Here is a 144179-nt window from a genome sequence, read left to right as displayed (position 1 = left end):
TACACCCAAAAATGTGCAAACCTTTTATAAGCAAAGTTTTAGCTCTATCTTAAACCACACCAAGTCTTAAATTTATTCGTTAATATAGTGTATTAAAAATACAAAATATTTTCTCTCACTGACAACTATTATTTTCACTTATTATCATGAATTGAGATTAAAAATACATGACATATTATTATTAAATTATAATTCTCCATCATCCTTATGCTAAATATTTTTAACTGTTTTTGTTAGCTCGTGATTGAGGGAGGTGACACCTACAGTAGTAGGAATTCTGTGATAATAATTGTTAATATATGATTCAAAATAATTGAATATGTTAATAGTTAATTTGAGTTTCATTTCATGTGCATTTCATTTATATTTGGTTTATACATATTATGTATATATGCAATATGGCCGGTTAAAACGTGGGCCGTTGATCTCTCTTGAAACCTTAAATCCGATGGACGCAAGTTGTTCTCCCCTTGTAATATAAGCTTCCGCTAGGCAATTAAACAATCACTTTTCGCACACTGCACAAACATATATGAGAACAAAGAACCCTAGAGACAAGAATTGACGAACTCGACAATCGAAAAGACGAGCTCAACGGAAAAAAATTGTAATACCTTGAGAGCCTAGAGAAGTTAGTATATATCGAGGATAGTGTAAGAAAAGAAATAACACCAGCTGGATATCTTTTGGGCTGAATGTTGGCAAAGAACTCCCAAGTTAAGCGTGCTTGACCTGGGGTAATCCAGGGATGGGTGACTTCCCTGGGAAGTTCGTGTAGGCCCATCAGGATAAGTTGTTCCGGATCTTCCTATCGCTCGAACAGGATGTTACAGGTGGTATCAGAGCCGACCCCCGAGCCTCTGAGCGTGGTGGTGGGGCAAACCTCAGCGAGGAGACTGAGTCCCGAGGGGGGTATGTGTAGGCCCCTATGGGGGTGCATGTAGGCACCTTAAGCGAATCCCACATCGACCATGCAAGGGGGGAGAGATCTGGGACTGGTTGTAAGGTCGCATGACGGAGACGTCATGTGCTTAAGGGGGAGAATGTAATACCCCGAGAGCCCAAAGAAGTTAGTATATATCGAGGATAGTGTAAGAAATGAAATAACACCAGCTGGATACCTTTTGGGCTGAATGTTGGCAAAGAACTTCCAAGTTAAGCGTGCTTGACTTGGGGTAATCCAGGGATGAGTGACCCCCCTAGGAAGTTCGTGTAGACCCATCAGGATAAGTTGTTCCGGATCTTCCTATCGCTCGAACGGGATGTTACAAAAATGTTCAATTTCAATCTCTATAAGTGTGTATCACTTGTATTTTTGATTGTTTGAGTGAGAGACATTGGTGAGATTTGAAAGTGTTGGGATTACTCGGGTTGATTTGAGTTTTGTATTCTTTTGATTTGTCTTCTTAATTTAGTAAGATGATTATGATTCGTTTTGTATATTTATTGTAAATTTATTATACATATTTTAGTGGATTAACCAAGGTGAAGTCTTGCCGTGACTATGATCTTTTGATCCGAACACATAAACATTGTGTGTCTATTTTTTATTTGTCTTAAGTGTTCGTATTTTTTCGTTTTTTCATTTGTGTTCCGATATTTGTGAATCTTAGTCCAGCTGTAGATTTTGGTTGTCTGTTGTTTTCATATAATATTAACAAAAATAATAATATATAATTTGGTTTGCTTGTCAAATTATTCCATGATTGACTCTTAACTCATCAATGTTAAAATCCTAAATTATAGATTCAGCAAATATATATATATATATTGAATTATAATGATATTTAAATATGAACAAAAAATTAACAAACACTATTAGTCGTTTTTTTTACCGGTATAATAAACATTTCTTCTAAAAATATAACAATTTAAATATTTTTAAAGTACAAAAATTCAACTCATTGGAGAAAAATCAACCCTCCCCCACCCCCCCCCCCCCCCCCCCAAAAAAAAAAAAAAAAAAAAAAAACTTGCACACAATACAACTTTAACATGACACCTTAAGATTCTCAGTGTCTCTTTCTTGCTGTTAAATCAAAGCTTCATTAACGACACTATTAGTCCTAAGATTTGTAGATGAAGTAATTTATGTTTGTCTTAATATTAAATTAAATGAAAATTTTCATTTAATACAACTTATCTATTATCATAAAAAAAATAATGATAATGAAATTTGATACTGTGTTTTGGGACTCACAAAATTATAATTAATTTTTTAAAAAATTAATAATAATTTTATGAGTATCAAAACACTATGTACAAATAACATTAACTTTTGATTTTTCCATTATTAAAAAGCTTTTAACTTTTGCTCAGTGTCGGTGGAAACTGAAAAAATTAGTTGAAATGATCATTTAAAAAGTTGTTTATAAAATAATAATTAAAATTCAAACTTTCTATTGACTTTTTAATCATAAAGCTAATTATAAAGTGCAAATCAAACAAATCTTTATTGTTTCAATCTAATCAAGTGTGTTGTCAGCTGGTAGTGGTATTTTTTTTTTAAATGATACCTTGGTGATGAAGTTAACTTATAAATATATTTAACATAATTTTATATTATTATTAATAAATTTATTTTTATTATAAATACTTGAATAAAGTTGCAAACAAGTCTAAGGCCATAAAAATTTAGACTTATTCATTGAGAATTTTATTAGGTCAAAACTCTACTCCACATTGAATTGAGTTAAAAAATGAGACTTGTATTTATTGATTTAAGAACTTGTCAAACTCAGTTTAGACTCAAACTTAACTTATTTATATTAAATATTAAATAAATTTTAAGTGAGTTCCATACAAACTTTTTTTTATAAATTGTAAATTAAAAGTCATTATAAGTTTGATTTTAGGTTTTCTTATGTAGAACAAGTAAAATTAGTTTTTAAATATATTTTTAAATAATGAAATAAATTTCATATATACCCTCAAGTTTGATACATTTTTTATGATACCAGATTTTGTACTTTAAAATTGACCTTAGAAGTCTTTGCTTACAATTTTTTGCATACATCCCCTTTGTTAGTTTTAAGAGCTAACACCACTAATTTTGATGTAAAGCAATGTAGTTTTTCTTTTATAACTTTAATAGAATTGATTTAAACCCTAATTAATTTATATTTAATGAAAATAAAAGACAATAAAAGAAAAAAATTTAAAAAATCAAAAAAGCCAAGCAGATAGCAAGGTTCTAGTCATTGGAGCCGATGGTGATAAGTTTGAAGGCAGATCCAAAGAGAGAGAAGAAAAAAGAAAAGAGAGAGACCCTTGATCGATCAATGATAAATTTAAAGACAAACCAAGAAAAAAAGAGAGAAGAAGAAGAAGATTAACAAGAATAAAAAGCCAATTTTGAAGATTTGGAAATCCAATTGTCCATTCTAGATCTGGGAATCAAACACAGATGGGTTTTCTTGAACCCATTTGGGTTTGATTTTAATTGTTGGATCTAAGTTTGTTTTCATCCATCTCTTGACAAATTGATGAAACCCATCTATTTTCGACAAAAGGATCTAAGTTTGCCTTCATCCATGTGATCGTTCCAGTTTGTCTTCATCTTCGTTAGAACAAATGAGTTTGATCTGAAATCAAATGGGTTTCCAAATATGGTTGTGTTTGTTCTAGTGCTTCTTCTTCCTTTCCCTAGATGCATTGGTTCTCCAGATCCCATCACCAACAGGTCATCCATTGGCCATGAGTTTGCTGTCATTTGGACTGGTTTGAATGGGCAATTTATTTTAATTTTTTATTTAAATTTTGTTTTTATGTAAATATTAATTAATATATAATACAAAATAAAATCACGTTATTTTGAATTTATTTATTTATTTATTTTTGGACACAAGACAGTCATTGACTGCAGACAACTGGACGAAGTAACGAAGAGCGCGCCCACATGGGCAGCCCAGTCGATCAAGAAAGGGGGTACAAAGTGCTTTTCGTGATGAATCTTAGATCAAGACTAAGAATCGAGTCTCGCAGACGATAGTGTGGGGTACTTCTCTCTAAAGTGAGGGGGACTCTTTGTGCGCGGTGAGCTCGGATCTAGCCACTGCGTCTGACTGGATCACTATGATTAACCTCCTCCCACGTTCTATTAGACCGAGTGTGAGGAGCAGTCGGGGTGAGCGATGTCACCCTTTTTGACCAAGTAACGAAGAGCGCGCGTAAAGAGATAAGATTAGGTGTGCGTTGTGTGTGCGTGTCGGGGGGGGGGGGGGGGGGGGGGGGGGGGGGGGCGGGCGGTCTTCCTTTTCTTTTCATTTTATTTTTTTATTATTTTCCTCGAAACTTCCACGACGACAGACAGCGGTCCGTCGAGGGGTCTGACCAGGATGTCTGCTCTGCTCTGGGGCTTCGGTCTTCATTTTCCGCGAAAGCCTATCGGTGTGCTCTTTTTGCCTGACAGGTTAAAAAGTTCAAAAATAATTTTCCACTTCACATTTTATTATTATTATTATTATTTGAATTAAAGCGGTACCAACGAACAGGAACAGCTCGCGGGAATAATCCGAGTACAATGAATTGTGATGCTTTGGCTTTAGCAATTTTATTATTTATTATATGAATTTCACATTATTAAATAACTTTTCAAAATTAGGAAACATCATGTATGTCACATCGCTTCCCATAATTGAATTGAATTATGATGAAGGGTAGACGAAGAATGTGACTTCTATTATTATTATTATTATTGGGTCAAATTTGTATTTTTATATTTTTTAATAATAACTTATTTTTTTTATTTTAAATATATTTTTGAATCAATAAAATTTTTGTAGTTTGATATTTTTTTTTCTCACAACTCGAGTTTTTTATTATTTCAATTACACTTCTAAATTTATATTTTTAAATTAATTTAACTTTATATTTTAATATAAATAGTATAATGTATATTTTGTTATCTTATTTTATTTTTTATTTTTATATATAAAAATATAAAAATTAAATTGACTTGAAACTGTAAGTATAGGAGTATAATTAAAATAATAAAAAAAATTTAATTATCTTATGAAAAAAATTAAAGTATCAAAAAATTAAGTTCAAGTGTGTAATTAAGATAATAAAATTTAAATAATTATAGAAAAAACATAAAAATATAGAGAAAAAAATGAATTTGGACATTATTGTTGTTTGAGAGTGTGGATATATGTTGGGATGGCTGCGCTTCCTTTGATAATACTTATTATTATTTATAAATATGGATTCATATTTGTAATATTTAAGAATCATGCTAGATGTACAATCATTTTGTATATTTTGGGCTACATAAAGGGGTATTATGACCAAAATATCTTGTGCCTCACATGCGTCTCATGATGGACTTTTTTGTTATTGGTACACCTTTATATAGTTTAAGAAATACACAAAGGTATATCAATAGCATTTTTTAATATTTAAACGCAAAGATGGAGTTGTTGCGAAGAGAATACTATCAGCCTATATAATAAAAGATTGAAAAAATTACAATCGATTTGTAGACTTTTTTTTTTTTTTTAATTTTTGGTTTCCGTCGGTGCTTGTATACCAGAGATAAACAGTAATTTTGGGTATATATAGACACGGGCATAATCATTTGTGCAGCCAAGCACTTACGTAACTAAGACTAAAACCAAGTCATGAGAATGGCGTTCGAGGCCTGTTAGAGCTTCCGGAGATCAGAAGAATCACAGCACTGAACTGGGTTCCATCCAACAGGTACCCATTCCAACACTTTTGAAGTTTCTCTTGATTCTCCGAAGCTGATTCTATGCTTATAAAGCCAAAATCCAGATCAACATTTCACTCGCTATTTAATCTCTAGAGCACAAACATAAAAACATTTCTATTTAGATGCTTGTGTCTCTGTAAAAAGCATATATATATATATGTATGTGTATGTGTATGTATGTCAATAAAGGATAGGGCCGAGGGGGGTGTTCGGAAATTCCTTTCTTATGTTATGCTCCCAATTTCTTCTTATTGATTGAAAAAGTAAAGTTCTCTTCGTGTCATTGATGCTAGATTCTTCCCATTCTATCTGCACATATATACATATATATTTTTTTAATTTTTGTTTTGTTTTCTTTATCTTCTCTTCTTTTTCTAGATTTTGATGTGTTGATGATGCTACTGTCAGGAATGTGCATAATGGGGAAAGGGAGACTAGGCCAATGGCTACACTTTCTAGTTTGTGTGCTGCTTGTGCTGAAAACTGAAGGATTCGATGTTGGGATAACTTATGTTCAGAGTGCTGTTGCGAAAGGAGCAGGTAAAAATTTTGTTTCACAATCAATCAGATTGAAATTTTACTAGATTGGGTTTCCTTTCTTCAATAACCTTCATCGTACGGTTCTTGTAATTCTGATACCGAACAGTTTGTTTGGATGGGAGTCCACCGGCTTACCATTTCGATAAGGGATCCGGGGCAGGAATCAACAATTGGTTGGTCTTTTTTGAGGTTTGTCCTCCATCTAGAATTGGGTTCTGACATTTTTAATCAATTTGATCTTTAATTACATGTGGTTTTATTGTCAAACAAATGGTGGGTACTAGATTTGATCTAACATGCTAATCAAATAGTCACAGTTGTGCTGCCAAGCACTTTAATGTGGTAATGATCTGCTCAGTGTTCTATGAATCCTAGATTAAGAGATCTTGAATGGTTTTATGCATTTTCTTTTCATGCTATGTTTGGGACTAGGATTTATGGGTGGAAAATAAATATGCTTATTATGTGTATGCAAAAATGCATCTATGTTAGTGATCTTTTACCTTCTTTTCATTTTCCTCTCTGTTGGAAAGTTCTAGTTCCAAATACAATGAATTTTTGACAACATTTCTACTTTGTAATTTCAGGGAGGAGGCTGGTGCAACAATGCTACAACTTGCCTTGAGCGAACAAAGACTCGTCTAGGTTCATCGAAGCTAATGGATAAGGAGATATCTTTCTCTGGGATATTTAGCAACAAACAGAAGTTCAATCCAGGTTTCCTATGATTATTAGTTGATCTGGAATTCATACTTCCATGTTGAGGTTCTATACGAACAAGCTTCCTTATAAGAAATTGTCTCTGTTCCCCTATCCAGATTTCTACAGTTGGAACAGGATCAAGGTTAGGTACTGTGACGGGTCATCATTCACAGGCGATGTGGAAGCAGTCAATCCTGTAAGTTGTAATGCATACGGGTCTAAACAGATGGCTTCAATCAAATAATCATCACCTCTGGTTATCTTCTGAGTAACAGAAGAACATGCTGGGCAGCTACTCACATTTTTGTAATCATATTTCGTTTATATCAGGCTAATAAGCTTTACTTTAGAGGGGGACGGATCTTTGTTGCTGTGATTGAGGATTTAATGGCCAAAGGAATGCAAAATGCTGAAAATGTAAGAAATCAGATTGATACCATGTGTTATGTTCCTCTCGCCCCACTCCGGGTTCGTCGTCGTCGTTTCTGATGATTTCTAAAACCTTGTTTGAACAGGCTATTCTCTCCGGCTGTTCAGCAGGAGGTCTGACATCCATATTGCTTTGTGACAAATTCCGGGCTCTGCTTCCTGCACGTACCAAAGTGAAATGCGTGGCAGATGCAGGCTTTTTCATCAACGCGTAAGACTTACTTTTACATTTAACCACTCTCAGAATTATGCCACTAAAGTATGTGAGTACCTTTAATTTGTATTTGCTTGATTTCATCTGTTAAAGGCTGAGGTACTGTATGACAGGAAGGATGTTTCGGGAGCACAACATATTGAAGGCTTCTACAATGATGTTGTTACAACACATGTACTCTCTTTTCTCTCATTCTCTTTATGATGTTTAGGCTCATGCCACAGTTTTCTGAGAACTCTTTCTGTCAAACGCTGGTTCCCTACCAATTTTTCTTTTCTTAGGACAGCATAGATAAGTCAAATTCTTTTCTTTTTGATATCTTGTTCGTTCATGATTCCTTTACCCTATAATTTCTCTCCATTTTTGCAATTATAAAACCAAAAATAAAGGAAAAAATGGGTTTCCACTGTGACCGTCTATTGCACTTTCCAAAGGGTATGGTTTCATGTCTTGTTGACTTGTTTCAGTATTTCCCTCTCTATGCTATTTGGGAAATCATTTTTTCTCAACCTCTGCTGCAGGGATCAGCTAAAAATTTACCCTCATACTGCACTTCCCGAATGAAACCTGGTTTGGTAAGATTTGCTAATAATTTTCTTTCTCTATGGTAAATGCAATATTTTTTTTTTTGGGGAATTAATCACACAAATACGTCCTCACTATATTGCAGTGCTTCTTCCCCCAAAATATGGCACGGGGAATTCAAACTCCACTTTTTCTAATAAATGCAGCCTATGATTCATGGCAGGTTAGCTCATCCCTTCAGTGGAGGAAATACTCAATTTTTTTTTTTATAATAAATGCAGTCTCTATCTATTTCCTTCAATTTATGTGTTCTTAGTTGTGTTACCAAGCCTTTATTTCACTGATTTCATTATATATGTGTGTGTGTATATATATATGTTTTCAGGTAAAGAACATTTTGGCACCCGGTGTTGCTGATCCGCATGGAACCTGGCGCAGCTGCAAACTTGATATAACTAAATGTTCAAATGATCAACTGGCAATCATGCAAGGTTACAGCTTCTCTACAAACTTAGTTTCTGGGCCCATGATCCCCTAAAGACTTATCTCCATGCTTTATCACTGCAATATTCAAATTTTGTTGTAACATTATTGTGGCGGATTATCTTGAGTTTAGAAGATAAGATTATAAATAGAAACGATGAATGAGTTAAAATTCATGTAACGATATATGGAATTAAGATTTGATAGGTTAGTTGTTGCTACTTGTAGATTTTAGGAAGCAATTCTTAAGTGCGTTGACGGGACTTGGAAACTCTCCGGCTAGAGGACTGTTTATCAACTCTTGCTATTCTCATTGCCAAGCTGGAACGCAGGAAACTTGGCTGAGGGATGACTCTCCAAAACTGGGTGGAACTGTAAGGAGCTCTTGTGCTTTGTTTCTCTTGTTCCTGTTTCTGAGTTGCTTTAACTCTGAACTTCTGTATCTGCAGACGATTGCAAAGGCAGTTGGTGACTGGTATTATGACCGGGTCCCTTTCCAGAAGATCGACTGCCCATATCCCTGCGATAAAACCTGCCACAATCGGGTTTTTGATTAGTAAGAACATCCATGAATACAGATACTGCTGTTTATCAAGTCACCATCATTCTTCACTCAATTTATTGTTGTAATTGAGCTTCAGAACAATGAAGAATGCTTACCATGCCTCAAGTGAAAGCCGGAAGATTCCTATTTATGTGAAACTGAAGTATAATTCACCCCCCAATAAATGAAAGTGCACTTTCTGATATCAGTTAGAAGTCTACTCTGTTATTCAATCTCTAGAAGAGAGAAAATGTTAATTAGAAAGAGATGCTTGCAGTTAAGATTCTTTAGTTATCAAATCAAGATCAGGCTGCTTTGTTCTTATAACTGCTTGGTGCAGGGAGGAAGAGAAAATATAGTTGAGACGTGTGAGATTGCTTGCCTTCAATGATCATTATCAGTGCCAATCAGTGCCTTCCAACAACAATAATAAGACATTTGAATAGAATTTATGATAGTTGATTTGACGAATTTTACACTGGTTGGTAACTATTTAACAAAACTAGTCTTATTTATCTACGCTTAGAATAGACTCTGAATAAGAGAAATACTTGGACATGTAGAAAGAATACTTAATCTCGCTTCCATCACCTTGAAGAAAAGGATTATCAATTCACGTCTTTCCAGAAGATATCAGAATTCAGAAAGAACACTTGCTTGCATTTGCAACCCTGTTCACTACAAGATTCAAGCAACGGTCATTTGTTCATTTCTATAAACAAACAAGAAAAAGAGATAGTAATAAGAATTCCATATGCCTACAGGATATGCATCCATGCGTAAATGCAGACTGAAAAATATTTTATTTTTCCATAATAATCTATCACCAACATTCTTAGGAACCACACTGCCAAGCACAAGGATCATCACAGTCGTAACTTATATGATTATCCCAAAAAAGGACAAAAAAAGGCTACTGCTTTGATGTTAAAAGTGAATTAGTAAAAATGGTATATCGTTTTCATTCTACATCGCCAGTGTTACAGTAAATTTGTTCCTAAACCCCATGGAAAAGAAATGAATATCTGAAAGCTGATTGCTGTGATTCCTTCTGGAGATAAAGAACTTCAAAACAGAATTCCCTTCCGACTAGATTGTCAAATCTCAAATGGAAAGAAGAGTGAGGCCAAACGAAAAACTCTGCTCGTCATGCACCATTGTCACTTGCATCTGAACAGGACTGACTATAAAAGGTGGATCACCTCATGAAAGGCACTAACCGTCTCATTTCTGTCCCATTGCCATTGGACAGGTAGAATACCTTTTTCCAACCTTCCTCTGAGAATGCTTCGCGGCGTACTAGCCTTTGCCTGCAATTGGCAAAAATAGAAAAAGGCATAGCATATGAAGATGCATACTTATTTTAGTGGAACTTCAAGAATGAAAAAATAAATACAGCATTCTGAAAGAAATCACGAAATAAAATAACTAGAAAATGGATACATCTCTTCTAGGATACAACAACAACAATCATAAGTCATAATCCAACTAGAGGTTTGGCTAGGTTGCATCTCTTCTAGGTTAATTAAAATAAAAATGAATGGATAAAGCCAAAAAATTCATGCCACAAACACCAGACTTCTTGTATAACTACCATGCTTCTTTTGAGATGCTCCAGGATGATGTCATCGCTGGGGAGTCGGGACAGGTGGAGATGGCACCTGACAAAGGGGAGGGATCAAATCCATTTTGCATGCTCTCAATGGTGATTGTGATATAGATCTCCAGGACGAGGTTTGGATACAAATTGGAACAAAGTGAATAAGCACCTGCAGATCCCCCACATCTGCCCCTTCAGGCCTCACATATTCAACTCCCCAGCAGGTAAGCACTGCCAGGTAGGTATTGCACTGCACTAGACATCCCCTACCTTTCTCACCAGGGTAAAAGTGACCAGAAAAGAAGATAAAAACACACACACTATAATTGCTATGTTTTCATTAGCATTCTAGTGCAATTAAAACTGAAAAAGGTTGGAATAGTATGAACATGAAATAGCATGAAACCTGAACTTCCCCACACTTGGAAAGCCCCCCGGGCACCTCATGTTCAACTTCCCAATAGAAAAGAACACGTAGGTAGGGTGGCCCTGCAATAGTTTACATATTATTAGGAAATGGGAACACGAGTGCAAGACAACCCATGCTCTAGTTGGTTCTTTCTCTTATAACATGTTTGACACTGATCCCCTGTCAAGAGAGAGGGGCGAGGCCCTGACAAAACCCATAGCTTTAACCTCAAATCCTTGAGTGTTCTGCATCGAGGGTGACCAAACGCCTGCCAGAGTGTAGGGAGTTGAAGTTGTCATGTGACTGGGGACTAACAATATTCCATTTTTTCTGCACTATTAGCATGGCGGCAACTTACATGGACTTCGACATGGAAGGAAGTGCATAGCATGCAATTATAGAAGCAGGCAAAAATGTGATTTGCATGCTATCATAAAAGGATGAAGCTGTGGAATGTATACCCAAAAAAGCACCTAATTGAGCAATGAATATGAAATAATGACACCAACTAATATGCATCTCCTAAATGTATCTCTGGCACAAATTAGAGTTCCCAATATTCATATGGTCAATCTATTCTTCTACAGTAAATTACTTGGTCAACTTAGCTTTTAAATAAGCAATTTTATAAAACTTATGCTTTTTGCAAAAGTTATATCCCAATAGCTTTTGTAAAATGCTATACTAGTAGCGTTTAAACTGGTGAGGTGTATCCAAACACCTTACTAGATTTTCTTAACAGCTCATAAGTTATTAATATAGCTTATAAGTAGTCAAATTGTTTTGCCAAATGAAGCTGCAATATGGCCAGTTAAAACGTGGGTCGTTGATCTCTCAGGAAGCCCTAAATCGGATGGATGCAAGTTGTTCTCCCCTTGTATATAAGCTTCCGCTAGGTAATTAAACAATCACTTTTTGCACACTGTTATGCACAAACATATCTGAGAATAAAGAACTCTAGAAGTAAGAACCGACGAACTCAACGATCAAAAAGATGAACTCGACGAAAAGAAATCTTCGATTTCAATCTCTATAAGTGTGTATCACTTGTATATCTAATTGTTTGGACGAGAGATTTGTGAGATTGAGAGTGCTGGGATTGCTTGGGTTGATTTGAGCTTTATACTCTGTTTGATTCATCTTCTTGATTTGGTAAGACGATTATGATTCATCTTGTATATCTATTGTAATTCATTATACAGATTTTAATGGATTAATTAGGGTGAAACCTTGCCGTGAGTAAGATCTTATAATTGGAACACGGAAACGTTGTGTCCATTTTCTATTTTTGTTGCGTTGTGTGTGTGTTTGTATTTTTTCGTTTCTTCATATTTATTCAAATATTTGTGAATCTTAGTACTGTTGTAGGTTTTGGTCGTGTGTTATTTTTATATAATAATAATAATAATAATAATAATAATAATATATAATTTGGTTTGATTGCCAAATTATTCCATGATTAACTCTTAACTCATCAATGTTAAAATCCTAAATTATAGATTCAGCATATATATATATATATTGAATTATAATGATATTTAAATATGAACAAAAAATTAACAAACACTATTAGTCTTTTTTTTACCAGTATAATATACGTTTCTTCTAGAAATATAACAATTTAATATTTTTAAAGTACAAAAATTCAACACATTGGAGAAAAATCACCCCCCCCCCCCCCCCCAAAAAAAAAAAAAAAAAAAAAAAACTTTCACATAATACAACTTTAACATGAGACCTTAAGATTCTCAATGTCTCTTTCTTGCTGTTAAATCAAAGGTTCATTAACCACACTATTAGTCCTAAGATTTGTAGATGAAGTAATTTATGTTTGTCTTAATATTGAATTAAATGAAAATTTTCATTTAATACAACTTATCTATTATCATAAAAAAAATAATGATAATGAAATTTGATACTGTGTTTTGGTACTCACAAAATTATAATTATTTTTTTAAATAATTAATAATAATTTTATGAGTGTCAAAACATAATATCAAAATACTATGTACAAATAGCATTAACTTTTCATTTTTCCAAGTGGGGTTTATTAAAAAGCTTTTAACTTTTTCTCAAGTGTCGGTGGAAACTGAAAAAATTAGTTGAAATGATCATTTAAAAAGTTGTTTATAAAATAATAATTAAAATTCAAACTTTCTATTGACTTTTTAATCATAAAGCTAATTATAAAGTGCATATCAAACAAATCTTTATTGTTTCAATCTAATCAAGTGTGTTGTCAGCTGATAGTGGTATTTTTTTTTTTTTAAATGATACCTTGGTGATGAGGTTAACTTATAAGTGTATTTAACATGATTTTATATTATTATTAATAAATTTATTTTTATTATAAATACTTGAATAGAGTTGCAAACAACTCTAAGGCCATAAAAATTTAGACTTATTCATTAAGAATTTTATTAGGTCAAAACTCTAGCTCGAAATTGAGTTGAGTTAAAAGATGAGATTCGTGTTCATTAATTTAAGAACTTGTCAAACTCGAATTTAGACTCAAACTTAAACTCATTTATATTAAATATTAAATATGTTTTAAATAAGTTTTAAATAAATTTTAAGTGAGTTTCATACAAACTTTTTTATAAATTGTAAATTAAAAGTCATTATAAGTTTGATTTTAGGTTTGCTTATGTAGAACAAGTAAAATTAGTTTTTAAATATGAAATAATATAAATAATGAAATAAATTTCATATATACCCTCAAGTTTGATACATTTTTTATGATACCAGATTTTGTACTTTAAAATTGACCTTAGAAGTCTTTGCTTACAATTTTTTTTTGCATACATCCCCTTTGTTAGTTTTAATAATGATGTAAAGCGATGTAGTTTTGCTTTTATAACTTTAATAGAATTGATTTAAACTCTAATTAATTTATATTTAATTAAAATAAAATACAATAAAACAAAAAATTTAAAAAAATAAAAAAAGCCAAGCAGATAGTAAGGTTCTAGTCATTGGAGCTGATGGTGATAAAGTTTGAAGGCAGATCCAAAGAGAGGGAAGAAAAAAGAAAAGAGAGAGACCATTGATCGATCAATGATAAATTTAAAGACAAACCAAGAAAAAAAGAGAGAAGAAGAAGATTAACAAGAATAAAAAGCCAATTTTGAAGATTTGGAAATCCGATTGTCCATTCTAGATTTGGGAATCAAACACAGATGGGTTTTCTTGAACCCATTTGGGTTTGATTTTAATTGTTGGATCTGAAGGGATTTATCGCAACCGAGTCAGACGATCACATAAAAAATCAAGAAAAATAAGAAAGACATACGAGATTACCCAGGTTCACCCAAAGTTAGGGCTACGTCCTGCGAAGAGTTTTTTACTATATTTTTCAACAACTTACAATTGAACAAAAGAAACAAAAATATATATGCCTAAAAAATGGGCCTAAAATCTAAAACAATATAAAAAACTCTTAAGTCCAACCATACGGGCCAACTTACGTAAAAGCCCAAACCCGTAGAGGTTTCGAGAGCGCTGCCCCCGAACCCCCACCCGCTCATCGGCGAGCGGGGCAGCCGTCCGCTAATCGGTCAGCGGAACCCCCGTGGGGGGCGCTGCCCCCGAACCCCCGCCCGCTGATCGGGCAGCGGGACACCCGTGTCAAGGGTGCTGCCCCCAAACCCCCGTATCCCGCTCGTAGGGGTCACATTTAGTTGAGTAACACTTCAGTTCCCCTAAGCTCACGTGGGCGTACCCAGTGTGAGAAACAAGGGTCCCCGAAGTATTCGCCAACTCCAACAGGATCTAAGTTTGTTTTCATCTATCTCTGACAAATTGATGAAACCCATCTAGTTTCGACAAATGGATCTAAGTTTGTCTTCATCCATGTGTTCGTTCCAGTTTGTCTTCATCTTCGTTAGAACAAATGAGTTTGATCTGAAATCAAATGGGTTTCCAAATCTGGTTGTGTTTGTTCTACTACCGCTTCTTCTTCCTTTCTCTAGATGCATTGGTTCTCCAGATCCCATCACCAACAGGTCATCCATTGGCCATGAGTTTGTTGTCAATTGGACTGGTTTGAATGGACAATTTGTTTCTATTTTTTATTTAAATTTTGTTTTTATGTAAATATTAATTAATTATATAATACAAAATAAAACCACGTTATTTTGGGCTTGTAATAAATGTCCTTGCCTCTTAAAACCACGTTGTTTTGGATTTATTTATTTTTGGACACAAGACAGCTGGACGAAGTAACGAGGAGCGCGCGTAAAGAGATAAGATTAGGCGTGCGTTGTGTGTCTGCGTGCACGGGGGGGGGGGGGCGGCGGGCGGCGGCCGTGGCGGTTTCCTTCTCTTTTCATTTTATTTTTTTATTATTTTCCTCGAAACTTCCACGACGACAGACGATGGTCCGTCGCGGAGCGCGCGTAAAGAGATAAGATTAGGTGTGCGTTGTGTGTCTGTACGTGGGGGGTTAGGGTTGCAATGATTCGGTTTTATTTTGGTTTTTTGTTAAAATTATAATTAAATTAAATCTAAATTATTAAAATCAAAATCAAACTATTACCCATTTAATTTTAAAAATTTAAAATCATAACCAAACCATTTAATTTTGATTCGATTTTGATTTAATCATGATTTTTTTAATTTAATCCATACTAACAAACAAAGATAAATAGCATTCATAAATTTTTTTGATAATTTCACAACAAATAAAGATAAATTCTAATAAAGTTATCTTATTCTTGTATAAAATTACAAAACTTCTTAAATATAAAATCACATTTCCAAACCTACAATTGTTAAAATCAATAAATTAATATTTGCATAATTAAATTGTAATTTAAGCTAAAAAAAATTAGTTATAAAAGTTAATACCTTCATCAACAACATTAATATATTCTTCGTAAATTGATGCATATTTATCTGAAATGAATCAGCCAACTCCATCTAACAAAATTATAAATATAAAAAATAAATTAATATGAAAAGAAATGAGGCAGAGAGCAAGAGGCAATGAGGGTGTGAGAGATCGAGGGCGAGCAAGAGCAAGAGGGACTGAGACCTAGCGAGAGTAAGAGAGATCCAGCAAGGGCGAGTGAGAGCAAGAGAGATGCAGAGAGCAAGGACGACTGGCGAGTTCCCGCAGAGGAGTAAAAGAAAGAAGGCAGAGAGGGTGAGAGAGATCGAGAGCAGGGGCCGAGCCCTAGCAAGAGCAAGAGAGATGCAGAGAGTGAGGGCGACTGGCGAGCTCGCGTGGACGAGCAAGAGAAAAAAGGCAGTGAGGGTGAGAGAGATCGGGGGCGAGCGAGAGTAGAGGTCAAGCCTTAGTGAGAGCAAGAAAGATCCAGCGAAGGCGAGCGAGAGCAAGAGAGATGCAAAGAGCAAGGGTGAGGGCGCGCGAACGAGCGAGAGGCAGCGAGGGTGAGAGAAAGCGAGAGCGAGAGCGAGGTCAAGAGAGGAAGGAGAAAAGAAAGGGAGAAGGGTTTGCAAGCAAGGCAATTGGGCTGGGGTGGGCTAGGCTCAGATGGGCTGGGATCAGATGGGTTGGGTTGTATATAATATATATTATATATACATATTATATTATATATATTCAGTTCAGTTTGGTTCGATTACCCATCATTCGGTTCGATTTTGATTCGAGTTTTGGTTTGATTTTAGTGAAAATCATAACCAAACCATACCTATTGAAACAATATTCGATTTTTTTCCAAACCAAACTATTACCCAATTAAACAATTTTTAACTGCATTGACCAATTCAATTTCGATTCAATTTCCCACAATTTCAATTATAATTGCCATCCCTATGTGCGCCCACCCTGCAACCAGGGGTTGTGACGGCCATGGCGGTCATCTTTTTCTTTTCATTTTATTTTTTTATTATTTTCCTTGAAACTTCCACGACGACAGACAGCGGTCCGTCGAGGGGTCTGACTAGGATGTCTGCTCTAGCCTCTGGGGCTTCGTCGCATTTCGAGTGCAATTTTGTGCACCCCATTTAACGGTGGGTAACTTTACCCACTGTTAAATTAAACAGAGAGAGGAAGAAAGACAAATAAAATTGCACACGGCCCAATGCAAGTTGACCTATTTCTTCTCCCTTCACTCTTTGACACCACACACACACGCACTCTCTCTCTCTCACAGAGTCTTCCTCCACCTCCGGCAACCGCTCCTCCACCAGCAGTGTCTCTCCACCTCCGTCGAGTCGTCCGCCTCCTGCTGTCGTTGGAGAATGGCCTTCCACCTCCGACGTCCCCTCCACCAGCTACGACTCTCTCTCTCTCCGGCTCTCTCTCTCCAGACTCTACTTCACAAATACCAAACAAACATATATATATATATATATATCATTTTCTTGATATATAGTTCTCATCCACTGTCTCATCTTCATCTTCTTTCTTCTTCTGCCATGGCCTTTGCCCTGCTCTCCGGACCCACCTTCCAGGGTCTCAAACCCCTCAACAAGCCCACAGATTCCTACTTCTTCCGGAGTAATAAAAAAATTACTTAAAAAATGCCTATATTTGCTTAAGAAGGAAGTCATCTAGGCAAATAATGTGTTCTTTGCCATGGGTATATAATATACAGGCCTGTGACTTAATTCTCCAATTCTATTTAATTATTAATATCATATTTGGCCATAGTGTGAATTTGTAGAAAATTAATTTTAAACAAATATAAGTATTTTTTGAGTAATTTTTTTATTATTCAAACATATGTTTAATTTTTTTATTACATGATAACGTTATAAAATATCACTTATAATATGTAGGAAGAAAGAGAACATATTTTGATATTAAATGTTAAAAACATAACTTTTACCTCTTCATTATAATTTATCTTATAAAAAATTAAAATAAAATCATGTCCTGTAATATTATTATGTTATATAATATTTATCATATATTATTACATATAATGTTTAATATTTACCCAACAATATCTTTCAGCCAAAAAAGTTTTATTTGAGTTTTATAATGTCTAAATAGTGGTATATAGTTTTATGAATTTGTTTAGTTTTAAGTACTAAAAAGATTTTAAAAAGTAAACAAATCATAATTTATGATATGCTGCTGTTCTAATTACACCGCGTAAAACCTAAATCAAACAAAATCAAAATCAGGATGAGTCATGTCTCCTCTGTAAGCCCAAATAAATTGATAAACCGCCTCGCCATGCTGAAGAGAGAGCACGCCGCTGCTGGAGGGGGCGCCCGAGGACCACGATCGCTGTTGAAGGGGACGCCGGAAAGAGAGGGGACACCGGAGGTGGAGGGGACGTTGCGGCCGCTGCTGGAAGGGATGCCTGAGGACCACGGTAGCTGTTGGAGGGGACGCCGGAAAGAGAGAGGACACCGGAGGTGGAGGGGATGTCGTGGCCGTTGCTAGAGGGGACGGATAGAGAAAGAAAGAGTGGAGTATCGCTGCTGGACGGACGCCGGAGGTGTAAGACCGCTGCTGGAGAGAGAGATGCTGGGAAAGAAAGTAAGTGAGAGAGAGAGAGAGAGTTACAGGAGAGACTGAGCGAAGAAGTGTTTGGGCGGGCGGCTACATTGGGCTGTGTAAAATTAATTAAATATTTTCTTTTCAATTCTCTAATAACTCTCCACACTGCCTTTTAAGTTAACGGTTGATATGACAGTGGGTAAAGTTACCCCCAGTTAAATGGGGTGCACAAAATCGCACTCTCGCAGCATTCCGGTCTTCATTTTCCGCGAAAGCCTATCGGTGTGCTCTTCTTGCCTGACAGGTTAAAAAGTTTAAAAATAATTTTCTACTTCACATTTTTTTATTATTATTATTATTTGAATTAAAGCGGTACCAACGAGCAGGAACAGCTCACGGGAATAATCCGAGTACAATGAATTGTGATGCTTTAGCTTTAGCAATTTTATTATTTTTTATTATATGAATTTCACATTATTAAATAAGTTTTCAAAATTAGGAAGCACCATGTATGTCACATCGCTTCCCATAATTGAATTGAATTATGATGAAGGGTAGACGAAGAATGTGGCTTCTATTTATTATTATTATTATTGGGTTAAATTTGTATTTTTATATTTTTAATAATTATTTAAAATTTTTATTATTTTAATTATATTTTTGAATCAATGTAATTTATGTAGTTTGATATTTTTTTTCTTATGATAACTCGAGTTTTTTATTATTTTAATTATATTTTTAAATTTATATTTTTGAATTAATTTAACTTTATATTTTAATATAAATAGTATAATGTATATTTTGTTATCTTATTTTATTTTTTATTTATATATATAAAAATATAAAAATTAAATTGACTCGAAATAAAAAATGTAGGAGTACAATCGAAATAATAAAAAATTTTAATTATCTTATGAAAAAAATTGAAGTATAAAAAAAATTAAGTTGAAGTGTGTAATTAAAATAATAAAAAATTTAAATAATTAAAAAAATATAAAAAAAATATGAATTTAGACATTACTGTTGTTTGAGAGTGTGGATATATCTTGGGATGGCTGCGCTTCTGTTGATAATACCTATTATTATTTATAAATGTGGATTCACATTTGTAAAGCCGTCTTTAGTTGGTAATATTTAAACGCAAAGATGGAGTTGTTGTGAAGAGAATACTATCAGCCTATATAATAAAAGATTGAAAAAATTACAATCGATGGACTCAAAAACACCAGAAAGCACCACCTTTGCCTGATTTGTAGACTCTGTTTTTTTTTTTTTTAATTTTTGGTTTCCGTCGGTGCTTGTCTACCAGAGATAAACAGTAATTTTGGGTATATATAGACACGGGCATAATCATTTGTGCAGCCAAGCACTTACGTGACTAAGACTAAAACCAAGTCATGAGAATGGCGTTCGAGGCCTGTTAGAGCTTCCGGAGATCAGAAGAATCGCAGCACTGAACTGGGTTCCATCCAACAGGTACCCATTCCAACACTTTTGAAGTTTCTCTTGATTCTCCGAAGCTGATTCTATGCTTATAAAGCCAAAATCCAGATCAACATTTCACTCGCTATTTAATCTCTAGAGCACAAACATAAAAAACATTTCTATTTAGATGCTTGTGTCTCTGTAGAGTAGACCGCTGTATAAAGCATATATATATATATATGTATGTATGTGCATGTATTTCAATAAGGGATAGGGCCGAGGGGGTGCTGGGAAATTCCTTTCTTATGTTATGCTCCCAATTTCTTCTTATTGATTGAAAAAGTAAAGTTCTCTTCGTGTCATTGATTGCTAGATTCTTCCCATTCTATCTGCACATATATACATATATATATTTTTAATTTTGTTTTGTTTTCTTTTTCTTCCCTTCTTTTTCTAGATTTTATTGTGTTGATGATGCTACTGTCAGGAATGTGCATAATGGGGAAAGGGAGATTAGGCCAATGGCTACACTTTCTAGTTTGTGTGCTGCTTGTGCTGAAAACTGAAGGATTCGATGTTGGGATAACTTATATTCAGAGTGCTGTTGCGAAAGGAGCAGGTAAAAATTTTGTTTCACAATCAATCAGATTGAAATTTTACTAGATTGGGTTTCCTTTCTTCAACAATCTTCATCGTACGGTTCTTGTAATTCTGATATCGAACAGTTTGTTTGGATGGGAGTCCACCGGCTTACCATTTCGATAAGGGATCCGGGGCAGGAATCAACAATTGGTTGGTCTTTTTTGAGGTTTGTCCTCCATCTAGAATTGGGTTCTGACATTTTTAATCAATTTGATCTTTAATCACATGTGGTTTTATTGGCAAACAAATGGTGGGTACTAGATTTGATCTAACATGCTAATCAAATAGTCACAGTTGTGCTGCCAAGCACTCTAATGTGGTAATGATCTGCTCAGTGTTCTATGAATCCTAGATTAAGAGATCTTGAATGGTTTTATGCATTTTCTTTTCATGCTATGTTTGGGACTAGGATTTATGGGTGGAAAATAAATATGCTTATTATGTGTATGCAAAAATGCATCTATGTTAGAGATCTTTTACCTTCTTTTCATTTTCCTTTCTGTTGGAAAGTTCTAGTTCCAAATATAATGAATTTTTGACAACATTTCTACTTTGTAATTTCAGGGAGGAGCCTGGTGCAACAATGCTACAACTTGCCTTGAGCGAACAAAGACTCATCTAGGTTCATCGAAGCTAATGGATAAGGAGATATCTTTCTCTGGGATATTTAGCAATGAACAGAAGTTCAATCCAGGTTTCCTATGATTATTAGTTGATCTGGAATTCATACTTCCATGTTAAGATTCTATACGAACAAGCTTCCTTATAAGAAATTGACTCTGTTCCTCTATCCAGATTTCTACAATTGGAACAGGATCAAGGTTAGGTACTGTGACGGGTCATCATTCACAGGCGATGTGGAAGCAGTCAATCCTGTAAGTTGTAATGCATACGGATCTAAACAGATGGCCTCAATCAAATAATCATCACCTCTGGTTATCTTCTGAGTAACAGAAGAACATGCTGGGCCGCTACTCACATTTTTGTAATCATATTTCGTTTATATCAGGCTAATAAGCTTTACTTTAGAGGGGGACGGATCTTTGTTGCTGTGATTGAGGATTTAATGGCCAAAGGAATGCAAAATGCTGAAAATGTAAGAAATCAGATTGATACCATGTGCTATGTTCCTCTCGCCCCACTCCGGGCTCGTCGTCGTTGTTTCTGATGATTTATAAAACCTTGTTTGAACAGGCTATTCTCTCCGGCTGTTCAGCAGGAGGTCTGGCATCCATATTGCTTTGTGACAAATTCCGGGCTCTGCTTCCTGCACGTACCAAAGTGAAATGCGTGGCAGATGCAGGCTTTTTCATCAACGCGTAAGACTTACTTTTACATTTAACCACTCCCAGAATTATGCCACTAAAGTATGTGAGTACCTTTAATTTGTATTTGCTTGATTTCATCTGTTAAAGGCTGAGGTACTGTATGACAGGAAGGATGTTTCGGGTGCACAACATATTGAAGGTTTCTACAATGATGTTGTTACAACACATGTACTCTCTTTTCTCTCGTTCTCTTTATGATGTTTAGGCTCATGCCCACAGTTTTTTGAGAACTCTTTCTGTCAAACGCTGGTTCCCTACCAATTTTTCTTTTCTTAGGACAGCATAGACGAGTCAAATTCTTTTCTTTTTGATATCTTGATTGTTCATGATTCCTTTACCCTATAATTTCTCTCCCTTTTCGCAATTATAAAACCAAAAATAAAGAAAAAAATGGGTTTCTACTGTGACCTTCTATTGCACTTACCAAAGGGTATTGTTTCGCGTCTTGTTGACTTGTTTCAGTATTTCCCTCTATCTATGGTATTTGAGGAATCGTTTTTTCTCAACCTCTGCTGCAGGGATCAGCTAAAAATTTACCCTCATACTGCACTTCCCGAATGAAACCTGGTTTGGTAAGATTTGCTAATAATTTTCTTTCAAAAAGGTAAATGCAATATATATATATATTTTTGGGAATTAATCACACTAATACGCCTTCACTATATTGCAGTGCTTCTTCCCCCAAAATATGGCAGGGGGAATTCAAACTCCACTTTTTCTAATAAATGCAGCCTATGATTCATGGCAGGTTAGCTCATCCCTTCAGAGGAGGAAATACTCAAATTTTTTTTTATAATAAGTGCAGTCTCTATCTATTTCCTTCAATTTATGTGTTCTAAGTTGTGTTACCAAGCCTTTATTTCACTGATTTCATTATATATGTGTGTGTGTGTGTTCAGGTAAAGAACATTTTGGCACCCGGTGTTGCTGATCCGCATGGAACCTGGCATAGCTGCAAGCTTGATATAACTAAATGTTCAAATGATCAACTAGCAATCATACAAGGTTACAGCTTCTCTACAAACTTAATTTCTGGGCCCATGATCCCCTAAAGACTTATCTCCATTCTTTATCACTGCAATATTCAAATTTTGTTGTAACATTATTGTGGCGGATTATCTTGAATTTAGAAGATAAGATTATAAATAGAAACGGCGAATGAGTTAAAATTCATGTAACGATATATGGAATTAAGATTTGATATGTTAGTTGTTGCTACTTGTAGATTTTAGGAAGCAGTTCTTAAGTGCGTTGACGGGACTTGGAAACTCTCCGGCTAGAGGACTGTTTATCAACTCTTGCTATTCTCATTGCCAAGCTGGAACGCAGGAAACTTGGCTGATGGATGACTCTCCAAAACTGGGTGGAACTGTAAGGAGCTCTTGTGCTTTGTTTCTCTTGTTCCTGTTTCTGAGTTGCTTTAACTCTGAACTTCTGTATCTGCAGACGATTGCAAAGGCAGTTGGTGACTGGTATTATGACCGGGTCCCTTTCCAGAAGATCGACTGCCCATATCCCTGCGATAAAACCTGCCACAATCGGGTTTTTGATTAGTAAGAACATCCATGAATACAGATACTGCTGTTTATCATGTCACCATCATTCTTCACTCAATTTATTGTTGTAATTGAGCTTCAGAACAATGAAGAATGCTTACCATGCCTCAAGTGAAGGCCGGAAGATTCCTATTTATGTGAAACTGAAGTATAATTCACCCCCCAATAAATGAAAGTGCGCTTTCTGATATCAGTTAGAAGCCTACTCTTATTCAATCTCTAGAAGAGAGAAAATGTTTATTAGAAAGAGATGCTTGCAGTTAAGATTCTTTACTTATCAAATCAAGATCAGGCTGCTTTGTTCTTATAACTGCTTGGTGCAGGGAGGAAGAGAACATATAGTTGATACGTGTGAGATTGCTTGCCTTCAATGATCATTATCAGTGCCAACCAGTGGCTTCCAACAACAATAATAGGACATTTGAATAGAATTTATGATAGTTGATTTGACGAATTTTACACTGGTTGGTAACTATTTAACAAAACTAGTCTTATTTATCTACGCTTAGAATAGACTCTGAATAAGAGAAATACTTGGAAATGTAGAAAGAATACTTAATCTCGCTTCCATCATCTTGAAGAAAAGGATTATCAATTCATGTCTTTCCAGAAGATATCAGAATTCAGAAAGAACACTTGCTTGCATTTGCAACCCTGTTCACTACAAGATTCAAGCAACGGTCATTTGTTCATTTCTAATTTTCTATAAACAAACAAGAAAAGAGATAGTAATAAGAATTCCATATGCCTACAGGATATGCATCCATGCGTAAATGCAGACTGAAAAATATTTTATTTTTCCATAATAATCTATCACCAACATTCTAAGGAACCACATTGCCAAGCACAAGGATCATCACAGTCGTAACTTATATGATTATCCCAAAAAAGGACAAAAAAAGGCTACTGCTTTGATGTTAAAAGTGAATTAGTAAAAATGGTATATCATTTTCATTCTACATGGCCGGTGTTACAGTAAATTTGTTCCTAAACCCCATGGAAAAGAAATGAATATCTGAAAGCTGATTGCCGTGGTTCCTTCTGGAGATAAAGAACTTCAAAACAGTGAAATAGAATTCCCTTCCGACTAGATTGTCAAATGGAAAGAGGAGTGAGGCCAAACGAAAAACTCTGCCCGTCAATGCACCATTGTCACTTGCATCTGAACAGGACTGACTATAAAAGGTGGATCACCTCATGAAAGGCACTAACCATCTCATTTCTGTCCCATTGCCGTTGGACAGGTAGAATACCTTTTTCCAACCTTCCTCTGAGAATGCTTCGCGGCGTACTAGCCTTTGCCTGCAATTGGCAAAAATAGAAAAAGGCATAGCATATGAAGATGCACATCTTATTTTAGTGGGACTTCAAGAATGAAAAAATATATACAGCATTCTAAAAGAAATCACTAAATAAAATAACTAGAAAATGGATACATCTATTCTAGGATACAACAACAATCATAAGTCAAAATCCAACTAGAGGTTCGTCTAGGTTACATCTCTTCTAGGTTAATTAAAATAAAAAATGAATGGATAAAGCCAAAAAAATTCATGCCACAAACACCAGACTTCTTGTATAACTACCATGCTGCTTTTGAGATGCTCCAGGATGATGTCATCACTGGGGAGTGGGAGGACAGGTGGAGATGGCACTTGACAAAGGGAGGGATCAAATCCATTTTGCATGCTCTCAATGGTGATTGTGATATTGATCTCCAGGACGAGGTTTGGATACAAATTAGAACAAAGTGAATAAGCACCTGCAGATCCCCCACATCTGCCCCTTCAGGCCTCACATATTCAACTCCCCAGCAGGTAAGCACTGCCAGGTAGGTATTGCTCTGCACTAGACATCCCCTCATACTTTTCTCACTAGGGTAAAAGTGACTAGAAAAGAAGATAAAAACACACACTATAATTGCTATGTTTTCATTAGCATTCTAGTGCAATTAAAACTGAAAAAGGCTAGAATAGTATGAACATGAAATAGCATGAAACCTGAACTTCCCCACACTTGGAAAGCCCCCTGGGCACCTCATGTTCAACTTCCCAATAGAAAAGAACACATGGGTAGGGTGGCCCTACAATAGTTTACATATTTATTAGGAAATGGGAACACGAGTGCAAGACAACCTATGCTATAGTTGGTTCTTTCTCTTATAACATGTCTGACACTGAGCCCCTGTCAAGAGAGAGGGGCGAGGCCCTGACAAAACCCATAGCTTTAACCTCAAGTGTTCTGCATCAAGGGTGACCAAACCCCTGCCAGAGTGTAGGGAGTTGAAGTTGTCATGTGAATGGGGACTAACAATGTTCCATTTTTTCTGCACTATTAGCATGGCGGCAACTTACATGGACTTCGACATGGAAGGAAGTGCATAGCATGCAATTATAGAAGCAGGCAAAAATGTGATTTGCATGTTATCATAAAAGGATGAAGCTGTGGAATGTATACCCAAAAAAGCACCTAATTGAGCAATGAATATGAAATAATGACACCAACTAATACGCATCTCCTAAATGTATCTCTGGCACAAATTAGAGTTCCCAATATTCATATGGTCAATCTCTTCTTCTACAGTGCCCTGTAACTTTCTTTTTGGTATGACAGCACCCCGTATCCTGCATCCATTGGCCAACTTTATTCTGCTACGATTTGCAGTCCAAAATTTATTATTGTCAATGCTTCCTGACAGGTGTTGGTGTAAGAAGTAAGTGCCAGATTCTTCTAATTCTGATGCCCAAAGACATTACATTTCATATTCTGAAGTGCTATATTAATTTAAGGTACAATGGCATTTGGCAAACTAGCATAGTAGTCCTTGTGCATAAATTGAGGATTCAGGTATAGTTTCATAGACTGAATTGTCAAGCATTCAATGCGTCCAAGAAAGGTAATTGACCATTTAGAAGAGTTCACACAATATGACTTGTTGCTTCCAAAGACGTGCGCCTCTTTCTTTGGCCAAAACCCTGAACAGTTGGAGCACTGTAAAGAAGGAAAAGCATTTTTGCAGTTGGTAATGGAAGTTTCAGTGTTAAAGGATAAACAGTCTGGTCTAAGATATGAATGACTCTTCTGACTCAGCATATCAGGACATTCAGAGATTCCTAAGGTAATCAGATATCAAAATCTTCATAGAACCTTTGAAAACAATGAAAACAGTTATGGATGTGGAATGGGATTGTCTAATATTGGACAAAAAGCCACTAAAGTTGGCCTATTGACATGTGTAGCAAGAAGGTTGAAGGCTGCTGATCAAATTAGTGATTCTGCATTTGCCTTAATTATCACAATACATGTTGTGCTTAGCAACAACAATCCCAAGCTTTAATCCCACCAGGTATTGCGCATAACTAATCAAAAAACTCGAACCAGGAAAAGACCTAAGGCAAGTTCAATTCAGAATTTGCAACCAATTTCTTGGCACAGCAGTACTCTACCATAGTTAAAAACTGTCACCCAAGTTATGGTAGAGAACAGCTACTGATTGCATCTTTTGGAAAATATTAATCAAGTATAATACCTGAGGTAGTAGTGGCAAACCGCAGCAGCTTCATTTAAATTGTACCGGGGAAAATTAATGCGAGCACCTGTTGGAACATCTGGCAAGTCCTTCCTTAGCTTCCCTACTGCTGTTGAGTGAGAGAAAGCACCGACCATCATGTCATTGTTCATCATAGACCTAAATGCATTCACCTACAGGTGATATACAACCATGCACTGTCATGTACGCTATTTAAAAAAAATTCCATAGGCAAAATTGTGCTTACCATGAAAGGAAAAAGAAATATAAGTAATATGAACACCCCCCCCGGGGCCCACAATTTCAAGCTACTCTACTTCATAGAATACAAACACTATCATTCTAAAATAGCATCCAACATGAATAAATAAGTCATTGAGAGTGAAAAAACAAAACAATAAAGGTCAGGCTAAATGAGAGCTAGATCATTAAAAAGTATACTAAAGAGTTCTTTTAGGTTTGGCATCAGTTCTACATATCTTATATTAAACATATTCAAACAGCCCAGTAATCAAGAAAAAGAATGTAAAAAAAAAAAAAAAAACCTTCACATATTGCTCAGCAACCTTTATGACAAGGCTAAAGTAGCTTCCTGAAAGTTGATAACCAGGGGTGTGTTTTTCAGTTTTCTTTTCTTGTACTGGCATGCATGCAGGTGTGTGTGCATGTGCGGTGGTGTTTGGGGGGTTGTGAAGTAACAATAAAGGTCCCTTCTATTAATGTTCAGTTGACCTCAGTAAGAGAGTCTCTTCAACAGATAATGAGAACTTTGCTTTTTGTGCATTGAAGCTGCCTTGAGTTTGAAGTTGAATTCAGGCAATCTACCTTTATCTATATATGAAAGATGTTCAATATAGCAGGTGTGAAAAGCTTAAGCTGTGACTGCATTAGGACAAATTAAACTTAAGGTGCTCTAGCACACATTAGAACAAGTGTGCATAACAGACATCATAGGGGACAAACCTACCTCATGCTAATTGAATCCAGGACCTCCTAGAACCAAATTCTTCACACCAAGCTTATGACCTATCCTGAACATTTAAGATGTTAGGAAATGACTTGCAATATTATTATATTAAGCTCTTCAACTGATGGATTGGTTTTATAATTGGTTATAAATTGGCCCACTTAGTTTACAAATTATTTGGGTCTTTCTCTGGGATCAACATTTAAGAGAAAGCATGTCTAGGATTTTGTTATTTGAGACAGTTCGGTGCCCTTTGGTGGGTTGGAAGATGCAATAATTGTCAAGAGGAGGCAGGTTAACTCTGATTAAAACTACATTATTGAGTCTCCTTTTTTTGATGTCTTTTGTTAATAATTTTTTCTTCTGCATCTAGGAAGTTGGATAACATGCAAGTAACTTCTTGTAGAGTCAGTTATGGATGAAGTTACATATCCTTTGATGGTTGTGAAGTTAAGAAATTTTTAATCAAGCTCTACTTGTTAAGAAGTTATGGAAATCTTGTGATAGCAAGAAGTGACAGAGTCAGTCTCATCTAAAAATGAATTGCTTCTATTATTGCATTCTTGCCCCGTGGAATTGGATCATGGAAGGGGAACTAACATGGTTGAGAAAGTTTTAAGGAGTATATTCATTACATGGTTGGAAACAGCAAGAATCTGCAACCATGTCCAGTGTGGTGGCCTAGTGACAAAGCTTCCTGCCAAGTGAATGGGGGCAAGAAGGCATACAAACAAGGTACCACAAATCTGAGGAAAAAAGAAAAACTCAAACAAATGGAAATGTAAAACAAAAATAAAACAATTTAACTCACCGTTGCCAGTTCTCTAGCATGCAGAGGCCGACAAGAACGAGCAGTTACTGGCTCCTCATACTCGCTGAATGTAAACCAATTATTGTACTGGAGATACAAGCAGATAGAACAATAAGCCAAATATAGACCAACCACTTACATAAAGCTTATGATTTAAGTTTTTGGAACATGTTATCCAGAGAATTGAATCAGATGATCATATCTTGGACATCATTCTTTATCTTACTTGGTCAATTGCAAGGAGAACAGGTACATCTTTTACAAGTGATAATTCTTTCCTCAAACGAACTAGCACTCCAACGGAAGCATGGGTGTAATTTAGTCCTGTTTGAATGAGGTCATAGAGTGTTGAACCTTCAGGCATTGCCATGGAATCAACCCCTTTCAGCCACCCAACACCAGCACCCTCTCCCAATGGGATAGGATCAGACAATTGGCAATGCAATTGTTGTAAGCGAGATTGATTGTATTTCAAAAAGTTCTGAAGATAATTTGTGAAAAAGGTAAGAATCCAACACCAAATCCATTACCATACATTCAAATAGAATAAATTACACAAACTAGTAACAGGAAATTTTCATAGCTCTCAATATTATTGCTGCTAAGGTAAGGAAGTGAAGTGAAAATAGAAAATAATATGATACCAAACAAAATGGCAACTCTATAGGGAAATTAAAAAGAATTGTCTTATGGATTTCCAAATCTGAGCCATCTGACAAATGCATCGAGGAAGTATATAAACCATCTACTATGCACATAAATCTCATACGAAATAGCAAATTCAGTTCTAGCAATCTCCATTAAAGCTTGTAAAACAGAATTAATGCCCAATAATCTTTTGGGAGAAACGAGCTTTTTAGGTAGGAATTCATTCATTACATGTCACAGGCTTTCAAGGAAGCATGAACTGGTCTGACTCAACTACAGCAGATGTCTGGATTTAACAGCTTACATATTTGTTTAGTTCTTCTTGGCAGTACAGGTTGGCATTTTTAAAGCCATTTCCAAAGCCTGGAAAGCATAGATGGGACAATCAAAAAAAGTATGGACTAATGGGCTTATGCATTTCAAAGCGTGACAGTTAACTCTGCGTCTTGAACAAAATGAACGGCCAAACTTCAGTGACTTGCACGTTCAACCTTTTTAAGATGCATGCTCAAGAAAAAAATTATTTTAGGATTGAAAAACAGAACAAGATAAACACAAGAGAACGGAAGGTATAGATAAATAGAAGAAAATCCATTAATCAAATTTGATGTCATATCTAGCAGCAAGAAGGTTCGCATTCTTGCCTGCAGAGCATTTGCTGCCTGAACAGGAGTATCCCAAAGACCAGTTTGTGGATTTTTGTAGAAAAATCCTCCATGCGTCCATTCTCGACCATAAGGTACATAGAAAACAAGCCAACCCTCATTACGAGCCCAGTGAACAAGCATTGCAAGTGCAATACTTTTGCCGCAGCTAACAGGACCATCCAAAACAATTTGCTTCTGAACTTTTGGACCTAAACATATAACACCAGCATAAGTTGTTCTCTCACTTTTCCTTTTTATTTTTCTAATATAAGTTCATTGTCCACATTATTATGTGCAAATAAATTTCAGATTTGTCAAAAAGGACCATGTGCATCTTGGATTGTGAAATACCCAATTGAGAGGCTAGTATGGTTGAACCCCAATTACGATTCCAATACAGTAGCACTAACAATAACAATAATACCAAAGCTTAATTCCCAAGTGGGGATGGTTGCATGCTTTCTAGCTTGCCAATCATCTCATTTTATGACACTATATTTTGTAAGGCCATTGTATCTCATTTTATGCCTAATAACTTTTCACCAAATTTTATTTGGTCTTATTTACCTATTTTTCTATAAGCTTCTTTTATTCCATTATTCAGAAACAGTAAAATAAAAAATATAAAATTCTTCTATGACTAAATACAAGCATCAATTTAGTTCAAAATAAATAACTTTTTGACATTATTTATAGCATAGTGGATTTTGCTATGGATTTTAATTAGTTCATTTCAAGTGTTTATGATGAACATCATGGGGCAGTTAAGGTTTTAGAAAGGCAGTTTTACTGGATTTGCAAGCCTTGAGTATTATATAAGGAACAAAAACACTGATATTTTAAACATTCAATGCCTTATGACCATTGCCTCTACATGTGTCAAAATAATATTACAATTCACAAAATCCAATTACTGAAGTTATATCAATACCAGACACCAAAGACAGAATATTCCACAATTCAAATGGGAAAGAGGCAAAGATTAAATGTTATAGGGCACCCAACTTAGTGCATTACATCTGTGCAATATGTTTCCTTCTTTCCTCTTGGCCAGATCAATAAGAGTGAACACAAACATATAACATAAAAAAAAAAAAAATAGAGAACAAAGGAAGTACCTCGAGCCCCAAGCAACAAAAATTAATAGTGATTGATTCTATTTTTTTAAATAGTTGTATCATTGCAAAGGATTTTTTTTTTGGGTTTTTTTTTTTCCTTATTGATGAGAAACCCAGCCATTGTCCTTTGAGCATGCATTGGGTAAACGCATTGGGCATGTGGAACAACCCACAAACCAGGAGTACCAGGTAAACACACAAAAATCCATATGTGAGATCCCACTAGGGAGGTTTGAAGTCTGGTTGCAAATGAGACCATTATAACTTCTTACCACTGTCCCAACTCTTGGGGTCATTGCAAAGGTTTTAACTCATTTGAAGGTAGAAAAATTGTAAATTTTATATCATAGGAGTGTATGCAATCAATCCATCCTTTTTGAAAAGATCCACACATTATATTTCATCTCAAGCATCATATATTCTATCCTAATCCTTCTCTATCCTACAAGGCTGGAATTTCATTCAATTTCATAGAATTTCAAGTTATTCAAGTACATTTTTTAGTAACAATAACCAAAAACAACATGCAGACAATATAGAATAACAATACAATAATTCATGTTATTAAGACAAAAGCCAACATAATTAAGAGGAAAACCATTAAATAATATGCAGCAATGGATCAAACCAAGCACTATAATCCATTACAGCTATTTCAACTTGCAAACCATTATACAAACCCGATATATATTGGTTGTCTTGCTCACCATACCATCTGCTATTCTTGAACACTGTGTTGATGCACACTTTCAAGATGATGAACAGTATAGCTATGAAGTTAATAGCTCCCCTTGTTGATGAACACAAATTGGTCTTTTGAAGCTTTCTAATTCTGTGTACTATTCCATAAAGGCTTAAACCTCCTTTTTTAAGTAGAACAGGCAGGGAATCAATTGGTTTCCTTGTCCAACCAAGTCTAAGACAAATAATAAAGTTCAGATCAACACAATGGATGCCATTTGAATAGGGGGCTTGAGGTTTGAGTGCCCTTAGAAAACTCAACCATCATCTCACTGAATACATTCCCTATCCAACACTTCCAAGTACGGTTATTCAAACATGATGTCAAGCATGTTAAACTGGTTGCAATGACTTTTAACTTCGTTTTTTACACTTACAACACTGGAATCCAAGACCAACATCTGATGTAATTCTATAGGTTTGTTTTCTATCAGCACTAGGATCAACTTGATTGAAATTTGAAGAAAAGAAATACAAAAATTTAAATATTTGTCAAGTTAAACTTTTTTACTTTTTCAACTTGACTCCCAAATTGATTATGTTTGTGTCCCACTTGGATATGTCTGACCAAAATCACTTCGATATTTTGTCATGACTTGAATCACTTGAAACACACTTCTAAACATCCTTGAACATATAAAATCATTTCTTTACCCAAATCCCATATGCTACATTCAACTTGCATTGATAACATGGATTCTGACGCAATGTTAATATTAACAGACACCATAACAAAGGCATATTCTTTTCATGATTTTCAAGAGCCAACTAATCATTGATTTTCTGGGCAAAGTCATTCACACTATATTTAATTATATTTTTCCCAAGTTATAACATGGAATATGAAACAAACTATGCAAAGCCATGCATATGAAACTGTAAAATCGAGAAACCATACCCTTGGCGTTAGAAGATTGCAAAGAAGGGTCAACAATGCGCCTAAAATTATCACGAAGGTCCAAGAAACTCTGCCGAACCAACAATGCTGTCCGTTTCGAATCCTCAAATTCCTTCACCATCCCCAACGGCACTCCTTCCGGCAACATCTCATTCAAATCATCCATACTACAACGAGCAGAATTCACCAAATGCATATATACATACATGAATACATAGATCAAGGATTTACAAATCAAACACATAAATAGATGGAATGCATACCTGAATTTCATGTAAGTGCAAATGTCTTGGCGGGAAAGCTGAGATAGCGAATGAGTGGAGGTGAAGAGAGGGCGCCCATTGGGGCCGACGTCGAGAGACTTGTTCTTCTCGTCCTCCGCGAGGTGGCGAAGGCGTATGTCCTCGTCATCGAGGTCGTCGGCGGGGGAAAAAGAGGAAGATGAGGAGGCGGCCGCGTCCTTGGCGTCGGACTTCGACTTGGCTTTCTTGGCCTTTGTGAGGGACGCTTTGGTGACCTTCGCAGCGTAGCCTCTGTACGAACCAAGCTGAGAAGTAGCGGTGGTCGCGGATGGCGGCGTTGGGAGGCTCGTGCGGCGTCTGGCGGTGGCTCCCGCCGAAGCGGCCGCCCTGAGGAGTGACCGCAGCATTTCCCTGAGAGCAAGCGAGGAGAGAATTGGGGAAGGAGATGGGTTTTCTGGTGGTTTCGAGCCTAAGGCCCATTGGGCCCTCAGAGAAAAGCCCACGACATGGGGCTGGAAATGAAAATAGCAGATTGTGGGCCTCTCAGATTGGACTCAGTTATTGTCATATTGAACTTCACTTTAGCAATATAAATAGCTTGAACTTAATTCTTCAACTTTTTACTAATGGAGTTTTTAGATTTTTTAATATTTATTTATTTGGAGTTGATTGTACTTGTGGTTAATTTCATTATTATAATATATATTTGGATTTTGACACTTTTGACTGTTATTTTTTAATTTATAACACTTTTTTTTTTTTATGTTAACCATACTATCTATTACTAGTTGTTAACGTGGAACAATTAATATTTTAAACTTGACCATACTTTCTTTCAAACTTGGACAAAGGCTTAAACAAACCAACCTAAACTTTATGGAGTAGTTCTCCATAAAGATGAAGGAATGGCCACCACTTTTTGTCGAATCCAAGATCAACTGCCACTGAGGAGGGAGAGGACACAGGAAAAAGCAGAGAGACGGAGAGAGAGAGAGAGCGAAGAGGCAGAGGGAAGAGATGGAAACCGGGAATGCCGTACAAGGATGAACACCAACGTCAACGACGACGCCAACAGTCACCATCTGAAGCAAGATCTGTATCCCCAAACCGAAGCCACAACCTCCCGCCCCTACCCCCACCCCCGCCGGCCCCGCGGCTTCGCGGCAGCGATGGGCGCCGCCGCCGACGGAGCCGCTTCCGGCGCAGGCGCCAAGGGGAAGAAGGAGAGGGAGAAGGAGAAGGAGCGGACCAAGCTCCGGGAGCGCCACCGCCGCGCCATCACTAGCCGCATGCTTGCCGGCCTCCGCCAGTACGGCAACTTCCCCCTCCCCGCCCGAGCCGACATGAACGACGTCCTCGCCGCCCTCGCAAGGGAGGCCGGTTGGACCGTCGACCCTGACGGCACTACCTACCGATCCTCTCCGCCTCCTTCGCAAATGGTTGGCCTCCAATTTGGTGCTGTTCTTCTTCAATTTTGCGCTCCAACTCATTTCCGTAGTTAATTTTGTTCATCCAGTAGCTGTTTGCAACATGGTTGTTCGTAAGATATACTTTTAAAGTTGTTCACTAACTTAGCTGAATTTTCTTTGCATTTTAAATTATTTACTCTTTTACATTTTCGTGCCATTAAAACTGTAACTCGAAACAGGAGCATGTTTGCAGTTCCATTTTACAGGCACAGAGCATGGTATGTAGGTCTGGAAAGCATAGTGTTTTTACTGGCAGTTTTTGGCCGATACATCTCCCTGGACTGCATAAGTAGATAGTTGAGATCAGTATTTGGATAATTAAATGTAAAATAATGCCAAAATATTTGCTTTGTTTTGATGGAAAAGGAAACAATTTAAAGATGGTGGTGATACTAGAAATTGGATAATTCCACCCTCAGCTACTTTTGTTTCCCTACCCGTTTTTTCACAACAAACAACTCTGAAAGGTTTATTTGGTTTTGGACAAAGTAAGGTTTTATCAGATTTTCATAGGTTCTGTGTGTCAAGAGTGAAAGGTTGCATGTTTAACAAGGTTAGAGTTATGTATGTTTTCCGAACTTATAAAATCATAATAGTTTTATGGGCATTTCCTTCAGTTGCTATTGTTCAAACTGTGTTTTGATCAATATTTACTACTATGCACTTGGTTAGCATCCACATAAAGGAATGTCAAAGTGTGCTCTCTCAAGGCAATCATGATTTTGGCTAGCTGGAAGCTGTTTTTTTTTTTGACTTTGCTTTAAATGGTCTTTGGTTGTTATAGAACCTATATATGGTGTCATTATAATTTTTCATTATCATTTGACATACTATTTTTTTTTTCTTTTTTGCTCTCAATTTGACATACTAATTTATGCGCAGGGGACATTTCTTGTTAGGTCAGTTGGAAGCCCATTATCTGCTAGTTCATTGAGAAATTGCTCCACTAGAGCTTCATTAGACTGTCAGCCATCAGTTCTAAGGCTTGATGAGAGTTTATCACCAGCATCACTTGATTCTGTTGTGGTTGCGGAGACGGATACAAAGAGTGAGAAGTATGCAATTGCAAGCCCCATTCACTCAGCTGAATGTTTGGGGACTGACCAGGTGATCTCCTATCCTTGTTAATTTGGTATGCAGAACTTCCAGTACTGCGGGCATTTACCAAAAGCTCCCCCTTTACCAATTGTCTACTTTTCATCTGCATGCACAGTCAAGTAATGTCAATGCTTTACTTTTTTCTTTCCCACGCTCTTTTTTTTTTTTTTTTTTTCCCAAATTTGCCTTCTTTTCTTTTTTACTTCTTGCTTTCGCCTATTCGACTTAAGTAATGCAGATTTGTTAACGTTATGCTCAGTGTTATTAAAGGCGCGTCTAAGTGCAAGGTGCACCTTTGGTGCCTAGAATGCTTCAAGGTAGGCACAAACTAGCCAGGTGCGCCTAGGCCTGCCAGGCACTCAGGCACAGCCTTGGGCTTAGGCTTGCTTGGCTTTTTTTTAATTGTTTTTAGGGTATATTTACTGTGTATTACTTTATTTAATTTTTTACTGTTTAGAGTTTCTATTTATTATTGTAACTTTTTTAAAAATTAATTATATCTAATAGAATCCTAACTTGACAATGAGTAAAAGGGCTACTACTTCAAATGCTCAAATTGAATTTGAACTCACTGCTATTAGAATCTTATGATTCACAATTCGAATCGTACGATTCGACTCGATTCATATAGAAATTGAATCGAATTTATAAGGTGAATCTAAAATCCCTTAGAATCATACGATTTACGATTCGAATCGTACGATTCAACTCGATTCATATAGAAATAAAGTCGAATTTATAAGGTGAATCGAAAATCCCTTAGAATCAACTATGAATCGGATGAATCGACCGTGAATCGCATGAATAACACGATTCATCCGATTCATCCAATTCGTGCGACTTCGTCTGCATGTGCGCTTTAATCAAATATTTGTTCGATTTGGCTATCTTTGAAAACAAAGAAGATGATGAAAATGATTAAGATGATGATGCTCTTGAACTTGAAGATGAAGATGATTGATAACTAGTGAAGATTATGGACAATAGAGTTTATTAGTAACCTTATAGTTGTAGGTTTTTTTTTCTTTTTTCTAGCTTGTTATTTTGAAAGTGGTTTGGTTTGGTGCAATTTGAATTTAAAGGCAATATGAATATACTTTTTTCTTTTGGTATAATTTTAAACTTAGCAAATATATTTAAAAGTTTATTTATCTATTTATATTTAAAAGAATTGATCATGGTTGGCACATTATTTATTTTCTATGGATATATATTATTTATAGTTGAAATTGAGAATGTGTACCGAATCTTACGATTCGATTCGATTCTTGATTCACGATTCATGAAATAAGGATTTCGATTCTCGATTCGAATATCGATTTAACAACTATGTTTGAACTTGATGAAGATGGAGAGGGAGAGGGAGATGATGTGGAAGAAGAGGATATTAGAGATGATGCTTTTAATGATGAAAATATGGAAATGTTTGATCTTGATGATGATGATGATTTTTAGATTATTTAAAATGCATAATTAGTTAATCTTAATTAGGATTTAAGACCTACAAATTGTTTAAGATTTAATTTAAGACTTTTAAATTGCATATTTTGACATTTTTTATTGTTCTTTTCATTATATACATATACCAACAATAGATTTTAAAATTTCTTACAAAGTTTTTAACTTTTGTGATACTTGTATGCTGGTTGCTAAAATATGATGGGATGTGTTTTGTTGAAATTTACATATATGTAACTTGTTTTAATATTTTTTTTACTTAGTATATGTTATTTTTTTTAATTTTCTTGATAACATGCTTGTAAATATATTATTAGGAGTTATGACCTGTTTTATACCTTATTCTTCAAATAGGACATGTTTTTTTTCAGGTTAGTCTGCACCTTGTATCCACCAGGCATGCGCCTCACTTTGCACCTTGCACCTTAGGCTCCAACACCCTTTGTGCCTTAGTGTGTGTTGGGCCTTTAATAACACTGGTTATGCTTTATTGTTGTTGAGCAATAATTGCTAACTGCTTGTCCTTTTTCCTACCCTATATCTTTAATTGTTCTTTCGAAGTAAACATTTCTATTGCTGCTTCAATCAAATCATTTGAAACAATTTAAGTGCTTCACTAGCAATGTATGATCATGATTTCAAAGTCTCATTGCCATTCTGCAACTTGCAAGCATTTCTCTACAAGATATTCTATTTATTTATCTAAGCCTGCATATATAGGCAATGGTACAAGGTGTGATTTTTGGGTCATATTTTTGTTTTCTAAGAAGTTGGAAGTTTCCTTCCCCAATCTTGCTAGTATCATGATATTAGGAATTCTTGAAAAATAAAGCAGTCAAGTATTTTCAGAATATTACTCTTCATCTTGAGCTTAGTAATTGGGAGATCGTGTTTGTGGACATATCAGGATCTTGTATTCTTTTGCTTATATAGGGTTTAGGGTTTAGGGAATTTTCTTAATCCCACATAGTGGGATTTAAGATTGTGCTGTTTTTGTAGGAGAGGGAGATGATACCTTGGGATGGAGGAGGTTGCAATGAGTTTCAGGTGTAATCTTCCTATGAAATATTGGAGTGTTTTAGAGATTTTTCTTTTTGTTGGAAAAGGCTGTACATATCTGCAACTTCTTTGAAGGATACCTTTTTCATATAGAAAGCAGCATTTTGTAAGATTCTCATGCATTATTTCTATGTATAAAGATGATGGTTAATTTCTTGATTCTCATATTATGTTCGGTGGTAAGAAAACTTTATATGTTTGATCTTTTATGTTTGTTTCCAGTGACGATGCCCTAGTCGATTCATTTTTGGAGTGGTATAATGGGAACAAATAAGAAAAGACACTTGGTTTTAGTGGCTTTAGCCTTGACATGGATCATTTAGGTGGAATGCAACTAAAAGGAAATGGAAGTATCTATTTTAATTTGAATGCTAGAATTTTGTTTCCTTCAGTGTGGTTGATTATCCATTGCACTTGGTGAAATTAAGGCAAGTGATGGCAATAATTACATATGGTTGATTCTTAAGTTCTTTTCCCACTTCATCTTAATTCAACAGAAAATAAAGCTATATATCTATAGGAGAATCTCTGCTATATAAAAATGAGCAATCAAATGAGGGGGATTGTCATGGTTTTTTTTTTTTTTTTTTTTTTATTGGAGTCGTGGAATTTTTAAGGATAACATTCTTGCAAATTTCTAGACTTTCTTTTTTATTGTACACATCACTCATCTATTTGTGACTTGTTACTGCTATTTTTATCTGACAAGGTAAAATTCCTTGATAGTTTGGTTTAATTTTTGCAGCTTATGCAAGACATTGGTTCCAGGGAGCATGAGACTGATTTTGCAGGAACTCCTTATGTCCCTGTTTATGTGATGCTTGCTGTAACTCTCTCTCTCTCTCTCTCTCTCTCTCTTTCCCTGATTTAATGTGAACTTTGGTAGCAACAGTAAACTTACACCTTTGTGATCAGGAGGTCGTGAGTTTGAGTTTTAGAAACAGCCTCCTTGCAGAATAAAAAAGCAGGGAAGGCTGTGTCCAAATACAAAATACAATCCTCCCCAGACCCTCACAAAATACAATCCTCCCCAGCCTCTTGCACTAGGAGCCCATTTCTGATTTAATTCTCTATTTATTTCTAAATATGCAGTACTTTCCAAGAACCCTATTTTCTGTGCTTTGTTGTCTTTCTTTGAACTCTTCTAATTGATATCATACTTGGTACTTTTTTCTATGTCAGACTGGTGTAATCAACAATTTCTGCCTGTTGGTTGATCCTGAAGGTGTTAGACAGGAGTTAAGACATCTGAAGTCTTTACATGTAGATGGTGTCGTTGTGGATTGTTGGTGGGGTATTGTTGAAGGGTGGAACCCACAGAAGTATCTATGGTCTGGTTACAGGGATCTATTTACCATCATCCGGGAGCTCCAACTGAAATTGCAGGTCTTTTGAGTTTTCTTTTCCTTGTTTTAGCTAATTAGTCTATGAGGAGTTCCATCCTTGCAAATTCGTTGACTTGCTGGGAGGCAGCAAGCCCTGTACAAGAAAATTGACCAAGCTAAGCACTACAGAGATGGGATTTTATAATCACTATCACTTATGACTGAAGAATTTAACTCTGCAATTTTACTGTTAATTTTCTTGGACCATACGATGCTTAAAGATGCGTTACATTTTACTTCTCCATGATTTTTACTGGAAGCCAAAGTATGTAACAATTTCTCTTTTAAATTTGTACTCAATGAATTTTATTATCTGTTAAAGTGCTTTACTGATTGCAACTTACCTATAGCAAGGACGTTCCTCAATGTATCTAAATGACTGTTCCTGTCACTTCTATTTTTAGGTTGTTATGGCATTTCATGAGTATGGAGGAAATGATTCTAATAGTGTATCAATCTCCCTCCCTCAATGGGTACTGGAGATTGGCAAAGAGAACCCAGATATATTCTTCACAGATCGTGAAGGAAGGAGAAATACTGAATGCCTATCTTGGGGCATTGATAAAGAACGAGTGCTAAAGGGTAGAACCGGTATAGAGGTATTAAACTATCATACTTCATTGATACATGTCTTATCTCTTTTTAATTTTAAATGTTACTATTATCTCAATTGGGATCCTGTGGCCCATGCCTCATTTGTTTCAGGGCTTTATACATTCCATTGCTGAAGTAATGTTTTTTCATATATCATAGATTCGTTGGATGCATCCTGAAAATGGTAGTCACCTTATAATTCTTTTTCATTCATGAGCTTCTAGGCCATTTCATGCTCTCAGTTTTAGTATTATTATTTCCAACTTGCCGTTACCCAACATAAGTTGTTTTAACTCTTCTATATACTTATCTCTCTTTTTCTCCTTGATAATGTTGATCTTTCCACAGCTCTGCCCATTATTGAAGTGTGCTTGTAAATATTTAGCAGTCAATTTCCCTGTAGCTGTCCCATATTATTACTAGGCTGTTTGTTGTGGTATAGATAACTTGTAAGGACAATCTCTCCCCCCCCTTCCCCTCCCTGCAAGGGGCTTCTTTTTTCCTTCGAAGGGAGAGTGAAATTGCAAGTCTCCGTGTATGGGACCATGGGTATTTTTCGTCCTAAGGGACTAACTTCATTGACATATTTCCCAATGTTGTTTGACTTCTTTTACCATTCTACAATTTTCTTTTTCAGGTCTATTTTGACTTCATGAGAAGCTTTCGAATAGAGTTTGATGATTTGTTTGTTGAGGGTCTTATCTCCGCAGTTGAAATTGGACTTGGAGCATCTGGGGAGCTGAGGTACCCTTCTTTTGCAGAAAGGATAGGATGGAGGTACCCTGGTATTGGTGAGTTTCAGGTATCCATTTTGAGCAAACCCTATGTTGTGCCCATGTCTCACTTCTTCCTCATTTACCTAAATTCTGTGTAGTGGCTGAAGTGATGGTTGTCTGTGCTCTGCCTGCAATGATCTTATTACATCTGTGCTGTAAAATATGATTTACCACACAAGCATATCAGTGTTGAAATGGGAAATTTTGTGCTATAGGGTCCCTTGTTACTCCTTTGAGCTGCTTGTCAGTTTTGATACAAACACATCCATGTCAGTAATGGACATTTCCATACCGAATCATTTGAAGTGGAAATTCTTCAATAGAATAGGGCCATTAATCCTGGAGAATCATTTTTTGGCCATGGTTCAAACTTATCATTATTATGGGTTGGTGTCCAATTCAACAGAGGTTTCATCCAAGACAATGATTTCTGCCTTGGAAACCTACAAAGAATTGCTACATGCTATTAATTTCCAAAGGACATCTGAAATTGCTTTTACAAAAGGTTTTTCCATGCTCTTAGTATATGAACTAATAGGATCTTAGTTTACCAGTTTCTCAGCCATATCCCAATTATTTGAACTTATGCTCATAACTTTTCATGATGTGGCAGGGAACTGGTCTGTTATAACATTTGAACATTCAGAAACTCTTAAGACAACACTAATGGGACCATGGTGGGAACTCTTAGGCATGATACGGGGTAAAATAGCATACACAGGATATAGCCATGAATAGAGATGACTAGAGAGTTAAGTCCATGGAGAATAATTCTCGTGATAATGATGATGATGGTGATGAGTGATCTTTATCATCAGCTACCTCAGTACTAATCTACTTTCATTTAAGTTTCATATTTATATCTATTAGAATCTTTTGGCTGGTGCAAAATATGGAAGACTACTGGTAGAGTCACATGGACTCTTATGAAGTGGAGAGTGAAGACTCTAAATCTTTACCTACAACAACAATCACAAGCCTTAACCCCACTAGGTGGGGTCAGCTAAATGAATTATAGACCTCCAATATCTAGAATTCATGATGTTTGATCTGATGAGTTTTATGGTAGTTGTTAGCTACCTAATGCAACCTTCCTCCTTAATTGACGCTTGGGACCAGCTATACGAAAAAGGAGGAACACCTTCAATGTTAGAAGTGTCAAGAGGATTGCTCAATCCATGGGCAGAGTTACTCTAAATCTTTACTAAAGTGTGAAAAATGTCTCCCAAAAAGGGCCATACCCAGCCCAAAATTATTTTGCTTATCATGTTATACAATTGATTTGACTTTTCGTTCATGTGATATTTTCTACCCTTTGTTATATGAATCTGTATTGATCCACAACTTCTCTACTTGTTAATTAGACTTATATTCGTTTTGCTTAGTATTTTTTCCATGTGAAATGCCAGCATGTTCAAGTATTACATTATTCATTTTTCCAGTGTTATGACAAATACTTGCAACAAAATCTACGAAAAGCTGCGAAATTACGTGGACACTCCTTCTGGGCTAGGGGGCCTGATAATGCTGGTCAATACAATTGTAGACCACATGAAACTGGCTTCTTCTGTGAACGAGGGGACTATGATAGCTACTATGGACGTTTTTTCCTCCAATGGTATGCTCAGTCTTTAGTAAATCATGCCGATAATGTCCTATCTCTTGCAGGCCTTGCATTTGAGGAAACACGGATAATTGTAAAGGTACCATTTCGTTGTATTCAGTTCATCTGTAGTAATTTTATGATGTTACTTGTATGTATCGCTCAAGTATAAAAACTGATGGTGAGATGTCTTCTTTTATGAAGTTTTTGTTAGGGTATGAATCAAACGATAAAGAAAACTTGGAACAAAATCACACACACAAAAGACTGAATTTACGTGGTTCTGGTTCGGCAAAGAATGCCTATGTCCACTACCACACTGGGTGTTTTTCCACTATTTGAGAATGTTACAATTACAAGAATTATGCCCACATATTTATATTTAAAGACTAGGGCAAAAATAAAACTCCTAATTTACGTATGTGTAGGTTTCGAGGGCTTTGCCTCCAAGGCCCCGCAAGGGGCGCTGCCCCTTTGACCCTTATCCATAGATAGGGCAGCGGGACACCCATACATGCTCTGCATAGGTGTCATAAATCAAATCAGGCTCCGCACCTCCAACAGTTTTATGTTCACTATATACGACACTCCTTTGATTTTTTAAACAATAGGTTTTCTTCATCTGATGCAAATAATTTTGTGTGAATGGTCAATCATTTAGGAGTTTTGGTACGTTAACATTTGTACTACCAAAATAGTTAAAAGGTGAACTTAAATTTTGATTAAGATTGGGCTGTGCTTATGAAATCTGGTCAAATCCCAAACTCTACCAATTGAAAGCTACTTTATGCATGTATAATGCATTTGAAATTCATAGATGTTTTTAGTGGTTTAGTGCATATTAGATATTTGAAGGGGTCAACCTGGTTTAGTGATTTATTATGCCATAAAACTGTCATTTGTGATTCTTTTAGTGGGTTTCTAGCTTGGACAGAGTTTCTGGACTGCAGTGTACACAGCCTAGATCGGGTTGTTAGGATTGACAATGTCCTTCATTACTGGCATAACCTTTAATGTCAACCATGAAGCTATAGAAGAACACACATTCTGGCTGGAACACTTCTATGGTGAATCTACATGGACTAGCTTCCTGCTATGTTAGTTTCTGGCTGGAACACTGCTATGGTGAATCTACATGGATTTGTTCCTGGCTTCTATGTTAGTTTCAAATCTTTGAGATGATATCTGGCTGTTTCATGATGCTGTGACAAACTGAAGCTTTTGTTATTAATTTTCTTTTTAATTTTCTTTTCAGTAATTTCATAGTGCCGTTCATTCATCATCATTTTAAGATTTTTTTGTTTTGTTTTTGCTGAGATCATTTTAAGAATTCTTCATTTTCTAATATTAAACAATTTTTTCCTTTTTCCCGATGGTTTATTTAATAACACTTAAGTACTTTGTTTGGAAATGCAGTCTAAGCTGTGGGATGTCCTCAAAGGGGCTATAGTTTTTAACTTCCAGAATGAGAATGATAATGTTTTGAGCATGGCCATTATTGGGCCATTTTCAGTCTTTTAACTGCCTTAACTTTTCTTACCAAAGTATTTTGAGTGGCATGGTGAAATGTCCTTTTTCTCTTCTCATTTCTTCTTCTGTTGTTAAACATCAATGAATAAATGAAAGAAGGTAAAGGCACGACTTTAGTGCTATTAGGAGGAAAAAATAAAAGTTAGTGCTAAGAATAACGCTGAATAGGCATTTAGACTCCAATATACTTGGCTTTTGCCAGGGATTTTGGGTTTCTGGTAAAATTTAATTAGTAAATTGGTCAATAGAGGAATTCTTGTTGTAGGTTGAGTGCACTGGCTATATGCATACTGGGTACAGTTACTTTAACTTGAAACAAGTAATCTTTACCTGGTGCAGGCATTGGATTGTGGTATTCTAGTTCTGCTAGTCATGGGACTGGAGAGAAATTGAATTTTCAAGGTAGGAATCATAAATAAAAAATAGAAAATACAAGACATTTGTGAAACTTTTCTAAACCTTCACAGACTTGCACTCACTGATAATGAGGGGCATCAATAGTTTTTAATATTAGAGTAAATGATGACAAAATGGTAAGTTTCTTATGTAGATGTAATAGTTTCTGAATAAACAATTGTATTCTGCAGATTCCAGCCATTTATTGGTGGTACAAAACTACAAGCCATGCAGCTGAGCTGACCGCTGGATATTATAACCCTACAAACCAGGATGGATATTCTCCAGTTTTTGATGTTCTTAAGAAACATTCTATAACAATGAAGTTTGTCTGGTCAGGAATGCAGGTTCCTTGTCAGGAAACTGATGAAGCATTGGCTGATCCTGAAGGTTTGAGTTGGCAGGTCAAGATCCTACTTGTCCCCTTTATTTCCTATAAGCCCTGATGCTATCTTGTACTTATTTGCTCTTGTAATGCATTGCTTTTTCTACGTGTGGATGAACACTAAAGTCACCTAAATTCTGTGTGGAAAACAACTTGCATTCTAGTTTTCATGCTTGTATATTCCTACAGTTTATAATTACTGTTGATAAAGTCCTCCGTTCATCAGGTTTTGAATTCTGCCTGGGATCGGGGATTGGCTGTGGCTGGTCAGAATGGAGTTCCGTGTTATGATAGAGAATGTTGCATGAGAATAGTTGAGACTGCAAAACCAAGGAATGATCCTGATCATCGCCACTTTGTGTTCTTTGTCTATCAGCCTCCACCTTTTATCCAAGGAACTGTTTGCTTCCCAGAATCGGATTACTTTATCAGATGCATGCATGGTATGATTTCAAACTTCTCATATTTGGTCTGGTTTTAATGTGATGACTGGTGTTGGATGCTCATGAATTTTTTGCCTCTTTTCTGTCCTTTCTTGCAGTTCCATTTATCTCCTGAAACTTTTACAACGACATGAAAGTCAAATATCATGTTTTAAAATTTTAAAGCTACAATACCATGCATGTTTTCCAAGTCTGATCATTTTTACTCTTTCCAAATTCTGGCAACCCAGCTAAAATGGGATTGTGACAACACTTGAGTTGACAGCACGGGGTGTAGATGTCTACAACCTCATCACATACCTTAATTCTATTAGCTGGGTTTGGCAACACGAAGTCAACCTCTCAATAATCTCTAGGGGTTTGCATGTCTATGAATAGAAAGGTACCTTATTAACTTCCTAGAGTGGAAGCAAAGATGCAGGCGTGTGACAGTTATTGCTGCACAAAATGGTCTAGGAAGGTTTTTGTGCTTTATGGGAACAAAATTAACCTAATACAGGTGTTCTTGTTACAGTGTTGTGGCTTTATTATGCAAGAGTTTGTTTACCATTGAATAATATAGTTTCTAGTAGGACTATGATTATTGCATATTCATAGTTTTGATTCTCTTGCAGGTCTAGCTCAATAAAAATTCATGTAGTTCTTAGAACCCTTGTTTTCCTTTTCTGTGATATTTTGCAAACAACCTTTCTATAAAGTAAGGGTGAGACTCTTTACAAAATAAAAGGGTAAAATGCACATATAGACCCCCTGTGGTTTGGGTCATTGGGTGAGACACCCCTGTAGTTTGAAAATGTTTCTAGCAGTCCCCTTGGATTAGTTTTTTTTGGCAAAGACAGACACCTCCTCCTTTACTAATTCAGTTAAATTAACCTAAATTATATTAATTTAATGTTAATTAAATCAAAGCCCGGATAACTAAGTGATGAAATACAACTATATCGATTATCTTCATTCACCACCATCTCATGAAACTTCTTCATATGAAGATAGTGTTGAAACTTCATTTCATCATTACTCCGCCAGGGGACGTTATCCACTGTCGGTCCTAAGCCTGGATAAAGGAGGAGGGTTGCGTTAGGTAGCTGACAGCCAGCGTAAAAGCTAGTCGGATCCAAATATGAATTCTAAACAAACTATTTGTTGGGGCGTAACCTACGTAGAAGTTTAGAATTCATGTAGCCGACCCCATATAGTGGGATAAAGGCTGGATATATTGTTGTTGTTTTTTAATTAAATCAAAATAAATTCTAATTAAATCAAAATAAAAACTAAAAATTAGAAATTAAAAAAACGGCTGCCGGCGACAAGTTCTAACTGTCACCAACAACCTTCCAGCAATGGGTTCCAGAAGGAACACATCTGGCGATGGGCACAAAACCCATATCGGTGGGTTTTGGAACACAAACACAGAGAGAAGAAGAAGAAGAGGAGGAATTGGCCGAATCGGAGAAGTAGTAAATGAATTGGTGAGGAAGATGAAGAAGTAGAAGAAAAGGAAGGAAAACTAGGGAAGAAGAGGATACTAAATTGTGTAGTCATTGCGTCTCCTCCTCTCTGCAGATTCTTCTGTGTGTGTATGTTCTAGAGCCCATCGGCATAGGTTCCTTGAACCCACCACTGGAGGGTTGCCGGCGTTGGCAGCCGATTCCAATTGATAGTTTTTTTTTTTTTGGATTTAATTAGGGCTTATTTTGATTTAATTAACATTTAATTAATATAGTGTAGGTTAGTTTAACTGACTTAGTAACGGATGGGGTGTTTTGACTAAAAACTAAACTACAAGGATTGCTAGAAGTATTTTCAAGCCATAAGAGCCAATGATCCAAACTATACAGGGTCTCATAAAGTAGATAAGTTTTGTATATTGGGGAAGTCCTTTTCTCTTATATTTTGCATCATAAATTTCTTGATATTTTATGACGTTAACGTGAAACCTAGCTAATGATATGCCGATAATTGGAATTAACTAAACCTTCTCTTAAAATATCTTTTACAGGAGAAGTTGCTGCTGAACTAATACCCTGATATATACAAGCCCTCATTTACAAGCCACTAGCAGTCAAGAAGGATGAGTGAAGTGGCGGGAATGGAATCTGCAAGGTGTTAAATATGGATGTATGCTGAATTCTCTGACCTTTTTCCCCGAAGATTGTAATCATCTCTGCTAGAGACGTCCACTTTTCCTTCTGAAATAGTTCATTCATAGTCCTAATATTGTCCAAATCTTGCATCTGATTGCCAAATGAAAGCATGAAGCTAGTTAGATGTTTATTACTGTCATCTTTATGGTTGGTATCTCAACTGTAAAATTGAAGATGAGATTAAAAAAAAAGAAAAAGAAATGGACTGCCTGGCTTGTGATTGGTGAGCTATTTTGTTGCAATGTTTGATGAGTTTACTCAATGTGGTTAAGAGCATAATGTTTGCAGCTTATTTGGAAAAGTTGGGGAACAGCTTATCTCAAACGCTATTAAAACAACTTATAAGTTTGTCAGTATTTAAATTTTAATAAATGTGTAATAAAATAAGTTATATAGTTTATAAGTCAATTTAATTGCTTATGAGCGGTTAAATTGGTAAGTCAACCACCCTCTTTATCAACTTAAATAAGTTAAGAGAGTTGGTTAAACTACATTACTTTGTGCTACGAAAATGAAAAATTTATACGTGAGACTTGACAGATAAGTTCAAGTCAAGCTTTAAAAAAGGGTGCCTATTTGTTACGGTTCATATTCTGTGACAAACATGAGCGTCTTTGTGCCTATTTGATGTTACTGTTAATTTAGTATTACTATTAAAATTTATACATTGAGACATATATGCTTTGTTTTAAACTCTAGAAATTCATTTGAATGGTCAAAGTGGGAATACAATTAGGACAAAAAAGAAAGTGAGAAGCCCAACAAAAAATAAATAATGAGAAAATAGGAAAATGCCCATAAAATTATTTTCATGTAATTCATTGGAATTAATGATGCGATTTAATATTATTCAAACAAATATTAATAATTTACTTTCAAAAAAGTATGGGGTAGTTAATAAAATTTCAAAATCAATTTTATTTATTTATGTAAACTCTACTTGATGAATTTATTTACATCAACAAAATTTTAAAAATTTCATTGAATATGTTTAAACCCTACGAGCTGCATCTTGTATTGGAGTTACTGATTTCAATTTTTTTGTTTTTTTTTTGGGGGGGGGGGGGTTATGCTATTTGTGCCCAAATTTTGTACACTAAGGAAATTAGAGTACATTTATAAGGAGCTAGCAACATTTCTTCACAAAATTATCAACTAATTTTCAAAAACCCTAAACACTTTTATTTTTTAAATTATAAATACTTTTTCATAAATCCATTTTTAGGCTATCAATAATGTTACAAAAGGAGATTCATAATAATCTACTTCCTGATGTTCTTTCATTTTTGTGTCAATGATTTAATAGAAACAATACATAAGGAGTGTGATACCCTTGTGAGAATACCCACTAACATGCTGAAAGGTTGCCTTAAGAAAATGCAAGCCTCAACTTTAGACATGATTAATAACCTTTCCAGTAATGCGATAGAAGAAATTCTAATGTGCATGCATGCCTGTACATGATGTAGCAACAACAAGGGCTTTGTCAAGAAAATGCATATATGGCAGGAACATAGTTTCCCAGCTCTTATGATGAATTGCAGAGACAACTAAAGAGAACACCAAAAAATGAGCTTATCATGATGACTCTCGATCCCATTCTTGTAGTTTTAAATGGTATTAGTCTTATTATATAAAATGTCAAAAATTTATTTCTATTAATTAGTTTTAACAATTATTTTGATTGTCAAAATCAATAGAGATATTTTTTACATTTTATACAATAAAATTATTATTTAAGATCACAAAATATAACTAAATAATATTACCTGTACTATTTGTACATAGAGTTTGTATACTCAACAGATCTCCTAATTTATTCCCAACTCGAAATCTATAAAGGACTACCCTTTGATCCTAACCCTCATTACTTGCTCTATCTCACAATTACTTTCCCTACTACTAGCACAAGAGAGAGGAGCCTTTACCGTGGTTAGGTTTTATCGCTACTCTATTGGTATATACATTCGGGAGTGTCCAATTCTTGTTTCTCACAACTATTCTTTTCACACCTTCAGATATTTGGTGTCAAATGGTCATCCATTTTCTTATTTCTTTGATAATAGAGTTGACTATCTCTATAGCATGTACTAGTTAAAAAGGTTGCCTACTATTAATAAAGGCAAGTAAGAAAGATAGGCGAGGCCATCAAGAGCTTAGTAACTTTATTCAATCCAAACGGTTGACAAAGTGGGTTGGTTTGGCCACTTTCTTGTGGGTTGGGGGCATCGACCATAAATCCCAAAAAACCCTTGGTTGGGATGGGTAGGCCCTTCACTTTCACTTAGGCCTGAGCCAAGTCAATAGGGGGACCTTGTCGGGCTCTCGCCCGTCTACCCCTAGTTTATAACATTGTACATTTCTATTCTTGGTTTTCATAGAAAGAAACTAATTTATGATTTTATTATTTTTATTTTTATTTTTATTTTATTATCTTATTTGTGTCCTTTTATGTAATTATAGTCTATGACTTATTTTGTATAAATAATTTTTATAATTGAGATTCTTAGTTTAATTTCATTCACTTACAATAGAAAATAATCATAACCTTTTACAATCATAAAAGAAATACAGTACAAAGGAAAAGCTAGATGAAAAAGTTACAAATTTTTATTTTTAATTTTTTATATAATAATGATTCTAGGATAACAACACAGATGATTTTTCGCATGCTTTCGAGAGCTCAATATACTACGAGATCATGAGTTTAATTTTGCGCAATCATTTATGTTTATCTTAGAAGTTAGGTCTAGAACCTTAATTTGTGACGAACTTTGTCAAATGATTTGAATAAAAAGTTGTCTATGACCTGAGACCCCTTGACTTTCCTACATTACAAGAAAAAAATGATTATAGGATAACAAATCCATTTATTGTTTGTTTCTAAGTTTCAAATTTTTATTTCACCATTTGTGAAGTTGGATAAGATGTCACACATATCATTAGTTTTTAAGCCTTTGCTAAATACTATACATTTTCGAATGAAATGGTTCACTTTTTTTTTTAGTTTTTCACATCACCATTTAAGTGCTTAGCATCCTTTTTGTGTAAATATATATTGTTGTATATATTATTAAAATAATTATTAAATATTGTACTTGATCAACTCTTTTATTTCTTTAAACGAGTAAAGGTACGAAAAGAGAGAAATCAACAAAATAATACGAGAGATATGTAAACAAATATACAAGCTCCATATCGTTCTCCATTACTAGAAGGGTAGAATCTTTTTTTTCGCTTTCTTCTTGATGTTCATTATAAATCATAACATATTTTGCTTCTCAAAAAGAGTATTGAGAATGATTAAAACAAAGCAAATTTAATTTTTTTAAATAATTATTTATACTGTATTTATTATTTTGTTGTCAAAAATTTTTTAAAATAAAAAAATATGTATAGATAGAGAAAACTTCAATATAGAATCCAAATCAAAGCATACCCCATCGCACAATGACAAAACAAACGAAATAAAGAAAACACTCAAAATGTCTATACAAACAAGATCAAAACAATATAGAGAAACAAAGAAACAAAAGAAATTTATTGATATAAATTTATCCCTCACTAGCAACTATTTTTGGTGTCGCTTTTGTATCGTATGAATTGATTTCTTTTGTTCGATGTCACGAATTACCAAAATATATAACCTTTTACAAGATTTGTTTAATTTCAATTCTTTTTATGTTTAACAAAAAGAAAAAAAAAATGATGCCACTAGCTAGTGTCTTACAACTTCGCTAGCAAAAACAAAAGGAAGACTTCCCTCTCTTCTAAATGAGCTTTTCACTTTGCTCTGTCTTTCCATAATTGGTTGTTGTAACCTTAGTAGAAGGAAAACTTTTACAGGACATATCATGTCCACTTCGATATTTTCTCAATTAAGGCTACTGATTTTCTTCTCCAGACAAAGATGATTTTTTGGGTAAAGGCTTTTGGAACCAACCACGGTGGCTGGAATTTCATGGCTTGTAGAGGAACAATCATACTTGAATTGGAATGATTTGGCTAGGAATTCAAATGCCCCTTTTTGGGCAAGAATAATGACTTTAATTCAAAGTTGGAGAGTGATTTTGATTTCTAAGATAGCGAAATATCATTTTACTTTTGCCTTAGGTAAACTTTGATATGTATAGTACCACACACCCAGGGGTAAATTGGGTCAACAAAAATTTGAATAGTTTTAAAAATATTTTTAGAATAATAAGTGTTGTGTCATAAGAAAATATTGTCTTTAAAAGCCCAAGAGCCCAAAACAATATTTTGGGCTAAAAGATATAAATTTTTTATACACGGGGAGTCCCACACAAACACGAAAATAAGATAACTTCGACATCCAAAAATTTCTCCAAAAAAATAATTAATTATCTATAAAGAACTCTAATTCTAAAATGATTTTGAAATATTGAGAAAAACGTCATTCATAACAATCTTAATCTCAGTTAAACTAAAATTAATCAAGATAAACATCATCTATAAAAGATATATATCTTCTATAACAAATCTAGTCTCAGTTATTGTAAGGGCCCACTCTCGAATATTCCCGCTAGCATAGGATATTCGAAAGGATGTCATCACAGAGATGATATAGAACAACCACAATTAAACAAACAACTCATTTCATTCATTAGCAGCGGAAACCATGCTTAAGTTCAATGACACTTCTAATAGCTCAAGAGTCGGGCTCAACGGCCATACAAAATAGATAAGAGACTCTAATGTTAACTAACAAAATAAGACTCATTTCATCTCAAGTCTCACCAAAATGCTAACAGGATCTTCAAGTTAGGACGCATCCCCGTACACCTCTATCCTCAGGCCTTAGTCCCACTGGACTCACCCCCAATAATAGCTTTCCCTTTACCTGGAATGGCAAAGAAGATCAAGTGAGCCACAAGGCTCAGTAAGTTCTAGGGTAATAAACAATGATCATGAACCAAGAATAAGGTGACACCAAAAAGAGTACTCCAGAACATCACTGATGTATACAAATATCACATTTTAAGACTTGATCAATTCCAAGTTAAATGTATCATGCCACCATGTACTATTATGCAAATGTGCATATAAATGTAATATCAAAATCAAGTCTCATAGGCTCGCGAGCCATAAATCAACACATGCCAAAGTGTATCACATAGACAAAACCTCACAATAAATATGGAGCCAACTTGCCGGGCCATGGCCACCTCGTCCCGTGCCAAGTGCTCCAGGGTACCCTTTCTCCCTCCGCGCAAAATAATAGGTGCGCAAAACACATATATATATGGAACCTGTACATGTATGCATCATGTATGCATTTGCCAACCACATGTATTTAAATTCCTGATTTTGCGATATTCATGTTGTTAACATCACTTACCCATACCGGGTATTTTCCCCATCATCAGATAAATTCAACAAATCTTACTTCATAATGTTTACCACATTCAAGATGTAATTTATGGCACAAAAATGCTTAATGTAATTTACAACACAAGAATACTTCTTTGAGAGATGCTATTTAATATTAAATCTCGATTCACCAGTTGAGGTGTATTATAAATTTACTAACTATTATTCCCATCATATGATTGTTGTGATTTCATTTAACCAGTGATAGTATGCATTTACTTGCATTCATGCTCATAACTCAAATTCATTATTCGACCCCATGCAATCAAATGACCACACCACGTGAAATTGCTGACCAAACATAATCCTGAAATTTTTCTAAGGTAATGGACCAAATAGAACATTTTTTGAAAATGTCTTCATCTTGAAAAACTAACTCCCGGTAATTTGATTACTAGCATTTATTGTTGTAAAAATGATTTTTAATGAATTTTTCAAGAAACGGAAACTATGTATTTCGATGGTGGTAAAATTGCAAATTTATGGATTTGTACTAAAACCAAAATTCTAACTTTTTATTTTTATGGATTTTGATTTTTTTGATATTTTTATTGAATCCAAATGGGGGGTACTTTCTTATTTACATTTATGTATTAAAGTAAAGGAAAGTAAAATATAAATTAAGGAAAATGCAAACATTTACGTAAATAAATAGGGTGAGAGCTGATAGCTCCCATTCAAGGCATATGGGACGAGCTCGAGAACAGCTCGAGGTCTTGAGGTCGCAGCTTACGGAGAGAGCTCAAGAGACCTCGCGGGAAGGACAAGCGAACGAGCTCGGGGTCATGAGGTGAACGAGCTCGCGGTCAAGGGGTTGAGCAAGAGCTCGCTGGACGAGCTTGAGGTCAGGCGCGCGGCAAGAGCTCGCGGCCAAGAGCTTGACAGATGAGCTCGCGATTAAGCGGCCAGGGAACTTATAGGTGTGAGCTCGCGGCAAAGAGCTGGAACGAGCTCGCGGAAAGAACTGGAACGAGCTCGCTAGAACATCAATGACGTTGAACGTGTATATATATATAACTGGGTTTGCCGAACATAACAGAACAGAACAGGGGCATTCGAATGACTGTTTAAGCATAATATATTTGTGGATTAGCTAGGCAGGGCATGCTTTAATAAGCTTTTCAAATCTCGGGGGGGAGGGGTATCAGCTCGTTACGCATATTGAATAAGTATTTACAAGTGGGTCTCATATATATATGCGAATAGTTTATATATATTTTCAGTTGAGGCTTTTGTTGTTTGCTCCAAATACCTTAATGAAATCATTTAATGGTGACTTAGCACTCTACATTCAGCTATGGGTGAGAGCTTCCAAAAGTGATGCAACATGTACATATATAAATGCCTGAACAGGGAGCAACGAGCTAAACAAAAACCCAGCTGTAAGTAAGAAGGAAAGCCATTCACTGAACAAATATTAGGGTGAATCAAACCCCGCTTGAGACATCAAATGGACTTCACAGCAACTAGGAACTTTATAAACAAAATAGACACAGTGGAAAACACTAACAGCGAGGTGACACAATAAGCAACAGTTTGCAAATCAAGGAAACTTGCATTTCAATATAGAATATATCTAAGAGGGAGCTCGCACTGAAAGATAACGTGGTTGCATTGGAATAAAAATGGGTAAGAGAACTTGCCTGTTGAGAATGAAATCAGAGAGAGTTCCACCCGCGCACATGAAGTAAACAGCAGCAGCAAACAGAAGTGATGGAATAGGATAGAGAGGGTGAAGAAGAAGAAGAGCACGGAGATGGACTTAAATAAGCAATGGAACAGTGCATTCAAAAAGAAGGGATACACCTTGCACTGAAATAGGATATTTGTGCACAGAGGCTGCTGGGAAAAAGGAGCGCGCACAGGTCTGCACGCCAGCTCCAGAATTTACTGAAATAACCCTCTTTTCATATTACAAACAAAAAATATCCAGGGGCTTGAGTGACAAATGCTACTTAATTTATTTTCTTTTCCCCATTTTCTTATTACACCATCAAGCCCATTATTTCCAAATAATTTCTCACCATGGGCCTAAGCCCAAATCACATATATCCCATATACATATATTCCAAGCCCACCAGGCTTAATTCTCTACTTAGGTTAGACATCTCATTAACTATTTAATTGAGGCCCTTTCACTTAAATTTCTGATTTCATGAACTATAGAATAAAATTATGTAATCTAAATTATTTCTGTGCCATGAAGGAAATTAACATTAAGCATTAATAAAAATATTTAGTCCAACATTCTAATTGCGAAACACCGACGTCAAGTATTAAAACACCTAGATCCACTTTAGGGTCGTTACAGTTATACTAGAATTAATCAAGATAAGCGTTATTTCTCAGAATCATAATTTTATTATACTTTAGATCACTTCATATTTTTCTATAAATAAACAAATACTAATTTTTGAAAAAATACATCTTTGATAATAGTTTCAATACAATTTTTTTCATTATACTCAGTGTCTAATTTAAATATTAGAGTGTTTGAACATGAAACTTCCTGCGCCATTTGATTGTTTTTCTATTTTTGTAGATTCAGATGACTTGATGACGACGTTTCCATTGAACTAAATTCATTGTTGTATTCATGCAACAACAATAAGTAAGATATAATTTTATACAAATAATTTTTCGATGAAAGTGCTATGTAATACTTGAAAAGAGTAAATGTACAAAAGATTTATAATGGTTTTATCATTTCTAGCCTACATCCACTATTCTAACACCCAATTAGAGATTTCTAATTTTGTTAAATAAAATTTGAACTGCAAACCACAGTCCAATACAACCCTTAGCTATCCCACTAGCCTGCTAGCAATTCCTACTATGAAACTCTTATGAAGAGAAATAAAAAATATAATTCTTAACACAAGAATCTCAACATGAATCTTATTATAACTGATTTTACAAAATAAGAACAAGGCTCGAAGAAAAATGGATTGAAACAATGGCTCACTATTTTCAACAGCTCCTTTGATCATTAAAATGACTTGTATTTATAGTCCTGAATGTACCTTACAACTTTCTAACTGTTGGAGAATAAAAATGGTAAAGAATTAGTTTGCAGAAAAACAATTATTAATAATTTTTCAAACATAAACTGTCAACTGTTTCCATAAAGAGTCGACAATTTATTTTGAATTTTTAAAAAAGTAGTCAATAGTTTTTTCGGGTTTAAAAGTAGGCGATTATTTAATTTTGAAACATTGATCTAGAATGTATAAACTAAAATTGATCAACTTGTTTTGGAAAGTCGGTAATTTGTCTTAACCAGTCAACAATCTTAGAAGAGAAGTCAACAGTTTTGTGACTGTATTCATTGTTTGAACAATTTTTCTTCTATTTTAGAGCTATTTTCTTTGCATTTTAATATTTTTGACAATATTTTAGAATTTTCAAGATTTCATTAATTTAAAAAACAAGTTCAAAACTATTTTAAAAAATTGGTCAAAATAATTTCAACTCACACCCTTAAAGCTTTGTGACCAAAGCCTTGAAGTCTGAAACCTTTAAATCCAAATCACTTATTTCAAAATCATTTGAGTAACACTTATTAAGGTTTTATGTTAATTGTCATAAAAAAAAATCATCAAAATAAAGGCAACAGAGTCGTCAAAATCTATAGCTATCCTCTGAGAAAAAGGGGGCATGCTTCAGCCAACTTATTCATATATCATCATCTAAAATTATTGTTGGGAACTATTGTTTGCCTTTCATAAACCACATTAAAATAAATGTTTTGAAAATATTATTGGTATGTGCAATCTGTAATTTTTCTAATCTTTTGTAATGTTATTGTAATTTTCTGTAATTTTTTATAATCTTAATCCAATGAATGTACAATGCATTTGGAATCCGTAATTGTCGTAATCTTGTTGTAATCTTTTGAAATTTTTTGTAATCTTGATGATTAAATGAATCTATAATGCATTTAAAATTGAATGTGAAATTAAACACGAAAAGTCTATATATAAATAATATTATTTTGTTTTTTGTTTCCAAACCAATCAATTTCAAAATATGGTTAGGTGCCAATTTTTTTATTAGTTTGATACACAAATAATTTATATTGGTGTGGTGTCTCAAGCACTTGATATAAATAATGCTTTGTCCTAAGGAGGAGAAAGAACAATCTATGTCTAAATTCCATTTTCAATATTATTGATACGTGAAATTTGTAACTATTGTAATCTTATTGTACTATATTTTGCAATTTTTCGCTATCTTAATCCAATGAATGTAGAATGCATTTGGAGTCAATGATTGTTGTAAAATTGCTGTAATCTTTTGTAATCTTAATTCAATGAATTTACAACACATTTAAAATTGAATATACAATTAAATACGAAAACTCTATATGCAAATAATGTGTCTAAACCAATCGTTGAGATATGATTCAAAATAATTGATATATTTTTAAATGGTTCATTTTGGATTTCATTTTATGTGCATTTATGTTGCATTTGATTTTTATATATATGTGTGCGCGTTAAGTGACTGGTTAAATGTGGGCTGTTAATCTCCTCTTGGAAGCCTTATATCAAGCGATTGCCAACTATTTTTCCTTTTGTATATAAGCTTTCCTTGGCATCCCAATCGAAATATTGGGTAATATTGTTATTGTAACATTTCGTATCGAGCAATAGGAAAGATCAGAATAATTTACTCTAATAGGCCTATGCGAACTTTTCAAGGGTCACCTATCCTTGAGCCTCCCCAATTCAATCACGCTTAACTCTGGAGTTTTTTGCTAACATTCAGTCCAAAATATATTCAGTTGGTGTTGTTTCTTTCCTTACTTATTCTCGATATATACTATCCCTCTCTGGGCTCTCGGAGTATTACAGTTATGATGTACAAGAACAAAAAGAACACGTGAAAGAGAGAGTTGAACGAAGGGAGATCGAAACCCTAATCTAACCAAGTATCCATTTTTTCATTGTTCTCATAGTTTGGAGTGTGAGAGATGCATAGAGAGATTGTCGACGTGAGAGTCCAGGGATTGCTCTTGATGTGAGTGGGCACTTTGGTTTATCATCTTTACTTCTTTGTAAGTTGGTTTTTGAGTTTTTTTTATTTCTTTTGTTATAATATATCTTTGTGATCGCTATAAATTTGTTGTAATTCCATTGTTATTATCATAATGAATTGACTAGGGTGAAACTCTATCTTGAGTAGAATTATTTTGATCCAAATATGTAAAAGCTGTATTCATTTTTCTGTCAGCATTGTGTGTGTGGTGTTCGTATTTTTTGTTTCTGACTTTGTTCTGATGTGGATCTTAATTGATGGTGTTATAGTTTTGATTGTGTGATTTATTTCACATAATATTAACACCAATCAATTACTGCCAAAATATGGTTCCGTGCCAATTTTTTATTGGTTTGAGACCCCAATAATTTATGTTCAAGTGGTGTCTCGAACACTCGATGTAAATAATGGTTTATGGAGGAAGAGAAAGAACAATCCAAGTCCAAGCTCCATTTTCAATATTATTGGTATGTGAAATCTGTAACTGTTGTAATCTTAACATAATCATTTGTAATCTTAATCCGATGACTGTACAATGCATTTGGAATCTGTAATTGTCATAATCTTACTGTAATCTTTTGTAATTTTTTGTAATCTTTGATTCAATGAATTTACAATGCATTTAAAATTGAATGTACAATTAAACACGAAAACTCCATATACAAATAATAATGTTTCTGTTTTTAGTGCCCAAACCAATCAATTACTTCCAAAATATATATGGTTATGTGCCAATTTTTGTTGGTTTGAAATACCAATAATTTATGTTAGGTGTGGTGTCTCGAACACTCGATATAAATAATGGTTTATCTTGAAGAGGAGAAGGAACAATCTTGGTCTATGCTCCATTTTAATATTATTAGTACTAGTGCATCACCCTTGTAATGCACGGATATTGTAAGAAAAAAAAAATAATTTTTAAAACAAAAATTACATAATTCAGTAATTATAATAAATTAACATCATAATAAAAAAATATAAAATAAACAAAATAATCATATTGCAATCATGAGAAATGAACAAACATACAACAAAATTAGTTATTCAATTATTATTAAATATGTATGCCCCTTTTTGTTTGATCTTTTTTTATTTTTTGACATTTTTTATGCTTTTATTATAGTCTTTCTACTAACACATATGTGTGTCTTTAACAAAAAATTATATCCAACGTCTATAATATTCGCGACTTGTTACAGTAAGATTAACGTCTACCATTTTTAACAAATTATTTTTATTTTGATGCACGAAACATTAAAAATGTGGCATGTTTTATTCTGAACTCTCAGTAGCAAGCTAGTTGATTACTCAGTATAAATGGTGATTTCTTGATTTATTTTATTAATTATTTGATTGAAGCTGTTTTTCGTTCGTTATGATTTCAATATTGTGTATGTTATTAAATTATAACTTAATTATTATAAATTCTTGTGCAATATGCTGGAAAAAATAATTTGTGCAGTGAAAAAAAAAAGAAGAATGCAGGTAAGAATGTAGGAACGTTAAACACCCACTATAAATTAGTGGACTAAAAAAAATATACAAATAAATAGAAATGAAAGAACATAAAAAATGAGCAAATACATAAGTGTGAACAGAAAAAAGAAAAAAGAAAAAAATTAAATAATAAAAGAAAACAAAAAACATGTAAATCAAACAAATTGGCTAGATATAAATCTAGCAACAACAAAAAATATAAAAATAAAAAATTAGCAAACCAAGTTTACCTTGCATAAGAAATTATAACAAAAGCTAACAAATAAAATTTAGTAGCAATTAACAAAGCAACCTGAAAAGTTTTATAGGAATAAGTAATAACAAAAAAAAAAAACATTTTAATCCGAAACCAATTATATAAACTTTTTTCAGTTATCCTCCTTCTTGATCATCGATTGAATTTTCTTAGTTGCATTAGTCAACAAATCGTCAAGGATAACCCTTTTGGCAAAACACCTTTCAGAGTTTTTCAATGTATGTATAACTCACAACCCGACTTTGGTGACGTAGTAACTTCATCATTAGATGAAGAAATATAGAGTATAATGTCATTAATTAGTACTTATGTCATACATATTAGGAACCTCCAAACTTATTTTACAAATATAAATATTAAATTCTGAAAATTGATAAAGTACATTTTCCTTTATAATTTCGATCTTTTCAATTTTTCAATAAAGAGCAGACTCCTGCTGTAGAGAAATGTGGGTATAACATGTTAGAACATGTTTTAGCACATAATCATTCTTAACACATTGCAAATGTAAGCACTCCTACCCGGATAGCCTAACCGCCGGGACTACCCGAACGGGAGCACTTACGGAAGGGAAAAATAATGAAACACGAGACAAAGACCACTCCGGCATGCATACACGAAAATAAGAACAGCGGAAGCAAAGCTCAGGACATGCATGCACTATGGGTACCCCGCTAACACAGCGGTCACAAGATAAATAAATAAACACAAACTCCTGTACCGACATACACAAGACTCAAGAAAACACCTGGCACAGTACGAAATAATAGAGTAAATTCTACTTAGACATCAGAGTGGATAGGGATTGACGAGACTGCCTGTGCACCACACCGACTCTGCCGTTAAAGCTGACTCCCTTGCTATGGCCCACGTCGCCACTACCTGGAATGATGGAAAGCAAGGTGAGTCGAGAGACTTAGCAAGCATAAGGAAGAAAAGGCTGAAGGCTACACAAAATCAGAAATCTCCCCCCATAATAAACCCCCAGGTACACACAAGCCATGAGACGCTACATCACAACAGCTCAATAGCATAATAAAATAAAAACACATACCGGTCCTTGGGGCCCACATAAGACACTTGGCACCCAAGTCTCATACCAACCTGCCGCTGCCCTGAAAGGCAACAAATGTCTCCACAAACCTGCGCGCGCTGTCCCAGGTCGGTACTCCCGTCACCTGTATCCGTCGGTACTCCTGACAACCGAGCCATAGGCTCCCTCGGAACGGTATTCCCGTCCGAGAACTAAATACTACCAGTAGCCATGCAATGCACATAAAAATGCAATGGCGTAGTGAGCATCAACGTGATACAAGGCGCCCATACATCCAGGCATCAGGCCATGCTCCGCCCACATAGTAAACCACACGCCATGCATATGCCGCGCTGGATGCAACCTAACCAAGCTAGAATGTCCGTGTCCAAGCATACTCAATAAATGAATATCCCAACATGCATCCCGTACCCATGTGCATATCAAATCATGAACAGTAATACAAGGTATCTAATCATGCAGTAAATCACATACCGGCAGAGCTAGTCAGCAGTGCCCGGCACCGATCAATGGCCAGTGACTAGGGGTGTCCACCCGACGGTCCACATCAGGGCCGTATAATAGTCTACCCCAGCGTCACCAACAACCGACCCCTGCCCTACTGCTCGATAGCTCTAACCGAATCATAAATAAATCTGAGAAAAACTGTAAATAAGCCCGATAAAATCATAAATAAACTCGCCCGTCTAGGAACCTAGTTCCCAAGCTGGGTCCGGCATCATTCCCAAAAGGAGTGGGGGCGGTACAAACCCCCATAGGCTCACAACAAATAAAATGCTAGAAGTCTCGAATTTAATTTAAATTAAAACAAATGAATAATAATTCAACAGATAAGGCTAAGTGCCAAGACAAAGTAAGGGAGAAGATAAAATACAGGAAATCAATGGGTCTTTCACGGGAATTGAAGAACACGAAGAGAAGGTGAAGAGCTTGCCTTTACACGGCCGTTTCTTCTCTTCCTTGCACTCCCGCTGCGAAGTAAAACGTTTAATAACTATTAATAAAACTCGTGGCTCACACTAATTAAATCTAATCGTGTAATTTAAATAATTTAACAGCCTAAAATCCCACGTAGGCGCACCACAATTAAAATCCCAACGAGTCTCGCATTTATTTTAAATTAATTCACACTAATAAAATCCTCGAAGCCACCTTAATAAATTAAATTTAAATCAAACGACTCAAAATTCCATAATTGATAAACGAGCCGAAACAGACGAAGAGAGCGTATAAAATACGAAAAATCACAGGGTTTCTCACGGGAATTAAAGAACACGAGGAAAGGGGGTGGAACTTGCCTGAAATTAGCTGATTCCGACCTCTCTCAAGCTCCCGAGGCAAATTAAATCATTTCCTAGCAAATAACACAACCGGGACCCAAATTAATTAATTTTAATCGCATAAAATTTATAATTTAAACATAACATGCTCCTATTAATTTTTACTTACGTACCTGATCACTTCCTATGCCGAAAAATCCCAAAATCCTATTATTTTTCCTATTTTTTCTTTTCTTCCCTTTCTTTTTTTTCTTCTCCTTTTCTTCTTCTTCTTCTTCTTCTTCTTCCTCCCTGCATCTCCCGCGCCTGCGACCCATTCTTTTTCTTTCTTTTCCTTCTCTTCTTCCTTTCTTCTTCTTCTTCTTCTTCTTCTTCTCCTTCTTCTTCCCCATGGCGCCGCACCAGCTCGCGACCATGCCTAGCCGCCTCCGCGACTGCCTCTGCCCGACGCCGGCCATCGTGGCCGTCTTCCCCGGCCGCCACCGAGCCCGTTGTCGCCGCTGCTCTGCTTTCGCCACCGCTGTTGGTTGCTCAGCTGCCATGGCCGAGCTTCACTCGGCAGCTTCCATGGCTGCCGAGCCTCTCTCTCTCCCTCGTTCTATCTCTCTCCCTCTCGGCTAAACTCTCTCCCTCACCCGATCTCATTCTCTTCATCTCCCTCGCCCGATCTCTATCTCTCACTCTCTACTCACTCTCTGCCCCTCCCCTTGTCTCTCATCTGCTCACTTTGAAAAATATGGCCACTGGCCATTCCGCAGCTTCCACGCACACGAGCACAACACACACAATTACACATTTTACTTAACTAAATTTAATTTAATTTAAATTAATTTAGTTTATTCTTTTATTTTTATTTTCAAAATTTGAGGATATTACAATTCTCCCCTCCTTATTAGAATTTCGTCCTCGAAATTCGCGCTCAGTCCATGTCCTCAAGATACGCTCACAACTCTCATGATATTACTCAACATCACCTCCAGGACATTCCATATCATCATTTTCCAGTTCACACAAGTCAAAGTCTACTACACATCGGGTTTGACTTAATATACTAGCATATCTTCCCAATTGGAACACGATATGACCATTAATACCTTAACCCGCTTAAGGAACTTCATCAATCATATATTACATACAACCACAATGTTCTCCTATTACCACTTCATAACTCAACCGTTCCCCAAAGCTATCTCGACCACCTATCAACCTAAAGGCAACTCAAAATTCAGTGGCATTCAATCCTAATGATAAACTGACTCGCAGCACCAGGCTTAATGTGGACGCAGCTAATTCCAGATACAACCGGTATTGACAGGAGTAGAGCCACCTCCTTGCATGTCGAGAAGCTAATACTCGATAACGTGATCGAGAAACGGTACTACATACTCAATCAAGAATTCAACATCAATATCCTTTAGTCTGACTTTTTCAACTGAATCTTAACCAGATACATAGCATTTTCTCGGCAGTACTTTCTCCCATAATTTACCGTGAATGCTCGGGGTCTTGTCAATAAATACGGGTATCCATTTATTTAAGACAATCAAGGGATATACAGTCTCTACTCAATATATCTCAAGATCCAAATGTCACCAGATCTCCCCTCCTTAAAGGAATCGATACATCCAATTGAGACTTATTCGGTGACCACCAAATCTCAATCTTATCCTACCGCTAATCTTAACTCCAAATAACTAATTAGACCGTACCCCCTCTTGACCGTTAATTACTAATCCTGAGCTCCTCGAAAACTCAATAGGCTAGCTAAAACACGAGCTTTAGAACTGGCGTTATCAACTCCGTAGCCTACTCGACTAGTAGCACATCACCGTGTTAGTAACTGTCTAATCCCTAAGACATCTCATAGGTCTCCCCAACAACGAAAAGTAACTCAAAGATGTGGTTAAGCGTCCTTCTGACTGGCATAACAAGCCATCTCATGTTTCTACCGATGTATCACTTGACCAGCACCCAGGGGAATCTCATCTCCTCAACCGGTCAATAACCGACCCTAGGGCATGTGGTCTGTGATTAGCACCGCACGTACTCATAGCAACTACTATCCTTGCAGCAAAACCCAACAGTTACTTAACCCTATATCCAATTTCGGCCTTGGCCATACACCTGGGTATCTCCCACAACAATAATCTTAGAGGGAATTTTCTTATTCCTAATTCACTTTATCACCAATGTTCTACGGCAGTGCAAAACGTCTATTATCACATTTGCTTAATCATATTTATTATAGAACCTCACAGCCTTAGTCATTTGCCACGCCAATCTCGGCGTCACCTGAACTCCGCTCCACCTGTGAGAACTAAACACCTACACCCTAGCCAGGTTGTAATGCCAAATCTCCAAACAGCATAACTGCTGTAAAAGCCAAGTCCTCAATTCCATAATAGTCTTTCAGTGAATTCTCATCACAGATCTCTCTTGGGACTTTGTATTAGTGTTCCGAGTTATCCATCCAAATTAGATTAAAACTTAGGGTTGCTGCCCTAAACCTCCAAGGAAATGCAAACCCCTCAGAACCTCAATTTACCTCCATACCTCATCATATAACACATCTCTCGACCAAATAAGTACAGACAATTTCACTGTTACACACGAGCTACCGCACTACCCAACCTTCAGTTTCCCATCTTAGTACACCCTATACACATCTCGGTACCTACAGATCTACTAGTAACCATTGGACTCCTATAGCACATTCCCACATGGTAGGACCTTTCCGTGCCACTCCTGGTAAAATCCAATCACAGACCAGCAACTCACATACTACCACGACCTCATCTCTCATGAGATTGATGCAAGCCTTTTGTCGGGCGTCGACAACGCCTGGCGAGGCCAAGGAAAGCTCCAAACATCTATTTCTGTCGCCAATAGACAATAGTTAGGGACCCAATAAATCCACCACAAATCCGGTATCCGGTCCACTCCGTCGAAAACAATCCGCAACCCAAAGGTCTATCACAGGTCAACCCTATGACTTTCCAGGTGCATACGATTCTTCACATCAAGTCACTAGGATACTCTTTGCTAATAGCAATAACTACTTGATTCCTAAGGATCCCAAGGCTCATAAACTTACTAAATATATCTCATTACATAATACCCTCAAACATTGTACCTGGTGTTTCCCACACAATTCTCATCCTTACAAAACTCGTAATTTACAACCAGGCATTTACATTATGGCCCCCTACTAATCATACTAACTAGAACTCACCTCATCACCCCTAGCAACCGAGGTAACTTCATCTTCCAAGTAAGCTAAGTCCTCATTGCTAGCTACATTGGGGCTAGGTCCAACATGTCCTTCTGGTTGCTATGACGGTACTCTCACGGTGGCTCGGACTAACTGGATGTTAGGTAATGCTCCAATCCTAGGCACATCTTGTACCAGTCCCTGGGAAAAACTCTCAAATGGCAACTTGTTAGCTCCTAGCCCTGGCAAAAGTATTATAATGGGAACGAAGACTCACATCATTCATCATTACTTTAGTTAGTCGCCTCCATATGTCCTTCATGTGCTCACGGGCAAATAGGACTTGTCTCTCCGACAATCCCCAAAAATCTCATGAATTGTCTCTTGAGACAACTCATCAAGCTAATACATATAACTCACTAGGTATTCCTCTTCGTCTTGCCTGCCTCCCCATCTAGAAGCAAACTCCTGTTCCCACTGACACTATAAACAATGTAATTCTGGGAAGGCATTCGAATTGGGTAGGGGTACACTGAGATCTAGGCCTCCGGGTCCCATTGGAAATACTCAAAATCCACATATATCACCAAACATCAGGCAGCTATATTAAGGCGAAACCACCATCTTACCCAAACACCTAGGGGCAGGCACGTGTCCTAAATAAATCCCATTTATGAGATCTCATGGTCCCATCCCTATGTGCACTTATCACCCCTGCACGAATATAAATTGGGACACAATCTCTTACACGAATCAACAAAACTCAACTTGGACACAGCCTAACCCTATTCGATTCACCTTGACATCCCTAACTCTACCCGACAACCTTGGTGTACAGGAACTCGTCCCATAAAACTAACTCAAACTACGCTCTGATACCAACAATGTAAGCACCCCTGCCCAGATAGCCTAACCGCCGGGACTACCCGAACGGGAGCACTTACGGAAGGGAAAAATAACGAGACACCAGACAAAGACCACCCCGGCATGCATACACGAAAATAAGAACAGCGGAAGCAAAGCTCAGGACATGCATGCACTATGGGTACCCCGCTAACACAGCGGTCACAAGATAAATAAATAAACACAAACTCCTGTGCCGACATACACAAGACTCAAGAAAACACCTGGCACAGTACGAAATAATAGAGTAAATTCTACTTAGACATCAAAGTGGATAGGGATTGACGAGACTGCCTGTACACCACACCGACTCTGCCGTTAAAGTTGACTCCCTTGCTATGGCCCACGCCGCCACTACCTGGAATGATGGAAAGCAAGGTGAGTCGAGAGACTCAGCAAGCATAAGGAAGAAAAGACTGAAGGCTACACAAAATCAGAAATCTCACCCCATAATAAACCCCCAGGTACACACAAGCCATGAGACGCTACATCACAACAGCTCAATAGCATAATAAAATAAAAACACATACCGGTCCTTGGGGCCCACATAAGACACTTGGCACCCAAGTCTCATACCAACCTGCCGCTGCCCTGAAAGGCAACAAATGTCTCCACAAACCTGCGCGCGCTGTCCCAGGTCGGTACTCCCGTCACCTGTATCCGTCGGTACTCCTGACAACCGAGCCATAGGCTCCCTCGGAACGGTATTCCCGTCCGAGAACTAAATACTACCAGTAGCCATGCAATGCACATAAAAATGCAATGGCGTAGTGAGCATCAACGTGATACAAGGCGCCCATACATCCAGGCATCAGGCCATGCTCCGCCCACATAGTAAACCACACGCCATGCATATGCCGCGCTGGATGCAACCTAACCAAGCTAGAATGTCCGTGTCCAAGCATACTCAATAAATGAATATCCCAACATGCATCCCGTACCCATGTGCATATCAAATCATGAACAGTAATAAAAGGTATCTAATCATGCAGTAAATCACATACCGGCAGAGCTAGTCAGCAGTGCCCGGCACCGATCAATGGCCAGTGACTAGGGGTGTCCACCCGACGGTCCACATCAGGGCCGTATAATAGTCTACCCCAGCGTCACCAACAACCGACCCCTGCCCTACTGCTCGATAGCTCTAACCGAACCATAAATAAATCTGAGAAAAACTGTAAATAAGCCCGATAAAATCATAAATAAACTCGCCCGTCTAGGAACCTAGTTCCCAAGCTGGGTCCGGCATCATTCCCAAAAGGAGTGGGGGCGGTACAAACCCCCATAGGCTCACAACAAATAAAATGCTAGAAGTCTCGAATTTAATTTAAATTAAAACAAATGAATAATAATTCAACAGATAAGGCTAAGTGCCAAGACAAAGTAAGGGAGAAGATAAAATACAAGAAATCAATGGGTCTTTCACGGGAATTGAAGAACACGAAGAGAAGGTGAAGAGCTTGCCTTTGCACGGCCGTTTCTTCTCTTCCTTGCACTCCCGCTGCGAAGTAAAACGTTTAATAACTATTAATAAAACTCGTGGCTCACACTAATTAAATCTAATCGTGTAATTTAAATAATTTAACAGCCTAAAATCCCACGTAGGCGCACCACAATTAAAATCCCAACGAGTCTCGCATTTATTTTAAATTAATTCACACTAATAAAATCCTCGAAGCCACCTTAATAAATTAAATTTAAATCAAACGACTCAAAATTTCATAATTGATAAACGAGCCGAAACAGACGAAGAAAGCGTATAAAATACGAGAAATCATAGGGTTTCTCACGGAAATTAAAGAACACGAGGAAAGGGGGTGGAACTTGCCTGAAATTAGCTGATTCCGACTTCTCTCAAGCTCCCGAGGCAAATTAAATCATTTCCTAGCAAATAACACAACCGGGACCCAAATTAATTAATTTTAATCGCATAAAATTTATAATTTAAACATAACATGCTCCTATTAATTTTTACTCACGTACCTGATCACTTTCTATGCCGAAAAATCCCAAAATCCTATTATTTTTCCTATTTTTTCTTTTCTTCCCTTTCTTTTTTTTCTTCTCATTTTCTTCTTCTTCTTCTTCTTCTTCCTCCCTGCATCTCCTGCGCCTGCGACCCATTCTTCTTCTTTCTTTTCCTCCTCTTCTTCCTTTCTTCTTCTTCTTCTTCTTCTTCCCCATGGCGCTGCACCAGCTCGCGACCATGCCCAACCGCCTCCGCGGCTGCCTCTGCCCGACGCCGGCCATCGAGGCCGTCTTCCCCGGCTGCCACCGAGCCCGTTGTCGCCGCTGCTCCGCCTTCGCCACCGCTGTTGGTTGCTCAGCTGCCATGGCCGAGCTTCACTCGACAGCTTCCATGGCTGCCGAGCCTCTCTCTCTCCCTCGTTCTATCTCTCTCCCTCTCGGCTAAACTCTCTCCCTCACCCGATCTCATTCTCTTCATCTCCCTCGCCCGATCTCTATCTCTCACTCTCTGCTCACTCTCTGCCCCTCCCCCTGTCTCTCATCTGCTCACTTTGAAAAATATGGCCACTGGCCATTCCACAGCTTCCACGCACACGAGCACAACACACACAATTACACATTTTACTTAACTAAATTTAATTTAATTTAAATTAATTTAGTTTATTCTTTTATTATTATTTTCAAAATTTGAGGATATTACAGCAAACTTTAAAACCTTAAATACTATACTAACTTGACTTGCTCCTAGTATACACATGCACTTAGAGATCAAATTAGGGTTAATTACTAACTTTATCACACTAAAAACTTCACTATGTTTGCAAATAAAGTTAAAAAATAAAATTATAACATTTAAGCTATATATAAAATTATAACATTTAAAATTATAAAAAATAAATTTAAATTAATTAAGCTATATATAAAATAAAGATAATTTAAATAATCAATTAATTATATAAATAATAATAATCAAATTTTCAAAGTTGATTATCCATATATCACTTCACATATTCCTACTGTCAACCAATTACCACATTCAAAATAGGTCAATTTTTTAAGAAAGAAACAAAAAAAAATGTTAAAAAATAAAATTATAACATTTAGTTACATATGAAATTATAACATTTAAAATTATAAAAAAATGAATTTAAATTAATTAAGCTATATATAAAAAAAGATAATTTAAATAATTAATTAATAATATAAATGATAATAATCAAATTTTCAAAATTGATTATCGATATATGACTTCACATATTCCTCCTAACAATCAATTATCACATTCAAAACATGTCAAATTTTTTAAAAATTAACAAAAATAAAGTTAAAAAATAAAATTATAACATTTAAGTTATATATAAAATTATAACATTTAAAATAAAAAAAATAAATTTAAATTATATATATAATAAAGATAATTTAAATAATCAATTAATTATATAAATTATAATAATTAAATTTTCAAAATTGATTATCTATACATGATTTCACATATTTTCCCTGACAATTAATTACCACATTTAAGATAGGTTAAAATTTAAATAAAGTAACAAAAAAATTAAAATTAAAAAATAATAATTAACTGGAAAACTTAATGCTAGGATGACTTTCAAAAAATTAAGTTGTTACACAAAACTTGTTCACATTGGCAAACCAGAAATACGATTAAAATTAATTGATTGAAAACTGAAAACTCTGTTAAACTAATTAAATAAATGATAATAATCAATTAAGTTATATATAAAATTATAACATCTAAAATTAAAAAAATTAAATTTAATTAATTAAACTATATATAAAATAAAGATAATTTAAATAATCAATGAATTATATAAATAATAATAATCAAATTTTCAAAATTGATTATCCATACATGATTTTACATATTTCTCATAGAAAACTTAAAGTTAAAAAGTAACTATTAATTAGAAATTTTAATGCTGGGACGACTTCTAAAAAATTAAACTGTTACACAAAATTCCTTTACATTGACAAACCAGAAACACAATTAAAACTAATTAGTTGAAAATAAGAAAATATGGTTAAATTAATTAAATAAATGATAATAATTTATTAAGTTATATATAAAATTATAATAAAATAAATTTAAATTAATTAAAAAATATATAAAATAAAGATAATTTAAATAATTAATTAATTATATAAATGATAATAATCAAATTTTTGAAATTGATTATCCATACATGATTTCACATATTTTTCCTTGCAATCAATTACCACATTCAAGACAAGACTGGTCAAATTTTTAAGAAAATAACAAAAAAAATAAAGTTAAAAATAAAATTATAACATTTAAAATTATGAAAAATAAATTTAAATTAATTGAACTATATATAAAATAAAGATAATTTAAATAATCAATTAATTATATAAATGACAATAATAAAATTTTTGAAATTGATTATCCATATATGACTTTACATATTCCTCCCATCAATCAATTATGACATTTAAGATAGGTCAAAATTTTAAGAAAGCAACAAAAAAAAAAGTCAAAATAAAATTATAATATTTAAGTTATATATAAAATTATAACATTTAAATTATAAAAATTAAATATAAATTAATTAAACTATATAAAAAAATTAAGATAATTTAAATAATCAATTAATTATATAAATGATAATAATCAAAATTTCAAAATTAATTATCCATAATGACTACACATATTTTTGCTGTCAATAATAAAAATATAAAATATAATAAATTTTCAAAAAAAATATAACAACATATTATAAATATAAATAGCATATACAAAATATTAATTTTGTCAAAATAACTTAAATGACTTATTTAAAATAATTTAATTTTGCCTAAATAACTAATTTAACATAACCTACCAACTAATTATTTTTCAAAATTAAGTAATAACATAAATATATATAAGATTTGTACTTTTTTTTGCATGGTTTTGAAACTAATTAAGGGTTTTAGAGTTTTGAGTGGTGGCTTTATTGAGAGAGAATGAGAAATAAATTATGGGAAATAAAATAAAAAATTAAATTTATTTTTTAAAAAAATTACTTGGCAATCGATATCCAACTAGTGGATCACCCGTGCGATGCACGGATATCGCAAGAAAAAAAAATCGTTAATGCGGAAGTTATATAATTTAATAATTATAATAAATTAACATCATAATAAAGAAGTAGAAAATAATCATGTTGCAATCATGAGAAATGAACAAACATACAACAAAATTAATTATTCAATTATTCCATATTATGTATGCCCCTTTTTGTCTAACTTTTTTTTATTTTTCGACATTTTTTATGCTTTTATTATGGTCTTTTTACTAACACATATGTGTGCCTTTAACTAAATATTGTATCCAACGTCTATAATATTCGTGACTTATTACAGTAAGGTTAACGTCTACTATTTCTAACACACTATTTTCACTTTGATACACAAAATACTAAAAATATGACATGTCTTATTTTGAACTCTCAGTAGCAAGGTAGTTGATTACTCAGTATAAATGGTGATTTCTCGATTCATTTTATTAATTATTTGATTGAAAATGTTTCTTGTTCGTTATGATTTCAATATTGTATGTGTTATTAAACTATAGCTCAATTATGATAAATTTTTGTGCAATATGCTACAAAGAATAATTTTTGCAGTGAAAAAAAAAAAAAAAAAAGAATGCATGTAAGAATGTAGGAACGTTAAACACCCACTATAAATTAATGGACTACAAAAATATACAAATAAATAGAAGTGAAAGAATATAAAAAATGAGCAAATACATAAGTGTGAATCAGTAAAAAAAAAACTAAATAATAAAAGAAAACAAAAACATGTAGATCAAACAAATTGCCTAGATATAAATCCAGCAACAACCAAAATATTTAGAAATAAAAAATTAGCAAACCAAGTTTGCCTTGCGTAAGAAATTATAACAAAAGCCAACAAATAAAATTCAGTAACAATTAACAAAACAACCTCAAAAGTTTTATAGGAATAAGTCATAACAAAGAAAAAAAAAACATTGTAATTCTAAGCCAATCAAATAATTTTTTTTCAGTTATCCTCATTCTTGATCATCAATTAAATTTTCTTAGTTGCATTAGTCAAGAAATCGCCAAGAAGAGCCCTTTTGGCAAAACACCTTTCATAGTTTTCCAATGTATGTATAACTTACAACCCGACTTCAGCAACGTAGTAACTTCATCATTAGATGAAGAAATTTAGAATATAATGTCATTAATTAGTACTTACGTCATACATATTAGAAATCCCCAAACTTATTTTACAAATATAAATATTAAATTCTGAAAATTGATGAAGCACATTTTTCCACTCAATTTCAGTCTTTTCAATCTTTCAATAAAGATCAGACTCTTGCTGTTGAGAAAGGTGAGCATAACACGTTAGAACATGTTTTAGCACATAATCATTCTTAACACATTGCAAACATTAAAACCTTAAACACTATACTAATTTGACTTGCTCCTAGCATACACGTGCACTTAGAAATCAAATTAAGGTTAATTACCAACTTCATCACACTAAAAACTTCACTACGTTTGCAAATTAAGTTATACATAAAATTATAACATTTAAAATTATAAAAAATAAATTTAAATTAATTAAGCTATATATAAAATAAAGATAATTTAAATAATCAATTAATTATATAAATGATAATAATCAAATTTTTAAAGTTGATTATCCATATATGACTTCATATATTCCTCCTGTCAATCAATTACCACATTCAATATATGTCAAATTTTTAAGAAAGTAATAAAAAAATAATGTTAAAATATAAAATGATAACATTTAGTTATATATAAAATGATAACATTTAAAATTATAAAAAAAACCTTACTCCTAGCATACACGTGCACTTAGAGATCAAATTAAGGTTAATTACCAGCTTCATCACACTAAAAACTTCACTACGTTTGCAAATAAAGTTAAAAAATAAAATTATAACATTTAAGTTATACATAAAATTATAACATTTAAAATTATAAAAAATAAATTTAAATTAATTAAGCTATATATAAAATAAAGATAATTTAAATAATCAATTAATTATATAAATGATAATAATCAAATTTTTAAAGTTGATTATCCATATATGACTTCATATATTCCTCCTGTCAATCAATTACCACATTCAAGATATGTCAAATTTTTAAGTAATAAAAAAAATAATGTTAAGAAATAAAATTATAACATTTAGTTATATATAAAATGATAACATTTAAAATTATAAAAAAATAAATTTAAATTAATTAAACTATATATAAAATAAAGATAATTTAAATAATTAATTAATTATGTAAATGATAATAATCAAATTTTCAAAATTGATTATCCATACATGACTTCACATATTCTTCTTGACAATCAATTACCATATTCAAAACATGTTAAATTTTTAAAAAATCAACAAAAAAAAAAAGTTAAAAAATAAAATTATAACATTTAAGTTATATATAAAATTATAACATTTAAAATTAAAAAACTAAATTTAAATTAATTAAATTATATATATAATAAAGATAATTTAAACAATCAATTAATTATATAAATTATAATAATCAAATTTTCAAAATTGATTATCTATACATGATTTCACATCTTTTTCTTAACAATTAATTACCAGATTCAAGATAAGTCAAAATTTTTAGAAAGTAACTAAAAATAAATAAATTAAAAACTAACTATTAACTGAAAAACTTAATATTAAACTGTTACACAAAATCTGTTCATATTAATATAATTTTACATATTGATTATCCGTACAAAATATGTTCATACATGTCTTTACATATTCTTCTTATAATTAATCATCACATTCAAGATAGGTCAAATATTTAAGAAAGTAACCAAAAAAAAAAATGTTAAAAAATAAAATTATAATATTTAAGCTATATATAAAATTATAACATTTAAAATTATAAAAAAATAAATTTAAATTAATTAAACTGTATATATAAAAAATAAAGATAATGTAAATAATTAATTAATTATATAAATGATAATAATCAAAATTTTAAATTAATTATCCATGTAAGGCCCGCTTCCAAATACTCGAAAGAAGGTCATTACAGAGATGATATAGAACAAAACTGAACTCAACTCATTTCATTTCTAGCAGCGAAAATTTAAATAAGATTTAATTACATTCCCAACATCTCATAACTCTAGGCTCAATGGCCATACCAAATAATAAGAGGCTCAAATGCCCATAACATAACAAATTCTCATTGTTACAAACCTCACCAAATCACTAACTAGGATCTTTAAAGTTAGGACGTGTCTCTGTATACCACTATCCCTTGGCTGCAGTCCTATTAGATTCGCCCCCAATAACCGTCTTTCCTTTACCTGGAATGGCAAAGAAGATCAAGTGAGCCACAAGGCTCAGCAAGTTCGAGGAACAAGGAACAATATATAGGATCCAAGAACACGATGACACCAAAAAAAATAATCAAGAACTCCACAATTATATACAAGATTCATAATTCGTGAATTTATCAATTCAACTTAATATATCATGTCACCATGTATCACTATGCAGTTGTGTATAAAATTCCAATATCATTATCAATTCTCACAGGCTCGCAAGCCATCATTCAATACATGCAAGAGTACATCATTTTATTACCAATATCAATTTTCTTGGCTCTCAAGCCATAAATCAATGCATGCGAAAGTGCATAAGTTTCATAAAATCTCACAAATAAATATGGAGCCAACCTGCCGGGCTATGGCCACCTCGTCCCATGCTAGGTGCTCTAGGGTACCCTTTCCTTCCGCGCAAAATAATAGGTGCGCAAAGATAAGTAATACGAAACGTCATAACATGATCATACAGACTATGTACAAACGTGACATGCATTCATTCGCATATCAATAGCATGAAATTTCGACTCATAATTATTGTTATACTTATATATATTTTCTATCTATCTCACAATACTAGATAGTTTCCCACTCACATCAATTATGCACACAAGACACAATGATTTACCCAAGAATTTATTTAATCAATTTTCAAGAAGCTCATAAATTCTTTACAATTTATTTAAATGAACCCCAAATATTTATATATATATAAATATATTTGTTATATGATTTACATTATTTATGGTATAATAATAACAAAAGGAATATATTCATCATTATATATATAATATAATTAAGTGGACTTGAATATGTATATATAAATGCACTCTAATAGTTTATATGTGTTTGCTTGGGACATCCAGTAACTTATCTTGGACGTGTGTAGATATATATATTTATACATATATGGAATTTTAAATGGGTTACATGGAGCATCCAGTGGGTATGTATATATGGATATATGGGTTCCAAATGTGAACAGTGGCTGGACTTCACTTCTCTACAGTGGCTGCGTGGGTGCTAATATATGTATATATTTATATATATATATATATAAATGAATTTAAATGATTTCTAGTGACTTGAACGTGTATATGTATATATATAAATATATATAAATGTAGATGAGTTGTTTGGAGCAGAGCATTGGCTTGGACTTGTATGCACATATATATATATATATAAATGTAAATGGGTTGCTTGGAGCAGAGCATTGGCTTTATTTATATAGTGCGAGAGAGTGAAAGAGGAGGAGAGAGAGAGAGAAAAAGAGAGAGCTTCATTTGCAGATTCTTCATCAGGCATGCACACATATATGTATATATTTGAGGGAGGTTGACTAAAATAGGGGAAAGCAGATAAGGGGCATGCGTATATATATGTAAATGGTCACTGATGTTGCTGGAACTATAATTTACAGTGGGTTATTCCAATTATGGGTATTATATTTGTGTGAAGCGTATATATATATATATATACAAGTGGTCACTGTGATTCAGCTGGAACAGGGAAACCAAATTGGGTGAGTATATATATATATATATGTATATATGTAAGTGGGTCTTAAGTTCAGCTGGATAGAACAGAGGCAATCGATACAGGGGCGATTATAAATATATAAGAGCTGTTAGTCTATAAAAGAGATAAAGCTTCCACAGCGTCTCTGTTAATCATTTATATACATATATGTATGAGTGTAAATGGAAGTGGGTCAGTGAGTACAGCTGCATATATATATTTACTAACTCATAAACAGGGAGTAGCGAAACTAAACAAAACTTCGCTAGAATCAGGGAGAAAATGCCATTCACAGGAACACAATGGATTAATAACACAGAAGCAGTTTAGAGGACTAAGGGAGTTGCACTAATAATGAAATAAGAGTGCAGAAGAACTTGAAACAAAGCATCTGCAGAGAGATCAGAGAGAACTTGCCTGAAGAATATGCTAGCAAGAGAACTCCACCAACGAAATGAAAGGCAGCGCACAATGAATTGAACAGAAACACAAGGAGAAGGTGAAGTATAAGATGATGTTGAGGGGATGAGGAAAGAAATGGAAAAGTGAAGAAAAAAGAGAAATGATATGCACTAGAATTAGAAGATTTGTACACAGAGAAGGCTGCAAATTTCTGTGTACAGGTTGCATGCCAATGTTAAAGAAAATTTTACCAAAATGACATTCTTATCATGTAATAGACAAAAATTGTTAGGGGTTTTATTGACAATTGCTAATTTAATTTATTTTCTTCTCTTTTCTTTTCTTTTTTTTTTCATAACACATAACACAATTTAAATCCCCTCTACCATTGGGCCCAAGCTGAAGCCCAACAATTTATTTAACCCACTTGGTAAACCCATGAACTCTTTTAACTATTCAAATGGAGTCCAAAACATTTATTTCCCAAATTTTAAAAATAGGCCCATACACTTAAATTCATTATCACATGCATCAAGAAAATTTCATATTAATCCAAAATCATGTTATGCCATCAAAAAATATATCACAAATTGTTAAAATACTTCAACCCACATTTAGAATGCCCTTGAGCTAAAATTAAATAATAATAATAAAAAAAAAACTAGACCCAATTTAAGGTCATTACAATCCATATGTTACTTTACATATTTTTCCTACCAATAATAAAAATATAAAACATAATAAATTTTTCAAAAGAAATATGACAATATATGATAAATATAAATAGCCTATACAAAATATTTTTATTTAAAATTATAAAAAAATAAATTTAAATTAATTAAACTATATATATAAAAAATAAAGATAATTTAAATAATTAATTAATTATATAAATGATAATAATCAAATTTTTAAAATTAATTATCCATATATAACTTCACATATTTTTTCTATCGATAATAAAAATATAAAACATAAGAAATTTTTCAAAAGAAATATGAGAACATATGATAAATATAAATAGTCTATACAAAATATTAATTTTGTCAAAATAACTTAAACGATTTATTTAAAAAATAAATTTAAATTAATTAAATGATATATATAAAATAAAGATAATTTAAATAATTAATTAATTATATAAATTATAATAATCAAATTTTTAAAATTGATTATCTATACATGAATTCACATCTTCTCCTGATAATTAATTACATTTAAGATAGGTCAACTTTTTTTGAAAAAAATAAAAAAAAATAAAGTTAAAAAATAACTATTAACTGGAAAACTTAATGTTAGGACGACTTTCAAAAAATTAAGTTGTTACACAAAACCTGTTTACATTGGTAAATCGGAAACACGATTAAAATTAATTGATTGACAACCAAAAGCCTAGTTAAACTAATTAAAAAAATGATAATAATCAATTAAGTTATATATAAAATTATAACATTTAAAATTAAAAAAAAATTAAATTAATTAAACTATAAAATTATATAGAACTATAACATTTAAAATTATAAAAAAATAAATTAATTAAACTATATATAAAATACAGATAATTTAAATAATCAATTAATTATATAAATGATAATAATCAAATTTTCAAAATTGATTATCCATACATAATTTTACATGTTTCTCTTAGAAAACTTAAAGTTAAAAAATAACTATTAATTGAAAATTTTAATACTGGGACGAATTCCAAAGAATTAAACTAAATAATAAATAAATAATAATAAATAATTCGTTTACATTGACAAACCAGAAATATGGTTAAAACTAATTGGTTCAAAATAAGAAAATACAGTTAAACTAATTAAATAAATGATAATTATTAATTAAGTTATATATAAAATTATAATATTTAAAATTATACTAAAATAAATTAAAATTAATTAAAAATATATATAAAATAAAGATAATTTAAATAATTAATTAATTATATAAATGATAATAATCAAATTTTTGAAATTGATTATCCATACATGACTTCATATATTTCTCCTGACAATCAATTACTATATTCAACACAGGTCCAATTTTTAAGAAAGTAACAAAAAAAAAATAAAGTTAAAAGATAAAATTATAATATTTAAAATTATAAAAAATAAATTTAAATTAATTAAATTATATATAAAATAAAGATAATTTAAATAATCAATTAATTATATAAATAATAATATTAAAATTTTTGAAATTGATTATCCATACATGACTTTACATATTCCTCCTGACAATCAATTACCACATTTAAGAGAGGTCAAATTTTTAAGAAAGCAACAAAAAAAATAAAATTAAAAAATAAAATTATAATATTTAAGTTATATACAAAATTATAACATTTAAGATTATAAAAAAAATAAATTTAAATTAATTAAACTATATATAAAAAAATAAAGATAATTTAAATAATCAATTAATTATATAAATAATAATAATCAAAATTTTAAAATTAATTATCCATATATGACTTCACATATTCCCGCTATCTATAATAAAAATATAAAACATAGTAAATTTTTCAAAAGAAATATAACAACATATGATAAATATAAATAATCTATACAAAATATTAATTTTGTCAAAATAACTTAAACGACTTATTTAAAATAATCCAATTTTGCCTAAATAACTAATTTAATATAACCTACTAATTAATTATTTTCAAAATTAAGTAATAACATATACATATATAAGATTTGTATTTTTTTTTCATGATTTTGAAACAAATTAAAGGTTTTAGAGTTTTGAGTTGTGGTTTTATTAAAAGATAAATTATGGAAAATAAAATAAAAAATTAAATTTATTTTTTAAAAAAATTTACTTGGCAGTCGGTATGTGATGGTATTACCTATATCTCAAGATTTTTTTCGATTTAAAAAAGTTTTATTTTTTTAATTTATTTCAATTAAAATTTTATATTAATATTTAAGAATTAATAATATGGATTAAATCTTGTCTCTTCATATACTATGCTTACACATTTTCCAAGCATTTTTTAACTAAAAAAAATTATTTACAGATTTCAAGAACTACACGTTTTCCACAAATTTAGACTTAATTAATGATCTACAAAAATTCTATTTTGGGTAAGAAAAAAAATAAACAAAACATAATAAAATATTAAAATAGAAACTAAAAATAGGCGGGAAAAAGATTTGGCGGCTGTTTTGTTATAATATATATATAGATGGTATTACCTGATATCTCAAGATTTATCCCGATTTTAAAAAGTTTCATTTTTCTGTAATTTATTTTAATTAAAATTTTATGTTAATATTTAAGAATTAATAATATAGATTAATTCTTGTCTCTTCATATACCATGCTTACACATTCTCCAAGCACTTTACAGCTAAAAAAAAATTATCTACAGATTCCAAGAATTACATTTTTTTTACAAATTTAAACTTAATTAATGATCAACAAAAATTCTATTTTGGGTAAGAAAAAAAATAAAAAAACATAATAAAATATCAAAATAGAAACTGAAAATGGGCGGGAAAAGGATTTGGCAGCTATTTTGTTATAATATATATATATATAGATATATATTTTATGTTAATATTTAAAAATTAATAATATAGATTAATTCTTGTCTCTTCATATACCATATTTACACATTCTCCAAGCACTTTACTGCTAAAAAAAATTATCTACAGATTCCAAGAATTACATGTTTTCCATAAATTTAGACTTAATTAATGATCTACAAAAATTCTATTTTGGGTAAGAAATAAAATAAATAAAACATAATAAAATATCAAAATAGAAACTGAAAATGGGCGGGAAAATGATTTGACGACTATTTTGTTATAATATATATATAGATGTGGAATCTGTAACTATTGTAATCTTATTATAATTTTTTTGTAATTTTAATCCAATGAATGTACAATGCATTTGCAATCCATAATTGTCCTAATCTTGCTATAATTTTTTGTAATCATGACTCAATAAATTATCAATGCATTTAAAATTGAATTGTATTGAATTTACAATTAAACACGAAAACTCCATATACAAATAATATAATTTCTGTTTTTAGTGCCCAAACCATTCAATTACTTTCAAAATATGATTACAATAACATCATTATTAGCTGGTGTTTTCCATTTTTTTTACAAAAAAAAAAAGATATTAACTATTAATTATTATGAAATTTATATTTATTATTTATGTTTATTCGTATTATGTTTGAATTATTTTTTATATTAAAAATTATATTTACAAAAAAACTTTATATTTTTTTAATTTACATTTTACTTGTATTTCCTTTTTTTACTGTTTTTAAAAAGTATCGGTTTTCCGTTTTTATTTTGTATCGAAAACGTTTCTCCTATCCATTTCCATGCGTTTCCATAAAATACTAAATTATGAGATTATGATGGCTCTTTATCAACTTCTATTATCAGTTTCCATGTAATCTAGAAGAATATTTCACCATGAACCAACACTCAAGTTCAAATCATCCGTAATAGAATTGGAATGTTGTTATGAGATTGATCAAGCTACCCTTTTTAATTTGTTCTGACCGATGGTATATATGATCCTTTCCAATATTTTTGAGTTTCTAGTTTGATCCCAAGTTGCTCACTACTTGAAGAGGTGAAACTTGTAAATCCCACTGACTTCAATTACCTTGAAATTATTACCTAAGACCTCAGATACTTATTTTATCAAGGCCAATTCAGTGCTATATGTTTCAAAAATATCCTTAACTTTGCTATAGAATCTTTATTAAATTGTATAATTCCTTGAATGAGGAAGAAATATCTAATTTATTACATTTTTTGTTACTCTTCCTACGCTGAGATTTAACAGTTGAACCACAGTAATTTCAAGGTGACAGTATATGAAGTTATTTTTGGTTAGAATAAACTTTATATTGTGGTACCTTGAATTACCATAGTTCAACTATAGAAACTCAACCTGAAATAAACCAGCATAAACTATGGCCCCACTTAAGATATTTTTCCTCATTCATGGAATTGTATATCCAATAGAAACTCTAGCAAGGTTAAAGGTATTTTTGAAACACATAGATCTTAAATGACTTTTATATACTGATCATATAAGATTGGGTACAATAATCTCGAGGTAACTGAGGTTGATGGGATTTACAAATTTCATCTTCCCTTAACTAGCAAAAACAAGAAAGAAATTATATGGGAAATGTATATTTATTGCACAACCAAAATAAAATAAAAGAAATTGTTTATTTATACTTGGATCTCAATTTTAATGTGGCTTATGTAAAGTTGGATGAAGTTTGTTCGACAAGGGTTTTATTTTATTTTTTTAATTAGATAAACTAAAAAAACATTTGACAAAATGGGTTCAAAAATTATTTTTGAAAAACTAATCTTGGAGCACTTTGATTTTAACAAATAAAAAAGATTATCTATTAAACAAGATTTTAACTCATTCAGGTTCATTTGCAGTCATCGTCTCTCAGCAAGAGTGCAATAATCTAAATATTGTCATTTTTCTACATAAACTATCCAAAATAGCCTATCACATGGATTATGATCCAAAATAGCTCTCTTGCCAAGTGTTTAATGGTCCATCAATAGCTCTCGGCTATTTAAGACTTCTTGATGAAAAGAGTCTATTTTGTGAAGCTTTTTGTGTTGTTCATCGTTTAGTTTTCTTTAAGCTTCATACTTGATTGTTAGTGTGTTGTCAAAATTTATCAGTTATTTATTTTTCCTGGCCTTTTGCTTTGTTTGGAGATTAACTTTGTTTCCAATGTTTTAATATTTCTCTTATTTTGTTGAACCTTCTATTTCGCAACCCCAAGGATCTTTGGATTGTTAACTTTGTTGGCTAGACATCATTTGTAACACCCCGCGGGCATGTAATTATTTTTTTAATGATTATATTTACTCAAAAGTTTTCCAAATTTTTGATAAAATTAAAGTTAAAGATGGATAATCAAAAATAATACAAAAAAACATAATTTAGATCATAGCCGAATAAAGAAATACATAAAATATCGTGTACCCAACAAAGCGAACACAAACCAAAGTACATCCAAGAGAAAGAAACCAAAAAAAAAAAAAGCTCAAACTTTTCTAACAAAGCTGTCATTCGAAAATGTCCCTGGGCCTCTCTTGAAAAAACTCTGAGAGACCCTCCTAGAAGTCTTTCTTGGGTAGCCCGGAGAGACCCTCTTGAGAGCCTTTGCAAGGTTTGAGAGATATGGGATCATTCATAGTACGACACGATGAGAATATATCAAATTACTTCTGAGATTTTTTTCTGAAGATTTGTAGCAGACCCTCTCAAGAGCTTTTGCTAGGTTTGAGAGGCATGGGGACCATCCATAATATGACACGATGAGAATATATCAAATTATCTTTGAGATCTTCTCCTAGAGATTTGTAACAGATAATTTCAAAAAACTCGAATGCCTTTTTGCCTAACAATCTCAATATTTATAAATATGGAGTAATATCTTTAACCGAGGTACACAAAAAGAACTTTTACACAAGTTACATAAATACTTTTTTATTTTTCGATTAAAATTGACTTAAGCTTTGAAAAGCTTGTGTGGGAGACACCCGACACCCCATTTTCTATTTTATAGATTTCCTAGAAACTAAAGGTTGAAGATAAATACTATCTCATAAGTATAAATTTATTATTATATTTTGAAAACAATAATTTTAAATGTATTCATTCAAAATATAACTTAGCTTCAACGATACATAAACTAGATCTTTGGAGTTAAGATTATATCATCTAAATTGAAAACATAAACTACATTTAAAATTATGTAAAATTACTAAATGCCCTTTCTAGCAAGCTAACCATGCATGCCCTCCTTGCTTTTGTTATTATTGTCTTACTAGTCACATAGCATATTTGGATATATCGTATTAAATGTTGAACCATTTAATAAAAGTTTAAAAGCATTGTCGTGCATGATATATAAGCATAATGTGACTCAACATATATAGTCACAGAATTCCAACGACTAATATTAATTGATCCTTAGTTAGGATCCAATTGTGACAATCATCTTATTGATCGTCACCTTGGGTTTAATGCAAATTATCTTTTAGACTGACTTTCCATTCCCATCATGGTCAAATAATAACACATAATGCAATTAAACCAATAGTCACATGCATAATACAAATAATGTATATTTTGATACATCATAATCAATAATAATTACCATTGTTAACAATGCACATAAAATAAACTAAGTTTTAGGAAGAATCAGTCACTCAAATCTTTAACCGGTGGCCAAAACTTAGTTTTTTAATTTGAGTGCCGGCATCAGATAATGTGTCCAGAATGCTTCTCAAACCTCAAATTTTCCCCACACATGCCCTTGCTTCAAAATAGTTTTTAATTTATTATATATTTTTTAGAATTTTTCTCTATTTTTTTCTTTTATTTTCTTCCCAATACGTGAGGATCACACACTCAACTCACAAACAAGGCCACGTGCTTGCTTCTTTCTAAAGGGTGGTTCCACATGCCCATGTTGCCTTTCCCGATCATCTTCTTCAACAAGTTCTTCATCGCCAACAATTGTGTTGCAATCATTCTCTTCTTCAAATCTATTGAGAACATAGTTTCCCTTATTGTGACCTAACATTCTAACATAACTCAGATCGGTAACAAACATAATTCCCATTATAGAATTTATTGTGGTACATGATATAAATGAGTTTGTACCTCCTGAATTTATTAATGCATGCATAAGTATGTCCTGAACAAGAAGTGTACCTGCAATCACCATTGAATCTATCGTAGTGTCAGTCTTTGTCAAATTAAACACTCGTCCTATGGCCACCGATGTCTTTCTCTCTATTGACTTTATAGGTCCAACTCTTCCATGTTATGGGCATTGAGTGAAAATGTGCCCCGGCTTGTTGCGGGTGAAACACATTACCAGTTTCCTCTAGGCACCAACGACTAATGGAGTTGGCTCAGTAGCAAGTTGCTCCTTTTGCTTCGGGCAATCTTTGACAAAAGTGCCTAACCTCTCCACAGTAATGGCATCCCTTCGCCGACTTTGCCACCTTACATAAAACATTACGTCCATGTGGTTTGTGGCAATATGAGCAAAGTTTTTCTTTTTTCTTGAATTTGCCCATCCCCGAAAGGGTAAATTAAAATCTCCACTGGGATTTTACTCTGTTCACCACCAGACATCTCCCACTCACAAGTAATCTCTCCATAGTTCATCAATTTCTTTTCAATGTTTACCACATTGGCAATCGCTTCTCAAAAGGTACTGGCTTCCACACATAACTCATCCCCTTATGAATCTCGAGGCGTAATCCCTAAATAAAACGTTTCATCTTGTTTGCCTCTCGATCAACATATATGTTAGGATATACTTTAATAATTTCACAAACTCATCCTTGTATTGTTACGTTGTCAAGTGAGAAAGTTACCACAATTCCATAAATTCCTACTTCTTGGTAAAGCTGCCAATCATAGGGATAATACTTATCATTTAAAGCCCCCTTAAACTAACTCTAACCAATTGGGGGTGGTTGTTTTCCAAACCCCGTTTGCTAAGCATTTTGCTCCCTCAAAGTCTTGGCCATTGTCCTTCATCAAAGTTCGGCCTATTCAGTCAACACAAAAGTAAAACACCTCATCCACTAATCCTCTAGGCAATCCATGTAATCTAATAACTGATGGATATCATTTAACTAAAATTCAACTACACTTAGATCAATCTTAAGTTGTCCTTTAAATGTCAGAGGTCGTAGGTCCATGAAAGCCTTACAGCTAGTTGGCTACTTCAGTATACGCCATTCGTACGTGAATTGTCTCATCATTCGCCTGGCGACTTTACACGTACTTGGGAGTGCCTAGATGTTTCTGCTGCATGCCCCTAATCAAGATCAATATTCTCAACACTAGGGACAAGTGATGTTCGAGTATTCCATTGGGTATGTGGTGCCATCTGCACACCATTTGTTTTTTATAGGCGAATGACGAGACAATTCATGTATGACAGGCGAATACTGAAGCGGCTAACTAGATTAAGGCTTTCATGGACCTACGACCATCGACATTCAAAGAATAGCTTGAGGCTGATCCAAGTGTAACCTAATTCTAGTTGGACGATATCCATTAATTTTTGGAGTACATGGATTGTTTAGATCGGGATCAGTGGGTAAGGTGTGCTACTTTTGTGTTAACTGAATAGCCCAGACTTTGGTGGAGGTCAACAGTTGAGACTTTGAAGGAGAAAAATGATTAGCTAGCGGGGCTTGGAGAACAACCACCCCCTATTGGCTGGAGTTAGTTTAAGGGGGCTTTTATGAGAAGTATTATCCCTATGATTGACAGCTCTGCAAGAAATAAAGATTCATGGAATTGTGACAACTTTCTCACTTGGCAATGTTGCAATACGAGGATGAGTTCAAGACATTAAAGTATATCTCAACATATATGTTGATCCAAGCGAACAAGATAGAGCGTTTTATTCAGAGATTACACCTTCAAGTTCATAGGGGGATGAGTTATGTAGAAACCAATACCTTTTGGGAAGCAATTGCCAAGGTAGTAAACATTGAAAAAAAAAATGACGATTTACGAGGAGATTACTCATGAGTGGGAGATGTTTGGTGGTGAACGGAGTGAGAACCCAACAAGGTGGGGATTTCAATTTACCTGCCCGGGGATGAGCAAATTAAAGAAAGAACAAAAACCTTGCCTCTATTACCACAAACCACATGAAAAAAATTTTATGCACAGCCTCGTGAAACATGTGACTCAATCGAGATTCAAGTGCTCTTTGTTGCCTATTGTCTTTTGGGACTTGAGTTCTCAACAAGTGAAGGGTAGTGAAACTTGTATCTCACCTAGGGCGTCCAAACCTTTAGGGGCATAATCGTCCTTCAGTTCAGTCAATGACCACGATTGTAATAGAGGGTTACATTGGCACTCCAGATGTGGGACCGAGGCCGCCACACAAGCTTCCCCTGTTATTATAGAGATCTGCAACAAGGATAGAAACAAAGTATCTCATGTATTATCTAATTCTTTTGTTTTTATAATCATATATGTACTTAACAAAATACATACATACATATATATATATATTTATGCACCAGATTTGCTTGGCAGATCAAAGGCTTCTTTCTTCACAGAGAGAGAGAGAGAGAGAGAGAGTAGGCTACTTTTAGTGTTACGTAGTGAGAATGTGCGTGTGTAATTGAAAATAAAGCACAATTCAACACACGTCCTTCTCTTTTTGCTAATCATTACAAGGAATGGGAGGGGTAGCTAAACCCATATAAACAAAAGCCCACAAAGAGACATAGATTCCACAACATCGGGCCACAAACAATACAAGGCCGAGCAGTATTAGAGGCGAAGAACCATAGGGCTTAAGGAGGGCAATCAAGATAGGAAAACCATCCATGGGCAAGAATAACCCCCGAGGGTCCTAGCCCAGGAGAGGGCAAGGAAGTGACCCTAGAGGGAGGGCTTTAGGGTATTGAGGATGTTTGCGAATGGGTGAAAGGGAGATTGGGGAGAGGGACTTAATCGATTAAGGGTTAGAAAGGAAAGGACAGACGGAAGATCAAAATGAAAGGAAGATTGGAATGCTGGTGATGCAACATGATCTAGGGTTTCAACAACCTATTCAGAGCGACACACCGCAAGAGATAACTTTCTCCCTCTCGAAAGGGGAGCATTGATCTTTTCGAATCTATACTATATATATTAGTTAACTACTATTAGTCAATACATACCTTTTTTTTAACCAATTAAAGAGGAAGGTGGGATGACCAGTGTTGCAACCCCTTATAGGCATGACCATGAAGGTCCTTACTAGAGAACGTTTGGTTTGAGCTACAATTACTGTTGGGAAGGCAAGCCCGTGACCTAGCCCCATCATATTGCACAAGGTCAGGCTCTGCACCCATCTCATTTTGGCATCATGGGGTCTAGGTCATCTCGCAAATAGTTGGATGGGTTTAAGGTCTAAACCCCAGACCAAAGAACATAAAAGAACTCCCAAACCGTTGGGCTATTGCCATGATGGGATCAACACGTATCCTTTATAATTACTAATAGCTATAAAATGTTTTATCAATACTCCATATATTAAAAATATCATAATTTGGATTGATGTATAAAAAAAAGATCTAAGTACCTAGGGCTAGAAGGATAGAACTACACTTCTCAGAGGCACGATTTGACACAGCATATTTTAAGTAAAACAAAAGTGATAATTTACTAAGAGAACTTTCATATGTAAATCAATTAAATGAAATGCATACACCGCTATAAAAGCATACACTTCTCCCAATCTTTTTTTTTTTTTTTTGAACACTAGTATTAATTAAGTATGAAAAAAGTGATAATTTACGAGAAGAGAACTTTCATACATTAATGCATATGACAATTAATTCAAAAAACATAGACAGCTACAATAACATACACTAGTAAGTTTATTGGGTGTCATTTACAACGTTACCTCAAATAGCTTAATTTGCAAATATCAGATCAAGGAAATGTAGGTATATGAAAACCATATACATTATTTTAAGCAGTCAAATGAATTACCTTGTTTCTGCACTATTCTGAAGAGTGATTGCATCGATCAAGGGGGCGATTTTGAAGTGAATGACTATCAATGCTTGCTTTCTGGGAAACAAATTTCTGAATTGGATTTCTCCAACACTGACTTCACCTGAAGATAAGACTAGCCTTGTTGAGTTTAGACTCTCTTCAGTGACTGCTTCAGCGATCGAGAGGGTTTTTGATTAGTTTGGACTCACCGATCTGACCGCTTAGGTCTAGAGATCGGTAGGGGGGATTTTGATAAATTCAGACTCCCCGATCTGACTGCTTCGATATTGGCCTACAGATCCATCGAGAGCGTTTCGACTCCCAGATCGATACTGCTCCAATCAGCTGCTAGAACTTCCAATCGATCTACCAGCAAATTAAGGTATGGATTCTGGACAATAAAATCGAAACACAGAGGGTGATCGTGCGCGTATATATGAAATGAAAGAACTCTTGAAAATGTCATCGGAAAAGGTGAGCCCTATATGTATATAGAAATCAAATTAAACAGGCAAACAATCAAAAGAAAACTGAAGATTGAACGAATTAGATCACAGCACAACTTACCTTATTCAATCCAGATCAGCGGTCCCTCTTCTTGAGAGAGAGAGAGAGAGAGAGAGAGAGGAGTTCCCTGGGCATGATATAACCGTGAATAGAGGAAGGGCAACGTCAGTTTCATACAGATGGACAACATGCAGCGATACACGTGTCTTATATTTAGATATTGATGGACAATGCGTAACAATTACACGTGTTATATTATTCAACTTTTAAAAATTAATTTTAGATATATTATTAACACATCATTTGAATGAAATACAAATGGTAAAAATTTTGGAAAATAATTTTTATTTTTTCCTCTTAAAACTTTTTGTCTTATATAATTTCATACAAACAAAATTTTGATAAAACAAATTCTATATTGTTGTTTTGTGTCAAGAAATTTTATACAATTTAAACTTTTCAAAAAATAAATTTAAAAAAAATTACACCGACACTCTCACAGCCTCATGTCACTAATTTTCTCTTTTAACTTTTGGATATCACCCTTTTTTTTAATAATTAATTCAACAAACCTCTTTTTTTTTAATGACTCAGGTGTTCGGACTTCGCCTGCCTAACATTGAAAGAGACTAGTTTTCCCCCTAATTCGACCTCCAAATAAATCAAATGCGGTCGCAAATTTATACACTCTCAAGACAAACATGCGGTCAGTCTTCACTAAATGAGACATTTTTACCTTTACCAAAAGTTAATCCCCTATCACTCTAAAAAAAACTCAAAAAGTTTACCATTTATGTGGGGATATTTTTGCTCATATTTTATTAGATCACTACTGTTTGTATTAGGATTTATAATTCAAAATATATTTTTATATATTTGTTATGTGCATTTTATTTGCATTTGTCATATATGTAATTTTGGGTTTTCATTTAGCTAACATTTAAATGTGTATATAATATGTTCTAAAGTTGTTGTTAAGTGGGCTAAATTATTATATGGGCCACATGTTTTATTCTTGATTGGGCCGTATGTTTCTTGATGTGGGCTGGAAGCCCATGTCTCTTGGCTCATGTGTTTATCTCTTACTGACCCGATTTTGCCTGCTGCTATATAAGGGTTTGTGTTGCTCTAATGTCATAAGATTGCCTTCTCCTCATTTCGCACTTCTGAAACCCTAATCCGTGATGGAGACACACATCATGAATCCTTTTTGTTCTTGGTAAGAATCGACTACAGGTATTGGTAAATCTAGGTGAAAATCGCCTAAAGGCATGTGAGATTTGTTAATAAGAAACTTGTTTTGTTTTTATTACTCGTTCTAAGAACGAGTTATATTTCTGTAATATATTGCTTTTGTTTGATTCCAATAACTTTAATTCTTGTGGGATTCGGTTGTAATATTGTGTTGTAATCATCTATTCATATAGTAGATTGACTAGAGACGGAGTCTCTGCAATGAGTATGATCTTTTGATCCGAACATGTAAAAATTTTATGTTCTTGTATTCTTTACTTTTCTTGATTTATGCTCAATTTTATGGTTTGGCCAAGAATCAGATTGCGTGAAAAAATAACAGTTTATTTTGGTGATTTCTATGTACGTTTTGGTGATTCTAAAAAAATGTCATGACTTCTAAAAAAATGTCATGTCTTTGCCATGCCTATTTATTAATTTGAATGACATGCAAATTTAATTTTTTTTTTCTTGGCTAATCATCCTCATGCAAAAATTGAAACTTTAAAAACTAATTTTTAATTGGCTTTTTTATATAACTAAAAAAATAATTTTTATTTTAATTCACATATTGTCTAAAAACTCGGATCTATTGCAGTTGTAATTCATTCTTTTTCTATTATCAAAATTGCAAAAAGAAAGAAAATACAAAGAGAAAACTAAAATGATCAAATATGAAGCAACACAACTAATGGAGTCCTATTCAGTCTCTGAATTAAGAACATGGTTGGTTATTAACACAAAAATAATAACTAAAAGGGTAAATTGATTATATATGTTTTGAATTTTGATTATTTGATTTAGATAGTTTTTAAATTTTAAAATTGGCTCAATCAATACTTCAATTTTTTTTTTCAAATTAGTCACAATGCCCCTACATTACTAATAGTATTAAATAAATTATCTATACAACCTTATATTTCAAGTTTTTAGCTGCAATACACTCTAAACTTTTATTTTTCATTAAATTAGTCTTAGTCTTTTCAAAAAATTAAAAAAAAATCATGGATTGATTTAGCCAAAAATAAAAATTTGAAGGGTGTTTAGGTTAAAAACTCAAAGTTCAAGAAGTATAAATTAATTTACTTAATTTTGTTAACAAGAGAACAAGGGTTATAGTTAATTTAGAAAAAAATAAAATTAATTGAATAAAATTTTGAAATTTAAGAGATGTCTGAGCTAAATAATCAAAATTTAAGAAGTGTACGAGTTAAAATATGAAAAAGTTGGTTCTAGTGCATGAGACATGCAAACAGTCCTGATAGACAAGATTCATTCTACCAAATAATGCATGGTGAAAATATTAGTGTGTGGAGCTTAATTATGGCAAAATTTTATATGCAGTCTTATAATAAGGACAATTTTGAGTTTTTCATGTGTATTTTCATTGTCCTAATTTTGCTTATATTAAGATCGCTATTAAAAAATGCTAGGATGTATTCTTGTAATCTCCAATTTAGTTATAGTGAAAAACTTACAACGGCAACAATGAATGTAACTCACGTTAAAAGTGAACCACTAAAAAATTTGTATGTTCTTCGTGCTTTGATTAATTTTATTCTGCTATTTAAGATTAGCACTTTAATTTATGAGAAAGCATAAGGAAGTTCTTCTCATGTAAACACTACAGAGGCATTATCCACCCACATTCAGTGTTTGCTCTTACATCTGAAGAAATGAAAATCAGTCCCCTAACAAAGCAGATGGCAGTTTGCAGTCAAGATCAAGATCATATTTTCTTTTCCAGGTCTTCATCGGCTTGTTGCTCGGTTTCCATCTCACCATGGGAATCCGATTTCTCATTCGACACAGTTTTGCATTTCCAGACCAGAGTTCATCTCAGAGCGAGCATACTACCTAACTTCTAACTCTGAGAATCACAGTATTGAGGAAATTCACATTTGCATGGCCCTTCTCTTACCTAAAAAGATCAACTTAATCAACATCCGCGTTTTTCATGTCTAACCAGCAAGCATGCAGAAGAGAAAATGCAGAGAAAAACAGTCGATTTTTTAACTTTAAACTGCATAATTTCATAAAGAGTGTATAATCACAGACCTTCCGCAGCGTGAAGGACACCCTCCTTGATCCCCTCTTGATCACATTATCCTTCACCAGGTCAACCTACAAAACCAGCATTTCACAAATTAAGGATGTGAATCAAATAAGAGCCAGAACCCGTGAATCTTCAAAACTGACCCTATTTTAAGTGTCCAAGTGTCTCCATGAGGATGTGGCTACTCATAGGGCTAAGAACTGTATCTTATGAGAAAGATTACGTGCAAAAGCTTTTTATAATTCTGGCCACCGGGAACTATAGGCTAAAAGTGCAGGTTGTTGAAGTTGCAAAATTAAGGAGCAAATTTTTTTATTTTGATTAGTAAAAACGTAGAAATCTAAGTATAATATGCAACTGTGGAGCATACACCAAACAGGCCAAATAAATCGAGATGCCCCTTACAGATGAACCAAGAAACCAAGATTTATCTCCTCTGCTCACCTCTTCCAGTGTCGGCAAACAACTCAAAGTATAGTTCAAAAACTGTAACACTGGCTGAAAGGGAAATTCTTCAATCTATTGGAAGGAACAGTAAGGTCCCCGTGAATTGAATCAAGAGTAACCACACTTCTCTCGTTTTCAGGTTCTATTTCCCAATTTTGCAGGAATTGAACACATCAGTTTGGTTCTGGGTTGGTCGATTGGGACACAACCAACCAGAGAATCAAACAATATAAACAGGACTAGAAGTATTATTCCAGTCCCAACTCTTTCATCCAACTATCCTACCACTGCCTAAACAATAATGAAGTTCCTGCCCCAGTGGCTTAAAATGTTTATCTCCTTATGACACTTCAGGACTGATCGTAATGGCCAGGAAAAAAATGTGCAAGTCTCTCAGGTACCTACCATTGACAAAGTTCTCAGTTATACAGATTCTTTAGGTTTTCCCTTTACAGATAAAGTAGGTATGGCTGCAAACCAAACAACCTTGCCATCATAAGCAAAATTACAAACACCCCAATACATATTTATCCAAAAATAATAATACTACCTCAAATAAGAATAAAATAAATGCCTTAAAGCATTCCCTAACAGATAAGGAAAGACCAAATGCATAATGAACAAATAAAACACTGCACAGCATTATTAGCAAAGAAAGAAAAGAAAAACACAGCACAAACACGGAGAGAAAACTACTCAATAATCCCAGTTTTCCTAACCTAAACAATTTAAACACACACTCTTTTGTTTACTTTATATTGATCATGCAACGGCTCCTGAAAGAATTAAGACTGTATCAAGAATGAGGACCTGGCAGTTCGCATAAATGGCTACTCGAGCAGCAGAGGTGTTTAAATATTGACAACAGGATGAATAACAGAAAAATAGCCTTCTCAGATAATCAAGAATGCACCCCAGTTCATGAGATTCCACCAATACAGGGTTTTTGAAAAAGCTAAAGCATACACAACCTTACCCCAAATGAGGAGGGTGTTTACACATTTCAAGTTCATGACAACCAGGTCACAGTGAGCAGCCTATCTATGTGCCAAGTCCTGGCTCTCCCCAAATAATGAAATAGACTTGAATGACAATGAAAGTCCAGCTCTCAGAATTTACAGCTATGGATAATAAAATTATACCTTGTGGTGCGGAATGTAATGATGCCAAGCATATCGTGCCTCCCCAGAAAACAATAGCATTGAACGAGGGGGCAGATAAATAGCCCTCCTCACAAAATTTGAGCCACAATCAGAATTTTCTTCCTTGCTGTCTGCATCCAAATCAGGTTTTTGAAGCCAAGCACCATCTGTATACCTCCTAAACTCCATGATGCAAGGTCCTGCTAAGGAAAGGCTGAAAATTAATCCATCAAATGCTGAATGGGTGTCAATATGTGGGGACAAGCCCACTCCAGAGGGGTATTCATTAACCTGAAAGAAAGACCATGAAAGTTATAAATGCTGATAATCATAAATGAAGCTAGAAGCCTAGAATCATAAATGAATTGGGAGCTTGAACTTTTTTTGTCATGGAAAAGCAAATTCTATCCTATCAGAATAAAAAAGAATAAGCAGGTATTATGTCATGGAAAAAGAAAATTTCCCCCATTCATAATAGATTAGACGAATTATAAGCAGGACAATGGTACAACTACAAAGAAATAGGACAATTTTTGAAGAACTGAAAAACATCATAGCATACCGTAAGTTGGTCTAGTACTATATTTGCAGCATCATCAAAATCTGAAATCTTCATGATTCTTTCAAGTATGTGAGATACAAAAGATGGCAATTCACCCATGTGTTGGCTTGTATTAACATTCCTTGTCTGTTAGAAAGGGGAGCAAACAGAAGTAAACAACTCTTACCAGTCCTTAACCCCATCCTTTTTCAGAATGCCATAGAGCAGGATACTAGACCAATAACTAGACCCTCTTCGGGATACATCTCAATAGATCAGTACAAGAACACAGGAAACACCATCATGCCTATAAACAGTCATGAAAAGCTTTCAGGAACAACATATAAACCCTGGTGTCAACACTGACAGTACAGAATGCAGCAACATAAAACATGGAACAGGAGTGAATAGTTCTATGCTAATGATAAGGAAAAACTGCAGAAGGAAAAGATTATATAAGGGTTAGATTGGTGAGAGTGAGGCCATGATGAATAGAAACAGGTTAGACTCTGTTTTATTTAAAGAGGTGATAGGGTCTCTGAATAGCAAGGTATTTGGAAGGAACTTCGAGCCAAGCCCATAAAAGCTCATGCTTGTTTGTTAAGAACTTCATTGGGCTTGAGCTTGAGTGGGCTCAAATACGAGGCTCGAGCTAAGGCTCGAATTCAACTCATTTATATTAAACAAGCTTCAAACAAGTTTTAAACGTGTTTCATGCAAGCTTTTTCATAAGTTCTAAATTTAAAAGTCATTATAAGCTTGATTTCAGGCTTGTTTACGAGAACATCTAAAATTAGTGTATTCTAATATCTTTTTAAATCTTGAATAATATAAATAACATAGCAACAAAAATTCTCAATTATAAAAAACACACATTATTTCAAAATATACTTCATATAAGCCTATAAGTGAGCTTACAAACAAGCTTGTTCACGAGCCTAAACAAGCCGAGCACCTTAAAGCTCAAGCCCAGGACATTTACTACACGAGCTTAAAAATCAAGCTCAAGTTTAAAACCTAAACCCTAAATTCTAAACTAAAATCAACAAGCTTGAATGAGCCCTTATTGAGCCATGCTTCGAGCCATTCACAAGCAGCTCTGTTCACTCTCAACCCTATATATCATTACTTACTTCATATATGAACTCATATCCATAATGCTGAACCCTTCTTTTTGCAAGAGTTTTCCAAGGCATGTCATCAACTGATGCAAGCAATTCCTGAAAAATTCAATCAATACTTAAAATACATTAGTAAACCCAAAAAGCATCTCACATTTTGTGTCTAACTGAAAAGTGAAGATGATGAAATAATGCAATAACTGACATCACAAGAAAACTAAAAAGATTACCTACCTCCTCTTCTGCAGAAGTGATGAACTCAGGCCACAAATAAAGGCCAGGAATATTCAAATCTTTAGCTGCCAAAGATACTGGAATTGAGTCATTCGTGAGTACCTAACAAGAAGGTGTAATTATTTAAGACAACAAACAAATAAGCCATCAAAAAAGAGTATGTATCAAATGTTACGAGCCCTAAAATGGTCAGGTACTTTTCTACTCCAGAATAAGCCCGATTTGTTCTCATGGATCATTTACAAAATGTCTCCATAAATTTATATTGGCACCACAGGTTAAAAACATCAAATAAGTGCATTGGCCAAGATTTTACTCACTTCAAAGAGGAACGAAGAAAATTTATGAGCTCCAGAACAAGGTTGTTAAAATCGGGATTTTAAGTGGGATCGAAAAAGTGTCCATAAAATCGGATAGTAAAATCGAATCGTAAAATTGTAAGATTTTAGAGATAATTAAAAATACCCTTTAAAAGATGATACTTCCAAAATATAGCTCAAAAACTAGCAGGTTGATATAGGCAATTTAGAGGCAAAATATAGGTAATTTATAGGTAAAATATAGCTTGAAATTCTTTAGAGGATTCTTTCAACGTCTTCCATTAGATTTATGTTGCATTTTTTTCTAGATTTAACATTAATTAGATGAAGTAAAATCCCGATTTGGGGTTTGGTGGTCCATTAATTAATTATTTGTTTGTCTTGATTTACTTATGCAATCAATGTTAAATCAAGTAAAAATTATAATTTAAATCAAGTAAATTGGAACTTATGCAATTAATGTTAGATGCTATGTGACATTGGAACTTATGCAATCCATGTTAAATCAAGTTCCAATTTAGAGGCAAAATATAACAATTCATTGCATAAGTTCCAATGTCAGATGCTATGTGACATTGAGACGTTGGAAGTATCCTCTAAATTGCAACTTAAATCAATGAAGGTCTTTGAATCGTAAAATCGTTTGGGGATCTTTGAAGCGTAAAATCGTAAAATCGTATATGTAAAATCGAGATTTTATAGGATTTTATCCCAAATTGGATTTTACATGAGATTTGAATCGTTTAGGAGTCTTCGAATCGTAAAACCGTAAAATCATACGCGTAAAATCGAGATTTTAACAAAAATGCTCCAGAAACTAAAGATCTGCCACAAACATACAAGCTTACTTCAAGATGAGACCACCGTAGACACGAGATGCTCTATAAATTGTATATCAGCCTAAACTCTATATTCTATATATATGTGGCCAAAATGAAGCAGTAAAGCAAATTAAAGTTAAGATGGACAAAGACCCAAAAATTGCATCTATCAATGTAATTTAGACATGAACATTCATGAGAAACTTTTATATATGTGTCACGCACTCATCCAATGTGTCATACTAATTTTTTATTTTTACTAAGAAGCAGATATATAGATGAGATCATGAGACACAATTCAAAAACGGAAAAAATCAAAGTCTGGCATTCATACAAATTAGAATAAAAAATACAAGTTCCAAAAACAAATAAAATATTAGCTATAAAAAAAAAATGCAGGCTTGTAGCTATTAGTCCATCCCCCTTTCATTTATATAAATATATATTCATTTCTGATATATTCTTGTCATAAATTTTCTAGAAATTGTCACGTTAGCATGTCCATAACTAGTCATATCAACATTATGCATCCATATTACCATCTCTTAGTTATATTTATAGCTTAAAGAATGTGGTGCCACTCATCCCTGCCCCCCCCGCCCCCCCCTCTTTCTTAGGAACCTCTTTTTCTTCATTCTTTCACACTACTGTGTCTTTCTTTGATAATTAGAATTTTGTTAGCTGGGGCAAGCCCCCTTTGGAGCTTTTCAATGAATTGTTTTCATACAAGGAAAATTCTATTAATTTTTAGAAATTTGTATCACATTTGCATGAGTAGCATGAAACTAGAGACGTTATATAGTATACATACCTTATATTCTTCTTCCATTGTCTTTTTTACATCTTGTCCACTCTATGACTATATTATTGATAAGCGTCCATCAGATGCTTTAAACTTGACCACGAATATACAAGGCCAAATCTTATCTTCTTTATTAACTTTTGAAGAAAGGTTGGACATTTCAGGGATGGCTATTTTCACATGAATGAAGCAATGTTCTGAAGCATCATCAGTATTTCTAAAGAATCAGCCCAGAGTCTTGAAAAATGAAGCTCACTTTAAAACATTGCAGAAACCTAAATAAAACAAGCATGAGAAGTTTTAGAAATTCCCAGCATCAGACACACAAGTAAAGCAGAAACACCTCCTCAAGGAATAAAATAAAATAATAGTTTTGCGCTACTTAGGCAAGGTAAATCTTTAGTTAAATGAAAATAAAATCCATTCAAGGTAAGGCCCAGGCCAAATTTCTCAGTGTTAATTACTTCAAATGTCCATACTTAACATAAAAGTCAAGCCAAAATTAAATATAAATCTATGCTCATATTGTTATTCAAATCAAGATTAATAAAGTGCACATAAAGTTAAAGAACAAAATCTAAAGAGTTAGAGAAAGAACAAGTCCAGTACCTGTTTAGGAGGCTGAACTATTGAATACTGTATGTGCAAGAAACGGCCTGCCAGATCAGGGCAGGGACGCTTGTTTAAAGCCTTTAAGGCTGCTTGAGCAGAACTCTCTTCAACATAAGAAACAATAACACGAGTGCCACTTTCATCAGCTGCATACACTCCAATCACTTCTCCAAAGGTGCTGAACACTGTTGCAATAGTGTTAAAAGAAAGTCCAACAGCTGGTCCACAGTTGGCCACATAGAGATTAGGACTTGATTTTCCATCTATGGGGCGTCCAAATCGTGGCAAACCCATATATCCAGAGCTGCATTAAGATATCAATTATGGAAACAGAATGATAATCAAAGTTATAACAAGAGACAGAGCCATTAATTTGGTTGAGGGATGACAAGCCAATTTTCTTTCTTTCTTTTTTTTTCTTTTGTTGGATATCAAACCAATTTTCTTAGTTATGCTAAAGCCATGCACTCCCACATTATTGTTGTGCTCAGCACCATAATTCTCAATTTTCCCTTCATTGATGAAACTTTCAGATCACAATCATATCCAATAATAACTCACATAACTATTCCAAATCATTGCATATAACTAGCGTTAAATCTTGTTCTTTTCTGTTTACTGTGTCATTTATGGCTCTTGGTCATAGTTGTTAAATTGAGATTCGAATCGGGAACCGAAATCCTTATTTTATGAATCGTGAATCAAGAATCGAATTGAATCGTAAGATTCGGTACACATTCTCAATTTCAACTATAAATAATATATATCCATATAAAATAAATAATGTGCCCACCATGATCAATTCTTTTAAATATAAATAGATAAATAAACTTCTAAATATATTTGCTAAGTTTAAAATTATACCAAAAGGCAAAAGTATATTCATGTTGCCTTTAAATTCAAATTGCACCAAATCAAACCATTTTCAAAATAACAAGTTAGAAAAAAAAAAACCTACAACTATAAGGTTACTAATAAACTTCATTCTCCATAATCTTCACTAGTTATCAATCATCTTCATCATTTCCATCATCTTCTTTGTTTTCAAAGATAGCCAAATCAAACGAATATTTGATTAAAGCGCACATGCAGACGAAGTCACACGAATTGGACGAATCGTGCTATTCATGCGATTCACGGTCGATTCGTTCGATTCATAGTTGATTCTAAGGGATTTTCGATTTACCCTATAAATTCGACTCGATTTCTATATGAATTAAGTCGAATCGTACGATTCGAATCGTGAATCGTACGATTCTAAGGATTTTAGATTCACCATATAGATTCAACTCGATTTCTATATGAATCGAGTCGAATCGTACGATTCGAATCGTGAATCGTAAGATTCTAACAACAGTGCTCTTGGTACTTGAAATGCAACACCCTTATTGTGTTTACTTAACCGTACACTTGCTAACTAATTAAATAGGCTATATGCATCCTTTTTTCTCCATTCCACTATATTCAGGGCCACAATTTCAGTTCAACAATAATTTATAGTGTTTCCAAACAAATCTTGGCATCCCTGTGCCCATATTGCATAGTTTGCAGGAAAAAGAAAGGGCGTGGATCCAAAAAGAACAGAATGAAGCCACTCAACTCAACTCTCATTATGGCGCATCCAATCTCGTCTTTGAAACTATTTGAGAAAGTAAACCAAACTCAACAATCATGTTCGTTGGGGCCAAAACATGCCTCAAACAATTACATACAGACACATTCAACCATCATTCTGATCACTCTGCGTGTACCTATATATAACTTTATACAGACATTCATACAAAAACATATGCCTGGCAAATAAAAACATGGGTTCTCTCCATATTGGTAACGAGTTATTGCTTACCTGCGTAATCTGTTATCGACTTGAAACCCTAACGCGAGAGCGAACAAGCGAGCGAGAGAGAGATAGAGATTGAAGTGGGCCTGGACCTACTCGGCTAAGGAATACGGTGAGCCGTCGTTAAATCAGGCTTGGCATACCTAGTCGTCTTTAGTTGTATGAATCAAATTTTGTAGCCCATACTTAGGATCCCAATTTGTACATGTTACAGTGTGGCTTTGGATGAGAAAATTCTTTTATAAAATCAAATTTAAAAAAAATGTTTTTTTAAAAATATATTTAATTTAAAAAAATTAAATAGAGCAACTTATGACATAAAAGGTTTTTAACTCCCATTATTAATTAATTTATACGACACCAAATTAACTAAAAGTTTATTTATGCAATAAATTTTAAAATCTCAAAGACTTGTTCAGCTGTAGAAAATATTATTTATTTTTTAATTTAAGAAATTGAATCTCCTTTTAAAAAATACGAAACTTAGTATTATAATTTTTCAACTTTGTAATGTAAATTATAAAATATTTTTTTAATATTTTAAATATTTTAAAAATGAATATTATGATTTGTTTTTAAACATAAAATATTAAGATATTTTTAATTATAGAACTAGAGTTGAAAAATAATTTTTTTTTTTAAACTGAAGAGGGCCTAAAAATTTCCTTATTCTATTTTTTATGCTAAAATATTTTCCACATTAAAAAATTTTATTTACAAAAAAATCTCTTTTTTTTTTTTTTTACATATTTTTCTAGCATTTTTTGTTTCTGTTTCCATGCAATATAAGAAGTTTTAAACTAAAAATTAAAGATTAGTGATTGATTGGAGGCCAAATTGAAATATAATTTTATTATATAATTAATAAATAAACTTTAGTTACCTTCATACTTGAAGTATGAAAAATGGCATATTGCGAGATCAATCGAACAATAATAATTACTATTGCCATCACATAATAAAAACTGGCAATTACGGGCATCTTGTTTTGCATACATCATGCAACATAGCCATCAAAATTAATCACCCTGTCACCAGGAGCAACGTACCAAACCAGTCTTGCAATTTAGTAAGCATATGGTAACATCATTTACAGAAAGCAATGCGGAACCCATACTCTTCTCATCAGGGGGAGTTTAGCAGAGATACGCCGTTGCAAGCCTCCCGGCACCAACCCCGACTCCGGCTAGGCGTTGCAGTCACCAGGCTGGCCTTCGGTTTAGCGCATGGAAGCTCGAAACCAGGAGCAATGGTTTCGTTGCCATATTGTCGATCTACCTTGTTCATCTGGTCGATGAGGGAGTGCCTTGCGCGTTGAGCATGCACTGGAGAGTCAGAGTTCCCGATGAGATCCATTCCAGGAAAGCAAGATTTGGGCACGGGAGAATTGGGATTGCTCAGGATGTCTTCTTGCAAAATATTTCCCATCCTGGACAGTATTTTGAATGCCAAGTTTCAAAGAACTCGCAAATATGCTTCTAGAATTGAATGTCCAACATCCTACATGCCCATTGAGAATTGGGATGACCAGTGTTGCAACCCCTTATAGGCATGACCATGAAGGTCCTTACTAGAGAACGTTTGGTTTGAGCTACAATTACTGTTGAGAAGGCAAGCCCGTGACCTAGCCCCATCATACTGCACAAGGTCAGGCTTTGCACCCATCTCATTTTGGCATCATGGGGTCTAGGTCATCTTGCAAATGGTTGGATGGGTTTAAGGTCTAAACCCCGGACCAAAGAACATAAAAGAACTCCCAAACCGTTGGCCTATTGCCATGATGGGATCAACACGTATCCTTTATAATTACTATTAGCTATAAAATGTTTTATCAATACTCCATATATTAAAAATATCATAATTTGGATTGATGTATAAAAAAAAGATCTAAGTACCTAGGGCTAGAAGGCTAGAACTACACTTCTCAGCTATGAAGCACGAAAACGGCTCGGAGGCGCCGTTTCGGCGTTTCTGAACCGTTTCCCGTTTCGAAAACGCGAAGACGGCCCAAAACGGCCTTCGAAACATTTCTGTAAATTGCGAAACGTTCTGGGGGCCGTTTCGCAATTTACACAAAATGTGGGAAACGCATTTCACACTTGAAACGCGTTTCCAGCGACCACGGTCGCTCACCTGTAGGAGGAAGACAATGGTCACCGAGAGGCGAGGCGGCTGTGGTTGGCGGCGAGGCCAGATATGGAGTGTGCAGTGACGGTCGAGGCGAGAAATGGTGTACGGTGGTGGGCGGCGACGAGGGTGAGAGGCGAGCGACGACGGCAGAAACGCTTCTACTATGAGAGAGGCGAGATCGAACGCGATGGTGAGGGCAAGAGACTCGTCAATGACGAGAGAGGCGAATGATGGTGGCAGAGACGCTTCGACTGTGAGAAAGGCGAGACGAAGACGAGGGTGAAGGCAAGAGACTCGTCGATGGCGACTGAGAGAAGCAGCAGCGATGGCAGAGATCAACTATGAGAGAGGCGAGATCGACGGCGAGGGCGAGGACGAGGGCAACAGACACGTCGACGGCAAGAGAGGCGGCGAGTCGACGACAGGGGCAGACGGAAGAAGCGGCGTGGGTCTAGAGTTTGCAAAATCGAAACGACCATTGACAGCAAGTTGCAGGTAATACTCTAGGGTAATACTGTAAATTACATTATTTATAGTATTTCTAGGTTTGCAAAATTATAACTTAATATTATTTATAGTATATAAATTATATATTAATTTCACATACACCCCTATATTTTTTAAAATTACAGTTTACCCCATGTTTCCGTTTCCTAACTTTTTTGAAAAATACCGTTTCCGCGTTTCCATTTCCGCGTTTCCTAGTTTCCCGTTTCCGTGCAACATAGCTTCTCAGAGGCACGATTTGACACAGCATTTTTTAAGTAAAACAAAAGTGATAATTTACTAAGAGAACTTTCATATGTAAATCAATTAAATGAAATGCATACACCGCTATAAAAGCATACACTTCTCCCAATCTTTTTTTTTTTTTTGAACACTAGTATTAATTAAGTATGAAAAAAGTGATAATTTACGAGAAGAGAACTTTCATACATTAATGCATATGACAATTAATTCAAAAAACATAGACAGCTACAATAACATACACTAGTAAGTTTATTGGGTGTCATTTACAACGTTACCTCAAATAGCTTAATTTGCAAATATCAGATCAAGGAAATGTAGGTATATGAAAACCATATACATTATTTTAAGCAGTCAAATGAATTACCTTGTTTCTGCACTATTCTGAAGAGTGATTGCATCGATCAAGGGGGCGATTTTGAAGTGAATGACTATCAATGCTTGCTTTCTGGGAAACAAATTTCTGAATTGGATTTCTCCAACACTGACTTCACCTGAAGATAAGACTAGCCTTGTTGAGTTTAGACTCTCTTCCGTGACTGCTTCAGCGATCGAGAGGGTTTTCGATTAGTTTGGACTCACCGATCTGACCGCTTAGGTCTAGAGATCGGTAGAGGGGATTTTGATAAATTCAGACTCCCCGATCTGACTGCTTCGATATTGGCCTACAGATCCATCGAGAGCGTTTCGACTCCCAGATCGATACTGCTCCAATCAGCTGCTAGAACTTCCAATCGATCTACCAGCAAATTAAGGTATGGATTCTGGACAATAAAATCGAAACACAGAGGGTGACCGTGCGCGTATATATGAAAGCAGGGCCGGCCCTGGGCATAGTAGCAGCCTAGGGCCCATGCCCATTTTCAGCCAGGAAGGGGCATGCCTATTTTAATTTTTAGATTTTAAATTAATTAATAAAATAAAATTAATTAAAAATAATAAATTTAAAAATAAAAGAGACGTTAGGGCCATGCCTATTTTAAACCATTGTAAATTTTTAATTAATCTCAATCTCTCATCTTTCTTTTATCAATAATTAATCTCATGAGTATCAATATAATTTTTAATTAATCTCAATTTCTCACATTCATTTATTAATAATCAATTCCATTCTTATACGTCTGGTAGTAGCACACATCCCTTTATAACTATTCCATGCATTTTTAATTAATCTCAATCTCCACCTTATATGATTGTATCACAACTATTTCCATGCATCTGGCAGTGGTCACGACTTCATCGTCTTCCTCAGTTCCACTTCTTCTCAATTTTTTATCCATCCATTATCACTGCATCTGCCATCAATTTGCACAGGTGTAAGTCCTCAATCCAATTGATTTTATAATTATGCATTCTCTTTTGTGATTCTATTTTTGTCCTCATCATCCCGTTGTGTGATTTATCAGTTATATCTTTTGATTTTTTTTTATTAGTCCTTAAATTACTAATTAATTTTGTATTTATATTTCAATATTTATGATCTCTCTCTTATTAGTGAATCTACACTAATTGGATTGACAATTATGTCTATTGAAAAATATATGTTAGAACAAATTAATTATAATAATTTAATTATTAATTTTTCATCTAAAATTACTAAAAAAAAAATTTAAAGTGAAATATTATGAATTTTATATAATAATTTTTTATTTATATTAATTTTATTTTTAAATATAATTGTAAAGGCCCCATAAAAAATTTAACTTAGGCCCTATAATTTCAGAGCCGGCTCTGTATGAAAGAACTCCTGAAAATGTTATCGAAAAAGGTGAGCCCAATATGTATATAGAAATCAAATTAAACAGGCAAACAATCAAAAGAAAACTGAAGATTGAACGAATTAGATCACAGCACAACTTACCTTATTCAATCCAGACCAGCGGTCCCTCTTCTTGAGAGAGAGAGAGAAAGGGAAGTTCCATGGGCATGATATAACCGTGAATAGAGGAAGGGCAACGTCAGTTTCATACAGATGGACAACATGCAGCGATACACGTGTCTTATATTTAGATATTGGTGGACAATGCGTAACAATTACACGTGTTATATTATTCAACTTTTAAAAATTAATTTTAGATATATTATTAACACATCATTTGAATGAAATGCAAATGGTAAAAATTTTGGAAAATAATTTTTATTTTTTCCTCTTAAAACTTTTGTCTTATATAATTTCATACAAACAAAATTTTGATAAAACAAATTCTATATTGTTGTTTTGTGTCAAGAAATTTTATACAATTTAAACTTTTCAAAAAATAAATTTAAAAAAAATTACACCGACACTCTCACAGCCTCATGTCACTAATTTTCTCTTTTAACTTTTGGATATCACCTTTTATTTTTAATAATTAATTTAACAAACCTCTTTTTTTTTAATGACTCAGGTGTTCGGACTTCGCCTACCTAGTATTGAAAGAGACTAATTTTTCCCTTAATTCGACCTCCAAATAAATCGAATGCGGTCGCAACTTTATATACTCTCAAGACAAACATGCGGTCAGTCTTCACTAAATGAGACATTTTTACCTTTACCAAAAGCTAATCCCCTATCACTCTCAAAAAAACTCAAAAGGTTTACCATTTACGTGGGTATATTTTTGCTCATATTTTATTAGATCACTACTGTTTGTGTTAGGATTTATGATTCAAAATATATTTTTATATATTTGTTATGTGCATTTTATTTGCATTTGTCATATATGTAATTTTGGGTTTTCATTTAGCTAACATTTAAATGTGTATATAATATGTTCTAAAGTTGTTGTTAAGTGGGCTAAATTATTATATGGGCCACATGTTTTATTCTTGATTGGGCAGTATGTTTCTTGATGTGGACTGAAAGTCCATGTCTCTTGACTCATGCGTTTATTTCTTGCTGGCCCGATTTTGCCTGCTGCTATATAAGGATTTGTGTTGCTCTAATGTCATCAGATTGCCTTCTCCTCATTTCGCACTACTGAAACCCTAATCCGTGACGGAGACACACATCATGAATCCCTTGTGTTCTTGGCAAGAATCGATTACAGGAATTGGTAAATCTAGGTGAAAATCGCCTAAAGGCGTGTGAGATTTGTTAATAAGAAACTTGTTTTGTTTTTATTACTCGTTCTAAGAATGAGTTGTATTTCTGTAATACATTGCTTCTGTTTGATTCCAATAGCTTTGATTCTTGTGGGATTCGATTATAATATTGTGTTGTAATCATCTATTCATATAGTAGATTGACTAGAGGCGGAGTCTCTGGAGTGAGTAGGATCTTTTGATCCGAACATATAAAAATTTTATGTTCTTGTATTCTTTATTTTACTCGATTTATGCTCAATTTTGTGATTTGGCCAAGAATCAGATTACGGGAAAAACCAACAGTTGATTTTGGTGATTTCTATGTACGTTTTGGTGACTTCTAAAAAAATGTCATGTCTTTGTCATTTCCAGAGGAAAACTTGACCGATATTTGAAGGGTATTTATGAACTTTGTCAAACTTCATCTTAATTTTAGATGGTAAGGTTAAATGTTTCCCCTTAATAGTAGTCATGAGGAATGATCCTCTGTTGATGACGAAACAAAGGCGAAGAAAGGCTCTAAGGGCAACCAGCACCGAAAAATGGTCAACATTTTTGGTGGCAGCGACAATTGGGTGGAGGTCTTTGCGCACCATAGGCGATAATAGTAGGGTTAAAGTTAATTTAGGGATCCTTTGCTTTTTTGGGTCGTTTATTAAGCCTCTTGTTTGGGCCATAGTCTTGCTACTTCTCCTTGTAACTGAACGTATATCTGTAACTTATGTTGGTAGGTTTTTCTTCTTTACCACTGTAGGTTGTTTGGTTTTTGTGGTAGATTGATCCTATTATGCTTCTGTGTAGAGCCTTGAACCCAAATTTCAGGTTCAGTGCATGCTCTTATTTGGGATAATCTATTTTGTACTAGCTATTTTGACATTGGCCAATTCTCCTCCAAACCATGGAAAGTATCCATGGCAGAAGCATGCAAACCACCCAGTAACAATGGAAGTCGGGCCCAATTAACTATTAATTGTATTTGGAAATTCTGTCTTGTTGACAAGTTAACTTCATGGGCAATATTTTTTCTCAATATGTAAGAATAGGGTGATACCATCAAAGGTAATGCACCCAATGGGTGTCCGGCTTGGTTTACCAACAAGAGAGAATTTCCTAATATGGCAAACTATGGGGATCATAAATATCAATGTCAAGCTTCCACCGTGAGTGATTTGCAAGCTCTTATTAATTTAATTTTTATTTGAAATTTCTGTGTTTTTTTAATAAAGAGTAAAAATTCAAGTGACTAAATATGAAGTGTATATCAATAATTACAAAAATAATTTATTTCGACTTATATTGTTTAATGAAAAAATATAATATATAGTAGATTAGAATAAAAAGAAAGAAAGAATATAAATGTAATTGTCGTGTCACTAATCACACCATTTATTAATTTGAATCACATGCAAATACTTTTTTCTTCTAATCATCAACATGAAAATATTAAAACTTTAAAAAACTAATTTTTATTTCAATTGTATATGGCCTAAGGAACTCAAGGCTGTTGCAGTTGTGCTTTATTTTCTTTTTCTTGCCGAAATTACAAAAAGAAAGAAAATACAAAGAGGAAAACAAAATGATTAAATATGGAACAACACAATTAATGGAGTTCCCATTCATGTCTCTGAATGGATTAATTCAAGAGCATGGCTACTAATACAAAAATAGTAAGTAAAATATGAATTAGATTAAAACACTCATCTTATTCAATTCAGATTAGCAGTTGCTCTTTTTGAGATAAAGAAGAGTTTCAGTTTCAATTGATCCTTTGTAGATGCAAGATGCAAGATGAATGATCCTTTTTGTTGATGGGTTGGACAAAGGCGATGAGAGGTTTGCTATATCTAATGGTGGACAGTAGGTTTGGAGAAAGGTGGCCCCTCCAGTTGAAGGGGCATTTGACAGAAAAAGCTAGTAAGTATTTTTGGTGGCAATGATGATTGGTATCAAAACTATCCATCATATAATTGTTGGTCAATTCTCCTCCAAACCATAGAAGGGATCTAAGCAGAAGCATGAAAACCACCCAATAATGATTGAAGTTGAGATAAGTAATTGTTAATTATATTTGTAAATTCTCTCTTATTAACAAGCCAAAACTTTGATAGATTAAATTGTTACTCCCTTTTCATGCATAATGTTTTAGCTTAATATGTAAGAATAGAGTAATACTGTCAAAATTAATGAGTGTTCAACTTAGTCTATCAACAAGAGAGAACTTTCTATATAAGAATCGTAAATACTAATCTCAAACTTCCATTGTCACTTGGTAATTTCCAAACTCTCACTAATTTATCTTAGTTTTTCTTGGGATGTCCTCCCTTAGAGAGAACAAAGTTGGCATGTGCAATCATCCAAAATACCAAGAAAAACTTTTATTAGAAACCATCTTCAATCACATCATATACTTTAATTAGGTTGTAAAAGGTATATAGAGTAATCATAAAAATAACTTTTTTTTTACTTATATTGTTTAATAAAAAAATATAATAGTAAATTAATAAAAATAGAATATAATCATAATTGTCATGTCACTAATCACTACACTTTTGATGCTAGAATGCATGCCTTATGGAGCATGTTATCTCATTTTTAAATTATTTTATTCTGTAACTGCAAATGCTAATTACATTCTAAATTCTTAAAAAATGAATTTAATAATTAGTAAAGCCTGAAGAAATTCAAAACTAGTGATCTAAAACGTAGTTATCTGATAAAAAAGTCTACTTGTTATATAAGTATTGTAGTGAAATATATATTTTTAGAGAAATATATAGATCGAGGTAGAATTTCTCTCATGCATATTTATTAATTTGAATGAAATGCAAATTTATTTATTTATTTTTTTTTGACTAATCATCCACATGCAAAAATTGAAACTTTAAAATCTAATTTTTATTTGGCTTTTTTATATAACTAAAAAACTAATTTTTATTTTAATTCACATATTGTCTAGGAACTCAGATCTATTATAGTTGTAATTCATTCTTTTTCTATTGTCAAAATTGCAAAAGAAAGAAAATACAAAGAGAAAACTAAAATGATCAAATATGAAGCAACACAACTAATGGAGTCCTATCCATGTCTCTAATTAAGAACATGGTTGGTTATTAACACAAAAATAATAACTAAAAGGGTAAATTGATTATATATGTTTTGAATTTTGATTATTTGACTTAGATACTTTTTAAATTTTAAAATTGGCTCAATCAATACTTTTGTTTTTCCTTCAAATTAGTCACAATGCCCCTACATTACTAATAGTATTAAATAAATTATGTATACACCCTTATATTTCAAGTTTTTAGCTTAAACACACTCTAAACTTTTATTTTTCATTAAACTAGTCTTAGTCTTTTCAAAAAATTAAAAAAAAAATTCATCAATTGATTTAGCCAAAAATAAAAGTTTGAAGGGTGTTTAGGTTAAAAACTCAAAATTCAAGAAGTATAAATTAATTTACTTAATTTTGTTAATAAGAGAACCAGGGCTATGGTTAATTTAGAAAAAAATAGAATTAATTGAATAAATTTTGAAATTTAAGAGATGTTTGAGTTAAATAATCAAAATTTAAGAGGTGTACGAGTTAAAATATGAAAGAGTTGGTTCTAGTATATGAGCCATGCAAATAGTCCTGATGAGTCCCAATACAACAGCAGATGTAGAATAGAGGACAAGATTCATTCTACCAAACAATGCATGGTGAAACTATTAGTGCGTGGAGCTTAATTATAGCAAAATTTTATATGCAATCTTACAATAAGGGCAATTTTCAGTTTTTCACGTGTATTTTCGTTACCCTAATTTTACTTTTATTAACATTGTTATTAGACAATATTAGGCTGTATTTTTGTAATCTCCAATTTAGTTATAGTGAAAAACTTGTAACGGGAGCGATGAATGCATCTCACATTGAAAGTGAACCACTAAAAAATTTGTGTTCTTGGTGCCTACTTTGATTAATTTTATTCTGCTATTTAAGATTAGCACTTTAATTCTATGATAAAGCATAAGGAAGTTCTTCTCATGTAAACACTACAGAGGCATTTTCCACCCACATTCAGTGTTTGTTCTTACATCTGAAGAAGTGAAAATCAGTCCCCTAACAAAGCAGATGGCAGTTTGCAGTCAAGATCAAGATCATATTTTCTTTCCCAGGTCTTCATCGGCTTGTTGCTCGGTTTCCATCTCACCATGGGAATCCGATTTCTCATTCGACACAGTTTTGCATTTCCAGACCAGAGTTCATCTCAGAGCGACGAGCATACTACCTAACTTCTAACTCTGAGAATCACAGTATTGAGGAAATTCACATTTGCATGGCCCTTGTCTTACCTAAAAAGATCAACTTAATCAACTTCCCCGTTTTTCATGTCTAACCAGCAAGCATGCAGAAGAGAAAATGCAGAGAAAAACAGTCGATTTTTTAACTCTAAACGGCATAATTTCATAAAGAGTGTATAACAGGAGGAAGAGAGAATATCACAGACCTTCCGCAGCGTGAAGGACACCCTCCTTGATCCCCTCTTGATCACATTATCCTTCACCAGGTCAACCTACAAAACCAGCATTTCACAAATTAAGGATGTGAATCAAATAAGAGCCAGGACCCGTGAATCTTCAAAACTGACCCTATTTTAAATGTCCAAGTGTCTCCATGAGGATGTGGCTACTCATAGGGCTAAGAACTGTATCTCATGAGAAAGATTACGTGCAAAAGCTTTTTATAATTCTGGCCACCAGGAACTATAGGCTAAAAGTGCAGGTTGTTGAAGTTGCAAAATTAAGGAGCAAATTTTTTATTTTGATTAGTAAAAACGTAGAAATCTAAGTATAATATGCAACTGTGGAAACATACACCAAACAGGCCAAATAAATCGAGATGCCCCTTACAGATGAACCAAGAAACCAAGATTTATCTCCTCTGCTCACCTCTTCCAGTGTCGGCAAACAACTCAAAGTATAGTTCAAAAACTGTAACACTGGCTGAAAGGGAAATTCTTCAATCTATTGGAAGGAACAGTAAGGTCCCCGTGAATTGAATCAAGAGTAACCACACTTCTCTCGTTTTCAGGTTCTATTTCCCAATTTTGCAGGAATTGATCACATCAGTTTGGTTCTGGGTTGGTCGATTGGGACACAACCAACCAGAGAATCAAACTATATAAACAGGACTAGAAGTATTATTCCAGTCCCAACTCTTTCACCCAACTATCCTACCACTGCCTAAACAATAATGAAGTTCCTGCCCCAGTGGCTTAAAATGTTTATCTCCTTATGACACTTCAGGACTGATCGTAATGGCCAGGAAAAAAATGTGCAAGTCTCTCAGGTACCTACCATTGACAAAGTTCTCAGTTATACAGATTCTTTAGGTTTTCCCTTTACAGATAAAGTAGGTATGGCTGCAAACCAAACAACCTTGCCATCATAAGCAAAATTACAAATACCCCAATACATATTTATCCAAAAATAATAATACTACCTCAAATAAGAACAAAATAAATGCCTTGAAACATTCCCTAACAGATAAGGAAAGACCAAATGCATAATGAACAAATAAAACACTGCACAGCATTATTAGCAAAGAAAGAAAAGAAAAACACAGCACAAACACGGAGAGAAAACTACTCAATAATCCCAGTTTTCCTAACCTAAACAATTTAAACACACACTCTTTTGTTTACTTTATATTGATCATGCAACGGCTCCTGAAAGAATTAAGACTGTATCAAGAATGAGGGCCTGGCAGTTCGAATAAATGGCTACTCGAGCAGCAGAGGTGTTTAAATATTGACAACAGGATGAATAAAGAGAAAAATAGCCTTCTCAGATAATCAAGAATGCACCCCAGTTCATGAGATTCCACCAATACAGGGTTTTTGAAAAAGCTAAAGCATACACAACCTTACCCCAAATGAGGAGGGTGTTTACACATTTCAAGTTCATGACAACCAGGTCACAGTGAGCAGCCTATCTACGTGCCAAGTCCTGGCTCTCCCCAAATAATGAAATAGACTTGAATGACAATGAAAGTCCAGCTCTCAGAATTTACAGCTATGGATAATAAAATTATACCTTGTGGTGCGGAATGTAATGATGCCAAGCATATCGTGCCTCCCCAGATAACAATAGCATTGAACGAGGGGGCAGATAAATAGCCCTCCTCACAAAATTTGAGCCGCAATCAGAATTTTCTTCCTTGCTGTCTGCATCCAAATCAGGTTTTTGAAGCCAAGCACCGTCTGTATACCTCCTAAACTCCATGATGCAAGGTCCTGCTAAGGAAAGGCTGAAAATTAATCCATCAAATGCTGAATGGGTGTCAATATGTGGGGACAAGCCCACTCCAGAGGGGTATTCATTAACCTGAAAGAAAGACCATGAAAGTTATAAATGCTGATAATCACAAATGAAGCTAGAAGCCTAGAATCATAAGTGAATTGGGAGCTTGAACTTTTTTTGTCATGGAAAAGCAAATTCTATCCTATCAGAATAAAAAAGAATAAGCAGGTATTATGTCATGGAAAAAGAAAATTTCCCCCATTCATAATAGATTAGACGAATTATAAGCAGGACAATGGTACAACTACAAAGAAATAGGACAGGACAATTTTTGAAGAACTGAAAAACATCATAGCATACCGTAAGTTGGTCTAGTACTATATTTGCAGCATCATCAAAATCTGAAATCTTCATGATTCTTTCAAATATATGAGATACAAAAGATGGCAATTCACCCATGTGTTGGCTTGTATTAACATTCCTTGTCTGTTAGAAAGGGGAGCAAACAGAAGTAAACAACTCTTACCAGTCCTTAACCCCATCCTTTTTCAGAATGCCATAGAGCAGGATACTAGACCAATAACTAGACCCTCTTCGGGATACATCTCAATAGATCAGTACAAGAACACAGGAAACACCATCATGCCTATAAACAGTCATGAAAAACTTTCAGGAACAACATATAAACCCTGGTGTCAACACTGACAGTACAGAATGCAGCAACATAAAACGTGGAACAAGAGTGAATAGTTCTATGCTAATGATAAGGAAAAACTGCAGAAGGAAAAGATTATATAAGGGTTAGATTGGTAAGAGTGAGGCCATGATGAATAGAAACAGGTTAGACTCTGTTTTATTTAAAGAGGTGATAGGGTCTCTGAATAGCAAGGTATTTGGAAGGAACTTCGAGCCAAGCCCATAAAAGCTCAAGCTTGTTTGTTAAAAACTTTATTGGGCTTGAGCTTGAGTGGGCTCAAATATGAGGCTCGGGCTTGTTGAGCTCGAGCTCAGGCTCGAATTCAACTCATTTATATTAAACAAGCTTCAAACAAGTTTTAAACGTGTTTCATGCAAGCTTTTTCATAAGTTCTAAATTTAAAAGTCATTATAAGCTTGATTTCAGGCTTGTTTACAAGAACATCTAAAATTAGTGTATTCTATTATCTTTTTAAATCTTGAATAATATAAATAACATAGCAACAAAAATTCTCAATTATAAAAAAACACATTATTTCAAAATATACTTCATATAAGCCTATAAATGAGCCTATAAGTGAGCTAACAAACAAGCTTGTTCACGAGCCTAAACAAGCTGAGCACCTTAAAGCTCAAGCCCAGGTCATTTACTACAAAAGGTTAAAAATCAAGCTCAAGCTTAAAACCTAAATCCTAGATCCTAAACTAAAATCAACAAGCTTGAATGAGCCCTAATTGAGCCATGCTTCGAGCCATTCACTAGCAGCTCTGTTCACTCGCAACCCTATATATCATTACTTACTTCATATATGAACTCATATCCATAATGCTGAACCCTTCTTTTTTTGCAAGAGTTTTCCAAGGCATGTCATCAACTGATGCAAGCAATTCCTGAAAAATTCAATCAAAACTTAAAATACATTAGTAAACCCAAAAAGCATCTCACATTTTGTGTCTAACTGAAAAGTGAAGATGATGAAATAATGCAATAACTGACATCAAAAGAAAACTAAAAAGATTACCTACCTCCTCTTCTGCAGAAGTGATGAACTCAGGCCACAAATAAAGGCCAGGAATATTCAAATCTTTAGCTGCCAAAGATACTGGAATTGAGTCATTCATGAGTACCTAACAAGAAGGTGTAATTATTTAAGACAACAAACAAATAAGCCATCAAAAAAGAGTATGTATCAAATGTTACGAGCCCTAAAATGGTCAGGTACTTTTCTACTCCAGAATAAGCCCAATTTGTTCTCATGGATAATTTACAAAATGTCTCCATAAATTTATATTGGCACCACAGGTTAAAAACATCAAATAAGTGCATTGGCCAAGATTTTACTCACTTCAAAGAGGAACCAAGAAACTAAAGATACAAGCTTACTTCCAGAAACTAAAGATCTGCCACAAACATACAAGCTTACTTCAAGATGAGACCACGTAGACATGAGATGCTCTATAAATTGTATATCAGCCTAAACTCTATATTCTATATATATGTGGCTAAAATGAAGCAGTAAAGCAAATTAAAGTTAAGAAGGACAAAGACCCAAAAATTGCATCCTATCAATGTAATTTAGACATGAACATTCATGAGAAACTTTTATATATGTGTCACGCACTCATCCAATGTGTCATACTAATTTTTTATTCTTACTAAGATGCAGATATATAGATGAGATCGTGAGGCACAATTCAAAAATGGAAAAAATCAATGTCTGGCATTCATATACAAATTAGAATCAAAATTATAAGTTCCAAAAACAAATAAAATATTAGCTATAAAATAAAAAAGAAAATGCAGGCTTGGATCTATTAGTCCATCCTCCTTTCATTTATATAAATATATATTCATTTCTGATATATTCTTGTCATAAATTTTCTAGAAATTGTCACGTTAGCATGTCCATAACTAGTCATATCAACATTATGCATCCATATTACCATCTCTTAATTATATTTATAGCTTAAAGAATGTGGTGCCACTCATCCCTCCCCCCCCCCCCCCCCCCCCCTCTTTCTTAGGAACCTCTTTTTCTTCATTCTTTCACACTACTGTGTCTTTCTTTGATAATTAGAATTTTGTTAGCTGGGGCAAGCCCCCTTTGGAGCTTTTCAATGAATTGTTTTCATACAAGGAAAATTCTATTAATTTTTAGAAATTTGTATCACATTTGCATAAGTAACATGAAACTAGAGACGCTATACAGTATACATACCTTATATTCTTCTTCCATTGTCTTCTTTACATCTTGTCCACTCTATGACTATATTATTGATAAGCGTCCATCAGATGCTTTAAACTTGACCACAAATATACAAGGCCAAATCTTATCTTCCTTATTAACTTTTGAAGAAAGGTTGGACATTTCAGGGATGGCTATTTTCACATGAATGAAGCAATGTTCTGAAGCATCATCAGTATTTCTAAAGAATCAGCCCAGAGTCTTGGAAAATGAAGCTCACTTTAAAACATTGCAGAAACCTAAATAAAACAAGCATGAGAAGTTTTAGAAATTCCCAGCATCAGACACACAAGTAAAGCAGAAACACCTCCTCAAGGAATAAAATAAAATAATCAAGGTTGTTAAAATCGGGATTTTAAGTGGGATCGAAAAAGTGTCCATAAAATCGGATCGTAAAATCGAATCGTAAAATCGTAAGATTTTAGAGATAATTAAAAATACCCTTCAATTTTTGTAAATATATGTTTATAATAACATAATTTTGTAGAAAATGAATTAATATTTTTTAATAACCTGATTATTCCTTATTATAGTTCAAAAGATTATACTTCCAAAATATAGCTCAAAAACTAGCAGGTTGGTATAGGCAATTTAGAGGCAAAATATAGGTAATTTAGAAGTAAAATATAGCTTAAAATTCTTTAGAGGATTCTTTCAACGTCTTCCATTAGATTTATATTGCATTTTTTTCTTGATTTAACATTGATTAAATCAAGTAAAATCCCGATTTGGGGTTTGGTGGTCCATTAATTAATTACTTGTTTGTCTTGATTTACTTATGCAATCAATGTTAAATCAAGTAAAAATTATAATCTAAATCAAGTAAATTGGAACTTATGCAATTAATGTTAGATGCTATGTGACATTGGAACTTATGCAATCAATGTTAAATCAAGTTCCAATTTAGAGGCAAAATATAACAATTTATTGCATAAGTTCCAATGTCAGATGCTATGTGACATTGAGACGTTGGAAGCATCCTCTAAATTGCAGCTTAAATCAATGAAGGTCTTTGAATCGTAAAATCGTTTAGGGATCTCTGAAGCGTAAAATCGTAAAATCGTATATGTAAAATCGAGATTTTATAGGATTTTATCCCAAATTAGATTTTACATGGGATTTGAATCGTTTAAGGGTTTTCGAATCGTAAAATCGTACGCATAAAATCGAGATTTTAACAACAATGAAAATAATAGTTTTGCGCTACTTAGGCAAGGTAAATCTTTAGTTAAATGAAAATAAAATCCATTCAAGGTAAGGCCCAGGCCAAATTTCTCAGTGTTAATTACTCCAAATGTCCATACTTAACATAAAAGTCAAGCCAAAATTAAATATAAATCTATGCTCATATTGTTATTCAAATCAAGATTAATAAAATGCACATAAAGTTAAAGAACAAAATCTAAAGAGTTAGAGAAAGAACAAGTCCAGTACCTGTTTAGGAGGCTGAACTATTGAATATTGTATGTGCAAGAAACGGCCTGCCAGATCAGGGCAGGGACGCTTGTTTAAAGCCTTTAAGGCTGCTTGAGCAGAACTCTCTTCAACATAAGAAACAATAACACGAGTGCCACTTTCATCAGCTGCATACACTCCAATCACTTCTCCAAAGGTGCTGAACACTGTTGCAATAGTGTTAAAAGAAAGTCCAACAGCTGGTCCACAGTTGGCCACATAGAGGTTAGGACTTGATTTTCCATCTATGGGGCGTCCAAATCGTGTCAAACCCATATATCCACAGCTGCATTAAGATATCAATTATGGAAACAGAATGATAATCAAAGTTATAACAAGAGACAGAGACATTAATTTGGTTGAGGGATGACAAGCCAATTTTCTTTCTTTCTTTTTTTTTTTCTTTTGTTGGATATCAAACCAATTTTCTTAGTTATGCTAAAGCCATGCACTCCCACATTATTGTTGTGCTCAGCACCATAATTCACAATTTTCCCTTCATTGATGAAACTTTCAGATCACAATCATATCCAATAATAACTCACATAACTATTCCAAATCATTGCATATAACTAGCGTTAAATCTTGTTCTTTTCTGTTTACTGTGTCATTTATGGCTCTTGGTACTTGAAATGCAACACCCTTATTGTGTTTACTTAACCGTACACTTGCTAACTAATTAAATAGGCTATATGCATCCTTTTTTCTCCATTCCACTATATTCAGGGCCACAATTTCAGTTCAACAATAATTTATAGTGTTTCCAAACAAATCTTGGCATCCCTGCGCCCATATTGCATAGTTTGCAGGAAAAAGAAAGGGCGTGGATCCAAAAAGAACAGAATGAAGCCACTCAACTCAACTCTCATTATGGCGCATCCAATCTCGTCTTTGAAACTATTTGAGAAAGTAAACCAAACTCAACAATCATGTTCGTTGGGGCCAAAACATGCCTCAAACAATTACATACAGACACATTCAATCATCATTCTGATCACTCTGCGTGTACCTATATATAATTTTATACAGACATTTATACAAAAACATATGCCTGGCAAATAAAAACATGGGTTCTCTCCATATTGGTAACGAGTTATTGCTTACCTGCGTAATCTGTTATCGACTTGAAACCCTAACGCGAGAGCAAACAAGCGAGAGAGAGAGAGAGATAGAAGTGGGCCTGGACGTACTCGGCTAAGGAATACGGTGGGCCGTCGTTAAATCAGGCTTGGCACACCTAGTCGCCTTTAGTTGTATGAATCAAATTTTGTAGCCCATACTTAAGATCCCAATTTGTACATGTTACAGTGTGGCTTTGGATGAGAAAATTCTTTTGTAAAATTATTTTTTTTAAAAAAATGATTTTTTAAAACTATATTTAATTTAAAAAAAATAAATAGAGCAAGTTACGACATAAAAGTTTTTTAACTCCCATTATTAATTAATTTATACGACGCCAAATTAACTAAAAGTTTATTTATGCAATAAATTTTAAAATCTTAAAGACTTATTGTTTAGCTATAGAAAATATTATTTATTTTTTAATTTGAGTAATTGAATCTCCTCTTAAAAAATATGAAACTTAGTATTATAATTTTTCAACTTTGTAACGTAAATTATAAAATATTTTTTTAATATTTTAAATTTTTAAAAAATGAATATTTTGATTTGTTTTTAAACATAAAATATTAAGATATTTTTAATTATAGAACTAGAGTTGAAAAATAATTAAAAAAAAAAAAACTGAAGAGGGCCTAAAAATTTCCGTATTCTATTTTTTATGATAAAATATTTTCTATTTTAAAAATTCTATTTACAAAAAAGTCCACATTTTTTTTTACACATTTTTCTGGCATTTCTATTTCTTAATTTTTTTTTTAAAAAAATATCATTTTCTTGTTTATGTCTAGTTTCTATTTTCGTGCAATATAAACAATTTTAAACTAAAAATTAAAGATTAGTGATTGACTGGAGGCTAAGTTGAAAATAATTTTATTATTTAATTAATAACTAAACTTTAGTTACCTTCATACTTGAAGTCTGCAAAATGGCATATTGCGAGATCAATCGAACAATAATTATTATTATTGCCATCACATAATAAAAACTGGCATCCTGTTTTGTATACGACATGCATGCAACATAGCCATCAAACCATCGGCAAAATTAATCACCCTGTCACCAGGACCAACGTACCAAACCAGTCTTGCAATTTAGTAAGCATATGGTAACATCATTTACAGAAAGCATTGCTGAACCCATACTCTTCTCATCAGGGGGAGTTTAGCGGAGATGCGCCGTTGCAAGCCTCCCGGCCGATACACCAACCCCGGCTCCGGCTAGGCGTTGCAGTCACCAGGCTAGCCTTCGGTTCAGCGCATGGAAGCTCGAAACCAGGAGCAATGGTTTCGTTGCCATATTGTCGATCTACCTTGTTCATCTGGTCGATGAGGGAGTGCCTTGCGCGTTGAGCATGCACCGGGGAGTCAGAGTTCCCGATGACATCCATTCCAGGAAAGCAAGATTTGGGCACGGGAGAATTGGGATTGCTCAGGATGTCTTCTTGCAAAATATCTCCCATCCTGGACAGTATTTTGAATGCCAAGTTTCGAAGAACTCGCGAATATGCTTCTAGAATTGAATGTCCAACATCCTACATGCCCATTGAAGGTGAACAATAAAAAGTAATCTTTAGTTTCTGCTGAAATATAGCAAGTCTATATGAGGACGAAGAACTAAAACATCGATGACAGTTGTAAAGCATGGACATAGACATAAGATGACATGCTTCAAGCTTGCACAACAATGGTAGATGGGTACTCTACATAATGATGTTTATAACAATCCTATAGCATCAAAATGTTTTTCTAACTTTCCTCTTCTTTTTTTGTCTTCTTTTAGGCACACGTTTTTTAGGTTTTCTTGAAATACAATACAAGTAGAACACCTTTCTTTTTCCAGATGGGGTGAAGGACCAAAGGTCAACATAATGGCCGATTTGGTAACAACAAAAATACTTTGCCCACCAAATCTTATGACAACTAAGAACGAGACAACTGTCCACACGGGCGTGAAGAAACAGTGCCAATAAACCTCAAAGAGTGACCACAGGTGTCTTGATCTTGTGAAAAACCGTATGTAATACAGAATGGATGCTACGGGTCAAACTTATTTCAAGTGAAAAGGAAGGCTTAAAATTCCAGAATTTTGGAAGCTCGGAGGAAACAGCAGAATTGATGATGTTCAGAAAGTAAACATATCTACAATAAGGTTTCCAGTCAAAATTGCAGTTCACTGGACTCACCTTGCAATATTGGACTTTCACAACATCAAGGAACGACTGAGGAAGGTTAGGATATCTGGTCTTCAGCTGCTGTAAGAGCAATTCTGCTTGGTCCAACAAAAACCCCATCTTATCCACTTCAGATAACGGATCCTTCACGAAGGACCATGATGTTCGAATGGGAGATTTTCCGCTGGCTTGCTCTGTAATTCTCTCTTTCCATGCTAATACAGCTGCTTCCAACCTATTGATGGTTTCAAGGGCACTGAGTTCAGATTTCAAGTTGAGGGAATTGAGCGTTTCCTCAGCTGATACTGATTCTTGACACAAGATTCTATGAAGCTGTTCTCCGAGACTTGCCTTTCCGGACTGCAGACATGAAAGAAAGTGAGACTTTCCTTTCCATAATAAATGCAGCAATAATTACTGGTTTTGTAACTCACTCAGCATGTTTATAAGATATTCAATATAAGTAATAGCAGTTAACAATCAAGCTTCTATCATGACATATTTTTATGGCCGATACAAGCTCATCAAAATGTTGTTATTCACAAATTAAGCTTGTTTAGGGATAAAATCTGTCACCTAATAAATTTCTTATTTGGATGGGCCTATTTGAGTTAAGGCACATGTGTTTCATCCATAATGGATGCCGCCTTCCATAGCAAAATTTAAGAGCAAGATTTGCCCACGCTTAAGCATATATATGACCTTGAAATTTAAAATAAAACCAACGGAATTTTTATAGGCTTTTTGTTAGGGGGAAGTGAACCAAAATAAAGAAAATTGCTTGCCTTAGGAAGTGCATCTTTGATGATGGTTGGAACAGGCATTTCAAGCAAGACAGTCTCGTTGATGGATTTTGCTGCCTTGAAGACTTGATGGACCACTTTGCCCTGATTTAGCAGCTTCTTCCTTTCAATTTCAGAGAGGCCACTGGTTGGCACATGGGGCAACGGAAGCCACCACCTTCTGCTCTGTCTCCTTCCTTCACCTCGGCTTCCGCCTTCTGCATACCAAAACTCTGTGCTAACCATTGAATCTAGTGTCTCCTGTCGATTTGAGACATATGCAACATCAGTTTATATCATGAATGCCAACTGGTTCATTTCATTTGATGGGAACAGATAGACCACCTACAATGAGCATGGAGTCCAATTTTTGCAGTGCTGGAAGATTTATATGGATGTCTGCACGAGTCTTTGGAGTCATTATCTGCTTCGAAAAATGGAACAAAATGTAAGAGGCCAACAACTAAGCCTAGCTTCCACTGCAATATTTTTACTTTCCATGAATAAAAAGAATTGGGAAATACCTCCAAGGTGCGACCATTGGCTCCATTTTGCTTAGCTGGAACCAACTCAACCATATAGTTGGTAGGGGAGAGCAACCAATCGATCTCTCTTCGCCATTTTCTTTTTCTATCCTCTGGCAGTGGCTCCAATTTCCACAGCTCCCCAAAAATTGATGCTGTAAATCCAACATAGCATTTTCAAATTGAAGCAAAAATGAACTTTGGAAGGAACATGCAACAGAACAATGGCACCACATTAAACAGCCGAGGATCAATCCACCATCAAGTCACTTTTGGAATATTTTGTCTCCGCAGCTACCAATTGGAAATTGACTCTCAACCCAATGCATTGTTTGTTTCATAGTTGTACAAGTCAAATATATTTTAAAGGCTAATAATTGTATCTTTCAATTCTCTAAATTCAGAAAATACAAAGAGCATAAGTTGTGTCACAGTTCCAAATATGCCAATTGCAATGTTGCAAATGCAGCAAGTTATGTATATATTGCACGGCAGTCAAACAAATCATTTTTGGGTAGGGCCACAAATATTTGTTCTACCTGCAAGAGTTGTTATGCCATTAGATATTGCTAGTGCAGTAGAGACTCCCTTGCATCCCCCTGTAATATCTTCACCCAACAACAATTTTGCAAATCTTTCTTTCATCATCTCTACGTCTGAAAACTGAACACTATAGTTAGGTTTTTCTTTGACATAAAAATGGTGTGGACTTTCTGTGACCTCCCACTCATCCAGTCCATGCTCATCTCTCTTCATCATTGTCCAACGAGAAGAGAATGATCCAAAAATGTTATTGCTAGAAGAACAGCTTGAGGCATCATCCAGGGAATCAGTTGCGCATCCATCTCCCCTACTTGTGCCACTTTCATTTTCATAAGAATGACTGTTGAGAATGCAACTCTCTAGGCCATTGTACGTCATTATTCCTGAAAGTCCAATTCCAATTTTATTTAGTCATCACCTGAAAAATAATTAAATAAACAGAGACCAAAAACCAAAACCAAATCCCACAAAGCAGTATTTTGCTTTACATTAAATTATTTGGGAGATGTTGGGTTTTAAATCATCAATTCCAAGCTGGATTTCAATCATCATGTGCTGGTGCAGTCACAAATTTCATATCTAACCAGCAAACTCAAGAATAGAGATTGTAAGAAATAAGAATACAAGTAGCATCATCGGCTCCCACACCCTTAAACCCAAGGAACACATTGACGGGCCACCAACCACGCAACCAATGGCACACTACTTGAATTTGAGACCTCAATGAGGTGACTCCCATGGAGCTACAATATTGGGTGGCTGGGGTAGATTTTTCAACCAGGGTAGTTCATACTGTTTTGAGAAGTTGTATGCACAGTAATCGGGCAAACATATTAGTATAGTCTATTATCTGCAACATTTATCTTTCACTGTAGTCAAGGTATTATGTATGGTAATGGGGCCATTTGCCTATTCATCTGATAGTCTGTGGTTGTGCAAAAAAAAAGAGGGCACCATCATTTGAAATAGAAGAAAAAATATGAAGGAGATAGTATAAGAGACAAGGATCAAGTGTGAGTGCCCACTATGGCCTGTACTCACAGCAGAAAGCCTTCCTCTTTTAGTTTCTCACATATTCATTACAAAGACAACAAATATTTGAGGTGCAACAATATAGCTTGTAATATATAAGAGTAGCATTGATTGACGAAAGATTCTTGGAATATCAAGCAATCTTGAGATTTTACGATATGTGGTATGAGTAATTCTATCACGAATGATGAATTACCCTGACAAAGAAAAGTTAAAACATAATCAAGTTATTCCCGCTTGTGTTTCTACTGTTGATATTTTTCTCATATAGTACTTGGCTTACTTTCACTATCTGAAGGTACGTGTTGCATTTTTATGCCTTGAAAATTACTTTATCCTAGATATGATACTTTAATTGAACAAATTCATACTTGGAATCAAGCTATTACAGAATTAGAGAGAAAAAAAAATTCAGTTAGCCCAAAGCAGAAATGAAAAGATTCCATTAACTACTGAAAATAATTAGTTATAGAAGAAAATGTGGTTTTAATCACATTTAATATAAAATTAAAAAAAAAAAAAACTATTTCAATCACCAGTAAGTGACTAAGTGTAAATATGATTTGTTTCAACACTTAAGCAAAAGAACAAGTCACAACTTCACTTTATTTCCATGCGTTGAAGGAAGCTCCTGGTGCTTGGGTAAAGTCGTAAAGATTCAACAATGATGTAGTATCAGCACCAAAAGGTAATATCACAATGAAAAAGCAGTAGCATTGAGAAAGGAAAGATTTAAATAAAGTTGTCTAATCCCAGCACCTCACATGATAGACTAATCAAGTGGATATAATACAGAGCCACCGTCTAACAACTCTACAGGCAAAATGCAGATTTTGCACACGTCACCAGACAGATAATTTGCCAAATTTGTCTGACTTGGAAGAATTAGGTGAGAGCACATGCAAAGACAATTTCAATTATTGATGCTTGACATAAGGAACCCAAGAAATTAAACTGGAAGCCTCTAAAATTGGTTTCAGACACAAACCACCCCCATAAAGCAGCAGCAGATAGCCCAAACCTCAATATTTGTTGGGCTCTTAAAGATATATCAGCTTCGCTATGTTTTTTTCTTTTATTGTTTTTATTTTTATAATTTTTGTTTTATCAGGTGTGCCTTTTTTATTGGCACAAATTATATAGAAGCTCAGGCACTCATAAATCAGATCTAAAAGTGTAACCACCATATCTGGATCTAAGATCTTGTGGTCAACAATCAAAGTTGAGAGTAAAATGACATGCTTAAGTTCTGAGAACTTTGAAGTCCAGATTTCCCTTTAAAATATGGTAGTTGAGATGTCTGGTGCCCACGAGCTCAAATCAAAATAGAAATGAGACACATGATGGAGGAAAACCCCTTGATAGGGAGCTGATCCGGAAAGAAAGCAAAAGAACTCTTCAAAAGAAAAGTAATCCAGACAATGACTTTTGTGTCCCCACCCCACTGTCCCAATTAAGTGGTACTGTTAGTTTTAGGACAAGAGGGCAGTGACACAAATGAGGCCCGCCATTTGTATCATTCAAAATAGTGAATGAAGATCATGCACTTTCAATGGTCTCTGTGTTACAGGGCTACTGATATATCACTATCACTTTATTTATGACATCTATGCTTTTGAAACACCAAAAACAAGATCTTACACTACCAATCCTTTAATATACGGTAAAATAATGTTGAAGTTACGGGTCCCTGCATGTTCTCAAAGTTTAATATACATAAAACACTTGATGGGTCCCACCTATAAGCCAAACATGTGCACGAAAAAAAGAAAAAAAGGAGGATCTTCTTTCTACCCATGCTGATTTCTTCTTCTCTTCAGATGGTAAATTTTTTATGTAGAAAACAAACCAAAATAAGTGAAATATCTCGAAATCTGGGAAGCAAACAGAAGGAAAGATTTTAATTTTGCCCAGGTTTGTGCTAAAAGTCAAAAAAGGAGGAGTTTTGAACTGGCAACCAGATAACAAACAATATTTATATAGAATGTGCTGGTCCTCTTTCCCCCATAAAATCCGTTTATTTCCTGGTTTTGGGCTACAAACCTAGAAAAATTACAAAAGGTTAGTTTTTATACTGTGTTAATACCTTTTAACCATGCTTTAAAGTTTGTACATGGCAACATTTTCAAGATATCATAAGATTTAAAGGTAAGAAAGTTTTTGAATCTTAAATTTCTCATTTTAGGCTAGTACTCGTCTAGAAAATTTGCAAAAGTATGACTTACATACACTACTAAAATTCGTAAGAGGATTATATGTAATAGTAACCCAAATCAGTGTCCAAAGAGAACATGAAAAACGGGTTACAGATTTTTATTATTATTATTATTATTTTTGCAAGCATTAATTACTTAAAGCTTGCATGATAACATTTGATCTTGAACAGGACTGTTTCCAAGTAATATGGGCAATGAACCAAATGAAGAAATTTCTAACATATTTAGGGTATTAATGTCAAACGTATGGAAGTACAAGAAAATGGACAGTTGAACATTCTTAATAAAAATATTTGAAAGGTAGAATGTCCGTTCAGCCAAACTAAATGAACTACCCTAAATGCATACTACGGTGAAAATAAATGCAGAATATAGTGAAACTTTCAAGATAAAATGGTTGTTCAAACAAATTAAATGAGCCGCTCCAAATGCAGACTATACTGATGGTGGTCCAGGCAATTTAGTTGGACCTACGCTTTACATGGTGAAGGGCCCACGCATCTGACAAAACCTAGCCATTCAAGACCAGGCTGCAGCTGAAATTTGCAGCATATTGACTTGGTTCATATAAGGCCTTCCGCTTTAGTTCCCACTTCCATGTGTTAGGTATATAGATTGCATAACTAGGCGTAAACCCCGTAAAAATATACCAAAAATTACAGAAGATTTGAAGAAGAAGAAGAAGCTTACTCTCTTGTTCATCAAAATCAAAGCTCTGATCTCTCTCTCTAGAACAACAAGACAGTTTTCTTCTCATAATCATCATCTTCTCTTGATCTTTAAACCAGATTTGAGTAGACCACAGCAAGTTGGCAGGTGTCCAGAATCTAAGCCCAACCCTTCTGCAATAAAATAATATTACAACATATTCAAATTTTGAAAACAGACGTTTTACTAACTCTGGATTGCCTTGCAAGTGAGCCAATCTGTGAATTTGTATGCATTGGCTGTCACTGATGTCATACAAAATAAGGCATAAAAATAACACACACACACGCTCATTGGCGTTACTTCAAGAAAAGGGAATGAAAACAGCCGCTTTCATTCATAAAGATTTCAAATTGTGAAACCTCTTCTGATTAAGACTGATCTTTCCATTAATGCGGATTTAGATAAATGTGCATAGACCCATACCATGATTCATTTATATGTTTTTTTATTCGCCTAAGGTAAGGTTTATTTATCGCAACGGAAGAGGAAAAGGAATATATACATATAAAAAACCAAGTGCTGCCTGGTAAAGATAAAAGTGCCAATCACTAACACCACATAACCCCACCTTAGTGGTCGAATTTTCCTAGCGTCCAAACAAATGGATCCAATCAAAATAATTGAACAAAAACTGTAGAAGCAAATAAAAATAAATAAATAAAATTAATTTATGGAATGGAGAAAGAAATTCAGAGTTTTATGACTTTCTTGCCCAAAAAAAAAAAAGTTCCGGTGGGACTAACTGAGTCAATACCTAGTTAGTGAGTTCTCAAGGAAAAGGCAGAGTAAAAAGGACAGAGAAGAGTAAGAAGAAAACCCTTTTGGACATGATCAAACAACTTTCGGAGCAAAAAGGCCTCTTCTTGTGTAAGTTTTTCAGCTTCACAATCAAAACATAATTCAAAAAATAGTAGCTCTTACACTCTGCCACTCCAATTACCTCTTTACTGACACTCAGAACAAAAATCAAAATCATCAAGACTTAGAAGAAGGTACAAAACCTTGCTGATTTTTTAAAGGGGAAAGAGAGAGGTAAACGGGTCGAAAATGGAAGCTGAAGCTTTTCTGTTGTTTGTACTGTGATGAATCAACCCAGACACACAATACAACGAAGAAAATGAAGGAGAAGAAGAAATGAGATAAAACCTTGGATGGAGAAGAAATGGAACCGCGTCTTCAGAGCTGCATTCGAAATGGAAGAGATGATTCGATACTATTGCTCAGAGTGAGAAACTGTGAACCCGATTCTGATTGAAGACTCAGAAGCTGGAGGAGACGTCAAATGAATGGCATTGAATTCTGAATTAAATTGGAGCGATGGCATTTAAGAGAGAGCGAGAGAGAGAGAGAGAGAGAGAGAGAGGAAACAAGAAAGACCAGCGCCGTGTTTGGTTGCAGAATCGATTTTTTAGGTTTTTCCAGCTTTGGTTTTTGTATCTATTGGAAATTTCAAACCAAGCGATAGAAATTTTAGAATTCCTATTTTTAAGGGCCCCACTGGAAAATGTTCTAATTTTCCATTATGTCATAAAAACATATTTTTTTCTGTAAAAAAGAAAAAACTAAATGCCCGTCTAATTTTGCTATTAATTTTTAAATATTTGATTTTAGTATCAATTTTCAAATTTTTGTGTCAATTTCATTTTTAGTTAAAAAATTTAAAATTGAACTTTCCATTTAATTGTTGTTGTCGGCTGCCAAAAATCTATAAGCAAAAAACATATTTTTTTATGGGTACAACACGATACATATTTTGATTTTTGTTTTCATATTTAAATTTTTAATATAACTAAAGTGATAGTTATATGCTGTCGGTAAAAAATAAAATAAAATACTTCAAATAAAGTTTTGTTTGGCGTCACTCACTTAGTGATTATAATTTAATTTTTATTTTTAAATAAATTAAAACTTAGAAGCTCTTGTTATTTGAAATACAACAATTAAAATTCATTTATTTTAAGAAAATCTTAGCAAAAAGTCGGCAGGACCTGGTGCAAAACAAGATCGTCCAAGAGAATGCTATGAGAAGCTTAATTCACTGTCTGTGAGAGTTATCCAGGAGTAGATGGTTTGCAAGACAAGAGCAGTTTAGAAGGTACACGAGTATCTCTTCCATGTGGATTCTCTTATGCTTAAATCAGAAAGTGAAGTCTAAATATAACAAAAAGTATGCAATAGTATGTGTGTGTAGTGCAGTGAATGATTCAAGAGAAAAAAATTTCTTCAAGAGAAGTGGAGTTATTATGATGTTTGAAATGTAAGAGGTCGGACTAGTGAGAAAGAAAAAGAAGTCTAAGTGAGTAAAAAAAACAATTCCCCTATATGAGAGATCAAGGGGTATTTACAGGTTTCGTGACTAGGACACGTGAAACGCTTGCATGAAGGATGCAATGCTCTTTTGGCTATAAGATAGGGTGTTGTCCCAAAGTTAAGCTTGGAAGAAGACCTTCATAAGAAACCCTCTCAAAGGAATGGTCCCTAAAGGAAATGAGTCTACTTTAGGCAAGTCACATTGTGCGAGATAACGTGAGGCAAAGTTGTGCAAAAAAAGGTTCTCCCTTATTCTTCCCCAAAAAGATAGCTCAACCAGGTGAATTGTAATGTGCAAGATGTTTCTTTGGGAGAGTTGGTCCTAGAAATGTTGTTTGTAAGGTTCTATTAGGGGACTTGTACTTCTAATAGAACTCCGGAATAACTTCTTCTCCCAAGATTGATGTTTTCTCTAAAAGAACTCTTATCAAAGGTCATTAGTTAAAATTAAAAAAAATATTTTTTATTATTGTGTTTTTAAGAAAAGTAAAAGAAATTTTAAAAAATTAATTTATTCATAGAGTTTCAAACACCAAAATGGGTGTTTGCTTATATATTAAAATATATATTGTTTACATATATTTTCATAATATAGTTATATTATTAATCTAATGAGGTTGACTATTTTCACTTCAGAGTGTATTTATTTTTTATAGTTGGAGTTATGAAATATTTTGATGAGGGGAATACTCTTAGGTCAATAATTACTCCAATGCTCCAAAGATGTAATCATTGACGACAGTGCCACGTGTTTGCGGAAGAGAAACTTCACTGACGTTATCATGTTTGGGTCTAGGGAGAACACGTGGCAGATATGTATCACCACGCCCATTGGCTTGATGCTTGGTAGGGAATTCTCTGAGTTTCTTGGGATCAATCCTCCCGTCGAGGATCATGGAGATAGGAGCAATCCCAAACTCTTCGGAGGCGGTTACAATTATGGAATCCTTATCAATAAGATTTCGAGAAGAGCAGGATAAACACCCCGAAGATCTCTCCAGGACCCTTATCTCAGGACGAGAATAAAAGAAAAGGGGGGTGATGAGGTAACAAAAAAAAAGAAAAAAATTTTGATTTCTTGAGCATAGAGAATAATTCTGAGTTTCTTAGTCTGGTAATCTAACTTGATCATCGCAGATAAACCGGGGGAGTGAGTCTCTGTCTCCAATGCAGGTGTTCTGACAGAAACAGAAGAAGGTGATTGGCCACCGCATCATCATATTTGAAATGTCTCTAACAACTTTTAGTTCTTATGCCCTTTGTTAAGAAATATTTAAAATATTTTATAACTTGAATTACAAAAAAACAAATGTAGTTCGGATTGAAAGTAGTTTTATTATAATATAATATATTAATATATTATTTTTATTTTAATACCAAATTAGTAGAAAAGAAAAAATATTACCATTTCTTTTTTTGCATGGAACACAAGATTATACATTATTTTCAAAAATTTTGAAACCAAAAAGGAGAACAGGAAATAGACACAAAAGCAAAGGTGACCAAAGAAGCATGACGTTGCAAGCAAAGTTGTGTAAGGCAACACTTTGCCACTTTGGTTAAAACCTCAATTTTCAATAGGAGGAATCAGTTATTCCCACATCTTCTATAAAAATAAGGTTTTTATTACAACCATTTCTAAAAATTACAATATAGAAATAGATTAACGCTGCACAACCAAAATATTGAGTACAATGTAGTTGTTTTATTAACTGATGTGTCAAGGCTCACCAAAAACCCAAAAAAATCATGAAAACTAAAATTATCAGCTTTCGAGCAAATGCGGTCTTCTAGAGAATGAAAATACACTTCTTTGGGAGATATGGTCTCTTGGAGACCTCTCATGGAGACTGTCTTAGAGAATGGACAAGTCCTAGAGATTGTTTAATTAGAGGCCATTTTTTGAGATTTTAGTAGTCCCCTAGAGATCAGGGGCGGATCCAGCCTTTCTAATAAATTTATCCTAAAATTTGGACTATTTGGGAGAGGAGGAGGGCTATAATGAATGATGGATTTGGGGCCAGCCCTCCCCCAGATCCATCTCTGGATCCGCCTCTACTAAAGATTGTAAGATCTTAGAACTTGTAATATAAATTTTTCTTTTAATTGGATTAGGAGGGTTTCAAATAAATTGCAAATAAGATAATTCTATCATCTAAAAATTGCATTCAAGAGTTCAAAGAAAAAGATAGATATTATTATTATGTATAAGAATCATAATCTTAGTAGGTCTCATAGTATCAACATAGACATTACTTATAAAAATTCTAATTTTAATAGATCTCGAAAAATTCTATGTTCCTTTAAAAATAAATGAGCCCTCATTTTAAATAAGATATTTCTTTGATATTGATTTCTAGACAGTATTCAAGTTTTTAGTATCTGATTTGACTGTTAGAGGGTTCACGTAAAGATGCCCTATAATTATTCTCTTTTTAACAGAATTCAAATAACTTAACAAAGACGTTTCTAATTAATAAATTTATTATTGTATTCAAGTAACAGCATTAATAATAACTTTATTTAATTGAATTATTGAATAGCATATCCATTATTTCATTTGATCCCTAGTGCTAATGACAATAAATTCAAAAGAACAATAATGTCGAATCCTAAGAGGTCAAAGCCTACCTATTGCCTAATCAATAACCAAATTAATTTCTCCAAAAGCATGAGATGAAAAACATAACCACCACGTTTGTTTGCAACAACGGATTAATATATGGAATTAACCCACCAAACAAATCAGAGATTAATTGTATATATATCATTAGCTAATTAATCTTTATTTGTTAGTTTATGATATTTGATTTAATAAGTTTTATGTTTATCGTCCATTACTTAATATTACTTTGTATTAATGTAAAAATCTAATCTTTTGCAAGAGTTGCAATCAAATCAACTCGAGTCTCGGATTGATCTTAGCTCATCAAAAGGCTAACGAGTCGAGCTCGAGCCCTTGTAAGTGAGCCCAAGGTTGGGCTCGTCATAATCTGCTGTGGTGAGTGATAACAGGCGAAGATAGAGAGTGTGCGACAACAAGTAGTGACAATGGTGAGAGGTGGCAACAAGTAATGACTGTGTAATAGGGATGTGTGCAGCAATGACAAATTCTAAATCATTAAATCTAAAAATATGAATTGGTTATTTACTTAATAATTAATTAAATTTACAGTTTTATGGAACTAAAATCCAAACTAATTCATATTAGACGATTTTTCAAAATTATTAAACTATAATCAACTATTTGTTTTTTAGAATTTGACAATATAAGTCAATTTAATTTAATGGCCGTCAATGTAGCAATTTGGTGACAATGAAAGCCAATTATATAAATGTTTGGGTATAGAATAGTACGAGGGAGCATAACGGTACTAAGCTTAGTCGTACGCACCCATCCTCACTTCAATGCGCTGCCACACTTCCACGGCATTTTCGGTCGCCATCTGGATCTTGCAATCTGAAAATCTCCTCACCAAAATAAGTTCTCAACCCCAATGAGTAATTTTAATATAAATTTAAGTATTGATTACTATTTCGTAACAAGTATAAAATTATAACCCCAATGAGCAATCAAACTCAATTCATCTCAATCCAAATCCTAAACTCTTAGGTCAATATTTAAAATTTAATATTTATTGGAATCAATACAAACTACAACATCACGTGCCAATTGGGAACAGATTGATTCGAAATTTAAAAACAGAAACGTAGAGGGGATGGCGCCTCGTAGCATGTTTTACGGGGCAGGATGGGCGCCGAAGGGCGAGGGAGCTGTCCCTTTCCTTCGGAGGCGCGCCCCTTCATCATTGCCACCATTCCGCAGCGCCTCCGCTCTGTCTTGTCCAGTTGACCGACTCCGAGGCGCCTTATCCCAATTGACAACTATATTTATAAACTCATCTAAGAGGAGAGGAGAGATTCAATTATGGTTACAAAAAGAATTACTATAAAAATAAAAGTTCATGGACTTTGCAGTGACAAGGGAAGGCATGTGAGTAGAGGCCCTCCACTCCACCATATTTTGTCCCGACCCACTTATCCTTGCATAGGGCTTGAGAACATTTAGTGTAGAGAGTTGCGAAAGAGAGCAACCACTACAATAGTGGCCATATATATGTATATATATATAGGGCTTTGCTTAAGAAGTGTTTTTAGGACATGCTTGCTCCCACTTCAAAGGTAGTTTGCTTTGGGGTTTCTGCCCGGCACTGACTTTGAGGACCAACGGATATGCGAGCCTTTCCATTCTCTCATTCCTAAGAACATACATCACAACAACCTACAATATTGGTTTAAAATTTATGTTTGTTTTATTTAATTTAATGATTTTTGTGTTAAAATGTTAATTATCTACTATAACTATTTTTTTTTATTTAGATTTGAAATTGGGTAAAGTTCTCAACCAAAATTATATGCCCTTTTGATTACGCTTTCTATTTTCTTTGTTCTTGTTTCCCCCTTTTTTTATAAGATAAAATTCATTGATGGAAAATTTCAAAATATCAACAATTTTTACTAAGACATATCCGGATCTATCACAAATAAAATTGAAAGAAAATGCAACATCTGAATCTAAACAACCAATTGAAATTATATAGTCCTCACAACATAAAAAAAATATGGAATATGCCAAAGGAAGTCTTCCAAAAGATCACAATTGCAATCTTAAAATCACAATCGATTGTTTTTCTCACGTCTCTAATACTTAATAGGCTTTTGGTGTGAATATTAACATTTTATGATAAGGATAGGTGATTACTTTGCTAAAAATAGCTTATAAAGGACAAAGGCTACTTTTTTTTTTTTGGTTTCCTTCTCTCTTCGGTTCTTTAAACATTATTTGGCTTTTAACGTAAATGTTAACATTTTATGATGAAAACTCTCAAGCATTCCCCAAATAATTTCTTAGAATGCAAAAATATACTCATATTACAAATTATTGTTTTACGAGAAAATTGACATTTTATTATGTCAACCCGCAATTATTAGGCATTTCAAAATAGAAGAATAGAAATATTTCAACTATTAGGAAGCTACCAATAATATCGCAATGCTTGGCTCTACAATGTCTGAGGAAATGATATGATAGACAATCATATCTAAATGGCACATTGAATCAGATGCACCAACTAAGAAACTAGGACATAGAATGTTTTTTATTATGGAAACATTGATTATTACATTCCCTCCATATGAAATATACTATCGCTTGCAAGACAAGTCGGTTAGCCACTTGCCACGGATTTTTGCCAATCTATTTGGGCATGGCCCATAGAATACCTATCTCTTGTCTATGCTAAAATCATCCAAATTTCTTAGAATAATAATAAAAATAATAGCACTAGACGAGAATACGAATAGTCAAAATATAGAAGACTATGATGCTTTGCTCCTTGTATCTATTAGAAAAAGACAAATAAAGATTAATATGATCAAGAATTGACAGACGCTCTTGAATAATAAATTAGAGAGCTATGCCAAATCAGAGCATACCAAGGGACCTTCACTCTCATTGTAGTTAATGCACCAAAATCACATTTTATAGAGAACGCTCAATTTGACACTGGCAACCCCCAAAGTAAGTCTAGTTTGTCTATCATAGGGGGGGCTTGACATGGAGCCTTTAATAAACTCTATAGCAGGAAAGTCCTCCACTAGCCAATTCCAAGCACCATAGTTAATAATAGTGAAGACACGAGACATAATGGGGACATTTACTCATCTCATGAGCTGGCATGAGAAGCGGTCAATCGGTACTCCCAAAGGATGCTATGAGTCATTCTAGAGGAACACCTTGTTCCTGTTTTTTCACTTTCCAGAAATTAACAAAAACTTTCATAAATAAGTTATTGCTTTAATATAATTATTATTTAAGGTCAAATTATCAAAAAATTCTTAAATTTTACCTCCTCTATCAATTATATAATGAACTTTAACTTTTATTCAATATATAATTGAACTTTCATAATTATAATAGTTACATAGCATAATTAAATTTAAAAAAAAAATTCTAAATTAAATTTTTTATTTTTTAAAAAAATGAGAAAAATTAAAAAAATGGATTTAAAGAACAAATAAAAAATTGACGGTGTTATGTAACAACTTTTATTATTAATGAATAATAAAAAATTGGATATATATCATTTTATTATTTTTAATAATAAATAACAAATTTGTTATGGTAATTTGCTCTTTATTTTGTTTATTTAATGACTATATGATATTCGTCTGTTTAATTTTTAGCTTGTCTTGGAGTTGGAGACTAGAATGGATATTGGGCTTTTTCCTGGATCTCAAAGCCATGGGCTCCAATCGGGCCTAGTTTATGGCCTTCTAGGAATGGACCCAAAATAGATAGTGGGCTTTCCCACCTGTTATATGGCCTAAAAGGATAGGAACCTAGTGATAGAAGACTGAAGAATATATATTTAAAAGAGGTTTGCCCATTCACCATATCAAATTGGTGAATAGACAGTGTGGGGTGCAAATCAATCTATCCTTTCGTGAACAGTTTAGGCCATCAGTCCGTGATTATGTTGGGCTCGTTTATATTCATGAAAAAATTTATTTAAAATTTAATTTTAAACATTATTTATTATTTTTTTAAAATATTGTATATTTATATGTTATAGTACATATAATATATTATATATAAATAATTATATAATTAAATTTTATTTTTCATGACCAATTTCTTTTCTTTTTTACTTTTATATAGCCAATGAAGATATTTGTCTTTTGAATACATTGGTTTAATATTGATAAAGAATAATTAAACGAGCTTGAAAATGATAAAACTCATTGACTAGATTCATTTAAATTAAGCAAACCACATACAAATATGGAAATATGTAAACGAGATGAGCTCAAACATTTTTCAGAAAGCTTGGTTCATAAATTAGCTGAGTTTGAGCACATTCATAAGTAAAGAATTTGAATAGAGCCTAGCTTGACTTGTTTACACCCCTTACAAGTAGGTTAACAAATGCATTAATAAAAAACTACATGAAAGGAGAAACACAATAAGGATAATTTCTTCTTCTTTTTCTCTCTCTCTCTCTTTTTTTTTTTTTTTTCGGGTGGAGATGACTTCATTAAAATTGCTCTAAATATAGAAGAACCATATGTGGTAGATAAATGACCATTTGTCTCCCTTTCAATTCAATAAATATGTTGGTGGATCTCATTCTCTTTATCATGTTACGATTCATGTCCTTAATTGATTTTAGCAAACCCCTTAACTTTTCCCATTTAAGCGATTTTGGTCCCTTGAACTTGTGTTGTGTTGGGGTGGGGTGGGGTGGGGAGGGGGGGCGACGCCATTTGTCTAATCAAGTTTCAATTTAGGGCCTATTAGACACTCTAATTTTTAATTTAGGACCGATTAACCCTTTCATGGTCTAGTTAGCAACACCCGTGAAATAATGCGTGATTGAGAAGTGTGAAAGATGGGATGGATCTCTCCAACTGTCAATTTTGTTCTCACACAACTTCTTAATTTCTAAAATTATTATTTTTTTCGTCTTACTGCCTTTATTATTGCTGTCTCCCTCTAGCTTCAACTGTCGTCGTTGCTATATCTAGCTCATCTATGGCTGATGGTCGTCACCTCCAAACCCATCCTTATCCCCATCGACTACCACCTTCCTCCAACTCCCCATCTTCGTCGCCGTCTCTCTCCAAATTTAGCCGTCACCGCATCCAGCTCATCTGTTGCTGTTGCTTGTGCCTCTATCGTTTGTTGCTTCCTACTTTATTGGTCGCCTCTCTATATTTTTTCTATGTGTGTATATATATATATATATGTAACATATATATATATTATATTAATATATATAATTTATCAACATCTAATGATAAAATTTTATCGGTTGAACATCAATATATATATTGTATTAACATAAAATTTTGATAAATAATTATGTATAATTTATTAATTATATATTATATTAATATAAAATTTAATACTAAATAAAAGCATGTGGTATGCACGCAATTTTAAATGTTTAATAGACCCCAAATTAAAACTTAAGGGGCCAATAAGTCCTCTCAAGTTATTCAAGGGGTTAGTCGTTAAATGAAAAAAGTTGAGGGGCTATATGTGTCTTTAGCCCAATTAAGTGTTTTTGATGCACACATAGGCCTAAAGGTAGGCCTAGCAGCAAAGGGGAGGCCTAGCACAAGGGAAGGGTTCTAGGAGGCCTACTTGAATAAACACTATAAAAAAAATAAAAAATATAATTTAGCAACAAATTTTTTTTGTCTCTAAACTTGCAAAATTCTTTCTTTAAACAGTTATTAGTGACATAATTAGATATGGAAAATGATCTTTCTTTGAATGAGTCGCCACTAACATGATAGAGACGGATTTTTAATTTTGTCTCAATTAGAGACAAAAAATTATTTTGTCTTTGACTTGCAAAATCTTGTCTCTATGTCCTAGTAAAATTAGTTTCCAATGCTATTATAAAAATATTTAGAGATAGAATTCTTCGACTTCAAAGACACAAAAATTTTCGTCTCTAAAGGTAAGATGCACATTAGAGACAAAAAATATTATGTCTCTAAATTAAATTTTTTTATTTGAAAATAAAATGATTTCTATCTCTAACTGTCAAATATCATTTAGAAATTGAAATAATTCTATTTATAAACTAGTTATGGATGGGAAAAATTTCGTCTCTAAAGATCGCTTTTGGCCTATAGGGATGGAAGAAAAATCTTCCATAAAATCTCTTTCCCTAATACAACATTCGAACTTATTATAATATTTTTTTAATCAATTCGAATGATAAAAGCAAAAACTCTAGATACTGAATAGTCTCTTAAGTTTATGAGATTCAATTATAACATTTTTAACAATAGAAGACTATTAAGTTGTTAAGAATGAACTATACTTACAGATAAAATGAATTCGAGCATTTTCTACTTCTAAAAATTTATAACCCTATTTCAAGGATATCAAGCCAAAAATCACCAAATTCTAAAATTTTTGCATATTGAAACGAAACATAAATCCAAATAAGAATTTAGTGACTCTATCTAGACACACCCAAAACTCCTTTTTTAACAAATATCTCTATTTTCCTTTCACATTTGTGGAAGGCAGGAAATTAATGATCTAATATCTCTAAAGAGAAGTGGCTTGAGAAAAAATGTGTGGTTGTAAATAAGAATTAAAAGCCTTGTTTATCTATAAGAACAGTAGGAAAGTGATTGAAAGAACTCACAATCTATTGATGATAGGGTTCATAGCAATAGATTAATCCTCTTGATTATATCTAGAATCACAAGAAATTGCAACAATAATGGTCTGCAACATAAACCACTAATAGAGAGCAGGTGAGAAGATAAACAAAACGAAGAAGAAACCAAATGACAAAAGAAGAAAAAGACATGAATATGATAGAATCCTCTTCAATTGTACATGATAGAAATGACATGTATTGGCTGGGGACTTTAGCAAAATAGGACATGCGAGAATACAATAACTTTATCACATCATTAAATAACAAAATCAACATAGATTTGGCAGATTCTCCCCCCCCCCCCCCCCCCCCCCCCCCCAAATGGGACGATCGAACCAATCGTCAAAATTACCTTTGTCTTGTGACCTAAATACTCAAAAATCAATATACCTTAATCTTGTGACCCACGTACTAAAAAATTAACACCATCTGATGGCTAGATTTTATCAGATTTAAAAATTAATCTTTAGGAAAAAAATTTGACTGGTCACTGGTCATCATCCATGGTAGATTTTGACTATTAGAATCACCTTAATTTTGTGACCAAAATACCCAAAAACTAACACAACTTGATGTTTGAATCTTACCGGATTTAAAAATTAATTTTTAGAAAAAAATTGGTCTTTAAAATCATTGGTCGCTGGCACTGTTCATAAAAAATTTTGACAACTGAAATCACCTTCCACGTACCCAAAAACAAGTACAATCTGTCTCTTGGATCTCATTAGATTTGAAAATTAACTTGTTAGAAAAAGACTATTAATTTTTGGAAGGACATCACGACCACCATCTATAGTAGATTTTGACGATCAGAAATGGTCATCTAAATCACCTTGGTCTTGTGACCCGCATACTCAAAAATCATAACAATTCAATGGTTGGATCTCATTAAATTTGAAAATTATTTTTTAAAAAAAATTTAAATGTTTACCTTAAATCAGAGAATTCCGATCCTCGACGTTTAAGATTGTAGTTAGTTGGTTGGAGAACAGAGAAGGGGCTTCCAGATGAGAGGAAGAAAGGGCAAGCTAAAGGACGTTGACTGTTGGCTGGAGAAGGAGAGGAGATGCAGGCGAGAGGGAGAGGAAAAGGCGAAGGTGGTTGCTAGGAGTTTACCTATTGTGTGAATATATTATTTTTCACATACATGAAAATATTTTGCCTCTAATTTTGTCTCTCATTTGAAATTGCCATGTGCAGCCAAAAATTTTTCCTCTTTGAATCCATGTCTAAACTGTTTTAGTTTGAACGAAAATATATCCGTCTCTATTATATAAAAAAAAAATTAATTTTTTCCTCATTTTTGTCTCTAAGTATTAACTTTACAAAGATAATTAGAGAACGAATTAATGGATTCTTTTGCCTGCTTTTTCTACACGCATAAATGAAATCAGAGGCAGATTTTGTGCTTTAAATTAAAGCTCTAATTCCATCTTTGATTCCTCCCAGTGCTACTAAAATAAAAATTTTCATTAATCGTCATTTGCTCTCAAATTCCGCTCTAAAGTTGGATGCTAAATCCAACTTTATTTTATAATAAAAGAGTTTTTGGGAGATCTTCTTAGAAGGCTCCAATAAGAAGAGGTAAGACAGGCATCTCATACACATGATTTAGCGATAAAGCACTATAAGGATAATAGAAATATTGAAGATTTAAAAACTTGTGGAGGCAGGGTAATGGTATGTCTTGTCATCTATTTTTAAGTCTTGTCCTCATAACGTAAAGGGAGTTTATGGAGATAGTAGTAACTTTCTTAAGGTTCACTCCGAATATATATATATATATATATATGACTGTATCTGAATTTATTTGAAAGATGAATTAGAGAAAAAATTACTCTCCTTAAAATTCGAATGTATATCTGTGATTGTATCTGAATTTATTTAAAGGATGAATTAGAGGAAAAATTACTCTCCTTAAAATTAGTCAGATAAAATTTAGAACTTGGGTCATAATAATAATAATAATAAAAAAAAGGTAAGACATCTCAGGAGAGACCAAGGTCTTTGGGAAAGTCTTTAGGGTATGTTAAAACCCTTATCCAGGGCATTTCCTAAGATAGAAATTTCCAAACATACTTTCGTAATCCTATTGGATAATAGTGTAACAGATTATGATTAACATGATCAGTAATAATTCCAAGAAATCAGAAGCTGCTATCACTACCCCCTTAACTCAGCTGTAAATTGTTGAATGCTCAACTTTTTATAAGATAAGACACTTAAAACACTTAAAACTCTTACAACTTTATTTGAAAATTTAACTGAACATTAGAGAGTTTACACAATAAATACGCTCTATCCAATGATAATTTCCTTTTTACAAAGTTTTTGAAACTTAACTTTTCACAATAATAAATATATTATTATAATCAAAAGACAACAATTTCAAAGCTAAATATGACCTCCTTTATCCTAATCACCTGTGGCCGCAATTGGAATGGTTCGAACAATGATAGGATGGAAATAACAGGCTTATTAATTATGTTGCCCGCGCTGTCTGACGCGGGCTAGCAAGGGGGGGTGGGACCCACCCCCATGGGGCCCACACCTGTCTCAATTTGCCCGGCTGTCGGGCAATTGTAATATTTTAGTGGAAATTATTGAGTGGTAGCTAAAAAAGGCTCATCTTCATCAGAGAGATTTGGATAGGATTACGCTATAGTTCCAGCATAGGCTACAGCATGGGCTACCAAATGAATTTTAAATTGATTTTTAAATTATTTTGTTGGCCCAAGAAATGTACCCGCCCAATGCCTCTCCTTCTCTCTGTCGTCCCAGTTACGTCTCTCCTCTCCGATCACCGTCGGCCCATTTTAATTCATATGGTTCAGCATGACGTGTGGTCATTAACAATCGTATAAGATAAGACATGCCCCATTTTCTGTAAAGCTGGACTGATTAGTTCCCACAAAACGTGCGACATGTCCCCTCTGTAACCTTCAAAAATAATGCTTGTGAAGAAATATCTTATAAGATAATGTTCGTTTATTTCTTGACTCTTGATTCTTCGTGATCAAAGAAATATCTTGACACTTCGTGATCATGTTGCTTGTACGTGTTTAAAAACTCTATATGACATCTATGTTATCTAAAACGTTAAATTATTAAATAGAGTTTAATACGTGACTAGACTTCATTGTATACAATAATAATAACATATCCAACCGTTATCTTACTATGTGGGATTTGTTATATGAATTTTAGACTTCTATGTGGATTACATCCCAACAGATAATTTATTTATAATTCATATTTGAATTCAACTAAGTTTTATGCTGGCTGTTGGCTACCTAACGCAACTCTTCTCCTTTATCCAGAGTTGGGACCGACAATAAATAATATCCCCTGGTAGAGTAATGAAGACTTCATTGTATACAATTGGTTTAAATTCATGTAACTATTTAGACATTCATTTAATATATTTGCCTACTTTGATATTATAGTAAATTATCAAAGGCGAAATATCAAATAAGTTATTGTATTTTTAAAAAGCGTCAATAAGTTACTATACTTTTAAATTTAAGATTATTTTAAATTACTATATTTTAAAAAATGCCAAATAAAACACTCGATAATGGGTTATATATTTTGGAAGGTAGTGCCACATTTTCTTTTGTTGAGGGACAATTATAAGGTGACACGTGTCTTACAAATTAATTAGTGCCACATGTCACATTCTATTATACTACGTGAGAATAGTTACATTCCAAACTTTCACTGCAAAAAAAAGCTGGGCTTAGGGATGGATTTTAGGGTTTAAAAACAGAATTAGAGATAGATTTTGGTTGGTTTCTTATAAGAGCCCGGTTGTTGAACAAATAGAGATGAATTTTTTTTCATCTAAAAAAAATCATCGCTAAATTTTGACAAAATCGATGATAAAATAGGTCAAATTTTGCTTTTTGAAACGAGATTTTTGTTTTTAGATATAAAATTTTTTTTGCTTCTATAGTTAGAGATGAATATTTTTCCACCTCTAACTAATTTTTAGAGGTAGAATTTTGTTTCTATCTCTACAATTTTGATACTCGATTCTGTCTCTAAACTTTAAGACAAAATTTTAGAGACTGAAATAATTTTCGTTTCTAAAATTAGCCTTAAAAGATGAAATTTTTTTAATCTCTTATTTTTAGATTTGTCAAAAAGACCCAAAAATAATTAAAATTGATTAATTCAAAACTCATCATCATATATAATTATGAGTGTCGTCTGATTATAATTAATGAGTATCTGTGGCTGGAATGGTTGGGTTAGATGGAGTGGTTGGCTGAGGTGACAACTTTAGGGGGTGGGAGTTGGTGAATGAAGACTTAGGGGCTTCGAGGTAATTCCCCTGGAAGAGTATGCATGTTATCTCTTGCTATGATCACTTCTCCAATGTCAAACTAGAGATCTTTTGAGGCATAACTATAGGTGTCAAAAGGGTCGGCCCGGCCCGGCCCGAGTCGGCCCACGGACTTTTTAAACGAGCCGGGCCGACCCCGGGCCGGGCCCGGGCCCTTTTATCATTGATAGGGCCCGGCCCGGCCCACGACCCCCCTACAAAGGGGCCGGGCCGGGCCAGCCCGTGGGCTAGAGGGTCGGGCCGGGCCCTTAGCCTACAGGGCCTAACGGGCCGGGCCCATCGGGCCTGGCCTTTTTTTTTTCTTTTTTTTAAATAATTTTTTAAAAAATAATACATATAATATATACATATATAAAAATTAATTTGTTTCTTTTTAAAATATTTTCTATCTTAATTCTTAAGTTTTAAATATTATTTCATTATTTTATATGCCTTATAATTTTTCTTGTGAATTGATATGAAAAATAATGTACATATAAAAAGGAGAATGTTTATTTATAATTTAAATATATAAAAAATTTAACTTAAAAATTTTAAATAAATTAATTGATGGTTATTATTTATATATATTGTGAAATTAAATTTTTTAATATCCAATATCAATAATTACTAAATAATAACAAAATTAAAAAAAAAATGAGTAAAGACCTTATTGGCCCATAAGGGCCCAACTGGCCACGGGCCGGGCCGGGCCGTGGGACTAATATCTTTGGCCCAGCCCGGCCCGTATGAACAGTAACGGGCCGGGCCAAAGCCCGGCCCGTCACGGGCTGGGCCGGGCGGCCCGGCCCTTTTGACACCTCTAGGCATAACATCCACCTGATCAGTCTAAGACACAATTGTCCTGGATGGATAAAGGCATCATATACTCTAGATTTGCTGTCCCCAGGTCAAATACACGTCACTTCTTATGGAAACATAATTTTGATTAAGTGAGAACGAATTTAAATATAAAAAATATAATTTTAAAAATAAAATAATAATATTAATATTAAAATATAAAAAAATTATAATTATTTTTGACTACTTTTCATACTATAAATTACAATTATTGAAAAAAATTATCTTGATTATTTGAATCTCTAGACTCATTATGATCACGAAAGACTAATTCTTGGTGTAAAAGACTAATTCTTGGTGTAAAAAATTATCTTGATTATTTGAATCTCTAGACTCGTTATGATCACCAACACAATCAATTGATACATTTAAATAAATTCGATAATCATACTATATTTATTTTAATTATTTGAAGAAAACTGTTTCAATATTTTGCTCTTGATTTATTAAAACCTTACCGTTGTTTCGAGCTTGATTATGTGCACTATTGACATCTCCAACATAAATTTAAAGTTTGTCTTCTTTTTAAAATTATTGAACCCATCTTTCATAAAAGAATCATTACCTCCTTGTTCCCCATTATTTTTTTTTAAAAAGATAATAATATAAGTAAAACGCGACATTTTTGCTTATACTATATTCTAACTAATCATAAAATTCATTAAACAAAACTGGAATGAAATGTCTTGATTTTGAGGCTGACACAGACCTCTTTACAAGTAGGCTATTTTAATTTGATCTCAAAAATTAATATTGTAATCTATTATTGGAGTTCTTAACCTGGAATACATAAGAAGTTGTGCAATATCAATTTGCTCAATACTTGCTTTGTTAACTTGTTTATTTTCTTCAATATAAATTTTTTCTATATTTATTTTCTTTGTTTCACAATTTTCTTCAATACTTTCATTTCTTTGCATCATCATTGGGAAAAAATAAAATTATAAATAAATTATAAAAAATGTTGTGATGGTTACTACTGGGTCATTATATATTTGTTTTTTTTATTTTATTTCTAGTAGTAAACTATAATATAACTTTTTTTATTTCTAATAATAAACCATTGTAGAAACTAAAATTAAGAAAAAAATCTGGCCCAATAAAGGCAATTGCCCCCAATTGCCCTCACGTGGTTCCGTCCTTGCTCTAGAACTCCTCTCTGTAGACGTTTGTGATGAGTTTTTCTCCTATTATTACCTATTAAATTTATCCTAAAATAAGAAATTTAGATACAAGTAAATTATTTGAAATAAAATTAAATTTCATATTGTCATGATAATTAAATATTAAATTTTATTAAAAATTAGTAGTTACAGCAATATGTGCAACTTTAGAGGAGATCAAATGGTATTTGGTTTTGTAGTGTTTGAGCACATGCAAACTCTATAAACTCTCTAACCCCATTAATAAATTTATTAGTCAAATATTAATTAGTTTATTTTATAATAAATTGACTACCTTGTCTCCTTGCAACTTATATATTATGGGTTTAAAACATTTGTCCTTAGACATGTAAAGAATACCTATATTTATTTTACCTTATTAAAAATCTAAATACATATCTCCTCTTTAGATTAATTTATTTGGCACGTTAATAATCCATATGTCTCGTAATATATTTTAAAAAATTTAACAAATAGTTTGATGGAATCTTAGAATGTTTCATAATATTATCTTGATCATTTCATATTTTGATCTAAAAAATATTTTAACTTTATTTTTTTTATTTAAAAAAAACTCCCAAAATAGATTATACTCAAACTTAATTTGAACCCATGTGGAGCTCTACCAATGCATAAAACTAAATCTACTTTAAGAGCTTACGCTTTTTGTATGTAGTCTTAATTTTACAGTTTTACTATTTTTTTTAATAGCAAATTTGTACTCCTAGTTTTTGCAAATACTCTTATAAATATTATTACGAACGATGGAAGTTTAATTAAGAACTCAGATTCTTTGGTCAAATTAATATATCTGGCCAGCACAAATAACCAACTAATTGATTACTGTGAAGTGATGATTAAACATTCGAGTTCAAATAGCGAACGAATGCTTGTTTTAAAAATTCATAAGTTCAA

The 144179-nt window shown here is 33.9% G+C and overlaps 7 protein-coding genes and 1 long non-coding RNA gene across 19 annotated transcripts; 3 read left to right on the top strand and 5 right to left on the bottom strand.

The window, feature by feature from the left end:
• Window positions 1-5585: 5585 nt before the first annotated feature.
• Window positions 5586-9358, top strand: LOC127812678 (pectin acetylesterase 8-like). The gene is made up of 13 exons (XM_052353181.1): window positions 5586-5700; window positions 6092-6253; window positions 6360-6442; window positions 6841-6970; window positions 7072-7151; window positions 7286-7372; window positions 7471-7595; window positions 7712-7772; window positions 8120-8173; window positions 8269-8346; window positions 8509-8614; window positions 8835-8980; window positions 9056-9358. The coding sequence occupies exons 2-13, from the start codon at window positions 6106-6108 to the stop codon at window positions 9161-9163; spliced, it is 1206 nt and encodes a 401-aa protein (XP_052209141.1). The 5' UTR covers window positions 5586-5700; window positions 6092-6105; the 3' UTR covers window positions 9164-9358.
• Window positions 9060-33572, bottom strand: LOC127812676 (uncharacterized). Of its 3 annotated transcripts, none has more exons than XM_052353179.1 (7): window positions 33156-33572; window positions 32893-33059; window positions 30133-30344; window positions 29067-29321; window positions 28841-28927; window positions 27063-27235; window positions 9060-10460 (listed from the first exon to the last, which is right to left on the bottom strand). In XM_052353179.1, exons 1-7 carry the CDS (start codon window positions 33539-33541, stop codon window positions 10349-10351), a joined length of 1392 nt encoding a protein of 463 aa, XP_052209139.1. In that variant the 5' UTR covers window positions 33542-33572; the 3' UTR covers window positions 9060-10348. The 3 variants fall into 3 exon arrangements, with proteins under 3 accessions (XP_052209139.1, XP_052209138.1, XP_052209140.1); XM_052353178.1 differs by lacking the exon at window positions 9060-10460 and adding an exon at window positions 24425-24835; XM_052353180.1 differs by lacking the exon at window positions 9060-10460 and adding an exon at window positions 24876-26524.
• LOC127812679 (pectin acetylesterase 8-like) lies at window positions 20465-23726 on the top strand. Its single transcript, XM_052353182.1, has 12 exons — window positions 20465-20626; window positions 20733-20815; window positions 21214-21343; window positions 21445-21524; window positions 21659-21745; window positions 21844-21968; window positions 22085-22145; window positions 22496-22549; window positions 22648-22725; window positions 22877-22982; window positions 23203-23348; window positions 23424-23726. Exons 1-12 carry the CDS (start codon window positions 20479-20481, stop codon window positions 23529-23531), a joined length of 1206 nt encoding a protein of 401 aa, XP_052209142.1. The 5' UTR covers window positions 20465-20478; the 3' UTR covers window positions 23532-23726.
• Window positions 33573-33985: 413 nt separating the features above from the next.
• LOC127813227 (beta-amylase 8) lies at window positions 33986-47716 on the top strand. 2 transcript variants are annotated; one of them, XM_052354091.1, is made up of 10 exons: window positions 33990-34573; window positions 35486-35710; window positions 38964-39044; window positions 39401-39604; window positions 40008-40202; window positions 40835-40999; window positions 42416-42676; window positions 44694-44906; window positions 45114-45330; window positions 47330-47716. In XM_052354091.1, exons 1-10 carry the CDS (start codon window positions 34040-34042, stop codon window positions 47356-47358), a joined length of 2124 nt encoding a protein of 707 aa, XP_052210051.1. In that variant the 5' UTR covers window positions 33990-34039; the 3' UTR covers window positions 47359-47716. The 2 variants fall into 2 exon arrangements, with proteins under 2 accessions (XP_052210052.1, XP_052210051.1); XM_052354092.1 differs by lacking the exons at window positions 45114-45330; window positions 47330-47716 and adding an exon at window positions 44446-44508 and having other exon boundaries at window positions 33986-34573; window positions 44694-44837.
• A 35770-nt stretch (window positions 47717-83486) lies between these two features.
• Window positions 83487-104380, bottom strand: LOC127812976 (uncharacterized). Of its 6 annotated transcripts, none has more exons than XR_008026031.1 (4): window positions 88519-88578; window positions 87946-88432; window positions 86232-86367; window positions 83487-86085 (listed from the first exon to the last, which is right to left on the bottom strand). It is a non-coding gene; the product is annotated as an uncharacterized LOC127812976 (long non-coding RNA). The 6 variants fall into 6 exon arrangements; XR_008026032.1 differs by having other exon boundaries at window positions 83488-84002; window positions 84133-86367; XR_008026029.1 differs by lacking the exon at window positions 88519-88578 and adding an exon at window positions 104366-104380 and having other exon boundaries at window positions 83488-86367.
• LOC127812974 (alkylated DNA repair protein ALKBH8 homolog) lies at window positions 91203-103356 on the bottom strand. 3 transcript variants are annotated; one of them, XM_052353598.1, is made up of 8 exons: window positions 102872-103352; window positions 97785-98091; window positions 95233-95334; window positions 95011-95097; window positions 93899-94024; window positions 93337-93627; window positions 91750-91815; window positions 91203-91612 (listed from the first exon to the last, which is right to left on the bottom strand). In XM_052353598.1, the coding sequence occupies exons 2-8, from the start codon at window positions 98079-98081 to the stop codon at window positions 91556-91558; spliced, it is 1026 nt and encodes a 341-aa protein (XP_052209558.1). In that variant the 5' UTR covers window positions 98082-98091; window positions 102872-103352; the 3' UTR covers window positions 91203-91555. The 3 variants fall into 3 exon arrangements, with proteins under 3 accessions (XP_052209558.1, XP_052209559.1, XP_052209560.1); XM_052353599.1 differs by lacking the exon at window positions 102872-103352 and adding an exon at window positions 99634-99696; XM_052353600.1 differs by lacking the exon at window positions 93899-94024 and having other exon boundaries at window positions 102872-103356.
• A 5122-nt stretch (window positions 104381-109502) lies between the features above and the next one.
• On the bottom strand, window positions 109503-117522 carry LOC127812975 (alkylated DNA repair protein ALKBH8 homolog). Its single transcript, XM_052353601.1, is given in 9 exon segments — window positions 109503-109905; window positions 110061-110126; window positions 111649-111939; window positions 112216-112341; window positions 113354-113395; window positions 113398-113442; window positions 113578-113679; window positions 116232-116538; window positions 117357-117522. Coding segments are annotated over 8 exon segments (1026 nt in total). The 5' UTR covers window positions 116529-116538; window positions 117357-117522; the 3' UTR covers window positions 109503-109848.
• Window positions 117523-118294: 772 nt separating this feature from the next.
• On the bottom strand, window positions 118295-126735 carry LOC127813692 (rop guanine nucleotide exchange factor 14). 2 transcript variants are annotated; one of them, XM_052354802.1, is made up of 8 exons: window positions 126499-126735; window positions 125332-125483; window positions 121390-121776; window positions 120851-121005; window positions 120676-120750; window positions 120330-120587; window positions 119557-119904; window positions 118296-118905 (listed from the first exon to the last, which is right to left on the bottom strand). In XM_052354802.1, the coding sequence occupies exons 2-8, from the start codon at window positions 125405-125407 to the stop codon at window positions 118525-118527; spliced, it is 1680 nt and encodes a 559-aa protein (XP_052210762.1). In that variant the 5' UTR covers window positions 125408-125483; window positions 126499-126735; the 3' UTR covers window positions 118296-118524. The 2 variants fall into 2 exon arrangements, with proteins under 2 accessions (XP_052210763.1, XP_052210762.1); XM_052354803.1 differs by lacking the exons at window positions 125332-125483; window positions 126499-126735 and adding an exon at window positions 123025-123182 and having other exon boundaries at window positions 118295-118905.
• Window positions 126736-144179: the final 17444 nt, after the last annotated feature.

The sequence above is a fragment of the Diospyros lotus genome, chromosome 11, assembly GCF_014633365.1.
Source record: "Diospyros lotus cultivar Yz01 chromosome 11, ASM1463336v1, whole genome shotgun sequence".
Lineage (NCBI taxonomy): Eukaryota > Viridiplantae > Streptophyta > Magnoliopsida > Ericales > Ebenaceae > Diospyros > Diospyros lotus.
The sequence above is the reverse complement of the archived record's forward strand: the minus strand, read 5'-3'. Positions and strand labels throughout refer to the sequence as shown.

Excerpts from the sequence above, each read along its gene's own strand:
- LOC127812678 (XM_052353181.1), top strand. The coding sequence starts at position 6,106 with ATGATGCTACTGTCAGGAATGTGCATAATGGGGAAAGGGAGACTAGGC. Across the intron at positions 6,254-6,359 it reads TGCTGTTGCGAAAGGAGCAG|TTTGTTTGGATGGGAGTCCA; the intron begins GTAAAAATTTTG and ends GATACCGAACAG. Across the intron at positions 6,443-6,840 it reads ATTGGTTGGTCTTTTTTGAG|GGAGGAGGCTGGTGCAACAA; the intron begins GTTTGTCCTCCA and ends TTGTAATTTCAG.
- LOC127812679 (XM_052353182.1), top strand. The coding sequence starts at position 20,479 with ATGATGCTACTGTCAGGAATGTGCATAATGGGGAAAGGGAGATTAGGC. Across the intron at positions 21,344-21,444 it reads TGAACAGAAGTTCAATCCAG|ATTTCTACAATTGGAACAGG; the intron begins GTTTCCTATGAT and ends TCCTCTATCCAG. Across the intron at positions 22,726-22,876 it reads CAGCCTATGATTCATGGCAG|GTAAAGAACATTTTGGCACC; the intron begins GTTAGCTCATCC and ends GTGTGTGTTCAG.
- LOC127812676 (XM_052353179.1), bottom strand. The coding sequence starts at position 33,541 with ATGCTGCGGTCACTCCTCAGGGCGGCCGCTTCGGCGGGAGCCACCGCC. Across the intron at positions 29,322-30,132 it reads AGGCAGCAAATGCTCTGCAG|AACTTTTTGAAATACAATCA; the intron begins GCAAGAATGCGA and ends AATTATCTTCAG. Across the intron at positions 27,236-28,840 it reads ATGCTAGAGAACTGGCAACG|GTGAATGCATTTAGGTCTAT; the intron begins GTGAGTTAAATT and ends TATCACCTGTAG.
- LOC127813227 (XM_052354091.1), top strand. The coding sequence starts at position 34,040 with ATGGCCACCACTTTTTGTCGAATCCAAGATCAACTGCCACTGAGGAGG. Across the intron at positions 35,711-38,963 it reads AATGTTTGGGGACTGACCAG|CTTATGCAAGACATTGGTTC; the intron begins GTGATCTCCTAT and ends TAATTTTTGCAG. Across the intron at positions 45,331-47,329 it reads CTTTATCAGATGCATGCATG|GAGAAGTTGCTGCTGAACTA; the intron begins GTATGATTTCAA and ends TATCTTTTACAG.
- LOC127812974 (XM_052353598.1), bottom strand. The coding sequence starts at position 98,081 with ATGGGTTTGCCACGATTTGGACGCCCCATAGATGGAAAATCAAGTCCT. Across the intron at positions 95,335-97,784 it reads TAGTTCAGCCTCCTAAACAG|GTACTCACGAATGACTCAAT; the intron begins GTACTGGACTTG and ends CCTTCTTGTTAG. Across the intron at positions 91,816-93,336 it reads ATTACATTCCGCACCACAAG|GTTGACCTGGTGAAGGATAA; the intron begins GTATAATTTTAT and ends CTGGTTTTGTAG.
- LOC127813692 (XM_052354802.1), bottom strand. The coding sequence starts at position 125,407 with ATGATGATTATGAGAAGAAAACTGTCTTGTTGTTCTAGAGAGAGAGAT. Across the intron at positions 121,777-125,331 it reads TGATTTTGATGAACAAGAGA|GAATAATGACGTACAATGGC; the intron begins GTAAGCTTCTTC and ends TTGGACTTTCAG. Across the intron at positions 118,906-119,556 it reads TGAAAGTCCAATATTGCAAG|GATGTTGGACATTCAATTCT; the intron begins GTGAGTCCAGTG and ends ATGGGCATGTAG.